The 141372-nt window shown below is 39.6% G+C and overlaps 13 protein-coding genes and 1 long non-coding RNA gene across 16 annotated transcripts; 4 read left to right on the forward strand and 10 right to left on the reverse strand.

Moving 5' to 3' along the window:
* Positions 1-16103: 16103 nt before the first annotated feature.
* Positions 16104-17763, forward strand: LOC122025115 (transcription factor MYB30-like). The gene is made up of 3 exons (XM_042583876.1): positions 16104-16262; positions 16578-16707; positions 17213-17763. The coding sequence occupies exons 1-3, from the start codon at positions 16130-16132 to the stop codon at positions 17691-17693; spliced, it is 744 nt and encodes a 247-aa protein (XP_042439810.1). The 5' UTR covers positions 16104-16129; the 3' UTR covers positions 17694-17763.
* A 2321-nt stretch (positions 17764-20084) lies between these two features.
* On the reverse strand, positions 20085-22012 carry LOC122025116 (chaperonin-like RbcX protein 2, chloroplastic). The gene is made up of 5 exons (XM_042583877.1): positions 21675-22012; positions 20815-20906; positions 20678-20735; positions 20515-20580; positions 20085-20356 (listed from the first exon to the last, which is right to left on the reverse strand). The coding sequence occupies exons 1-5, from the start codon at positions 21924-21926 to the stop codon at positions 20228-20230; spliced, it is 597 nt and encodes a 198-aa protein (XP_042439811.1). The 5' UTR covers positions 21927-22012; the 3' UTR covers positions 20085-20227.
* Positions 22013-22292: 280 nt separating this feature from the next.
* Positions 22293-23740, forward strand: LOC122025114. Its single transcript, XM_042583875.1, has one exon. The coding sequence runs from the start codon at positions 22785-22787 to the stop codon at positions 23670-23672; it is 888 nt and encodes a 295-aa protein (XP_042439809.1). The 5' UTR covers positions 22293-22784; the 3' UTR covers positions 23673-23740.
* Positions 23741-23871: 131 nt separating this feature from the next.
* Positions 23872-30643, reverse strand: LOC122025113 (glutamate dehydrogenase 1, mitochondrial-like). Its single transcript, XM_042583874.1, has 12 exons — positions 30356-30643; positions 30204-30258; positions 29194-29268; positions 28961-29090; positions 28260-28373; positions 26854-27075; positions 26678-26752; positions 25418-25534; positions 24778-25028; positions 24534-24609; positions 24346-24432; positions 23872-24169 (listed from the first exon to the last, which is right to left on the reverse strand). The coding sequence occupies exons 4-12, from the start codon at positions 29066-29068 to the stop codon at positions 23984-23986; spliced, it is 1236 nt and encodes a 411-aa protein (XP_042439808.1). The 5' UTR covers positions 29069-29090; positions 29194-29268; positions 30204-30258; positions 30356-30643; the 3' UTR covers positions 23872-23983.
* A 3661-nt stretch (positions 30644-34304) lies between these two features.
* Positions 34305-40402, reverse strand: LOC122022851. The gene is made up of 8 exons (XM_042580965.1): positions 38487-40402; positions 38249-38381; positions 38060-38148; positions 36931-37169; positions 35944-36030; positions 35123-35222; positions 34430-34643; positions 34305-34336 (listed from the first exon to the last, which is right to left on the reverse strand). Exons 1-8 carry the CDS (start codon positions 40272-40274, stop codon positions 34305-34307), a joined length of 2682 nt encoding a protein of 893 aa, XP_042436899.1. The 5' UTR covers positions 40275-40402.
* Positions 40403-41480: 1078 nt separating this feature from the next.
* LOC122023867 (FRIGIDA-like protein 4a) lies at positions 41481-44060 on the forward strand. Its single transcript, XM_042582269.1, has 3 exons — positions 41481-42443; positions 42941-43113; positions 43214-44060. The coding sequence occupies exons 1-3, from the start codon at positions 41576-41578 to the stop codon at positions 43775-43777; spliced, it is 1605 nt and encodes a 534-aa protein (XP_042438203.1). The 5' UTR covers positions 41481-41575; the 3' UTR covers positions 43778-44060.
* Positions 44061-44685: 625 nt separating this feature from the next.
* Positions 44686-47433, reverse strand: LOC122022852 (non-specific lipid transfer protein GPI-anchored 19-like). The gene is made up of 3 exons (XM_042580966.1): positions 47019-47433; positions 44847-44927; positions 44686-44783 (listed from the first exon to the last, which is right to left on the reverse strand). The coding sequence occupies exons 1-3, from the start codon at positions 47431-47433 to the stop codon at positions 44686-44688; spliced, it is 594 nt and encodes a 197-aa protein (XP_042436900.1).
* A 4174-nt stretch (positions 47434-51607) lies between these two features.
* Positions 51608-52814, reverse strand: LOC122024775. The gene is made up of 4 exons (XR_006123507.1): positions 52300-52814; positions 52094-52154; positions 51942-52014; positions 51608-51664 (listed from the first exon to the last, which is right to left on the reverse strand). It is a non-coding gene; the product is annotated as an uncharacterized LOC122024775 (long non-coding RNA).
* Positions 52815-54422: 1608 nt separating this feature from the next.
* On the reverse strand, positions 54423-60007 carry LOC122023886 (leucine-rich repeat receptor-like serine/threonine-protein kinase At1g17230). Its single transcript, XM_042582303.1, has 4 exons — positions 56116-60007; positions 55102-55485; positions 54872-54937; positions 54423-54790 (listed from the first exon to the last, which is right to left on the reverse strand). Exons 1-3 carry the CDS (start codon positions 59030-59032, stop codon positions 54924-54926), a joined length of 3315 nt encoding a protein of 1104 aa, XP_042438237.1. The 5' UTR covers positions 59033-60007; the 3' UTR covers positions 54423-54790; positions 54872-54923.
* A 1330-nt stretch (positions 60008-61337) lies between these two features.
* On the forward strand, positions 61338-63801 carry LOC122023887 (pentatricopeptide repeat-containing protein At5g27110-like). Its single transcript, XM_042582304.1, has one exon. The coding sequence runs from the start codon at positions 61467-61469 to the stop codon at positions 63606-63608; it is 2142 nt and encodes a 713-aa protein (XP_042438238.1). The 5' UTR covers positions 61338-61466; the 3' UTR covers positions 63609-63801.
* On the reverse strand, positions 63451-70968 carry LOC122023888 (translation initiation factor eIF-2B subunit delta-like). 3 transcript variants are annotated; one of them, XR_006123248.1, is made up of 9 exons: positions 70336-70968; positions 69636-69773; positions 68572-68903; positions 66896-67640; positions 66703-66796; positions 66557-66611; positions 64205-64269; positions 63661-63764; positions 63451-63593 (listed from the first exon to the last, which is right to left on the reverse strand). XR_006123248.1 is itself a non-coding variant. In XM_042582306.1 (8 exons), the coding sequence occupies exons 1-7, from the start codon at positions 70889-70891 to the stop codon at positions 64207-64209; spliced, it is 1983 nt and encodes a 660-aa protein (XP_042438240.1). In that variant the 5' UTR covers positions 70892-70968; the 3' UTR covers positions 63633-63764; positions 64205-64206. The 3 variants fall into 3 exon arrangements, 2 of the variants coding, with proteins under 2 accessions (XP_042438240.1, XP_042438239.1); XM_042582306.1 differs by lacking the exon at positions 63451-63593 and having other exon boundaries at positions 63633-63764; XM_042582305.1 differs by lacking the exons at positions 63451-63593; positions 63661-63764 and having other exon boundaries at positions 64057-64269.
* A 39633-nt stretch (positions 70969-110601) lies between these two features.
* On the reverse strand, positions 110602-124884 carry LOC122022612 (serine/threonine-protein phosphatase BSL3-like). Its single transcript, XM_042580644.1, has 21 exons — positions 124184-124884; positions 123872-123932; positions 123604-123682; positions 123388-123467; positions 123221-123315; positions 123018-123117; positions 121000-121069; positions 120690-120791; positions 120508-120589; positions 116527-116706; positions 114808-115075; positions 114390-114630; positions 114068-114238; positions 113034-113272; positions 112489-112573; positions 112209-112307; positions 111922-112121; positions 111758-111833; positions 111541-111676; positions 111319-111458; positions 110602-111194 (listed from the first exon to the last, which is right to left on the reverse strand). Exons 1-21 carry the CDS (start codon positions 124539-124541, stop codon positions 111111-111113), a joined length of 2946 nt encoding a protein of 981 aa, XP_042436578.1. The 5' UTR covers positions 124542-124884; the 3' UTR covers positions 110602-111110.
* Positions 124885-125292: 408 nt separating this feature from the next.
* Positions 125293-129512, reverse strand: LOC122022591 (nuclear transcription factor Y subunit A-10-like). The gene is made up of 6 exons (XM_042580628.1): positions 129399-129512; positions 128482-128875; positions 127961-128076; positions 127766-127834; positions 126953-127093; positions 125293-126004 (listed from the first exon to the last, which is right to left on the reverse strand). Exons 2-6 carry the CDS (start codon positions 128735-128737, stop codon positions 125591-125593), a joined length of 996 nt encoding a protein of 331 aa, XP_042436562.1. The 5' UTR covers positions 128738-128875; positions 129399-129512; the 3' UTR covers positions 125293-125590.
* A 4038-nt stretch (positions 129513-133550) lies between these two features.
* LOC122025215 lies at positions 133551-134233 on the reverse strand. Its single transcript, XM_042583986.1, has 2 exons — positions 133947-134233; positions 133551-133826 (listed from the first exon to the last, which is right to left on the reverse strand). The coding sequence occupies exons 1-2, from the start codon at positions 134071-134073 to the stop codon at positions 133699-133701; spliced, it is 255 nt and encodes an 84-aa protein (XP_042439920.1). The 5' UTR covers positions 134074-134233; the 3' UTR covers positions 133551-133698.
* Between the last annotated feature and the right edge of the window lie 7139 nt (positions 134234-141372).

Genomic DNA, 141372 nt, shown 5'->3' on the forward strand with positions numbered 1-141372 from the left:
ATTGGAGGCGTTTCCCCTATGTTACTGAGTTTATTTCGACACCCTTTCACCCATTATCAAATTCCCCCTTGGAGTAGAAATTCAGATCAGCAGATTCCAGTCTTGTGCTTTCAAATTTGATTCAATTCTTGCATCCATTATTGGAGAGGTATTTGTGGTGAAGATTGCAAGCTTCGTGTTGATTCCAGAGTTCATGAGTTACTTGTGCATCTTCTCCGATGACTGGAGTTGGGAGATTTCATCTCCGGCCTCTTGTGTGACGATAAGAGTGTGATGTTTGTGTAGTTGGTTGCGAATTTGGATCGGTTTCATTTCATTCCTTAGTTTAGTTCTTGCTTTAGATTAAAATTCATTTATGCCTTTCTATTTCATACCTTAGTTTAATTGTGTTGATGGTTAAACTCATAGCGTAGATTGACAATGCATTGTAGATTAATTGTTAGCACTTAGTTAGCTTTCATTCATGCATTAGATTAGTTTCTTACTGTTTTGTTTTTTCATTTGTTAGATTTAGAATTAAAATCAACAACCTCCATTTTAATGATGAAAACGTCAAAAATAGTTCTAAGTCTAAGACAAATATCCGATTGTTAGTTCCTCTAGAGATTCGACCTTGGGCTCTTTATTACGATATCATTGTATAGTTATGGGGTTCATTGAATATAAATTGCTAATTTGATATGCAGGTGCGACAGGCTCGATATTAGTATCCTTTAAGTATGGTGAACTGATAACCATGATTTTTCTATATTTTCTTGATTCATAATGCATGTTTTTAATGATCTTTTCATAGCTTAAACTCATATTTACTTTACATTTCACAAATTACATTTGATCTTGGACTTAATTACAAATTAGTTTATTATCATGGTATTTGATGCTAATATTTGATTATTATTTTGTAGTCATCAAAAGGGTCATGGACCCGATCAGATCAGACCACATTTGGGCTCAAATCTAAGGCTAATCAAGTCGATCAAGCCTTGGAGCGATTTGAATTGTCCATTGAAGATCAGAGAGATCTGAGTCATCCGTCAAGAATCTGGTCCATTCAAGCCAAAAGGAAGTACATCTTAGCCGTCAATCAAGATCTAGAGGATTTGAGACAAATCTGAGATGTTTCCACCGCTGATCAAGATCTAAATTATTCTGGGCCATTGGATCAGATTGGGAGAGGTTTAAATAGCGAGAAGCTACAGTGCATCTTTGGAGCTCGACATTCCTCGCGATTTTGCGCCACTGTTCATCATCTTCTCCAACGCTCCCGTCCACAACCCAGATCCGTGAGCAAGCTTTCTTCATCGCCGGTGATCTCTGAGCTTCCGGCGACCGGCGTCCGAGGGTATTCAATTGCGATAGAGGGTGTTCCCCATTCGCGATTTTGGATTCTGCAGTTTCATCCATGCATGGAGTTGAGGGTGTTCCCCGATCCGTGAATTCCATCAGCCAACGGTGCTCGAAGGGCGTTCCCAGAAGCTACTAAATACATTTCGACCACCACTTCATCGCGACACTCGAATCGATTGTTCAATTGGTTGAGTTAAGCGCTTACCAGGTTTGAATCCTCTGTTCCTCGTGCCTTATGTTGCCAGGCGAATGCGAGCTTTAAGGGGCGTTCTCCAGAGGCTATGAGCATCGTTTGTGCTAGCTGTGAGCTTGGCTGATTTCCGGTGATTTCCCGAAGGGCGTTCCCAGAGGAGGCATTGTGTCACGGCAGTGGGAAGAAACAAGCAGCTTGGATCTGTGGTTGTTGAATGTTTACCTTTTCCTGCAATTTATATTTGAATCTTCCATTACCTTGCTCAGATCATCAAATCTGATTCCTTTCCTTACCATTTCGTTCTTGTTTGAATTTCTTCTGCAATTCCGTTTCTAATTTCTTACTTGCAACTCTGATTTCTTTGAATTTCTTCAATTCCAACCATGTTCAGCTACTAACTTAGTTTTGCAATTTATTTCCTATTTTGAATTCCTTATTTCAGTTTATACCAGCTAGTGTTTAGTTTAGATTCTTGAATGTGTGATGAAACTCTTGCTTTAGATATCAGATCTTAATGACTGTGAACTAGTTTGAATGTCGAATGAATCACTAACCTTCTCATTGTTTACCTCTATTAATAATCTTGATTGAGGTTTTGAATTGAAGTTTTGTTAGTTAATGAACTAGCTTCAATGGAGCCTTTAAAACTGAATTAGTTGTTGTAAGCTTGATGAGGTAGAGTTGAATCATGTTTAGATGAGAATGAACCTTCTTTGATCTTATTTGTGATTGTAGAAGAATTCATTTGAAGTGTGAATCAAATGGAAAAGCTTAATTGATCTTGTTGATGTAGTAATTCGATTTAAATCAATTCTAGAATTCATATACATTCACTAGTTATCCTTGAAAAAAATACGACTTGGGACTCCTTGCTACAACTTTATTTTTTAGTTCAATTGAGTTCCTTATTTTATTAATTTGAAGCGCCTAGTGACATGCAAAAAGGCGACTGCCATGAATCAAAGCTCGATGTCGGACTTGGGATAATATTCCATTTTATTTTTCCAGTAACTGAAAATTTTTCCTTTGAACAGTGGGGGACACATAGTGTTGTAGCCCTCTTGGTAGGAGTTCGACATTCTTGTAATCACAAAATTAATAAAAGAAATTTCCAAGACTCTCGTCTTGAGATTAACAATGCAGAATAAAAAGGAATAAGCATATAGTAAAAAGAAAAAAAACTTTTAAAAGAATAAAAAAGTTTTAAAAGTGTTCGAAAAACTATTAAGTAAATTCAAAGCAACCTCGCTCTGATACCAATTGAAGGATCGAAATGAAACGATAAAGGGGGGTGAATATCCTCGTTAAAACTTTTTCTTTTTGTATTGACTTGTAAAACAAATGTAAAAGCAACAGCGGAAAATAAAATTAAAAGCAATACAAATGACTCAGGTGGTTACTTGGTTCGGAGTCTATGTCGACTCCTACTCCAAAACTCACGATCCTTGATTACACCGATGGGTAATTCACTATAATTCTTCTTTTTTAAATATTTGGAAAGAAGTGTTAGGGTCCATTTTAGCTAGGGGGGTGAATAGCTCGTCGTGCTTCGGTTGCTTGCTTTGTGATAATAATGTGCAGCGGAAAGAACACGAAACAACAATACAACGCTAACAAGTAGATTTACTTGGTATTCACCTCAAAATGAGATGACTAATCCAAGGATCCACACACACGACACTTTCCACTAAGAAAAATACTTCTTCTTGGTAACTACCGGAGGTGGAGAAATATCGTACAAGATCACACAACAAGGTACAACACACGCAAAAAGAAAATACAAGAATGGAAATGAAAAACCTTCTTCTTGCTTGACCTTGTTGATGAAGATGCCTCTGAACTAGCTGGAAAGTGCAACAACACTTGTCTTCCACACTCGAAGTCCGGTGAACAATAGTAGTGAAGGATCATGTGAGTTGGAGAAGAAAGGGTTGCAGCATCTGAACTCTTCGTCGCCTTTATATCTGCGCTTCTAGGACTTCTAATTGATTGGGGCTCCTTCCAATCGATTGCCATATCATATTCCAGTTATCTCGATTGTCCAAAACCTGCATCCTACGCAACAGTCGTATCCCAATCAATTAATCAATCGATTAGGGAGACGTGAATCGATCGGTCGATCGATTCAGAACGCTTCTGTGTTCTGCTGGAGAAACCTGAATCGATCGACCGATTCAGCGTTTATCACTACTCGCGCGATTTCTAGCCCCCTAATTGATTGGCCGTTCGACTGGCGATGCCCAATCGATCGGCTGATCGCGATTGGGAAAGCTTTTGTGGTCGCGATTTAGGCTCTCAATCGATCGGTTGATCGATTGGACCAGCCTTCACTCGTAGCCACCTATAATCGATCAACTAATTGATTGGAATGGGGTTGAATCGATCGGTTGATCGATTGACCTCCCTTTGACTTGCTTAACTCAAGTCAAGGATCCGTAAATCCAACATCCGGTCAACCGTGACCTGCTAGATCTCCTCATGTCTAGTATCCGGTCAACCATAACCCGCTGGGACTTTTTCACCAAGTGTCCGGTCAATCCTTTGACCTACTTGGACTTTTCTCCTCCATGTCAAGTGTCCGGTCAACCTTGACCCACTTAGGCTTACCGTCTCGTGCCAAGTGTCCGGTCCTCCATAACACACTTGGACTTCCACCAGATGTCCGGTCAACCTTGACCCATCTAGATTTCCGTGTACCAAGTATCCGATCAATTCTTTGATCTACTTGGACTTCCCAATACCAAGTGTCTGGTCAATCTTGACCCACCTAGATTTTCACGTGTCTAGCTTCACTCACCAGGTCTTTCCATCTGTCTAGCTTCACTCACTAAGACTTTTCATCTGCCTGGCTTCACTCACTAGGGCTTTCCATTTGCCTGACTTCACTCACTAGGACTTTCCATTTGCCTGACTTCACTCACCAAGGTTTTCATCTAGCTTCACTCACTAGGATTTTCTCATTGTCCGCTTACCGGGACTTTCACCTGCCTAGCTTCACTTTCTAGGTCTTTCACCTGGCTTCACTCACCAGGATTTTCCAACTGCCTAGCTTCACTCATTCGGTCTTTCACCTGGTTTCACTAACCAGGATTTTCCAACTGCCTAGCTTCACTCATTAGGTCTTTCACCTGGCTTCACTAACCAGAATTTCCAACTGTCCGACTTCACTCACTAGGGCTTCCCCTTGTCTAACCTCCAATTAGGACTTTTCCAGTCAAGTATCCAGTCAACCCTTTGACCTACTTGATTTTTCTTCACGTATAACTGGTCAGTCCTTGACCAGAGGAAAATTGTATCAACAATCTCCCCAATCGGATGATTGCAACTGTAATCTTCATGTATTGTCAAACATTGAAACCAAAACATCAAGACTCAAGCTTAGTCAACTAGGTCAACCTTGACCTAGGGATATTGCAGCAATAATCTCTCCCTTTTTGATGTTTGACAATACTTTTAAGTTAGGTTAATCCCATAGCCTCAACTTTCCTTCATGCAATGCATGAATGAGGGTTTCCTTCATTCTCTCTCTTTCCTAGAGAGCATTCTCCCCAAACTTTCCTAGAGGGGCAATGAAGACCTAACTTAAACCTTACATTCTTCCTCTATTGGCATACATCAAAAACTCTCCCCTTGAAGAGTTACCTAACGTTGCTCACAACCTCACATGTTGTTCACAACACCACAAAGAATGTCTCATACCCTTCATTGTATCCAATGCTCCTCCTAGAGCATTCTTCTTTCCAACAATAAAGATATCCGATCTTCCATTGTTTCCCCATGCTCAACCTTGAGTATTTTTCCAAACGAAGGATTTACCACCTTCAATGGTTTCGGAAAAATATTTTCATATTTTTAAAGAGTAGCTTCCCCTAAAAACATACTTCAAACTTCTGTCATTACACCAGCAATGACTTGAAATCCCTAAACCTTTAGAAAACCTAAAATTAGAAGTTTTGAGGTTCAAAAATCTAATATTGAAACAAAACCTCAACATAAACTTCAACTTAGGCTTTCTTAACCAATCCATCCTTATTTTCATCATGAAAACTACCCTTAAATATATATAAATATATTCTAAGGTTTTAGGAGTGGTTAACAAGGCTAAAAATGGCTTAAAGTGCTGAAATCAGACTTTCCTAGCCAGAATCAGCCTTTTCAATCTATTGGGTTGGGACTCAATCGATTGAACTTGTTTTAATCGACCGCCCGATTGATTCCGCAAGCTTCTATTGGCAGAAAAACTGCATGAATTGATCCATTGATCGATCCAGGCTGGAGTGAATCAATCGATTGATCGATCCAGCGAGCTTCTGCTCGCGAGAATACTCTTCTCAATCGATCAATTGGTCGATTGAGCCTGACCAATCGATCGCCTGATCGATTGAGTTTCTGAATTTTTGAAATCAAATTCAGCCAAAATTCAGAAATATCCAAAAAATTCTATAAAATTCTAAAAATCATGAAAATTCTATAAAATTCTAAAAGTATTTAGGGTATATACTATCAAGGAAAAATAGTTTTCTAAGAAAATATTTCCTATTTTCAAAGATTGACACAAATTTGAAAACTTGTAAAAGCTTCAATGTTTCTTCTAAGTTTGTGTCTAACTTTTCAATGATGATTACTATCCAAAGATAGCCTTCACCAATGTTTTCCAAAATACATTTAAAATGATTTTTAAAATCAATTTTCAACCATATTTTTTGGGCTCAATACACATGACTTGTACATTAGCTTTTCCAATGATTAGAGTACACATTAACTATGTGTTTTGATGAAGTCAAAACTTAACTAGATGCACTAAATCAATATCTTGAGTCTTGTTCATCATCCTAACATCTCACTTATATTTAATGTATACTAAAACACATACAAGTCACCTTATAGTTTTTGTGAGATGTAATTTTTTGTTTTACCCTAAACTAGGGATCATGCATATCTATCTAGGTATTTTGAATTATGAACATCCACCTAGGATATTACTTGTTAGTAAATGTCATTATTTTTAATTACAAGGAAATTAAAATGATGCATGATGAGTTATGACATACATAAAAAAGAAATAATTTTCAAAAGAAAACATATTGGTCCCCCTTGACTTGAGATTTCTCCCTTGACTTTAACTGGTTTCTTCCTCTTTGGATATTGGCTCCAATAATGCCCATTTTACTTGTACAAGAAACACATAATGTGTTTCTTGCTCTTTCTTATCATGGGGCCAACCTTCTTAGGCTTCTTCTTAGCCTTGAGTGTCAAAGGGAGAGCGTCGGCGGTGGCAAATCGCCGTCACCGAAGCACAGGTCTCGGACAGCACTAGCAAAGATCGCCGCAAGGTGCTCACCGACATCGGCAAGGTAGGCTAGGGCACGAGCACAGAGTAGGGAACCGGCGATGGAGTGAGCGTCGCCGGAGCTTGGGGAAAAGGAGGAGCGGCACTCGGCTGGAGGCTTGGGCAGAGGATCGGGAGAAAAGAGGAATAAAAGGAGAAGAGGAAGAGAACCGCTCGTGCGGTTTTGGGGAGGAGACGACGTCGGGGATAAAGAGAACGATCGGTAAAATAAAAAAAAATGAAGAAAAAGGGAAAATAAATAAAGAAAAGGAATTAAGAAATTCAGCTTTTCCTCATTTAAATGGGGTGGCCCAAACAGGCTTTTCCGAGCCCCATTTTTTGTCCCCGTTAACTCGTCTGTACGAGCTCCAAAAAATTCTCAAAAAATTTCCAAAAATTCTGGAAAATTTCCTTATTAATATTCGCCTATTTTCGGTATTTTACAACCAATCACCCCGTCGATCGATTGGGAGGCTGAAAATCGCGCGAGTCATGATAAACACTGAATCAATTGGTCAATCAATTCAGGTTTCTCCAGTAGAGCACAGAGGCACTCTGCGATCGATTCAAGCCTCCCCAATCGATTGGGATACAACCGTTGGGCATGATGTAGGTTTTGGACGGTCGAGATCGCTGGGATCTGACGTGGCAATCGATTAGGAGGAGCCCCAATTGATTGGAAGCCCTAGAAGCGCAGATATAAAGGCGACGAAGAGTTCAAACGCTGCAACCCTTTCTGCTCCAGCTCACATGATCCTTCACTGCTACTATTCGCCGGACTTCGAGTGTGGAAGACAAGTGATGTTGTACTTTCCAGCTAGTCCAGAGGCGTCTTCATCAACAAAGTCAAGCAAGAAGAAGGTTTTTCATTTCCATTCTTATATTTTCTTCTTGCGTGTGTTGTACCTTGTTGTGTGAGTCTTGTACGAGGTTTCTCCACCTCCGGTAGCTACCGAGAAGGAGTATTTTTCTTAGTGGAGAGTGTCGTGTGTATGGATCATTGGATTAGTCACCTCATCTTGAGGTGGATACCAAGTAAATCTACTTGTTAGTGTTGTATTGTTGTTTCATGTTCTTTTCGCTGCACATCATCATCATGAAGCAAGAAACTGAAGCACGATGAGCTATTCAACCCCTTATAGCTACAAATCGATCCTAACAAGTAGTATCAGAGCGAGGTTGCTCTTTACCAGAATCATTGTCGGAAAGGGCAACAAGCTAGAGGGAGAAGAAGTTGAAGCAAGTTCACAATTCAAAGACTTCATCAAAGGCTCAACTTCAAGATGGAATTCCGAGATGAGTTCGGTTTTGATACAAGGGTGCCTCCACCATTCATATCAATGAGCTTCAATTCTTAGAAATCAAGAATCAAAAATTTTCTTATGATGGACATAGAGTAATGGTTTACTCTAGTGGAAGGTTTCCAAGCTCCAACAAATAACAAAGGTAAAATTCTCAAGAAGAGTAAGTGGAGCCAAGAGCAAACCCAAAGATGTGAGGCCAACGATAAAGTGACCAAGCTATTGATCAATCTATTGCCAAGCAACATCTTGGAGCAAGTTGGAGAATTTGAAGACGCCAAAGAGCTATGGAGAAAATTGGTTAAAATTCATGAAGAACCCTCCACTGCACCAAACCAAGAGAAATCCAAAGAGGGTGGCTCGTTGGAGTAAAACCAAGAGGAAGAGGACTCCGAAGTTGAGAGATGCTCAACTTCTGAAGAAGAAGTCCAAGAAGCTTCATCCTCAAAGAAGTGCAACCAAAAGGGCAAAGAGGGAACATATTCTTTATTCCATGTACAAGATGAAGATGAAGAAATCTCCACCTCTAGGATTGAGGAGGAGCGACATTTAGTGACTTCAGATCAAGAAGAAGGAGAAGCTTCTACTTTCGGGTCAAATGAAGAAGAAGAAGATGGGCTATCCTTCAAAAATCAAGAGATATCAAACGGAGGATCAAGTGTCATCCCTACACGTGAAGGTATAAATAGTTCAATTAATAATAAAAATCATATTATTTGCTTTGAATGTAGAGAACATAGGTACTACAAGAATAAGTGCCCCAAATTGACCAAGAAGATCTGTGCTGCTAGAGTCGACCATCACCGAAGGACCTCACTGTGCCCGTTGTCCCTTTGCCGTGGAGATTCCCACGCCGCCGCCGGCCACAGGAAGCCCTAATCGAGGTGTGGTGTGGAATTAGGGTTGTAGTATGATTTCGGTTATTGATTTCCAGTTCATGTTCTTCCTTGCTTCGAATCTAGTCAAGGTATAAGAATTTGTCCGGGTTGCTTCATAGGTGAACGACAGCAGGTGTCCCCGGCAGCCGCTGTGATTTCCGGCCACAATTTCCAGCAGTATCCCTAGCTGTGATTTGAGGTAAGGTGTAGAGGAAGTCATTTCTTTTGTTACAGCGTACACAAAATTGGAGCTAGGAAAGGATGAGAAATGAAGAGTATAAAAATTTATTTAAATCTAAGTTGTTATGAGTAAATGGAATTGGGATATGTTATGGGTTTATTTGGGTTTGTCCTATTTTGTGTTAGGGATTTTTATTTAGCTATTTCATTGGGTATATGCTAAATAAAAAAAATGTATATATTAGGTGAGATTTGGTTGATTTAAAATCTAATGGTGTAATTAGGGTTTAAGAAGCTAACCCTAGATGGTCGGTGGATTAGGAATTTGTTTAGCTATTTGTTTATAATTAAATTAGCTAAACTGTACGATTTACCACAGGACTTTGACGCGAGACGAGTATCTCGATATCGGATTTGGACATTCCTATTGGAGACGGGTACTTTTGACTTTATGTCTTTGATATGCATAGTAGTGAATTTAACAAGTAGCAATAATTATGTTCTCTTATTTGTTCGGTTAATCACTACCCGATACCTGTTACATGATTGGTTGATTGCTTGTTTTGCATCTCATGTATTCCTTACCTGTTGATACATGCTTATAGGGGTAGTGATACATCATGCTTCACCATGTTCAGGACCTAGGTTTTATACCTTCTGTGTACCTTTGATTTGATTCGTTGACCTATGGTGCACTTTTATATATATATGGATTAGTTCAGGATATTTTGTGGTTAGTGTCATGCACCATTTGCATGATTGCATGCTGTACGATAGTCCGCTCCATTATTGTTGAGCACATCGCCAGTTACATGGATCTGCACACACCACCACTCATGGGTTAGTGGTCGATTCAGGCAGAGTGTGTTGCAGCAGGGACTTTGTTTGGCTCCGTTGGTCCGCTCATGGGTAGTGTGACACAACGTGGTAGCCGGCAGGGATTCCTCTCCGTCATCGTGTACCGGGAGTTGAGAGCATTGCGCTCCCCCATTTATGATTTGGGGTAGGAGGATAGGTGTACTCCGACAGCATCCTGTCCACTCGGTCACTCATCAGGAGTAGTGACGACAGAGTGCACGATTGTCACAACCCTACCCACTCAGCCTCACTATTGTGTGTGAGATGATCGACTGGCATCAGGGGTGACCAGGACGCATCATTGGCATCATATGCATGATGCATTTATTGCTTGTGTTTGTGCTTACTGTATTTATATTCTGTATATTGTTTGGACGCCTATGTTTGACATGCATACAAGATTTCTATGTCACTCGGACTGTTTGTCCTTATACCCAGGTCCTGGTTAGTACAGTTTTTCTCCTGTTTACTTCAGTTGTATTTCATCCTTTTATATCAGGAGACTGTACGCATGATTAGTGCTAGATGTTATTTCCCTACTTTGCATATCAGTTGTACCTGCTGAGTGTTGGACTCACCCCGCCTCCATTGTTGTTATTTTTCAGGTTGATGCTGTCAGGAGAGAGTTCCAGTTGCTGGTCCCCTGCAGACCACGAGGATTTATTGACCTTTTAATTTTTCTTCTTATTTGACTATGTTTAGAATTGGTTTATTTTGATACTTGAATAATGTATGGATTGTATTTGTCGATGGATTTTTATTCGATATGTTTTACTACATACCTGCCTGGACGGCAGAAGAGGTGAGTTTGTCGGATTTGTATTTTATGAGTGTAGTGGAGTAGGAAAAATCGGATTTGAGCTTTATGGGTGTAGTGGAGTAGGGTTGTTTTCGAGTCATCTTATTACTGCTCTGTTTGTCTACTATTAAACTACGTGGGTGATTGTTTATTTACTGTTATTATTTCAGCCGCATGTGGCTGAGGTATGTGGATATGTAGAAAGTTTCAGATTGTCCGTCGTACAGGGAAGATGCTGCCGAAATTTCTTCGGACAGGGACTCCTCCGAGGCGTGACATTGGTGGTGCCTAATCGATTGGGGAAGCTTCTGTGGTTGCAATTTAGACTCTCAATCGATCGCCTAATCGATTGGGTCAGCCTTCACTCGCAGCCACCTCCAATCGATCAGCTGATCGATTGGACTATGGCTGAATCAATCGGTTGATCGATTGACTTCCCTTTGACTTGCTTAACTCAAGTCTATGGTCCCCAAATCCAACATCCGGTCAACCGTGACCTACTAGATCTCCTCATGCCTAGCATTCGGTCAATCATAACCTGCTGGGATTTCTTCACCAAGTGTTTGGTCAATCCTTTGACCCACTTGGACTTTTCTCCTCCGTGCCAAGTGTCCGATCAACCTTGACCCACTTGGATTTACCGTCTCGTGTCAAGTGTCCAGTTCTCCATGACCCACTTGGACGTCCACCAGATGTCTGATCAACCTTGACCCATCTGGATTTCCTTGTGCCAAGTATCCAGTCAATCTTTTGACCTACTTGGATTTCCCAACATTAGGTGTCTGGTCAACCTTGACCCACATGAATTTCCACGTGTCTGGTTTCACTCACAGGTCTTTCCATCTACCTAGCTTCACTCACTAGGACTTTTCATATGTCTGGCTTCACTCACCAGGACTTTCCATCTGCCTGACTTCACTCACCAGGGCTTTTACCTAGCTTCACTCACTAGGATTTTCCCACTACCATGCTTCACTCATCGGGACTTTCACCTGCCTAACTTCACTTACTAGGTCTTTCACCTGACTCCACTCACTAGGATTTTTCAACTGGCTAGCTTTACTCATTAGGCCTTTCACCTGACTTCACTCACCAGTATTTTCAACTATCTGACTTCGCTCACCAGGACTTCCGCTTGCCTAATCTTCAGTTAGGACTTTCCCAGTCAAGTATCCAGTCAACCCTTTGACCTACTTTACTCTTCTTCATATATAATTGGTCAGTCCTTGACCAGAGGGGATTTGTATCAATAATCTCCTCAATCAGATGATTGCAACTACAATCTCCATGTATTGTCAAACATCAAAATCAAACATCAAGACTCAAGTTTAGTCAACCAAGTCAACCTTGATCTAGGGATATTGCACCAACAAGAAGCAATGTGTACAAATGCAAAGAACAAGATAGTAACAACCTATTATCTTATTTGAAATTAAGTACAACGCAAGCTAAATGAAAATATACCGAAAAGAATATCTATGAAGGTCGTCAGCACTTTGTCTGAGTAGTAGCTTGCTTGAAGATGAGCTGCAGAGCACAAATGAGAGCTTTAGCACAAAATGAATTAGAATTCAATTGTTTGCCTTGAACCTCGAGCTCCCCTTTTATAAGCATGGTTCGGTTGACTGATTCTTTCGGTCGACTAATCCTCCTATCAGTCGATTGAACCTCTTGTTTTCCTTCTTCGTCGAGATTTGATCTTCGTGCATTTATGAGTATTTATTGTTCAATCGAGTGATAAACTTATTTGGTCGACCGAACAAAGTAGTTTCCCTGTTTGTCAAGATTCGCCATTAATTCACCATTAATGCATTAATCATTCAGTCGACCGATCCTTCGGTTCGGTCGACCGATCCTTCGGTTCGGTCGACCGATCGACCTAGCTTTACTTTGGCTCAATTTGATCTCTATTATGTATCAACCTAGTTCGGTCGATCGATCCATCGGTTCGGTCGACCAATCAGACTGGTTCCTGCAAAATAGAGTTAAACATATATTTTCTGCAAAATAAATGTTAGGATAGTAATATATGATGCATGAGTAGTAATTGATAATAAAATTATCTTGATCTCAACTTAAAAATCTTTTTAATTTTTTCAGTTGGATCAATAACCTAAGATTGTTCCTTTCCATAACACAACCTCACCGTCGCTCCTCTCTAGTTGCTTAACTCAAGCTACATGTCAAACATTGGTCCTCCAGACTTATTTGGACTTTGTCGCTTAGCATCGGATCGGCTCACCAGGGTTTCCTCTCGATACCAGGTCCTCCTAACCTATCGAGCTTCCCTGCCAAGTGTCGGGTCCACTTGGACTTCTTGCCTGGCTTCCACGATCTGCTAAAACTTTCCCGGTTGAGTAAACATCCTACACACTTAGTTAACTTGTTAGATCATAACAAGACTTAACCTGAACCTTTGACACCATCACTAGGTTCGATTCTGGTGCAACCTGCACCACTATGAAACTCCAACTAAACCTCCTATGAATGTCCGAATAAGAACTATGTGTGTTTCCCTAGTGTGACATGAAATGTTTGGGGCGTGTTCTCCCTTAAATGGTTATCTGGATGAATATGGACATGCGTGGTGACAATACAGGATGGATGTCTTGGGATGAACTCCAAGGAAAACCCTTCCAAACTTAAATGAGAAGACAACATAGAATGACTGTGGTTACTTAAATGAGTTAGGTTCTCTCAAGAGATACCTCATGGCGGTTCATGTCTACGGACCTAAAGCATGAGCTCAAACGATGGTTATCACTGGTGCTACATGTTCATTCCAATTAAAGTTATGCTTATGTTTTGTTTTTCTTAAAAGTTAAAGAAAGACTATACCTACCGGATGTCTAAGCCTCATGCTAAATAAGTTAGGCTTATGTATGAATTCTTTAGGGTGGAAGAAAGTCTATACTTGTTGTTGTATAACCTTTATTCTGAATATGTTATGCATATTTCAGGTTTCTTTAAAGTGAAAGGTAGTCTATACTCATCGTAGTCTAACTTTTACTCTCAATAATTATACTTATGTTTATGTTTTACGTTAAATTGAAAGAAAGTCCACACTCATTGTTTAATTCTATCACTGTTAAAGTTGTGCTTATGATGAGACTTATTTTAATGTGTAATTAAGTAAGGTCCACACATAATCGGTTCCTACTAGGTTATGCCTAGATTATGTTTTTTTTTTTTGTTTTTTTTTTTTGTTTCAGTTTTGTGAGGGAAGTTAAAGCTTAGCGATATTTAATTTTGTTATGTGGTCACATATTTACTAGTGGGAGACATTTGTGGAGTCCATGGACTCATAATATAAAATGTTGCAAGTGACATAGATGGTACCAAGGAAAGGGTTAGGAATGTGGAGGTGGAGTAATTGAGATGAGGAAACGATATGCATTTCAGGGGTCCCTAAGCATGCATTATCATTTGTTTTTTTTATATATTTTAATTTTAAAAACTTTATTAGACTGTACGTTTTCACAATATAATAAAGTTTGCTTGGGATGGATTGTGTTTATAGTGTCATTAGTAGGTGTAAGGGTCTTTCCACTTAAATTCGTTGACTCATGTATTAGAAGAGACAATAATTATTTGTTCTTGTCGGTTTCGTTTGGTCACGTCGCAAATTATTTAATTACTTTACTAGGTTAAATTGTACATTCTCCCTATTCATCCCGATTTTGATCTCTCTTTTCAATCCTAACTCATATCTATCCATCCATCTAATTTAGCTTGTAAATTCATCAGTTCGTGAGGCACACTTACTTCACTCGACCCATCCACATGTCATTTAATTTGTTAGTTATACAATTTTTTTTGATATAAAAAATATCAATTTTAAGGGAATTAAATAGTGCAAGCATATTTTTAAAATGGAGCAAAAAAACTCAAGAAATTAATGTACCAAATTCATTATTAAAAAAAACTATCTTTATCCAAACACACAGTAAATGAGTCATTCAACAGAGAAAATAGCAAAAAAAAATCATAAAAAGTATTTTTAGTAATTTTCAAAATAATAAAATGGAGACCTTCACCTGGAAAATTTGCATTTTTAAAATATGACACACGTTTTTAAAAAAAAATTATTTATTCCTGACACAATTCGGACGATATGCTTCAAGATCTAGCAGTTGATTGGGGTGTACAATGCTGCTTGTCTCCACCGTTAGTTTAGGTCCAAAAAGGACAACAGAGACGGTGCCAAGTGACAACGTTGGATTATTACGAAGATAGAAATTAATAAATTAATTACACTAATTTTTTTAAAAAAATAAATATAATTTTTTAAAAAATAAATATCTAAAATTAATACAAGGAAAATATTTTATAATACAAATTGACTTGAAATAAATCATTATTTATTTCACGATAAAAAAGGAATAATCAGAGTTAAAGATGACAAGTAAAATGCTCATATAATTAATTAGCTGCCCAGAGGTATGAATACTGCCGACAAAATTGTAAGAGGACCAATCTGTTATTGCCACGTTGGATGCGGTAGGCATTTCGTACGTACCAATCACTGCGGCTGATATTGTTCTCATGTCTCTTAGTACTGTAGCAATTGATTAATAAAGGGCTAAAGCATTAGTAAATTAATTAATTAATTAAGACTTCTTTCCTCTAAAGTAGTTTTAGCTGACAAAGTTATAATTAAATGCAGGCTTAAGTGATCATTAATCTCTTCTTTACCTAACTAACTAATGCCTTTTGACAAATTAGCAGTCTAAGTGGTTAATTATGCATGTACAGATTAATTATAGGACTACTTGAACCACTTTGGAGAATGAGTAAGATCATTTCCAAACTAAAATGAGATGAATAATAAATCAGTGAATTTGGCAATTAAATAGTTTAGTTGAGCTCTAAGCTTATTAAACAAGTATTATTATCAGTTAATTTAAATGGACTAAATATGTACGAAAATCTAATTAACTCATCCGTGATCGATCATTAATGAATGTCACTCTCATTCAATTCAATTCCGTTCTTTCTTGTCAAACATAGCCTTATGAGTCTACGAGCTAAATGTTTGACTCAATTTGACCAAACAAGCCATGATCAAAGCAACTAGGCTCATACAATCTAGCTATATTTCAGACCTTGTGCCAAGTGGTGCTTTGACAAAGCACTCCACTATGGACTGTTTCATTTCATCACGTTGGGAAATTTGATGGCTATATAAATAACTTAACTGGCCTGGTAAAGAAACCCTCATTCAGTAATAGGAAGTCATCAAGCATGGTGAGGGCTCCTTGCTGTGAGAGGGAGGGCCTCAACAGGGGCCAATGGATGCCTGAGGAAGACAAGATTTTGGTGGATCACATAGAGAAATATGGACATGGCAACTGGAGAGCTCTTCCTAAACAAGCTGGTGAGTTCATGTTCAGTTTCAGAAACACAAAAGTTTTGCTTATTTTTTAGTGCACGAGGGAGGAAAATTATGGACTTTGATTTATTTGGAGAAGGGCTTTTGATCAAGTTCAGTTTCAGGAACACCAAAAACTTTGCGTAGTTTTCATTATGTTTAGTTTCAGTAACACTAAAACTTTGCTCATTTTTCAGTGTAATGAGGAGCAAAAAAGAACTATTTTTCAGTGTGATCATGCTCAGTTTCAGAAAACACAAAAACTTTGTTTAATTTTCAGTGTAATGAGGGGGAAACACTAAAGTTTGATCACTAACTCAGGACTTTTGAGGTGTGGAAAGAGTTGCAGACTCAGGTGGGTGAACTACCTGCGGCCGGATATCAAAAGAGGGAACTTCACCAAGGAGGAAGAAGACACAATCATCCAATTGCACCAGTCGCTTGGAAACAGGTAGATCCTTTAACTTCTCACTTTGTTTGTGGATGAAATCACAACAGAGAAAGTCTGTGTACTGGTAAGTGTTGAGCTAGATATCAATTAGGGAAGTTGAATAGTGTATATTGAAACGGGAAGAGACCGGTCGAAGGTTGAGTAGGTTGGCCAAAGTGGATTGAATTCGACCGGCGTAAATAACTTGGCTAAGCGAGGTTGAGTTACACTAAGGTTTCAAGATCTCTTATCTAGATATAGAACATAAGGTTCAATGAGGGCAGAATTAGGTGTTCAACTATACCAAAATGGAGGCAATGAAGAGGAAAATCAGAGCGATACAAATTGACAATGTGGTGACAAGTTGTCTCTTGGCCTAAGTTGATGAAGCACATGACAATTCCTTACTAATTAAGCATATAGGCGTTGAGATGATATCGAAAATCAACGAATAATTTTACTCACACCAATTCCATTTTGTAACTTTTTGCAATCAAAATCTGACCTTTACCTTGCCAATCCACAGGTGGTCTGTGATTGCTGCCAAGCTACCTGGCCGAACTGATAACGAGATCAAGAATGTGTGGAACACATACTTGAAGAAACAAATCGGCCCCTTCAACACTCCACAGAGAGAATCGAAGAAGAATAAGAAGAACAAATCTGCTGCATCCCACATGGTATCAGACATGCCAGTGCCAACAGCTACAGAGCAGCAGCAGCAATCTCAAACCAGCGACCGTAGCAGTGCTGACATCATAGAAGAAAGCCTAAGTTCAAAGATCGTTGATGAAAACTTTTGGCTGGAAGCTTTCATAGTCGGTAGCTCTGCTTCTTCATTATCATCATCATCCATGGATTTGACAGAAGCAGAAATCATTAATCCTTCAATTGGCCGGCAGTGCTTTGATCTGTTTAGTTCTTATGGCACTGATGATGATGACATGGAGTTTTTGGTGAATTTCTCCACGGGACTCGTGGATTTGGAGGAATTGTCATCACTCTAAATGTCAGGGTTCTTGTAGAGATTGCATAAAGCAGACAAAGACTAATTTATATATTTATTTATATTTTCAATATTCAATATATCCCTTCCAAATGAATGTTTGTAGAAGTGAAACTGCTTGCAAAGAAAATTACTTTTGGTTATATATAATTTATCCAGGACTTGCAACTGAATCTTCTCAAACATCAACTTTGATAGTCGAAGTTCAGACTATGATATGATCGTATAACCCTTTCATTCAATTGGCTCAAGTCTAGATGGCCAAAACACTAATGATGACCTTATTCACCATCACACATTATCTATTTACCCTAGAATCTAACCTTTAAGAGGCGACCATGTTGTCTACGACCAAAGTTGAGAGTAATTATGATTGGAGCTATAGTGAAAGTCATGTATTGAGCAGGATTTCTACAATTTTGAATGAAAGCTTCCTTTCTACTAGTTTTATGCAACTCATCACGTCATATGTTGAACCTATATGCAACACTTGATTCTCCAAGGGACACTATGATAAGAGCCATCTTTGGAGATTGAGAGTAACTATGATAAGAGCCAAGGTGAAAGGAGTGCATATGGTTGATTACAAGCATATAAACAAAATTTCTTTGTTGAATGTCCAAAAGTTTCTATGAAGGGGACACTCGAACTATCAACTATGTGTGTTTGATCCCTTCGAATTAATGTAGCATTTCACGAGTCAAACCGACTATAAATATGTAGATTAGCATGTATCTTAGTTTGTCAATTTGATCTTTCACTCTCTTACTTCACTTTAGAACATCATTGTGACATGTATCTAGGCTTGTCAAAGTCAAATCACTTGGCCATGCTTACTTGGACTTCTATATATAGACACCTTTTCATTCAACATTGTTAGGTATATGATCTTTCCATTTTCCAAATCTCCTTGGAGCATCAAAGTATTGAGTGGTGTGATTTGAAAAAATAAAATAAAACAAATTAATGAGAGCATGTTTGGAAACAAGTTAAAGGGGTGTGTTCATCTAAATATTCCAATAGATGTCCTTTGATTTTAGAGGATCATTGTAACACATACTTAAGCTGGTCAAATCAATTAGGCATACCTACGTGGACTTCTATATATAGACAGCTTCTCATTCAACATGTTAGGTATGTGATTTTTCCATCTTCACTCTCCTATTTCTCTTTAAATGCCTTCTAGTATTAAAATAGTAAGGGGTGTGATTTGACGAAAATAATAATAATAAATCGACTATAAAGATGCATCTTTCCATCTTTCCACGTATCTAGAACTTCATGCACATTTGAACTCTTATGAATATGGTGCTTTCAAAAAAATATAGATCCGCTATATTAACGACCCTCTTAATGTTGGTCCCACAGATATGGAGGGAGGTACATGCAGGTACATAGGTATCAGGCGCATGATAGGATAAACCTCAGGTCGTCAGTTCCTGAGAATCGACCTCTGACCATTACGTTAGAGATATCATGCGTCCACCGTCTGTGCTACGCCCTGGGGGCGAATATGGTGCTTTCAAATTATTATCACGAGTTGCTAATCTTTATAACTTCTTGACAACAATCTATTGCCCTTCCCATGGATGATATGTAAACAAACATTCAGATTCCAGCCAACTATTTGTTGTTTTGGGTCATGATATAAAATGAAAGTTTATTTTTCTTTTACTCAATTGTCTTGAGATCACAACATGAATAGATTTGTTTTCTATTAAACCTTTGTTTTGAGACCTGAGAAGGCAAATGATCAAAAGCCGATGAACATGATCTGTTTTTGTGAGCCATGGGCAGCCACTGCAATGTCCAAGCCAGTGTCGCGAACAGTGCTGCATGGGGGATGGTAGGCCGACTGGGTTAACAACCAGCAAGCGGACAGGTGACCGACTTCGCCCTTGTGGTCAGGCCAGTGGCAGGTAGTTGAACATCGGGGCTCAAGTAAGCGGCTGCCCGGGCACTTCTAACATCCACTCCCAGAGGCATTTTGAGAAAAGGGGAGCACAAATAGAATCTTCAAACCACGATATATCTCATGAGTATTGTTTCTTTTACTTGTTTGACACTTTGTGCATCTTTCATTTGTTATCATGAAATATTAATTGTCATTAGTACACACTTAGGATTAATCATTTTATTTATGTGAATTAGTGAAATTTTTTAACTGTCTATCCACAGTCTCTAGTTAGTCATTAGATTTGGGTTCCTCTATTTCTGAAACCATATCGGTTGTAATCCTATTCATTCATAATCACATTAGGGAGAACAGTTGTTCATTCAAATTGCAAGGGCTTCTTTCCTTACCACTTCTAGTCTAGTTTGATTATATTTCTACTTTGGATGATACAGTTTATTCGTAGCCTGCAAAATAAATCAGTCAGTTGGAAAGGAATTAGAAGCATCAAAGCAACCAGAGACTTGATTTCTGTGATAACTGATGATGAAAGATTAGATACAAAGTCAAAAGTACGGTGGCATATAACTAACATTTACCTAATACATACAAAATCCAGTAAAAATAATATGATCGATACGTCACAAGTTACCCGTTTCTTCCATGTTTGGATCATCTTTCGGCCAAACCACTGTTTCCATCAGTCGTTCGCGCATCAGCTGTAGGTTCTCATCAGAAATCCTCTGATACATTTTCGCATGGTCACATTTCTGAAAATCGAAAGAGTCAATGTCTCAGTTTACTATCAAAGAATCTCCCTGTTGTTGCATCACAATACATCAAAATTTAGCAGTTTTTCAATCGGTTAATGCACGAATTTGGAGCCGACATGAGCAGCCCCTGTCAGTAGTAAAACATTGTAACTTACCTTAATCCATTTGCCATACAGATGAAGGCGTGTTATCATCACTCTTTCTGCTAAATCTTGCTTCTCCTAAAAGAATCCAAGAACAAATCTTAGTTTGCACAGTTCAACTCTAGGAAATAATGAAGATAGAGTTTGTGGTCAAAATTGTTAACAAAGAGGTCACCTTTGCCAAAATACGGAGAAAGCGTTTACCATCAGTCGGATTATTGTTCACGAGAAAACTACAAAGCAATACAGAGTGATATTAGTGCCTAAAAGGATAATTAAAGAAGAAAACCATGGCAATATGATGTAACTCACTTATATAACCACATGTAACTTGGAGGGTTCATTTCATACAGCTGGTGGAGCACAGTCCTTGTTGCTTTGTAAGTGAAGAAATTAATCAATTGCTGGAACAAATACATTAAAGTCCTAGTCAGTATTCACTCGCCAGTATACACAGACGATTTCATATCAAGTTATCAACCATCCAAAGCTATCAATCAGATACCATCTCATTTGCCATGGAAGTTATGTTCAAAAGGGCACATTAAAGCCTATGCCTTTTCAGAGATAATTTATTATCAAAAGCTTGGAATCAGTGCAATAGTTTGTAACACAATCTAGTCTAAAGCCACTTTACCATCCAACTAACAAAAATTACAGCTTCATGATTTTCACTTTACCATCCCTTTTTTTTTTTTTTTCAATTCCACTCTAGTCTAAAATCAGATGGATTCATCTCAATATACACCATGAACAAACACTCTGTAGCCAGCAAAAAAAATTAAATCATGGATTTTCAACCAAGGATCAGCGTCAAAATCACCTTTTTTTCACAAAAGAGAGAGCGAGAGAGAGAAAAACAAATCCCACCAGCAAAATTCTCCAACCAGTTTAAATTTGCAGGCAAACAATCAAAGTTTCTTCATCAAGATTTCGAGTTTCCCCCTTTTGAGTTTGATTAATACAGACGCATTCTAACATAATAGTTTTCTGGAATCCAAGGTGAAGATGAAGTAAGGTGATGAGGAAGATCCTGACATCGACATATGCAACGAATCATAGAAATGCGTTGAATAATTAGGGACGAAGATGAAAAAGAAGGTGATGAGGAAGATTCTAACATCGATGGATGCACCGATTCATACAAATGGACTGAAGAATTAGGGCCTTACCGAGTGAACGTCCTCGAACCCCTCCTCGTACTGCCCCCCGAGCTCATCCACCACCACGAGGAGGTCGCCCTTCCGCCTACTCCCCTTCTGCTGCTGCTGCGACTTCTTCGCCAGCGCCGGCAAGCGGCGGCGGCGCCACGGCCGCCGAGAGTGGAGAAAGGAGCTGCCGAGCTGGATCGGGGGCCTCCGGCAGGGCGGGGCGGGGCGGAGTGCCACCTCCAGGCCGGCGAAGGCCACGGATCCGGCAGCCATCGCTCCTCCGAAATCGGAATCGCAAATCAAAGTCGAATAGGTGGAGAGGAGATTCTTCTCTCTCTGAATCTTTAAAAATCAAAACTTTTTGTATAATTAATTATTCATTCTCATTTTTCTTTATTTGGATTCTAGTAACGAAAAGGAGCACGATAAGAGGCTCCCGCTTCCACCACTGCCAAACAAATTTTTGAGGACCGTATTTTATTTTATATGCTTGATTGAAATATCTATATTTTTTTAATGAAAATAATTTAGTTAAAATTATTGTTTTTAATTTATTTTAATAATATTATTTTGAAAAAAAAAAGAGGATTTATTCGTCACGGGAAGCCGATACTCCACCAAACTGCCAAAAACGAAGAGCGCCAGCCTAAAGAAAGCTTTCGTCGTCTAACCTGCCAAGGCTGCCGCTGCTCCTCCTCCTCGTAATGGTCGCCAGTGGCAGCAGCGCTGATCTCGGGAGTGCGGTTGCCTGTTGTCCTTCTCTCCCACTGCCTGCTTTCTGCAACCTCTGACGCCGCGCGCCGCGCCCCTGCTTTTTGGCTCGTCTTCTTGGCTTCTTGTTCCATTTTTCTCCCGGAGTTTAGGGCTTTGATCGATATTCGAAGGAGAGGGTGGAGTCAATAGGGAAAGGCGCCTGTTTTTTGAGACGGCAACTTTGCGCTTTCTGGTTTTCCAAGCGAAAGACTTAATTTTGCTTTTGTTCTTTCACTCAAAGCGGCAAGTGAATCTCCTCGCCGGCGGTCTCTTTCGTGACGATGACGAGCACAGCGAGTGTTTGTGATAAGTGCTCGCTGTCTCTTAGCTGCTGGATTCGTTGAGCTCCCCCTTCGGTTTTGGTTTCTGGGGGCAGGGATGAGGGACTTCCCTTCTTGTTTCGGCGAGAGCGGAGTTCAGGTGTTCGATTCATCCTCCGGCAGCGGCGCCGCCGCTGCCGCCGCCAAGTCAGCCCAGAATGTGGTGGTTTGCCTGTACCGCGCTCAGCTCCGTGGTCACCGCCCTTGCGTAATCGGCGTCACGTGGAGCAAGTGCCTGATGGGCCAAGGATTAAGCGTCGGCATTGATGATTCTGACGGCCATTGCCTCTGCAAGGTGGACATCAAGCCATGGCTTTTCTCCAAGAGGAGAGGTTCTAAGAGCTCAGCAGCGGAGGGCGTCAAGGTGGACTTTTTCTGGGATTTTTCTTCTGCCAAGTTCGGAACATCGCCGGAGCCACTGGGAAGTTACTATCTCGCAGTCATCTTCGACCACGAGATGGTCCTCCTGCTCGGCGACTCGCCCAAGGAGGTCTTTCGCAAGATTTCCACATGCCCTACGAATTCCAAGGCAATCTTTGTGTCCAAGAAGGAACACGTATGGGGGAAGAAGGTCTACTCTATCAAGGCTCAGTTCTGCGACAACGGGAAGGCTCACGATGTTGTCATCGAGTGTGACACGGTCGGGATTAAGGACCCCTGCCTCGACATCCATGTCGATAAGAAGAGGGTGATGCGGGTCAAGCGACTCGTGTGGAAGTTCCGAGGAAATCAAACAATTCTGGTCGATGGCCTGCCCATCGAGGTGTTCTGGGACGTTCACAATTGGCTTTTTGGTGCTGCTTCAAATGGGAATGCGACCTTCATGTTCGAAACTTGCCTATCGGCCGAGAAGTTGTCGCCGTGGTCTTCGTCGCCGGGCTTCAGGCAGTCTCAACTTCACGGCGTGCGCTTCTCGTTGATAGTATATGCTTGGAAGAATGAGTAGGTCTTCTTGCTTTGCTCTTTCATTGAGCTCTAATACCATTTAGCAACTGCTCTATTTTTCTCCAGTTTAAGTAGATGTCGAGTTTCTGAATACAAAGTAGACATCCACCATAATTTTACAGAATTAGTAGCAGATTCACTGGTTGTTTTGCCTGATACTAATTTCTTCTTCATAAAAAAGAAGCTCTAAAGACAAATCATTAAAGGGAATATCAAATTCAAACTCATATCGCTTCAATTCAAGAAGTTCCCGGTAGGGAGGGGGTTATTGTTTTGCAGCCAAAGGGGAAAAAAAAAAAACAGTTCTCACTATCAAGCTTCCCATCCTCGGAGAATGGTTGCGCGGGCAACTCGGTTGACTCCAAGAGTAAAAGCGCCCATGCGGAGATCACACTCGTGCGTCCGGCACATCTCCTTCATGTCTTTGAAGCTTCTGGTCATGTAGGTTTTCAGCTCGGCATTGACCTTGTCCTCATCCCACATGAATCCTTGGATGTTCTGATATCAAAGGGAAAAAAAGGATTTTTTTAAATTTATTTATTAAGGAAACAAACTGCAAGGTTCATAATTCAGATAGTGCATTGTTGTTAGAATTTGCATTGATCTTTAACCAAATTTGGTACCCAGTTCATGATATATCTAACTCACTCGAGTTGCGAGCATTAAGCACTAACCTGAACCCACTCAAAGTAGCTCACAGTAACACCACCAGAGTTTGCATATATGTCGGGAAGAATGACGACACCTTTCTTAGACAAGATCTGAAAAAAGAGGGAGAAATTATAAGATAAAACGAGCCTTAAGAAGTGATCACATCATACAGTTAAAAATCAATAAGGACTCTATAAGACTTTAGTATCACCTCATCAGCCTCAGGATCAGTTGGATGATTTGCTGCCTCAATGATGAATTTGGCTCTTATGTCATTGGCATTTTCCCTTTCAAATGGCATTGGATCAATTTGTAAGAAAAAAAGAAAAAATTGTGTTTTGTTTCTTCAATTCAGTGATATGTTGTACTTTTTAAAGGGAAAGTAGGAGTGGACCATAAAATTTTGTTAAGACTCATGTTTTGGAAAGAAAACTAAGATTGATGGTTGAGACAACCTGTTTATAACGCCTCCAAGTGCTGCTGGAATAAGAACATCACAGTCTTCTGTTAGCAGGGAAGCTGGATTAATTGATTCTCCACCGTTGAAGCCTCTGATTCCATGATTCTCCACAGAGTGTTTCAGTAGTTTTTCAATGTCAATGCCTTTAGGGTTCTTGATTGCTCCCGACACATCACTGACAGCAACCACTTTACCACCTGCGTCGCTGATGAGTTGTGCAGCCCAAGAACCAACATTGCCGAAACCCTGAATGTTGAAAAGGACATGATACTATGATCTTGATGAAAAAATAACTAGTAAAACAAATAACAATCTCATTGTGTTCCCTGGTTTATGATCATAATGATTTCTGATTTTTCATCTTATCAAACTAGAGGCAATGATTCAATATAACTAGAGGCAATGATTCAATGTAACTAGACGTTGAAAAAAAAAACAATTAAAAGTTCTTGAATGTAGTTGAATACCCTTCCATCTCAACTGATACATTATAATTTTGAGATTCTCATTCGGGACCAAGCTACATTGTTTTATTTTTGCAGAAAAGAATTTTTTCCATCTAGTTGTGGATATATTTTTCTGAACATATGAAATTGGTCAATTGCAATATATAACCAAAAACTAAATGGCTTCACCTGTATCACAAAGCGGTGATCTTTAATGCTCTTTCCATGATCAGCAAGCAGAGCTTCTGTTGCAAACAGGACACCCCTTCCAGTAGCTGCATCTCTACCAAGAGATCCACCAAGATCCTTGAAAAAGAAAAACATTCAGCAGGGAAGGGATTGAACGTGTAGTAGTTAACATAGTTTGCTGCTATCAACAAAGAATAAAATCTAGAAATTGATTTAAGTTTATTTTCTGGTTTAAAATGTAAAATTATATCTATATCTTTCAACAATTTGGAAAACATATGAACATTGAGTAATTGGAAACACAATGGCATGAAAGCATTCTCCTTTATTCCTTTACTAAGGATACCAGTAACCATGCCATCTTAATAGACAAGATTTCACTAAGCGTTCAAGGTAAAAGATGCTCAGAAGTGTGATAAAGATAAACAAAAACGGAAGGGAGTTAAAATATCAAGATTAGTTAGATGTCTTGCATTTAACTACTGTGCTATCGTATGAGTTAAAATATCTAACATGATTAGTTAAAATATCTACATAAGAACACTAAATTTATTAAAGTCACGGGAAAGGTTTTACCTGAAGTCATGGGAAAGGTTTTGCCTGGAAAAAAATGTCCGCAAGTCAGACTAAATCTCAGATTTGTTGTCCCAGAGATACACCCTCATGGCAGATCAATATACAAATTTATCCAGTGAGATAAAAGGCTTAACTACAAACAAATTCCACGACGTTGTATGGTTCATGAATTGGTGTCCATCTATTGTGATCATCACTCTCACTCACAAGTACCACTATGTGCCACATCATTTGGTAGGATTAACCAGCAGTTCTGAAGTTGAAAGTTTTTTTCTAATAAAAATCATATATCCATCCTAATGCAGTACTACACATATTTTTTTGGCAAACTAATCTGTTTATAGCTCAGATCAAAAACCAACCAACCTTAAAATTCTAATGATGTTTTGACTGAGCCTGTATTGCATGACCACAATTGAATCTTAATTGAGTTTCTAGTGAGAATGATGTCACAATATTATTCTCCAAAGAATCAAATTGGATCATTGTTAACCAATATTAATTAAACTGGTTGTCAGATTGGTTTGGTGACAATAAGGCCTACATTAAACAAACTTGAATTCAACAATATAAATCCAAAATATGTCAGATAATGGTAATGCTTGAATTATGAGTTATCTAGATAATAGTGGAAGCATATAAAATTAAGTAATAATGCAGAAGTTCCAATCCTGGTGCACTTACAACAGGTTTGCCAGTCACAACAGCAGGTGAGTAGCCATGAAATTTTGAGTACTCATCTAGAATCCACGCCATTGTCTATGTCATTTGCAGGAAAAGAGTTAGATCCATCAATATGAGAAAAACAAGTTAATACACTCAATAAACATCGGGAAAAAATCAGAGTAAAGATAACAAACCTGTGGGTTGGTCCCCATATCAGGTGCTGGCACATCAGTGTGAATGCCAATTAGATCATGTATCTTCTGTGTGAAAACTCTAGTAAGTCGCTCAAGTTCAGTGATAGTAAGTTCTCCCGGACTACATCCTATTCCACCTTTAGCACCTCCATATGGAATGTTTGCTACGGCTGTTTTCCAGGTCATTAATTGTGCCAAGGCATTCACTTCGTCTGGATCAACCTAAAGTAAATAAAAATTTTGTTTCAAAAGCACTCAACTTTTGTTTCTCTGTAATAGTACAAACTGAAAATAGGAACTGGGATGCCATGGATCATTGTCAGACAAATATGGTATAGAACTAAAACAAAAGAAAAGGTTGAGATGGTATGATCACATCCAAAGGCTTCCAAACAAATTTAATAGAGTGCTGGTGTAAGGATAAGCAGAAAACTTATTTGAATATTATAGTATATAATTTTGCAGCATATAGTTCAGTGAAACATACATTGGTGGGAGCGACCAAACATGGTCCAAAATTGTTTCTCTGCCAACAGAATCTAGTGTGATTTAATATTTAGTGTATGATGGTCGGGTCCAAATAAGATTAAATCAGATGTTTTTTAGACAACTATAGTTGTAATTTCAAGAGCGATACAATTATGCCAAGCATGTATTTCCTTTTCAGCATATGAAGCAAAATACAAAGTTAGCATTTAATTATTTTCCATATAAAAAATACATTTTTCCTTTATTAGGCGGGCCAAAGAGGCAGCAAATTCAGAAATATTTCGTTGTCACTTGCTTGCATACCATAATAATCATAACATGCAACAATGGTCCCTTGAAAACTTATCTCAAGCTGCCAAAATAATGTAACTTCCAAAGCAAAAGGAGAAACTGTGATAAATACCCAACATTATGCAGACCATAAGCGAGAAGAAAACAGGTTTCCCATAATGACAATGCAACAGAGTTTGTTAAAACATGTCTATGAGATTAAAGAGATTTTCTAAGTCTTATAAGAAGATCAATAGATTCAAATAGTAAATGGTTTTTTATAGGAGGTCATAAATAAAAATAAAATAAAAAGTTAAAAAAAAACATTTTCATGCAATTCATTTGATAGAAACACTATTTGACAACCTTCTCTGCTTGCTGCTTTCGAAATAAAAAGGTTCCAAAAGAACTAGATATCTTGAGCTTTTGTTGATTCAAACTAAAGTTGGAGGCTTATATTAACAGGAAGTTCCATATTTAGAACCTTGTTAAGTATACCAGATGTTATGCATAGTAGAAGCATAGTCCCTACACACACTGACACGGTAGCAATCATGCTTCTAAAAGAAGTACCAGATTGCCATACAACTGAGCAAAGCAAACTGTTTTGCAGAGAGAGAGAGAGAGAGAGAGAGATGTGCACCCACCTCGTGATGGAATCTGATTCCTCCCTTCATAGGACCTCTGGCATTATCATGCTGCACCCTAAATCCCACAAAGGATGCTAAGGTGCCATCATCTTTTGGAATTGTACATTCAACCTGCAGAAGAATATGGATGTTGTCAAGAGAGTGATACAAAATTTCAACATAATGACAGTTCACTGTTAATTAAATTGTTGATGATCAACAATAGACCATCCTTATTCACCAAGTTAAAATCCAAAAGTTGTTTGCACGTTACTGAGATGCAAAATTATTTTCAATCAGTGTTTTATAAGATCACATTGAATTAACCATTTTATAAGATCATATTGAATTAACCATTTTGTAAATCCTTTTCACATCAAAAAAGATAAGCATCATGCTGATTTGGCACTTTGACATCACCAAAAAAATTCATCCACCCACAACAATCAAAGTAAACATGGTTTTCACTTTCACCGGTGTCCGAATGATTGCACATGAGAACAGCGTCAAGTATGCCAAAGAAATAGAAAAAACAAAGTCCAAAGATGCCAATCCCAGAACTATTCCAACTCAAAGAAGGAAACGTTGAGGAAGTGCTAATTTAGTACAAAAATCATAAGCAATACCATCTGAGAACAAGAAGAAGTGAGAGTAAAAAGAGAATAAAGAGAATTGTTCGAAGGGGGGAAAGAAATGTTCTAAGATGCTTAGTTGCTTACCTTGATCTCTCTGAATGGAATTAGCAAACTTTTTTCAAGCTTTGGGTCCAGCCCCAGCAGCTTAGCAGCCTGTTTAAAATTTCTGCTAGTTGCAACTAGTGCATTCATTTTTCTTCTCCAAAATCTGCCACTACAAACACAAACACAAAAACACAAATGAATACGTGAAAGAAATAGCGGATGAGCAGGAGATATAACATATCCTTCCTCAGAAGCAATGTCTAGATCCTCACCAGAAGCTCTAGAAGTATAACTGCTGCTGGAAATTCCCACTCACAGAATCTACTTCCCTGGAACCAAACACAGACCTGCAAATAGGTGTTGGGGCCTATCACCAAAGATGCTTATGCACTCAGGCATTTATGAACAGACAAGTAACAGAATAGCCAAAGATTGCACATGCATTGGAGATGTACATCCAACTCTAACAAGTGCAAATGCGGTAGTATAGATCGATAACATACATTTTTTAATAAAATCCAAATTCTCCCAATAAATTAAAAACTAAACAAGACTCCACTTTTACTAAAATATAAAAAATAAATAATTTTAATAAAGTATAAAAACTAATGATTTGGACTTTAAATAATGTTAAATAGAATTAAGATTTTAAATAAGAAAATAAAGAACTTTTCTTTTAAAAAAAATCTAACAAATTATAAAAATTAATAACTTGAAGAACTTTAAATAATTTTAAATAAAAGTAAAAAACTAACGACTTGGTATATACCATATCAAAGCAGTGACAACAATACTACTACGGGAAGAAACCAAAATCCTCAAACGCAATAACAGCAGTTCTTTAATAAAATTCTTGAAACGGGTCCGCTGGCATTTGGTTGTCCAAAACTAGCTAAGATAGAAGTATCCATGTCTACTGTACACTTCTCATAAAACCCAATTCATAATTTTCAGCATTAAACTTTTAACGCAACAAACATGTGATTCACCAGCTAATAAGTTAGTCAATGCAATTTTAATTTATTGAGAGTTTCACAGGACTGTTACGTGAAATGCCAAAAGAAAAAAAAAAAAAAAAAAAAAAAAAAGCTATGGATACGGACAAAAAGCATGAACCCGCGGTCATATCAAGAATTTCCTTTGACCATTTGGGTTGCATAATTACCATTCCTAATCATTCAAAACCACCACTAATCAAACATGCTTAAATCCGAGGCACATCAGCATCTACCTTACCAAATTAATAAAATATAATAAATTAATAAAACCCATCCGCTCATACCTCGACGAGAAATCGATCCCACAAGCTCCGAGTGCGGCGGCAGAACCAGACGCACCTTAAAAATCCACGAAAGGTCAGATTGTTTTTTCCTCTGCGTAAGGTAGAAAACAAAGCAAGAACGAAGGAAATAAGAAGGCGGACAAAGCACCAACCGGAGCTGTGGAGGAGCAGCAAGGTTTGAGCTTCCGGGAAGCAGCAGCAGGGGTATAAAAGGACTCGGACAAAGACGAGACAACGCGTCCGAAAGGGGAAGGGGGGGTTCCCCCGTGGCCACTGGGCCTACTGAGCTTGCGATGGAATCAGCTTCCATTAATGGACCCTTTTTTTTTTATGGAGGAAGAGGAATCCCATTGGGCTGAGCCATCGAGCAGTGAAAGAGGCGTGCGGGTTCGTGGATTCCACCTCCGCTTCCCACCTCCGCTGCTCGCCATGTTTTTAAGGCAACGAAAGTAACGATTAGGGCTTCCCTTTGGAGGAATCGATCAGCAGCGATTGATCGGCAAATATTTACCATAAACATATTTGATATATCAAAATAACGAAGTTATTTTTTTTGCCTTGATTTTTTTCCATAATTTTTTTAACGAATTCTATATTTATCTAAAAGTTATAAGCAAACTCTTTATTAACGTCAACTATGCTTTTATCAATTTAATTGGAAAATTTAAATAATAGTTGAATAACTTTTTAAATTGGCATCCACTATCTTTAGTAAGCAATACTGATAATAATTGATATTTTAAATTATATTATAATTATATTTAATAAGTTTTGATCCATCGTGATTTTTGTTTTATAATCTAGTTATCCAGTTCATTTATCTGATCAATCATAAATCCAAAAAGCATAGCTAGATGTTAATAGAGAATTAAGAAATTAAGGGTCGAACATCATGGACGAGATGTCATGAGTTCTATATTTATCCTTTTAATTGGTACTTTACACTAGTAATTTTAAAAAATGATCAATATGATTTTATTAAAATATTTCATCGCTCATAGTTGAGAAATCCTTGTAAATCAATCTAATATTCTTAAATCAATCGCTAGTTAAGAAAAAATTATCCATTAATTTATTTAAATTGAGACTATATTTGATAAATTAAGAAATACTTTATCACTGTATCATTACCTCGGGTTTAGGGTTTAGGGTTTAGGGAAATGATGGTGGGTCCCACGAATTGATTCCTCTAAACATAGGAATGGCCATTACCCATAGGAATGGGTGGTATGGGAATCATTCCCATTTCATTATTATTGATAATCATTCCTATTCTCATTCCATTTCCCTTACCCAAACCAAGCACCCCCAAGTGTTTAAACCACATGAATATGACTCAATTTAATTGAGTACTAAAATTAATATTCAATTCTTTTAATTATCTGAAATTATAATTTAATTATCATTTAAACTTGAAAGTTTTTTTATTTTAGAAATGGTTTTAATATATATATATATATATTTTTGTTATAATGCGCGATGCCACAGTGCATGACTGTACGCGCCGTGCATGATAACAACTGTTTTTATTTTTTTTTAATTTATGAATTAAAAAATAATTGAAAAAAAATAAAAAATAAAATATTTTTTTAAGAGTTTATTTATAGGGTTCAGGTTTTGGTTATAGTGTTAAAGCTATTTTTCTTTAGATTTTACCTCTAAGGTTTAGGCTTCCCAATTAGGTTATAGTGTTTGGTTTTTTAAAAAAAATTAAAATAAAATTAATTTAAGTATTTATTGAGTATTGTAATATGTTGAGGGGATATATTAAGGTATTAAAAATTTATATAAGGAAATATTAAATTTTTAATTGATTTTTAAAATTTAAAACATTAAAAAAATAAAAAAAAAAACCGAGCGATCTCCTGCGCGCGCGGTAGCGCACTGTGCGAGCGCGCAGGAGATCACTCCTATATATATATATATATATATATATAACTATTCCCAATTAGTTACAATATTCGTACCTACACTAGTAATCGGGTAGGTGAATCATGGAAAATAGTCTACCTCAAGGATTAGTCAGGTTGAAGATTTAGATATCTCAATTAAAAAAAAAAAAGAGTGGGAAATGGAGTCTTGAATCAAATTAGTGAGAGATGAAGATTGTAAACATTTTGTTTGCAAACACAAGTTCTTGGCAGTGGAGAAACAAGGGGAATATGAGGAAGCAGATGAAGCAGGAAGGAAAAATGTGACAGTTCAATGACTCGAATTCAACTTCGAGGCATCTGATGACAACACACTTGTGTTTGGCACTTGCAAGAAGAATCAAGAATGGTTACTGTCTGATGATGAAACAGACAATGACACTCCTCTTCCTAAGAATAATATTTATGATTTTTTACAAAAAAAATTTTGAAAAAAAAAAAGAAAAGGGCAAAGTTAAGATTGTCACAATAAAGTTGATGTGGGGAGCAGAGCATGAATTCTATTCCATCAACATTCTTCTTTATTATTATTATTATTATTATTTTTTCATTAATCATTTTTCTGCAATTCCTACACCAACAAGGGAGAAGAAGAACAAGAGGACAATGAATTCCACCACTCCTCACCTTGCCCAGCTTTATGCTCTGTGCACATGAGCATCATTGAGCACTTGTTGCCTGCAAGCTTCTCATTTCAGCAACCCAATTCATAGTTGCTGATGACTCACCAATCCTAGATTTTATTGGACGTTTTGAGGTCCTGAAAAGAGTGGGAAGGCATAGATCACTGGTCCAAGGATCTCTGCATCTTGTTCTTCTTTGTTGATGCTTCGCGGCGAGAGAACTCAAACCGGAGATTAGAGAAACTTTTACCCATCAGCACCTGTTGAAAAAACTGCAAGAATCCTTATATTCACGATCTACTGTCTTTGATGAATAATCAACTTCCTCTGAGTTAGTATGTATGATAAGTGTTTCTCTTTTCAGTCTCTGCCAAATGTTTAAGGCATGGAGACTGATCAAGTTGAGTCATAAAAGTTGAAATGGCACAAAATCAAGATTGAAACATAAGATTGTGAGCACCTCAACTGATAAACTAGGCGATGATGGATCGCAAGCACGATGCAATGGATCAACGAGCACAATGATGTGGCACAGTGAGTTAGATTGAGTTTGCAACATCAGAGAATGCGGTACAGATTGACAGCAGCAATGTTTAAAAATATATATAGATCTAGAATCCCCAATTAACTCCCTAAAAATGAGGCTATACAAGCTTTAAAAATTGATATATAGCCATACAATCTTCTACACAATGCTGTAAAATCAATTGACACCTATGCAATCTTCTACCCAAGCTAACAAAATTAATTGCCAACCTTCTATACAAGATAAACTTATTGGGCAATCTTTACAAAGTTATTGACTATTCTCAACACTATCTTAAAACTAACAGATTGATAGCAACAAAAAAATGTGGTCAAAGAATGAGTCACATAGCTTCCATATGAACTCTGTTGCTGAATTTGACAACTACGATAGCAGACCATGAAAGTTCCAAATGAGTAAAGATGGAACTTATTTTAAGAAGTCGACATATATTACTGTGCAATTTGAGTTGGATCTCAGCAGCCACATGTACTTCCCACATGTTCATCAGAGCCAAAGATTATGGAAAAGATGAAAAACATTTTGAGGGCTTTCAATAAATATCTTAACCCTGACAAAACTTATATCCTTCCAAAGAAAAGAGAGCTTTAGTATTTATCATAGAGATAGGAACTTGATCCTTTAGAACCTGATTTGCATGAGGAGATTCAGCAGATTTAAAAATGAGCATTGTTCTTTGGCCAAACTTGGTGAAGTGTTTTTTTCGTGCATTGGAGCTTATGCTCAAATGCGGCAATTGCCAATAAACCTTCTTCTCCAGCTTATAATTAACAAAACTCCTGATATACACTATGGCAGGTTATTCGTGGTACCAGAATCACTCTCTTTCCTTTCATGATTAGCAGCCATGGATATCTCAAGAATCAAGCCAGGTTTTTGCTCGGTCAAAGTCTGCTTGAAATGTAAGTTAGGCTTGAGGCACACTTACACGATATACAGCAGTCTGAGAAGAGGCATGGAGGTTGGCTCAGTAGCAGACCCAGGAGTGTGTTATTTTTGCCTATTGCTCGACGTCATTTTCGATTGTTACAACTGTATATATCATCAGAAATGAAATTAATGGAACAAATCAAATAATACTAATAATTAGTTTTGCTATTCAATTTCAACATTCGATCCACCCACCTCCAGGAACCGGTGTAGGTTTTTCAGGAGAAAGCATCTTTGGCAATGTCTTGTCGAATAAATATGTACCAGGAAAAACCAATATATTTGCAGATCTAATTTCCTTTTCTTGAAAACCATTAAGAGGCTTGAAGCCAAATACCTTAGTCCATGCATCCTGTAGCTCGGGAATGCTGGATATAACCAGCTTTTCAACATTGAGCGAACAGAGAAGCTGAGAATGAGATCAAATTCAAATCAAATAAACGAAGAACAGAAGCATAATTGCATAAAGCTGCTGAGAAGAAAGAAACCTAAATAAATATAGAGAGTAACACCATTGGCGGCATTAGGTAGGTCACCAAAGTCCGGAAAGGGAAAAAATTAAACAGGCAAAGTTGGCAGATGTTTAAATTTCTGCAAGCATAATTCAGATTTGCAGAAGCTTGAAACATCTTGACAGCCTAAATCTAGATGCCACTTGGATTATAACTAGAAAACAAGAGTCATCATCTCTACTCTTTCAAACAGATTTTAGGACGAACGATGAAAGATGGGATGAAACTTTGTTGCATCAATGTCAGAAAATTCTAGTTTGAATCTTTCAAGCTTTGTAGTTTTCAGCAAAATACGAACTGTAAGCATAAATTACCAAATACTCTAAATTGGTGAATAAACAAACAGTGAATAGAATAAAAAGGCAAACTAACATACTGATTCAATTCCACCAAGAAGCCGGCGGCACATGCCTTGGCGTCTATACATGTTTCTTGTCCCAATAAAAGGCATTTCTGCCAGCCTGGTTCCATGGATCCTATCAGACAAGACGAAAGCAATAGAAAATCAGAATCAAATGTAATAGGGTAGGTGATTTCTGCCCTCTTTTCACCTAAAAAGAAAAAGGCAAGAAAACACATGGAGATTACATGCTAAAATAGACCTGCATTGAGTGATGGATTAAAGATAGAGATCAATCTTTCAAACAATCCTTCTTATAAATATAGGTTAAGTAGGACTTAGAAACAACATCAAGCATTATCTCAAGCTGTATGGGAGGCATGTTGTAACGATCAGGTACAAAAGAATTATACACTTCAGTGAATATACCATGGATCAATTATGAACCAATATCTAAAGAACCAATCCATTCCGCATCTGTGCTTGCACAAACTGAGGTTCCTAGTTTGAACCCCCAACCCTTTTATCTATGCACATCACCTTGGACCAACATGCACCTCTACCTACATTTCCACAGAGTGCTACACAAAACCTGACTGAAAACCTATTAAGGTTTAGGCGTGTCAGGATGTATACACAACCAGCCTCCTAACTCTCACTAAGAATTACTGTTCATATTTCTCATAAGCAATTCAGAAATGTAACATGATTGACAATAATCAATAATCTACTTATGAAGTACAATCTATCAACCACAGGTACATTTGAGACAATAGCTTCTGCACATAAGATGATCAATCCCCCAGTGAACTAGTCATCAATATAGCTTACAGTTAACAGACAGTCAAGACAAGTACCTGATAGAGGCTGCAGAGATAATTTCATCACCACGCTCCAAAATTATTGTGCAGAAACTCTTATAGTTCAGACGATTAAAATTTGATCTACAAAAGCAACAAAACATAGAAGAAACAAGATTGTTAGTAGATAGCTATTGCAGGATATAAGCATCAACAATATATTTCTTAGTTCTCGAAAGACATGGAAGAGAAATATTAGCAAACAGGTACCCATAGAATTTTAAAAAACAACAAACCTCAGCTATCTACAACTACTAAAAAAGTGGGCACTGAAGAGGCAAGTCCCTTATAGAAGTGAAGGGGCAGCAAAAAGTCAGATCAATGAACAGGAGGCCAGTGTGGCCTTAGGTTTCGAAAGCTAACTTTCCAATTTGCATTAGAGAAATGAAAAACCTATCAGCCAATTAGTAATCATGACAAATACAGAGCAACATCCAGGGGGTATAAATGACACAAATCTTCATGAACAAATACAGTAAAAGTTCATTCATATTCCTCCATCATAAAACGATATTAGAGAAGGTAAAAAAGATGAACATATTTTAAGTTTCAAGAGAAATGAATTTGACTTGTCAATATTCTTGAGCAAAGTTCATGAACAGTTCTTGAACTGATTCAACGATAAGTTAGATTAGTGCTCATTATCATCCTGTATGGAAAAATATATTTTTTTTTAAAAAAGCAATAATCTGAAATATCTACAACACACATATAGATTTATCAAACATGTTAAGGAATGAGATATTACATAACTTTGTACTAAAGTCAGTTAAGGAATGAGATCCATGTTGTCTTTCCTAAATACTTGGGGAAAAAATAAGGTTTGGTGATGAGAATAACAATGATATATATAATCAAACACATTAATTGGTAAGATACAAATATGATCACTCCTCAATAATCTAACTGAAAATCTTAATGAGAATGCCTATTTTCCATTCACAATTTCCACTGAAAGATAGGCGAGATGTGAGAAATGCTTACCCACAATTATAGACAACATTATGAATGACGTTAAAACCACTTCTCTGGTCAACAATCGGCAGAAAGCACTCATCCAAAATGGCTAGAGCAACAGCAATCTTCAAGTTGCATTCTGCCATTTGATGCAACTCCAACTTATACATAGAAGCATCCTCATCAAATCGCCTAATAATGCTCCATGAAAATCCAGCTCCCAAGTCATTCTTGGTCCCAAGAATCTTCTGCAATCCTTCAAAAACCTGCAGTTAGAAAAGGCAGCGCTGGATCATTATTAGAACAGCTAGAGTATAGAACCAAAATCTTGATAGAATAAGACTGGGGGATTAAGTTTTGTAACTTCTCAAAAAATGAATTTTTATAATCTGCTTGGTCATACATTCCGACAAACGTTTATGTGAAATATAATGATTCTGCATTAGGCAGATGCAACTTTGCATAAATCAATCACCACTGCATAAATTTACAGTGTTAGTAAAACATAAAATCTTAGCAAAATCTCATATGCCTTCAGTTCAGCATGCAAAAGCAAGCATGGGAACTAAATCTTTACCCATAACCTGGTTAAATTGTTGAGATAGAAGCTAGTATCAACCCCTTCTTGATTGTCAAGAAATTGTCAAGATTAAATAGGACAAAAGAAGAATGATTTATGCAGACATAAATTTGGACGGTCAAGCCTATTTCCTCTTAGCCCTCCCTCCATATTTTTTTTTTTTGGAAACACTAATACCTATATTGCAACTGAGCAATACTACATTAAGAAATTGCCATATTTTATCCTATATGGTAATGTAATTATATAGTAGGTTGATCTAAAAGATCCTCATATAATAGGTTGATCTAACAGATCCTTCTCTAACACAGCACTGATTTGCTTGAAAAAAGAAAACTAAGTTTGACATCAAATAGAATATCACCCAATGGATGAATAATCAGGTCTATGGAAACAAATATTTGCTAAGATTACATTATTGTTCATAAGCAAACATATATCATTCTGTTGTGACTTTAAATAAAATGCCCTTCTTGAAGATTTGAGCTATTGCAACAATGACCATAAAAAAAATTCAAACAATAAAATTATCAAGGCTCGATATAGAAAAGATGGGCAAAACCCACCACTTTATACCTTTCTGCAACTTTGGGTACAAAAAGCACTACTCAGGTTCAATGAAATGGGAGAAATTGATTCAAATTGAGCAACACAATCCTGATGATCTGCAAAATTCAAGGCGCCTAGCAATAAGTTTCTTCATTCTTTGAACATTACTAAACTTAAAATGTGAAGACCAAAATATAGAGTTTAGTTATTCCATACATTTTGCCTCACACTGGCTGCATGAGAGTAATGAAGAATCAATTCCATTGGTTTTTTTAGTAGAATCCATAGAAATTTCACCACAGTATCTGCAGCAGCACTTTGTACAGTGCCACACTCCATGAGGAAGCATCTACAAAAAAACACATTAAAAAATTGAGCCAAACAGGCATGTCGCACCACCTACATGGCTACTACTACCTGTTCAAATATTGAAAGCTTATTTTATTTAACCCACCTCCAAACCCAAACAACTGACATGGGATGTTGAAGGACAATTATCACAACAGATCAAATCACCGCTGCCACCACACATTGCACAAAAGTCATCATTGGGTTGATCACTACTTACATCAACACTACAAAATCCTTGATGGCCTGACTGTTCATGTTTTTTCCATGCTTCTAATTGACACTGCAAGAGGGAGACACCTCTATCTTCCAAATATATATATAGTGATGGCTGAAGAAGTCTGCTCCCAGCATGAAGCTCAAACTTAGATGCAGTAACAATTTTAGTACAACAGCTGCACCTAATGCCCTCTCTTGTTATCCAGCCTCTCAATTTTGTTTCATTTCTCCTCTTGTTCATGTATTTTATTTTTTCATTTATAGACAGGATTCCAAGATCTATCATCCATGAGAAAACTGTCCTCTTCCATTTATATGGAACAAAACCATCGTCTTCAGTTTCTGCATCCTGATTGCTGCCACGAGCTAATAGAGCACACACTCTATGTTTGCTTTTTCCTATTTGGAAGTGATTATGAGCTATGGAACTAACTATTGTTTTTGTGTCTAAATCTGTAGAGCTGTTTATGTTTATTCTGTCTGTGATTCCGTCAGACATCTCTGTAGTTTCCGTAACACTAGGTTGCCTCCTATTGTCAAACCTTTCCTCTGAATTCTTCTTTTGACCACTTTGGGCTTCTTCTAGCGCTTCCTTCCTTTTTCTCTTGTTAACAATATTCCTCTTCAGTACATTTAGGGAATCTATAGGTATATTATAGTCACTACCAAGAAATGCTTTAGACAGCCTTGCAGGGCCCTCACTCTTCCCATTGTTTTCTCTATTCAGTTCTTCCTGATACACAGCATAAGCCTTTGTGATTGACCAATAACTACCTCGTCCTTTAGGAGGTATGTAAACAGAATCTACATACTTGCTGCCTTTCCTTGGCCTTAGATCTATCCTCCAACCGGCATTTATAAGTATTTCTTTTAACTGATCTTTCAGTTCCCTTTTATGAATTTTTGAATTGGAAAAATCCCTTAATTTAGTGTCAGTCTTATTGTTTTGCATATTTGTTCTCTTTTTCCCTCTTTTTGGCAGTGAAATCTCCAACTCTCTCATTTGTTCACCGGATCTGCTTTCCAAAGTTATATCAGTGTTTGTCTCTCTCAATATAGTTCCTGCGCATGATCTTTCAAGTGATTGTGTGTCTGCAGAAAGGGTTGTTGGATTCAGCATTTCATGAGTAGAAACCACTGGAAACCCCAGAGTCTTTGATCTTTGCTCATAAAAATCTTTGGCACAGAAATTCTCAAGTCCATCAGCTTTCTTATTGAGGAAGACCCTCAAGACACCGCCTTTTCCTTGCACCCTGAGAACATCACTTTCGTGTCGAGTAATGTCAGTATGCAAATTATTATCAACAGCAAAAATGTTGTTAACATCTCCTATCCTCTCCCTTCTCGTTTTCTTTGCAGAAAGTTGAGCAACAGCTGGTTTTCTACTGCTCTTCCCCTCCAAATCCGACTTGATCGTTTCATCAGAATCCAGAACTTCATATGGCTTGGCAACATGAGCCCTCAAAACATTCTTCCTATTTTTCTCTTCCCAAGCAACTCCATAACTGTCACCACAATGCATCCTCTCTCCTTTCTGCGCACCACGAGCCGTTCTCCAATGCTTAGCCAAACAATCATCCGAATTGCAATCACTCACACCCAACCTCCTCTTCTCGTCGACCTCCCTGCTTGCTTTCCTCTTCCTCATGCCTCCGCTCTCCTCCTCAAAAGACATCACAGTAAAACCCTACTCCGCCCACGATCAAACCTACTCCAAATCCAATGCGAACCAATCGCGTTGGCGACGAGAAACCCCGAACAACGGCCAATCACTCCCTCTTCGATCAAAGATAATTTCCGGAACGATTCTGCACGCAAAACATCAACTTTAACACAAGCATAGAAAACACCATATCGATCAAAAGGAGAAAAAACAATAATCAATTACGAACCAATCTGGCGAACCTTAAAAAAGCGTTTGAGGAATCGGGGATGCGATCGGGATTTGGAGACGGTATCCACGATGATGCGGATGAAGAAGCCTTCGGGAAGACGAAGAGTTCGCTAGCGATCGATTAGGGATTTGTGACAAGATCTTAACTTTTCTCTCCGCCCTTCTTTCTTTCTCTCTCTCTCTCTCTCGTTCTGTTTCCTGGTTTCCCTCCAACTCCTCGCTGTGGATTTATTAGATTTTGAAATATTCGTAATTGTAGTTACGAAATACTTGCAGATGATCTTCAAGTACCGGACATCGTATACCCGTCAAGATACCAGGCTGATGATTCACTAAGCTTGTGGGCTCCGGATTTCCCAACCCACTGCTTCAGGCAGATAACTGAAGGTTTCGAAAGCTGGGTTTTCTCAGTCTGACCTACATTTCATACCTGCCACGCTATTGGATTTTACTCTGGGGCCCAGAATACAATAAATGCTCGTTAGAATGATCTCTTGGATCAATCTCGATTCTCGAGTGCCTCCTATTAAAAAGTAATTAGTTTAATTAATTAAGCAACCAACCAACTTATTCTTAATAATCTGGATTTTGTCGATGATTAACATATCTAATCATTATTATTATTATACGAACTATTATGACTTTTTTAAAATAAATAAGGGTTGAAAAGTAAACTGAAGATAATAAAAGGTAATTAAAAATCCACGAATTAAAGGCAAATACAATGGATATAGAAATAAATATATACGGGCAAAATAAAGTTAATGCTTGATCTGCAAATATATATAAAATTATATAAAAAATTTCTTTTTATGTTGCTAAATTAGTATTAATCCGTTTTTTATCTATTAACTTTTTTAAATTAGTAATCTCGTATCATTACGGCTCACCGCCCTAGACTTTACAGTGGGTAGTTGACACCTGTCAATTTCCTACTGGCCTAATTCTGACCGTATTACATTTTTTTTTTTTTTGCCCTCCTCCCCTCTCCTCTCCTTTCCCTTTCTAGGGTTAGGTTTAGGCCGAGGTTGCTCTTCTCGTTTTCGGTTACCGAATGCGAAATTGACGCCTTGCGGTCCGAGATGGCATCGGAGGCGGCTTCCGCCGTCCCTCCTTCCCTCGTGCAGGAGAGCTTTGCGGAGCTGGAGAAGCAGCGGGAGCTCATCACCTGCTGCACTCAGCTATGGAAGGAGCTCTCCGACCACTTCTCCACCCTTGAGCGCGGGCTGGAGATGAAGTCCAAGGTACTCCGGTGCAAGCGCCAGGAGCACGACGCCTCCACCCGCCGGACCCTCGGCGTCCTTCGCCGCCGCGAACTCACCATCGATGCCTCAGTGGAAGTCGCCCTCTCCAAGCTCGACGCTGTGCAGGCGGTCCAGGTCGTCTCTTCTGCAGCAGAGGGCGACGATCTTGATATGACCTCAAAGCTGCGATCTTTCTGCACTAAAGTGGATTTCCTTGGGTTCTTCGATCTTGTAGTTGCGAAAAAGAAGGAGGTGGAGTTGATTCGATCAGAACTCCCAGTGGCCCTCGCGGACTGTATTGATCCGGCCAAATTCGTGATTGACGCGATATCCGGGGTCTTCCCTGTCGACAAAAGGCCAGTGAAGTCGCCTAATGATCTTGGTTGGGCCTGTGTGCTAGTATTGGAGTCGCTGGCGCCGATCCTGGCGGATCCTGAACTAAGGCTGGCGAGGCCACTAGTAACTCGAACCATAAGGGAGCAAGCTCAGAACATGGCAAAGGAGTGGAAACATAGTCTGGAGCTGCGCGGAGGAATTGAGAGCGTGAAGCCATCAGATGCGCACACGTTTCTACAACTTGTGGTGACTTTCGGGATCATAGAGAAGGATGACAAGGAGTTGTATCGGAGGCTTGTTGTAACTTTTGCTTGGCGAAGGCAAATGCCCAAGCTGGCTATTTCATTAGGGCTCGAGGATAAGATCGAAGGTACCTATTTCTCTTTTTCATCCTTATTGGCAAATTAGGTTCTGATCTAACCTATATAGGAAGATCTGGTATTACCAGTGTAAGGCTAAATCTACTGTCCATTTCAATAGTTCAATGCTTTTTACTACAAGTTGGAAAATTTATGATGATAAACGTTTAGGTGGCTGAAATGCCAGCTTTAATTTTCATGCCAAATGAAACTTCTCATTGCCCATCAACTTCTGTGTAGATTGGAATGGTTACAAGTAATTGAGATTTCACATTATTATTTTCTTCTTTGTCTGATAGAAAGACAGGTAGCTTTGTATGTAGAACTGGTATTATTTATGCAGTGAGTATTATTGATGTTCTTTTGCACAATTTTCATTATTTTGAAGTACAAACTATGATCGTTCTGTTAATGCTGGAGTTAGGAAATAATGTGTGAACTTTGTGCATGAGACTAGATGGGAATTGTTAGACATGTGACGTGAGTGTTGTTTTTCTTTTGCATGCAGATATCATTGAGGAATTGATTAGCAATGGACATCAGCTAGATGCAATAAACTTTGCACATGAGGCTGGTTTGCAGGAGAAGTTTCCTCCAGTTCAATTGCTAAAATCCTTCCTTGAAGACTCAAAGATAGCAACTTCAACTGCCCAGGAGAGCAACAACACTGGGCAAATTGCAGTATGTTAGCTCATTGAAAATATTGCTATCAAATAAATAGTTATAGTTCTGTGATACATCGCTATGTGAATGTTGAAATCACACATTCTGTTTGTTGCAGAATGCCACAAGCCGCAAGGAACAATCAGTTATTCGGGCTGCTATCAAGTGCATTCAAGAACATAAACTTGAAACTGAATTCCCCTTGGCAAGCCTTCAGAAGCGATTTGAGCATTTGGAGAAGGCCAAGGTGGAGAAGAAAAAGGCATCATCTAGTGGAGGTCTTGCCAACGATCGGCCCAATAGCCCTGCAAACAAGCGAACACGCGCCAATAGTGGCGGACCAATGCCTCCTGCCAAGGCTGGCCGACTGATGAACAACGCCTATGTGTCCTCCTTCCCTGCTCCTCCTACCTTTGTACGATCACCTCCAGTACACTCAGCATGCCCTGCAACATCTCCTTATCCTTATGACAGCCCTCCAGGACATGCGATCTATGGTAGCAGGAGTCCACCAGCTATCAGAGATGCATATGGATACCCAACTGAAGTCAGCCCTGCACCACATGCAGCATCGTATCTCTCTCCACCAATGAGCTACCCACCATATGGAAATTACAACAGTGGCTTCGGGGGCTACCACAATGTATTGGCACCAGCCTATCAGCCAGCTTACTACAGGTAGGATGCGCATATCTATCTCCATGTGCTAATAATCTACAACCTTTTGCTTCATGGCCTACTTTGCAGTAACTAATTAAAAAGTAAAAACATAGGATGTGTGTACTAGATGGTTTGCTTGTATTTTCTTGTTTAGATCAGCTCTATTATACTTTCTCCTGCTGCAGGGAATATTCAATCAGATGAAATGTTTACCTTTAAGTGATGTATGTGACACTTGTTCAACTTCACTTGCTACCTTGTAATTCAATTTTCACATGCTGTAACTATTTTATGTATTCTTTTCAGTTTATAGGGGAATCTAAAATGCTTTCAGAACTCATTGAAACAGTTCATAGTCCACATGGTTTTATTCTGATCCATCGACATATTGCCATAGTGTAAGTTGTGTAGGTGCAAGTCTTGGTTGATTATTGTGGATACCTACCTTATCACTATAATTGTCTTGCTTTGTCTTAAAGTTGGAGCATAGACAGTGGTTGTGGTAAGCAGACATATAGGTAAGGAAAAAGGTGTTATTTTTTCAGTTTGGCTTCTTTTTAAAGAACTTTATGAGCGACAATTCGGATCATATAAACTTGACTTGAACATGATGCATCAAAATCTTGAGAAGACGATATATAGAAACATTTGTTAGTATATTTGAACACTTTGAGCTAATATGAAGTTGAGTTCACTAGCATCTAATAACTATTTTAGGTTAAAAACTAAAGCAAAAAAAGTTGAAAGTATGGAAAGAGTTTGTACTTTGATATTCATTGAAAATGAATTTAGTTTAGTTCAAATAAAATTTATTTATGTAAAAAAAATACTCCAATTTAAACAAATGAAAGTTTTCATGAATTTCTTCAGCAAAAACAGAAATTGAAGAAGAGATGAACAAATAACACACAACTAATTAAACCCTAACCCCTAAAAGCTGGAGAAGGAGAATATGATGCTTCCACCAGCGGCTAAGTAGAGAAGAGGTAGCTTCGGAGAAGCAGCAACAGCAGCCTTCGATGCATTTCCTGCACAATTATTTCATTTATTTGATGCGTCTTTGTTAATCGACTAATTGATTAGTTAGTTACCTGAGGCCGGAGAAGTTGCACCGCTGCCCGGTGCCGGCGGTGATGGTGGTGCAGTCGCCGGAGAAGCTCCAGGATTGATTGCTGCTCGTGCAAGTTAAGTTAATATGATTGAGTGATTATTAAGTCGATAATGATAATATCTTAATAATGTTAACTCTTTCTTTTGCCTCATTGTCATCTATAAGACATTTGAAGTATAATGTCAGATCCTCTTGTTCAGGATGTTCTGATCAGGGGAGGTCTTGTAAGTTCATTAATGGAGTAAGCTGACCCCTAAATTGGGGTAGATTTTTAGTTCATAAAATAAAATAAGTAGATTAAGGGATGAACCATTTATAATTACGATCGGATTGTGACTGTGATCTGATTACAATTGATTATGATCTTTTTCTTGGTTCATTGTCTCCTAGGTTATAATTTGAGTTAAGGTGGGTGGTCGAAGATCGTCGGTAGTGAATAAGTGGTTAGGCGGTCTAGCGTCGAGGGGGGCGGCCTATGAGTGGCCTCTGGCCATCCTCTTAAAAACCACCCACTCTGACTTAAATTATAATTTAGGGGGGCGGGGAACTCAGGGATGGATCGTAACTAATTACAATCGGATCGTGGTCATGATCTAATCGTAAATGGTCCATTTGCTAATCCACTTTTGTGTGGATCAGGAAATCTGAGCTCCTAAACGGGTTGGGTCAAAGCAAATTTGAGTTTTTTTTCAACTACAAAACTTATTTTGGTGCACTTTCAATACTAATTTGGTGTCATTTGAGCACCAAAAATTTTTCCAATTCAATCAATGTGCATCATTTCCTACACTAAAAAGAATATTCTTTAGAATATTATATTTTTTCCATCTTATAATTTATTATTCAACATACATATTAATTTATTAAATATTTTTATTACAATAATAATTACTATTAAAATTAAAAATTCTATTGTACATGATAACTAATTTTTATGATATTATGTTTTTAGTTACCAGAAAATTAAGATTAGTATTTTGTAATTTTAAATGTTTAATTGTATGATAGATGATATGTTATGCATTTTGAAATTTTAAATGTTTAATTGTGTGTTTGTTATGAAATTATCAATATTATAAATTTTAATATATTTATAATCTTAGTAATATAACAAATATTTTAAATATTAATTATTTAAGTTAATAACTAATATAAATTTATAATATATAAAATTTACATAATAAATTAAATTAAATTAAATAATATTAATTTATAATATTTAAGAATATTTTAAATATAAATTTAATATTATAATATATTATATTAAAAAAAAATCCGTACTTACCATTTTGGTGCAAATTTTGAAGTGTTCATTGGAGGAGATTTGATATCTCTTTTATATTAAAATGGTGTAAAAGAGTGGCAAAAAAGGTGGAACCGTCACCCTAGCGGCCCCTGACCCCGGCCCCACAAGATTTCAGAGGGAGTTAATCATGGTTAATGCTGGGCAGGATAGGTGACTGGGGGTCGAAGGAATTTTTGGCGCAGCAGACCAGGGTTTTATCCCCGAGTGCAACTGACGATCTTTGATCCCACAATTTCAGTGGCAAGTTACAGGTACCTAACCAGCTGATCCAATTCGTGAGGACAAAAATCAACCCTTAAAATGGTGTAAAAGAGCATCGGTGGAAGATGGTCCCTAAATGTTAGTAAATTTGTAATTTACATATGAACTCTAAGACAAAGTCAATGCAAGTTGACTTTAGAATTCAGACGTGGTGATCATGCCCACTTACAATTAATTAGTGGCATGCATAATCGTTGACCTTTTATCAATTAATAAATAAATAATATTTATTTTGCCCCTCCCAGTTCAGCTATTTTTGAACTGCCCTCGGAGTTTTAACTCGTCAAGATACCCTTAAAATATGGAAGATCATGCAGGCAATATGATCTGATCGTTAGCTATCAAACATCATATAAACTTTTGATTATTAACATAATTGAGTAATATGTATTGTTTTTCCTAATTTAAATGAAGCAAAACTTTAATAATTTTGAAACTATGCGTGTCATGTTAAAAACGTTATTAAGATATTGGAGCAAAATGAAAATTTCCCTGGGCTAATTAATTTATGTGTCCACTGTCCACTAATTATTTAATTATGGAATTCATGCGAGGTGCTAAATCATAATTAATTGGCCGATTTACCAGCAATGCAGGCGCTAAGCTCCGGCGAAGTCTTGACTCCGCACACCGCCAGGAGCGTCGAGGCCTGCGTCTCGTTGAATGTGAGCCCCGGCGAAGAGATGCTGCCGTTGGCCGCCGAGCAGAGGCACTCCGGCTGTGACGACGCCACGGCGTCGAGCTGCGTGCAGCAGGCGGTGGAGGGGGCGGAGGAGTTGCCGTCGAGGTAGCTCAGGCACGGCGATAGGGACACGAGAGCCGACGTGCAGCCCGATAATTGGGCCGACGCAAGGCCCAATATGGAAGAGGAGGCGATGAGGAGGCCTAGTACTAGAAACCACGATGCAGACGACTCCGGCGAAGTCTTCATTCTTGCACGTAGTCTCGCCGGTGCCGGAGGCGTGGAAGGATTTGCTGAAGTCCATGTTGCTCTGAGCATGACTATAAATAATAAATTTTATAGTATTTTTTTATCTCTTAAATAATTTTCGACATTTAAGAAATTTGAATTGCATGATTATATTATCTTCAATCATAACATTACAGGTATTTTAAAATTAATTTTTTGTAATGACAACCAACTAAAAGCTATAAATTAAATCAAAAGGCTATAAGTCATAAGTCATGCTTGGCACAACGTATAGACAAATTATTTATGAAACATATAATAATTATTATGCGCAATCACATTGAAGATGTATAAACTAACAACATAATTAAAAAAAAAATACTCATCATTCATTGATGATGATGGCAGTTTTTCATTCTTATTTTCCCAATAGATTTTCTTAATCCAAACATCACCTCTGCTAATAGTCTGTTTGTAATCATAATCTAATATGCTTCATCATCACAATTATATTAAACAGAATGCAACAGCCTTCACCGAGTAATGCTCAAGTTTCTGAAGATGAAATTTTAAGAATTATTCAACAAACTAAATTAAGATTAGGATATACTAATTATTAGAATTAATTAATTAATTAGTTTTTTTTTTATTATTTTATCAATTGATTAAGTATGTAATACCTCTTTATATATATTATATATCCCATAGATAAATCAATAAAAAATTTATTTTATTATCTTTTCTATCATGTCTAATTATTTAACATAATATCAGGACCAGCATTCTGAGCATAGATTTCCTGGATAATTTTTTTATGGTCCAGAGAATATGACACTCGTATTTACGATTGGATCACGATTACAATCCAATCATAAATGTGAGTGACATCAAAAAAAAATGGTCCAGAAGATCCTGACTCCTAGTTTCCCTCCCGTTTCTAAAAATCAAAAAAACAAAACAGAGAACTTTTTCTTTTCTCTGTTTGCTTTTTCCTCTGCTCAAAGTCTTCCGCCGCCCACCGCTGCTTCCCATGTCCTACCGTCGACCACCGCAAGAGGCCGCCGCATCTTGTTTCACCGCTAGCACCGTCGCCCGTCGACGGTCCTACCTAGCATCGGCCAGGTTCACCCGGAACTGAAGAAGGCAAGAGAGGCCAGCGACTTCCTCTCTCTTTCGACACCACCGCCGCCTGCCAAGGGCACACGACGCTGCTGCAGCTCCTTCCGGCCGCCGCACTTCCGCCTCCGGCTAGAACACCACCGGTAGGAGCACTCTCTTCTGCCAACAGCAGCAGCCAAGGGATTTTTTTTCCTCCTTTCTTCCATAAGCCGCCAGTTCCCTATCGGCTCCGCTCACGGTTGGGTCATCACAGACGACACCAGCTCGACCTCCCCTCCGTCATTTCCTTCTGTCCCCTCAACCTCATCCACAGCAACGATGAGCGCTCCAATATCCAAACACGTTGACAATTTCCAGTGAATAAATCGCTGATAGGTACTCCTCCCTTCAAAGCAATCCTATCCGCTGATCCCTCGCTCGGAAACGACTACACCGTCATGCTGTCTCTGTCCCTGCTGCTGGTCTTCTTCTCTGGATCCACAGCCGCCGACCATAAGGTAGAAGCTCCTCCTTGTGACGCCAGTTGCCGCCGGAGGTGTTGCTGCCGCCTGATTTTCTACCACTGCTAGCCAAGGCTTTGTGCAAACAGCTAGCTTTCTATTTTATTTTCTAGTGAGAAGACATAGAACACCATCATTAGAAGCATTTTCTTCACAATATGCAAAAGTCAACATCATTTACCGGATAAGATATTTTACTTTCGATATCAAATACGTCAAAAATAAAGTTTAGAGCGATGTTAAATTTATCACATCATTGATTATATTAGAAATCAATACTCTAGAAAATATGATTGACCAAATACTCGAGGGAAATGTCAAATTTATCTCAGAAATTGAGATTTTAGTGTTCAATGTCCTAGACGATTTAACTCAAATTTCTTTAGTGGTCCTGTAATTTCAAAACAACAAACTATTTCACAAGTCTATCCTCTCGTCCATGCCTACTTATGGTAAAACATCAGAGTTTTCATCTACCGATTAATATATTGACACTAAAGCAATTCATCATGTTACATCAAATTATAATATCTTTATAGACGTAATATCGTATTATGGCTCATATATGGTTCAAGTTGACAATGATTCAGATTTACAAATTGCTAATTTTGGAAACACATTTATTTATCTAATTGTACTTTTCATATGCGCAATGTCTTTCATGTTCCATCTATTATTAAAAATTTATTCTGTACACATCAGTTTTGTCTTGATAACAATGTCATTTTTGAATTTCATCATAATCATTATCTTATAAAAGATAGAGGAACAAATACTATTATGCCTTATGGGAGAATAAAAAAAGACCTCTACTATCTTTAAAGTTTTTTCAATCAAAGTTTTTGTTGGTGAATGGATAAATAAACTAGTGTGATATGCTTGATTTGGTCATCTTTCTCTTCGCATTGTTCAGTCAATCATCAATATGTATGGTTTACCTATTTCATTTATCTCCTCTCCATCTCATTCATGTAGGGCTTGCATGGAATTTAAAAATCATAAGCTACTTTTTTTTCTTCATCCAATCATATTTCTAATTTTTCTGTCACGCCCCGGAGGAGTATCTGTCCAAAGAAATTTCGGCAACATCTCCCCTGTACGGCGGACAATCTGAAACTTTTCTACAGCATCATATACCTCAGCCACATGCGGCTGGAATAATAACAATAATAAAACAATCACCACGCAGTTAATATCAATTTCAGCCTCTGGCTGACACAACCACGCAGTTAAGTAGTAAACAAATAGAACAATAATACGATGACTCGAAAACAACCCTACTCAACTACATTCGTAAAGCTAAAATCCGACAAACTCACCTCTTCTGCCGTCCAGGCAGGCATGGAGTAAAACATATCCAAACCATACCAAAGTCCATCAACGATAAGAATCCATACAAGATCCATAAGTAAAACCAATACAAGACTAAGACATAGTCCGATAGAGAAAACTAAAATAACAACTCGTGGTCTGCAGAGGACTAGGACTACGTGCAGTGGGGACTAGCGACTGGAACTGCCTCCTGACATCATCAACCTGAAAATAACAACAGAGGCGGGGGTGAGTCCAACGCTCAGCGGGTAACAACTGATATGCATAATAAAGAATATAACAACTAGCACTAATCATGCGTACAGTCTCCTGATACAAGAAAGGTAAATGCAACTGAGGAATGCAGGAGAAAAGCTGTACTAACCCGGACCAAGGTATAAGGGTAACAGGGTCGTCAAACCGAGGGTGTCATAATCCTGTATGCATGTCAATCATATGCATCCATATAAATGCAGCAAGTAAATACAGCAAACACAAACAATAAATGTATCATGCATATGATGCCAATGACATGGTCACCCCTAACGCCAGTCAACCATCTCACACACAATGGTGAGTCCGAGTGGGTAGAGCTGTGACAACCGTGCACTCTGACATCACTGCCCCTGATGAGTGACCAAGTTGACGGGATGCTGTATACACATACTCCTACCCGAAATAATAAATGGGGAGCGATGCTCTCATCTCCCAGACACGATGACGGGAGGAATCTCGGCTACTACCGAGTCACACTACCCATGAGCGGACCAACGGAACCAAACAAAGTCCAACTGTCTGCTGCTGCTACACTAAACCAACGGAGCCAAACAGAAGGAACTGCGGCTACCACCGAGTCACCGGCACAATAGAGTCAAACAGAGAATCGCCACACATCGATATACCACTAGCCCACGAGTGGTGGTGTGAGATACGAATGGCGATGCACTCAACAATAATGGAGCAGATAATCGACATGCAATCATGCAAGATGATGCATGACACTAAACATGACAATATCATGAATAGCATAGCAAGATTCATACATAAATAAAAGGTGTACCACAAGTCAATGTATCAGATGGAAGGTACACAAACAGATAGGGTATCAAATAAACCCTAGGTCTTGAACATAATGTATCATATGGTTGTGTCACTACCTATAAAGCAGGTATGATCAAGTAAATAATAACATGCAGTGCATAACGAGTAAACAAGCAAACATGTAATAGATCATGTAGTGACCAACCGAAACAAATGGAAAACACAATCATGCTATATGTTAAACACATTATTATGCATATCAAAAGACATAAGTCAGAGTACCCGCCTCCAATAGGAAAGTTCAATCTGGTCCAAATACGACGTCGAGATACTCGTCTCGCATCAAAGTCCTGTAACACATGGTATCCAAATTTAGCTAATTACATATAAATAAATTAGCTAAATCAAATCCTCAAGAAACTAATATAAATTCAGATCCAATTATAAACCCTAATTGAATCATTTAACTCCTCAATCGTTTCTAATCCATTCGAATTAGGACTTGCAATAAACATGGTTAATCATAGCATCTTACCCGATTTAGTCCTAATTCGACACATATATCAACTAATCAAATAATCCAAATTCATTTTGATCTACATCCAAAACCAATTATCTACTCCTTACCTCAATTCACAACCAAGTGACCGCTGGTGGGATACGACCCGAGGGCTTCACCGCCGAAGCTGGATCATCGGAACTGTGGATCACCCGAAATCAGTGTTGTCCGAAGCTAAAATGATCAAACTAGCATGAAATATGATATGAATCGTACATACCCAAATCTGCCGTACCTACAATGGTGCCAATCGTTTTCCCTCAGCCGCTGATCACTAATCCCTAAATCAAAATACCCAAAAATCAGCACTTGCCATAATCCAAGAGGTTCAAGTGCTACTGATTGAATCTGTAACCCAACATCAACTCAGAAGAGTACTACAACCAGTGATCTAATACATAGAAACAACAAAGATAAGCTACTCACCTCATCGCTGTCTGGTTTGAATCCGGCAGAACAAGAAAATCTAGGGCACGGCTTGGTCCTCTCCGATGATCAACAACTAGCACTGAGGCGTGAGACCAGTGAAGTCTGGAATCGGGAATTAAAGCACAGCGTCACAAGATCGGGAGTAAAGCTTAAGGCCGGCATCGGGAAACTAGGGCTCGGCGTGATAAGCTTCCTGGTAATGCCAGCATCGGCGTCGGCGTCGGGCAGAAGAGAGGAGGAAAAGGAATCAGAATATCGGCGCCGGAAGAGGAAGATCTAGGGCTCGGGTGTCATCGTCGGGCAGAGGAAAGGAATCGGGGCGAGGCTCTAGGGCAGAGATCGGAAGAAGGGAAAAACACAAGGCTTCCCCACGGCCACTGCCTTTGTACCGGAGAGGAGAGGAACAACCGCGAAGGCGGCGTCGACGCAGGCATTGGGGAAGAAGAAACCGTCGGAGTGGAGAGGAACGGCGTCGGGGAAAGGAAATGGGAACGGGAGAGGAAAATAAGAAATAGAAAAAGAAAATAAAAGGAAAATTTCGACTTTTCCTCGTTTAAATGGGTAGCCTAAATAGGATTTCCCGGAATCCCGTTTTTATCCTCGTTAACTCGTCCGTACTAGCTCCGAAAAATTTCCAAAAATTTTTCAAAAATTCCGAAAAATTCCCTTACTAATATTCGCCTATTTTCGGTATTTTACATTTTCACTTGAAATAATTTATTCAGATGTTTGGGGTCCTATACTTATTTTGTCTAACTAAGATTTTCAATATTATGTTACTTTCATTGGTCATTTTTGTAAAGATACTTAGTTTTATCCTATGAGAAGGAAATCTGATTTACTAGATATATTCTATAATTTTTAAAGTCAAATTGAATGATATTTTAATCGTAAAATACTCTTTTTTCATTCTGATTGGGAAGACAAATATCAAGCTCTCTATCATCATCTTGTCTTTTGTGGAATTGCTTATCAAGTCTTTGGCCCCCACACTCCAGAACAAAATGACTATGCTAACAGAAAACATAGACATATAGTTGAAAAGTGTCTTAGCTCTTCTACATCATGTATTAGTTCCGCATAATTTTAGGATGGAGTTGTTAGCACTGTTCTATATCTCATAAATATATTTCCTACTCCATTGCTCAATCATAAGTATCTTTTTGAAAAATTTTATAATCAAACTCCTAATTATACTTTCCTTCGATTTTTTTGTTGCACGTGTTATCCGTGGTTACGACCCTACTCTAAACACAAACTTGACTCTCATTCACTACAATGTGTTTTCCTTGATTATAACAATTTGCATCATGGTTATCGTTACTTATATATACCAACAAAATAAATTTATATTTCATGACATATTATTTTTAATGAGTCTCTATTTCCTTTTTCAGTAGTTTTTTCAATCTCTTCCCCAGATACAAGTGACACCTTCTTGATGCTACCTAATATTATCAGAAGTGATGACATCTTAAGTCCTGCTCCGAAGATCTCTATTAACTCCCATATATCAACAGAATCACTTCAAGTTGCTAATCTAATCTCTAAAGCTTCACCAGTTGAAGATAATACAAATCCATCATCAAAATCACCATGTCAGTCTACTTCTTTGTCACCATCAACAGGTGATTCAGATGATAATCTTCCTCGTCGCATGCTTCCCTTAAGTGACATATATGCACGATGTCTACCGATGACAACTCAACACCTCATTCCACGAGCTCTAGTGGTCTCTTCAAAATCTATTGAACCAACTTATTTTACACTAGGAACAAGGATCCTATATATATATATATATATAAAAGAAATTTGAATTGCATGATTGTATTATCTTGAATCATAACATTACAGATATTTTAAAATTATTTTTTTTTAATGAGAACCAACTAAAAGATATAGATTAAATCAAAAAGCAATAAGTCATAAGTCATGCTTGGCACAACATATAAACAAATTATTTATGAAACATGTAATAATTATGATGTGCAATCACATTGAAGATGTATAAACAACATATAAAAATACTCATCATTCATTGATGATGATGGTAGTTTTCATTCTTATTTTCCCAATAGATTTTCTTAATCCAAACATCACCTCTGCTAATAGTCTGCTTGTAATCATAATCCAATATGCTTCATCATCACAATTATATTAAACAGAATGCAACAGCCTTCACCAAGTAATGCTCAAGTTTCTGAAGATGAAACTTCAAAGGATGTTGAAATTATGAAACAAGACAAACAATTAAGAAACATTAGAGGACTGTCTTCTCTTGGCAGACTGCAGTAAAGTGATCAGTTATCGACCGGCTTCATTGCCACCTCAATCGATTAAAAGCATGAGCCCACCAGTCCACATCTCTGATGATCTTACTCCAGGCAACTTTTCTGCAAACTAGGCTCCAATTTGATGTTATTAGAAGAGAACAGTTTATTCTTCTGTACATGAGCAGGTAGAGACTGCAAAACCATTGGTTATTTCCCTGCAGAGATTTAAACCTCATCTTGTCATGCAATATTGAAAGATACTTTGCGATATGAATCAGGCAAAAGCTTATTTTAACCTCAGAAAGAAAGAAAGCAAAAGCTTTTTTGTTCTCTTTTTGATTGTGCTTATTATTCTCCTTCCCCTACAGCAAAACAAGCATGATAAATTCTTCACTGTCAATCTCAACGATAATGCAGATGAATAACGAATGAATGAAACATTAGTGCCACAATAAGTACATTTGCTGAGAAAACAAACCATTCAAATTTCAAGATATGAATGAGCAACAAGCGGATAAGATCTAACCTCTGGGAGATTCAGTTTGATCGAGAGGTGTTTCTGATGACGGTGAGGATGGGGAAAAGCATATCGATCCCCTCACATCCATCAGCATGGCTATCACATCCCTCATGGTTGGCCTATCAAATGGAGAATCATTAGTGCTGAATAATGCAATCTTTAGAACCAAGGACATCTCTTCCATTGTGCTCTTTGAGGTAAGGTCCAATCGGGAGTCAAAAACATTAGATGTGGCTGTGTTGTTGTGAACCGATCTCCTCACCAAATTGACCAGATCACCTCCTTGTTCTATTGGCTGAATTGGAGATTTTCCAGTAACCAGCTCCAAGAGAACAACTCCGAAACTATAGATGTCACACTTTTCTGTAACTTTCATTGTGAAAGCATACTCTGTATCAAGCATAAAACAAAAGTTCAGGATAATGCTTTAAATCTACATTCTGTGGTCCGAGTAAGTTCATCTTTGCTAAGGAAATCTATTTGCAGTACGATAAAAGACAAAGAACAGGTGAAGAATGAAAGATACAGACAACAATTCATATTTATCTTTACAAAAAATTTCCAAAGTTCAATGATTTCCAGGTGAATTTTGTTTCTATTACTTCGGAATCATGAATGAACAAATGTCAATAACTAATATCCCTATACTTCCAGCAAGGATAATAAAGAAACATTCTGAACTATCGAACTCCATAGTTACATCTGAAACTACAGAAAATATTTGCAAGGATGAGTTGATAGAATGCCCAAAAGCATACTCCAGAAAGGGCATAGGCTAGAACAGACAAAGGTTGAAACTCACGCCTGATAGAGGTAAATTGGCATAAACCAGATTGAGAATTACGAAATAAGGCACGTAAGAGAAGACTGGTGTTTTTGAAGTAATTCCAGTAAAAACAACATTACCTGGATTTTGTGTATGTTCATGAAATAGTATCATCCAACAATAACTTTCATTGAATAAAGAAGACCAAACTTAAAGGAGAGAAGGCAATATCTCTAGTTTGCTAGCAACATTACCTGGAGCAATGTAACCATAAGAACCGGCAACAGCAGACATGGTTTTGGAATGTGAAATGTCTATCAATTTTGCCAAGCCAAAATCCCCAACATGAGCCTCCATTGTTTCATCCAAAAGGATGTTATTAGATTTTATATCCCGGTGGATTATTTGAGGTTTGCAGTCATAGTGAAGGTAACGCAAGCCTTCCGCCGCTCCAAGAGCAATCCTGTAGCGAGTATTCCAATCAAGCAAACATGTATCACCACTACCATGCAGCATCTCACCGAGACTACCATTTGCCATATATTCATAGAGGATCAGATTCGAGTCCTGGTGATAGCAAAACCCATAGAGCTTCACAATGTTACGATGTCTAACATTTCCGAGAGTTGATATCTCAGCTCGAAAGCTACTGTCAATGCTAGAACCCTCAACATGAGATTTCAGCTTCTTTACTGCAATGATTCCTCCATCCAACATTACAGCCTTGTAAACCGTACCACAGGCACCCTTCCCTATAACAGCACTCTCAGAGAAATCATCAGTCGCCTTGAGAATTTCTTGATATGTGACACCCTCACATGGGAGATAATAGAGATCAGAAACTCCCTGCTTATGTTCTTCAAGTTTTGCAAGAACTGGCAATCGGTACTTCATAGACCAGCATAAACCTATTGTCAAAACTAAAGAAATTAACCCTACAACCACAGCAGAGATACTAACAATTTTCTCCTTGGACGTTCTCTTCACCCAACCTGATTCTGCAATATACAATGGGACAGGTGAAGGCTGGCATGCCTTTGTACCACTTCCACATAGACCATAGTTTCCAAGGAAGTTGCTATCATCCATGCTTCTGAACACTGGAGTATTAGGCAAAGAGCCAAAAAGGTAATTGTAAGAAAGATTGCAGACTAGAAGGCTGGAGAGCTTACTAAACGAAGCCGGTAGTTCACCATCTAGTTGGTTGTTGTTCAAGTACAATGTCTCCAGCATCTGCAAGTTCCCAAGACCAGATGGTATCTCCCCAGAGAGGGAATTGTAGCTAACATTCAGAGCAATTTGCAGCGCGGTAAGCTGCCCAAGCTCATCTGGTATGCCACCCGACAAATTGTTGCCACCCAATTGCAGCTCTGTAAGGTGATAAAGGCCCCCCAGACTGTCTGGTATAGTTCCATTCAGATGGTTATCCGAAAGCAGAAGGAGTTCCAAGTTGACTAGATTGCCAATTTCTCGTGGGATAATTCCACTGAAATGATTTCTGCTAAGATCAAGCCTCTGGAGTTTTTTGCAATTTGCCAGCTCCTGAGGTATACCACCCGAAAGATGATTCGAGGAAACATTGAAGCTAACAAGAGCAGTCAGCTCTCCAATCTCAGGAGGAATCTCACCAAAGAAGTAATTGTTAGACAGTAGCAACCTTTCAAGGTTCTTGAGCTTGCCGATTTCCGGAGTTACTGGTCCAGAAAACCGGTTGTGGTTCATCTCTAGAGAAGTTAGATTCAGAAGGCCAGATAACTCCAATGGAAGGCTTCCCGTGAGAAGGTTTCCTCCCAGCCTTAGTACTATCAGTGACATGCATGTTTTGACCCCATGTGGAATGTTACCGAACAACCTATTCGATCCAAGGCTTAAGAGGATCAACTTCTGGTACTTACAAAGTTGAGATGGTATGCTGCCGGTGAGTTTGTTGTCAGACAAATCAAGTACTAAGAGATTACTTTTGGTTCCTAACAGTGGAGGAATGATTCCTTCAAGGTTGTTATTGAAAAGTTGAAGGTTCTCTAGTGAGGTGAAGTTCTGGAATTCTAAAGGAATGATTCCTGTTAGATTATTGATCGACAAATCTATCTTCCTTAAAAGACTCAATTGGCCAAGCTCCCTAGGGATGCTTCCCTGCAGGAGGTTCTCAAACAAGTAAAGCAAGTGAAGTGTCTGAATCAGACCAAGCTCTTTAGGAATAATTCCAGTCAAGTGATTCTCTGAAAGATCAATCTCGACAGCACTCTGGCAATTACCTAGCTCCTTAGGGATGGTTCCATCTAACCTATTGGTGTAAAGATACAATTTTTTCAGCAAGATCAGCTTGCCAAGCTCTTTTGGCACACCTCCAGTAAAAAAATTGTTGTTCAGGGCAATCATCTCTAAGTTACTGCAGTTGCCTAGCTCAGGAGGAATCTCTCCAGACAACTGGTTTTGCCAAAGAACTAGGGTTGTGAGATTCTTCAACCTCTCAAGCTCTTTGGGAAGAACACCTTCCAACCTATTCTGGGCTAACCCTAAAACCTCCAAGTTATCACACTCGCTGATCTCCACTGGCACTGGACCAGACAAATCATTGAGACCCGCACGAATAATCCGAAGATTTTTCAACATTTTGATGGACGGAGGAATCGCTCCGGTGAGGTTGTTACTGTAAATGACAAGCTCCTCAAGCATGGTCAAATTGCCTATGCTCGAAGGGATAACCCCAAATAGGTAGTTCTCACTCAAGAAAAGCTTTGTGAGAGAAGACAATGCACAAAGTTCTTGGGGGATCTCCCCATGAAGCATGTTTGTGCTCAGATCAAGAATCTCTAAGCTCCTACATTGGGCCAAATCTTTCGGAATGGAGCCAGAAATCATATTGGAGGAGACATTGAAGATGGTCAAGTAAGGGAGGCGGCAAATGGTAGCAGTCAAGAAGCCCTGGAGACCAAACTTGTGAAGGTTAATGGAGGTTACCTCGGACTGGAAGCAGGCAATGCCGTCCCAGAGGCAAGGATTGGATTCGGAGGGGCTCCAATTCGAGAGATTGCCGCCGGCATCGACGAGGTTGCTTTTGAACTCCATGAGCAGGCGCAGGTCGTCGTCGCCGCCGCCCTCCACGGCGGCGAAAAGGAAGCAAGAAATGGCCGCAAGCAGATGAAGCATCCGCCGCACCAAGGATGCCATTTCTGTGGGGCTTGGGCCCCGTTGGGCTCGATTGGCGCAACAAAATTCGAGCTTGGGATCCTCGAACTACTTCACGTGGATTGGAAGGGCAGAAAAAACCAGAGGCGCAGCAAACAACAGGAAAAAAGGATGAAGCAATACCAGTAGAGAGAGAGGGAGCGAGGAGGAAGAAGAAGAGCGTTGCATGGAGCTCAAAGAGCACCAAGGCAATGTTATAGTGGGCGTCAGTAGTGAGCAATGGTCAAGTGGCACATGCCACAGTGCAAGGCCACCATTGCTTGCTTCCTCGAGCTCGCAGCAGTCAAGCGTTCTTGTTGATGTGCTCCAGATAAGTCTCCTTCTCCACATGCATCAATGAACACCAACTTTACTTTTCTGCTCTGGTCCTCCTCACATCAATCCTTTGCCCATTGAAATTGAATCCATGGAAGGCCCAATTGCAGAGTGTCGCCCACTGTTCCTTCCCCTTTTCTCCTTCTTCTTCTGTCACATCAGTGCAAGCATATGACTGTGGTTGATGGTGGTGGTGGTGGTGGTAGTCGTGCTGTAGTGGTAATACGACAAAGGTGGATGGAGATGATTCTTCTTCTTCTGTGTCAACCTGCTTAAATTCTAACAGCACAATCCGCTGATCATGCACTGTGCAGACATGCATACTCTTCTGCTTCTTCCTAATCCCTCTCCCCTGTTCATCATTTGATTCAAAAATTGTAGGAAAAAGAGCACCTAACTTGAGGTTAAATATTCCAAAAACGCACCCAACTCGATAGAGATTTCTTCGTGACCATTCACAAATGAACATCTGGATGTGGACTAAAAAGCTTGCCTAACTAATCTATCGGCCTCGGCCTGCTTTTGCTGACTGTTCCAGTCAGTTCAAACAGTTGAATGAGCCCTAAAATTGTTCTCACACAATTCTGATCACCATCTCTCTCTGAAACAGAGGGAAAGGGTAGCTAGAATGCATGTTCCATGCTTAAGTATAAATTATGATAGCAATTAGGAACAACAAAAGACAAAAAGGGATAAAGAACCATTATTATTGTTATGGTGGATGATCATATGATACTCATGGCGAAATTCAGTAGTTTAGGATTTAGGATTTAGTTTGGACTAGAATGACATGGTGAAACTGCTGGTCTCTTCGTTCACCGGCCGCAATTTGAGATGATCTAGAATAGAAAAGTTAAAAAACAAAGAAGATATCTTTAAAAAGTAAAGAAAGGAAGATTGGGGCTATGGCGTGAAGGATGTGGGGGTGCCCCTCCTCTCCACTTTGGGTAGGTCAACTAGAACACTATTACAATGTCAATGCTGTATGACCTTTGCTTTGCCTTCCATCAAGAAATGGATACTTGTGAGACATCCTTTTCTGAAGTCAAATGCAATCTATGAGCAAGGTTGGGTGTTTGCCAACTCTCTTTTATGTAACAGTAGACACAATCCAATAACACGAGATGTTTCGATTCCATCTAGAATGTGATCAATAAAGATCAATGCTAGTGAGCTAGGTAGACGACCACGAGGTGCAAACTATGTGTACTCATCCCTTAACCTCTCTGTTTTTTTTTCCGGTGATTATGCTAGTGAACCCTCCACTGACCTAATGAAGGTGACACCCATGGGGGCAATAACTCAAAGCACAAAAAGTACCCATGCTAGTCGAGCTCATCCCTTAATCTCTCTTCTTTTGCAATCTATTCTCAATCTCTCTTAATGAGGGTATAGTAAAAGATCGAGTTATTAGACTTGAAAGAATGGACATGCCATCACTTTATTTTGGTGGGTGCCTTGATTCTTTGGCTTTGAACTTTGAACCCTATCTTGGTCCACAATTCTTCATTCATTCAAAGCCTTTTATTATGACAAGGAATAGCAATTCAACTTTGTGCCCTATCTTCATTGTACCGTGACATGATGCCACTTTAATCAATGCGATGCATGGACAATGAGAGTCAAGTTGAAATGCATACCTTTCAAATCATAGTCATCACCTTCAACCTCTTATTTCAGATCTTTTCATCAAGAGTTGTATGTGGCTAGCTCTTTCTTTCTTAAATGTAAATTTTACACTAGTTTCTTTCTCCCAAACTAACTATTGTAAGCAAATTAAGATCGTTTCGCCGACTACATGCTTCCCGTGTAAAGAAAGCTCCTTTCCGATGGTTATCACACCAGCCGATCGTAAGTGACTAGGACCATTTACCCGGTCGTGTTCTGGCCGGAGACGAACTTTAGAAGTTACTATTATATGTAAGAAGAAGAGATCAAGAGAAGGTTATTCTTAGTGAGTGAAGCTACTGAGAGGAGTTAGCTTTCGAGCATTATTGGGCCTAAGTAATTAACAATTAGATTGGCCGGCCCATTATAAGCCCATAGTGGAATAATCGAACTAATACGGTCTTAGTAGAAGAGCAAACCCGGATCCGGTCCGATGGTCGTTCGCCGGCTTTCGGATCTCCTGAAATCTCTCAGCAGCACTACCACCGCCTCCGCCTCCGCCGCCGTCGCCGCCGACGCTGGCGATTCATTAGCTTCAGGGAGGATTGTACACGCCAAATCCATCACCCTCGGCCTCCACGCCGACCCAATACTCTGCCGCGCCCTCGTCGGCTTCTACCTCTCCTTCGACCTCGCGCACCTCGCCATCCGGCTTCTCGACTCCGCCCCTTCCGACGACGTCTCCCCTTGGAACGCCTTCCTCTCCGCCTGCTCCAAGCGCCACCTCCACGCACAGGCTCTCCGTCTCCTCCGCAAGCTGCTGCTCCTATCACCCCGTCTCAAGCCCGACGCCTTCACCTACCCTAGCGCACTGAAGGCTTGCGCCGGCCTCGGCGCCGCTCTCGACGGTGAGTTCCTCCACGCCGGGGCTATAAAGCATGGCTTCTCCGCCGACGTCGTGGTGTCCAGCTCTTTGGTCTATATGTATGCGAAATGCCATCGCTTTGCGTCGGCAATCCAGATGTTCGACGAAATGCCACAAAGAGATGCAGCGTGCTGGAACACAATCATGTCCTGCTACTACCAATCCGGGCAACCGTCCAAAGCCCTGGAGGTGTTCGACCAAATGACTCACTGTGGGTTTCAGCCAGACTCGGTCACGTACACCACGGCGTTCTCTGCTTGTGCTCGACTTGCAGATTTGGACAGGGGAAAAAGAGTTTACGAGGTGCTGATCACAAGCGGCTTCGAGTTGGACGATTTCATTAGTTCTTCAATTGTCGACATGTATGCCAAATGTGGGAACTTGGCAACTGCAAGAGAGGTGTTTGAGCAGATTCAGAGCAAGAGCGTGGTCTCCTGGAATTCAATCATCACTGGGTATTCATCGGCTGGTGATAGCTGTAGGGTTTTGGATTTGTTCGCAAGGATGATAGCACAAGGTATTAGGCCTACTTCGAGTACCATAAGTTGCTTGGTAATGGCTTGCTCAAAAAGCTCCAATTTTGGACAAGGAAGGTTCATCCATGGCTACATTGTTCGGAACTGCATCACAGTTGATGTTTATGTTGCCAGTTCACTTGTAGATCTCTATTTCAAATGCGGAATGACTCAGTGTGCAGAATATATCTTTGCCAACATGCCAAAATCAGATGTGGTTTCATGGAATGTGATGCTGTCAGGTTATGTGATGACTGGAAGCTACTTTAAAGCGATCGAGCTCTTCCATGGCATGAGCTTTTTCGAGACTGTACCAGATGCTATAGCCTTTACTAGTGTTCTATCTGCTTGTGCTCAATTAGCAGCTCTTGATCAGGGCAGAGAGATCCATAAGCAAATAAGGGAGAATAGTTTGGAGAGCAATGAGACAGTCATGTGTGCACTTCTCGATATGTATGCAAAATGTGGAGCCATCGGAGAAGCAAGAGCTGTTTTTGACAAGTTAGCTTCGAAGGATGTCTTGTCGTGGACTTCCATGATCATGGCCTATGGCTCCCATGGCCAGGCCACCGAAGCTCTGAAGCTCTTCCATGAAATGCAGAATGTGAAAGTAAAGCCGGACCATGTCACATTCCTTAGCCTACTCTCCGCGTGCAACCATGGAGGACTGGTTATCGAAGGCTGTTACTATTTTAATCAAATGATGAATGAATACGGAATAAAACCCCGCGTAGAGCATTACTCCTGCTTAATTGATCTCCTAGGACGCTCCGGTCAGATAGACGAAGCGCTTAGTATACTGAAGAACACACCTGACATAAGGGCTGATGCAGGCTTATTAGGCTCATTGTTATCTGCTTGCAGTCTACATAAGAACTTGAAAGTAGGAGAGGAAATTGCTAGTCTTCTTGTCAAATTGGATCCGGATGATCACTCTGCCTCGATAACTTTGGCTAACATGTATGCATCAGCTGGAAGGTGGGATGAAATGCGCCAGGTTCGCACAAGGGTGAAAAAGAGAGGGCTAAAGAAGAACCCTGGGTGCAGCTGGATTGAGTCTGAAAATACAATTCACCAGTTCTTTGTGAAAGATGACTTGCATCAACACACTAATCTAATATACGAATGGCTAGGATATCTTTCACTGCACATGGTGGGCAATTCTGAAATGCCAATGGCCCTGCACCGATCTTAAACGTTGGTATTATACTAGTATTTACACGCGAAAAGCAAATTTTTTATTATACCTTGAATTAACTGTAAAGATGATTCTTGGCGAGGATGAACATTCTGCTCTTGACATGATGAGTCATACAGCTTTTGTGGTTATTCACTAGTCTCTTTTCAGATGCTAGCCCATTGAAATTGAAGAGATTAGTTCCAAGGGAGTAGGATTCTGCTACTAACTGAAACTTGTTTTAGATTGTTTAAATTGCATTATTTTGTTTTCACTATATTTTATTTATATCATTTACTTGGACAGGATTGAAGAAAGGGAAATGCTCATTTGTTATTGATTATTGGTGTGTTTACTATCATGGGAATAAATCAGAAAATGAGAAGTAAAAAAAGCGATGAGGGAATATAATTCCATCCATTTTGTATTTCTCCTCTTTTAATTCCGCCTAAGCAAACAAAATAAATAAGATAGAATGAATTTTTTTTTTAAAAAAATACAATTCTCTTATTTTTGTTCTTTCCTTTTCACTTGACCAATTTATTTTGCCTTCTAATTCCTCCCTCCCTTCCATATAAACATAACATAATGAAAGCCTAAACAAAGAAAAATACCTTCAAATCCATAAGTTCTGTGGGTCATATTCTCGCATAATGACTGGCACACTGGTAGGAGGGAGCTGCAGAATAAACAACAATCACAAGGTGATGGAGCTTGTTTTCTTAACATAAAATATATAATAAAAAGAACAAATGTCTATTTAATACTTCATGATAATTTATTTGTGTCCAAGCTCCTATAGGTATTCAGGTGACATGGTTTGAAAGCTTGGAAGTAGTTGTAATGAAGCACAAGTGCGATCAAAATTCGCATAGAGACCTTATGTCACTTGGATTAACATGAAAGAATACCATACAGAGAAAGTGACGATCTCACATTGAGAACAAAAACTCAAAAGGAATAGAATACACCTCTTGTGATAAATCTATAAACTTTTCAAAAATCAAATTGCCAATTTGCATTAAGTTACCAACTTGTCTCCCAAATGATTTGGAAATGGAATAGAATAAACCTCTCAACAAGCAGATGGGATGATGTATACTTTAATGATAACTATCAATTGTCTCTGTATAAATGCAGGTTATAATTCAAAACATGAAATAAACTAGTTACAGGAGTCCACAGCCCACTCGTGGATACCTAACGACCCATTCAGGTGTAAAACATCTATACAACAAATTATTCACGAGGGAAAACTGGATTAGATACTACCAATTACATTTTTAGAATAAAGTTAACCTGATTGTTCAGTTGGTCACGGGAAAGGAGATGAAGAAGGAAGAAAAAGGAAGTTAAATTGTTGAATTGGTGGTGGGAAGGGGAACGAGAATACAACGACAATCAACATCAGTCAAGCCTTATCCCACTAGGTGAGGTCGACTATATGGATCCTTTTATCTTGTGTTATTGTTGTTAACTAAGTCTTGTTTTTTGACTTTATTTTTCACATTTAATGTGCGTGCTTGTTATAGTTTCATATCGCCTAACTGGAGTATTTATTGGTCGTCTAAGTACATGCTCATATCATCTTAAACGTGTCTCTCGAAATTTTCCCTCAATAGATGCAGCTTCGACTTTCTCTCTAATACTCTCATTTCTTATTCTATCTATCCTCATATGTCCACGCATCCACCTTAATATCCTCATCTCTGTAACTCTCATCTTCTTCTCATGTGCTCAAGTCATAGCCCAACATTCAATTAACATAGCAGGTCTAAATTGTGTATTATATGTAAGATATCTCTCTCAATTCCTCTATCGTTTTGCAAAAATGATCCTAAATTTTTAAATCTCTCAGTTTTAGGCAACTTGTCATCTCATATCTTAATATTTGTCTCATTACGTCAAATATTGCTAAACTTAAATTCCATATATTCTATCTTTATTCTACTAAGCCTAAAACTTCTCCCTTCTAGTCTTTCCCAACAAGATTCTAATTTAGTATTTACTCCTTCACGTGTCTTATCTACCAAAGCAACATCATATATAAACAACATACACCACGATACTGTGTCTTGAATATATGCAGTGAGTTCATCCATAATTAGTATAAAAGATAGGGATTTTGAATTGATCCTTGATGTAACCCTATCTTTATTGCAAATGCTTCAATTACTCGGCTTCATTCTAGTCGTTAAATCCTCATACATATCTTGAATTAGTTTAATATGTATTACGCTAACACCTCTTTTTTTTTAAAAAAAATTCTCCATATAATTTCTCTTGGACTCTATCATAAGATTTTTCTAAGTCAATCAATACCATGTGTAGATCTTATTTTTGCTCCCGATATTTTTCAATTAGTTGTCTAAGAAAATGTATAGCTTCTATTGTTGACCTTTCAGATATGAACCCAAATTGATTTTCGATCACCGTGATATCATTCCTTAATCTTTTTTCTATTACTCTTTCCCAAAGTTTCATAGTATGACTCATTAGTTTAATACACCTATAGTTTGCACAATTTTATAAACACTCTTTGATCTCATATGAGCGCTAGCTCCAATTGAATTGCAAACCAATAAATTATTCGATAGAATAAACATGCTCTACTTGGATATAAAAAAAGGACAGAAAACTAAACAAAAAGCGTCTCCATCCAACAAACTTGGACAGAAAAGTGGTTTTTTACGGCAGTGTGGAGGTAGTCAAAGAACATCTTCGAGGTCAGCAGTGCATGTTATGGCCATTAAGCAGGTTGAAGACTAAACCTTGCCTTAGTGTTTAGACTAATGCAGGTAGATAACTTAAAGATTGCAGCTTCTAATAGCATACCACCAAACACCTGTCTCCCTACCTACTTGATGGAATAGACAATGTTGTGGGGAAAAAAACTTATCAATTGTTGCAAGATAAAGTAATTTCTAAAAGACTGAACAATAAATTAGAAGCTGATTGCAACTCACCATTCCATAATCTGTTATAATCATTGAGACATAATCAGAAGGTGTGGCGTCATAACTGTTGATAAAGAAGAATGAGGTTAAAACTCCCTTGCACCTATATGAAACTCCATACGCTAAATTAATCTTTCATAGGGAAATATTCTTACTTAAGATTAAGAAGCTGCAGATTATCATTATCCATGCAGCCATACAGGTATGACTCAACATGCGTGGGAACTTTCAAAATGGCATCTGGATCACCTGAAAAGTTGCAACAAAGAAGTTGTATAGAACAACATTGCAAAATGACCCCGGTAAAAATTAGCAATCCAATTAGTAAGAACACTTGGAAGTATATACCTAGTTCATTGAAACATATAGAATCCAGTTGCACCCTTTCATGAAATTTATAAGCCTCGCAACATATTAGAACAGGAACTCGGTATGCTTTTGCAACCATAGCTACACATGCTGTTCCCACTCTTGAGTAGACAGTTCCATTAGAGAGCACTGAGGCAGCTCCTAGAAAAACCCGAGTCACTTCATGCATGATGTATGATATTGCATTAATATGTGTATACGTGCAGTTAAGTCCCTTGGCCACCAGTCTACGAAGCAATATCTGCCCTTCATGCTTGGGACGGGAATCAACTATCACAATGCGGAACTTCTTCTTGTGCTCATGGGCATACACTAAAATCATTTCAACAACAGATGACAATCCATATGTTAGAAGAACATCCCCATCCCTGATTTTTGCAAAAGCGTGCCTAACTATGACCTTGTCAGCAATTATTATTTTCTGATTTATGAAACGATCAATATCAGATTGAATACTAGCTTTGGCATCCAATTCTGACATAGAAAGTGGTAATTTAGCAATCCTATTCTTCAGAAACTTGATAGCATTTCCCATGCTAATTGAAAGAGGTCTACATTCAATCAGAAATGAGACAAAACCACTAATTTTTGCATTCAGATCTCGGACAAGAGCTTTTTCAGGTGGTGTAGAGTAATCTTTAATTGCCTCTTTAAATGCTAGAAGCATCGCAATACAGCGAGCATTGCCACCAGTAATCTTACCAGACAAATGATGAAGTCCAACCTGAAGACCAGCGAAAGCAGCAGCAACATTAGAAACAAGTTCTTATGACATCTATCCATGGCACGAAAGAAGAATCAGAGTGGGTCAATTTAACATGATACTCGTTCAGAAAGCATTAACATAAACCCCACTTTTTTTGTGTATTGTTTAAAATTGTAGACAATATTAATAAATTATATTGCAAAGAACTTCAGTTTCATCTTCATTTTAAGGATAATGCTTTCTATATGACCAAGGACAAGCAAAATATTATGCTTGTACCAAATTATAAAATTCATTTTAAGGATTTATGATGGAGTTCCAACGTTTAATAGCATTATCCAATTATGTCCAGTTCAACTCAATGGAGACTCCAACAAGGAAAAAAAACGTTTTTTATTGGAACAAATTGTCAAAGATTAGGTTCTTGATACCAGTTTCCAAGACCCGACAAAAGACAAATTTATTCAAATTATATAGTGCCCGGCTCCACTACAACTAGACATGTCACGATTGTCAATGCAAGGATGGAGAGAATTATGCTCTCACACTGTTCAATTTCCATTCTGACCCATTTAATTGATTAGAAAGATGATAAAATTGAACTACCTGTCCCAAACACCCCAAACTAAAGATAGTTCCTCGTCCATGCATTGTCAAGTATAAACCTTTACACATCACTGTGACATCCAGCAGGAGTCTAAATGAGGGTGTTAAAATGAGCTTGCCATCATTCCTCTTTTTAGCATCACATAGGACTCATAATGTAACCAGTTCCAACATTACTAGACTTTGTGATAGAACTCCCGTTACTTCCAACCAAAATGATTATTTTTTACTGGATAACAGCTGAGATGGTCACTGTTAGATATCCAAAGAAGCCTAGAGGAGCACATATCTAATATGTTAACAAAGTTTCTGCATGGTACACAAGTGGTATCATGTATGGTACCTTGTAAACAGAAGGATGAACAGCATCAAGTTGAAAAAACTTTGCTTCAAGTTCTTGAAGCTGAGTCCCATGCACGTACTGAGGTAGACGTTGGAAAAATTCAACTCTACTTTTAGCTTCACGTTGATTAACTATTGCTCGCTGTTTCACTTTTTCAACCTTATGCTTATCATCAAACTGCATACGCAGAGGCAGTACTTCTTTCTTACGCTCCTTTTCAAGGGGGCGATCAACCTTCTTTCCAGATGATGCTGCAACTTCAGGAACATCCTTCTTTTGTGGAGTAGGTTTAACTACTTTATCTTTCTTTGTGTTAGTGGGATCTGCACCTCCTGCAGAAGTTCAGCCATTAGTTTATCAATAACATCAAATACAGAGATGCAAAATCAGACAAAAGAGGTAAAGATAAGTCATGAATGCAATCAGATAACTGAACTATGGTCATTGGATAGAGCAACAAAACAGTGACATATACAATGGAATAAAGGAGAAATACTTGCAGAAAAACTTACGCCATGAAGAATTATTTAGAAAACTGAGTTCCATATTTGATTTCACAAATATGACTATAAAGTTTTGTGGTTGAATAAAGGGAAAAAAACTTTATTCAACAATCCCTAACAAGAGAAGTTACTCAATCGACTTATCTAGGAAAACACACTAGAAGACAAGGGAATAGTGTCTTGAACATACATTATAACTTTACAAGGATAGATTCAGCATGCTTAGAGAAAAAGTGGAAGAAAACATTTTTCATCAATTAAACTGTAACTATTCATGCCTACAGAAATTCCAGATGCACATGTGACAATTTACACTAACTAAAAGTTTTAGAATAAGATATACTGTATGCAAATTAAAGAACGGGAGGATTTCATGTAAGCATAGACTGAAGTGCTAGTCATAATTGAATCATTTTTAACATTTCACATCTAGTTTAACATGATAAGGTAATAAAAACATCAAGAATCCAAAGCAAAGCATCCATCAGATAATAGATTGCTCAATCGCAAAGTCATAATTTCCGAAGTTAACCTAAGCAGCTGATATGAATCAGAGCCTACCACCCTCCTTTGCAGCAGATTTTGCAGCACGTTGGGCTTCCTGGAGAGCACGCCGCTCAGCTTTTGTTGTTTTCTCTTTCAGCGGCTTGGGTGCAGCTGCCTCATCATGCTGCTTTTCCAACATTCCTCTCTTTTTCTCTACAAGATGCCACTTGTTGTAAATGAACTACCAAAAAATTCCAGAGTTGAAGATGCCTCTCATTTCTAATAACTATAGAATTCCAGCATTAGAGATAAACTAGTGAATACTTAATGGGAAAGTGTACAATAAAATAATGTTTTAAGCTATCCAAATTTTTGAGTGTGTTTACTTTGTGTTTCAACCCACCATTTCGGGGATACAAAGGTTAGTGAAGCACAAGTCTTCAAAAGGAAGATTAGCCTTATTTACTATCTACCAAGTTAGTTTGTAGAAAGCTAAAAAATAGTTTGAGTAAGACTAAACTTTTCTACAATTTAGGTAGGTTAGACTATTTAATGACATGAAGTAGCACAAAGTGACATCTTTTAAACGGAGGATCACTTTTTAATGTTTTTGGAAGACAGCTAAATCACAATCTTATCTTCTTAATATCCTATTTATCTAACATAGTTCAGATCAGATTCAGCTACCAGAATAGGGGGCATGTAGGTTGCTGGGTTGATAAAAACGATAGGACGATAACAAGTGATTCGTGTTTTAAAATAAGAAAAATCATACCTGTAATTCCAGGCAGTGCTTTCACCACCAATGAAGCCGTCGGAGGGTTTTCCGGTGTATGGCTGCCGATGCTACCACCAGCAACGACAGACTTCGCCGGCATCAGATCACCGCTACGCCCGGGGAAGGCCGTACCAACCTTATCCGGCTCTGTCCGACCGTACAACGAAGAAGCAGAAACATCGTCGGAGAACTCGGAGACGGCGTCCTCGATCCTGCTGGAAGGCGACGTCATCGGGGGCGTCCCCAGGAGGACTTCCGACTGATTATAACTGCCGACCCGAATCTGAAGGTTATCGAGTCGGAGCGCAGTGGCGGCGATGGGGACGGGGAGAAGGGCGGTGACGCGGGCGGAGAGGCCGTCATGGCGGGGCGGGGGGATCATGACGGGAGAGAGGGAGCTACCTGAAAGGGGGAGTTCCTGGGAGGCGCCGGCGGCCGGCATGGCAGCGGTGTCGGAGACCGTGCGCGCGGGTGGTGCGGCGGCGGGGGTGACAAAACCGACCTGGCGGACCTTGGGATCGCTGACGGTGCGGGGAGGTCGCCGGGGTTCCATAGGATCGCAGCGGAGGGAGACGGGACGAAGGAATCGCTAACGCTCGACTATTTTGACCTGTCCCAGATGATTCTGAATCATTAGCACGAGTATTTTGTCTATGAAATAATCAGCGGAAATTAAAATTTACCTCAAACAATCTTTTTTGTTAACAAATAATTTATTGACAAATACTATCGTACTTTGAATGCTCAAATAATGTTTTTTGTCAACAAATAATTTATTGACAAATACTATCGTACTTTGAATGCTTCAAGTTTTATTTTCTCGATATTATTGCTCAAATTTTAGAATTTTTTTTGTTGAAAATCTGTGGATTGTGTTGGAAGGAAAATCACATTTTAATTTGTGATAAAAAGAATTATTAGAATGCAACTAAATAAATGTGTTAGAATACAAAAAAAATTATTTAATTCAACCAAATAAAAAAAACATAAATAGATAATAGGGATGACAATTTTATCCGATCTGATGAAAGATATCCGAATATTCGATTAAATAATATATATATATATATATATTAAAAAAAAATTCAAAATCAACTTACTATTTTTGTTGATATTAAGAGAAGACTATATAAATGTTTAATCTATTTTTTTAATTAGATATATATAAAGAGGTGGTTAATTTTAATATATTTTTATCGAATGATAATAATTGGATAGAAAGAGAAAAAAAATTATAACTGTAGAAGATATCTGATCATTTAATGGTATCAGTATACCCATTAGAAAAAGGTAGATCCGCTACCTTAGTGGCCCCCCTATGCCGGCCCCACGGATATGGAAGGAGGTTCATGCAGGTACACAGGTTATAGGCGCATGGCGGGGTAACCCCCAGGTCGTCAGTTCCTGAGAATCGACTCCTGGCCATTACGCTAGAGATAACATGCGCCCACCGTCTGCGCTACGCCCTGGGGGCATCAGTATACCCATTAGAGATCCTATATTCGATGGATATGAATACGAAGGATATAAAATCCGATCCGAACTCGATCCATTGTCATCCTTAATAGAGAAGTGAGATGTTAGCTGGGCCATGAAGATAAGAGCCCAAGAAAGATGTTTCTGTCTTATGCAGTTGAGCCCATCACGAAGTTCAGACCAACAAAGCGGCCCCATCCTTATGCGGTTAAGGAAATATATTATATAATCTGAAATCAATAATCAAGTTGAAATTTTTTATCAATTTATTTCGAATTATAGGGTCGGTAAGGCTGTCAGTTTTATTTTAGTTTTGGTTTGATACACTTACACAAACTGTTTAAATTAATTTGTTAGTTTATTAAATAGGAGATAAATTAATATGTTAATTAATATCATTTTGGAATGTTATTAATTTGTCAGGTCTACAAATCAAGAAAAATATTAAGTTGCACCTTAAAAAAAATTAGTTTTATTTATTTATTTCACTTAATACTATACTCGGTCCCTAAATCTTAAAGATAAAATCACTTGACATATAAATAAATATAGAAATGATATAATGCTCGACTCATTTCTATGTCTCATTTCCAGGACTGAAATGAATCAAAATATCCGGAAAAAATATTAGATCACTCCGGAGCTAGAGGGGGGTAAATAGCTTACTCGGAAAACACTTTAAGCAAACCTTTCAATACTAATACAAATGATTTACTTGGTATTCATCTCAAATAAGTTGACTAATCTAAAAATTCAATCCTCTCTCACACATCCACTATGAAGGAACTCCTTTTTGGAAATACTTTAGAGGTGGAAAAACCTCATACAACACTCTCAACAAGAATACAATACAATGTAAGAAGTAAATATAAGGTTACAAGTGAAAAACTTCGTCTTACTTAGTCTCTTGTTGATGTAGAAGCCTCTTATAACTTTGAAAATGCAGTAACACTTCAACCCTAAGCTCCCAAGAACTAGCGATGAGTATCGGAGAAGAATGTGGAGAGTTCAACATCTACAAATCTCGGCAAAATCCCTTTTCTAGGGTTCTTCGACGCCTCCCAATCGATTCAGCTTTTCCCTAATTGATCGCCACGTGATCCGACCGTTTGTGCACCTGTAGAATGACTCTGTTTGAACCATAATCGATTGATGAGTCATCCCAATCGATTCAGAAAACCTTAATCGATTACCCAATCGATTCCTTAACTCTATGTTCACTCACGAAAAAGTCTTAATCGATTATCCCAATCGATTAAGCCTTCTTAATTGATTGTCTCAATCGATTCACTTTACATGCTTAATCTATTGACCCTATCAATTGGCATGGCTGTAATCTATTGGCCAATCGATTTCTCCACCAATTGTTCTCCCGACAACCTTGTTGGAGCAATCTTGCTCAAGACATTACTCATTGTTGATGTTTGATTAAATTAGTTTAAGTTGGGCATTAATTGTGACCTAACATAAGTATTGAGTGAGCAGGTATGAAGAGAAGACCAAGTATGAAGACTTGGCAAGGAAAGTTCCGGAGGCACGATCTATTGGCATAATAGATACTTAGCATGACAAAGCCAAAGGTAGCCCTTGAAGGCAAGCGCAAGGATGAGGAGTCATGGAGACGGAAGCATTCTAAGGGCGCAAGGCTGAGGGAAGGTGCTTGGAGGCATGAAGTTTAAGCTAAGGAAGTAATTCAAGTGTATAAAATAATATATATCTGAAGCTATACGTTTGCTGTAAATTTCAAAGATATAAGGCACCAGTCGACTGGCACCCACACCAGTCGACTGATACCAAGACACAGAATGAACAGAAGGTCGGCAGACAGATTGGAGTCAAGCACCAGTCGATTGGTACTAGTACCAGTCGACTGGTAGATGACCATTATGAAGTGGCGGCTCAAAATCTCATCAAATCTTTAGTGTCGTTGAAGCCCATCAGTCGACTGATATGTATAATAGTCGACTGGTGTCGGGAAAACTATAAAAGCTACTATTAGAGCTTGAAGAAAAAACTACTATTCAAAAACTGATAAAGTGCTTATCAAGTGATCTTCAAGTCTACAGATATTCACTCTCTTCCTTCTGATCCTAATCTTCAGTTTGTAAAGAGGAAGAGGAAATTGTGCAAGGGTTTCTCCACCTTCGATTGTGATTCGAGAATGAGAAGTTTATAGTGGAGCTTGATTGTGTGGGTGTGTACCTTGGATTAGTCACCTCAAGGAGGTGGAGACCAAGTAAACCAAGGAGTTAGTATTGTTCTCTTGTTTTCTTGTATTTTCTTTATCTCTATTTGCTTCCGCTAACAAGATTGTATGAAAAATCGAAGAAAGACTATTCACCCCCCCTCTAGCCAATTGCAAAGGTCCTATCAATTGGTATTAGAGCCAAGTTCGCATCGGAAGACCACACCGTTAACCGAAGCATCAAAATGGCATTTCAAGAGGGATATAGCACCGCAAGGTCACCCTTCTTTGATGGCAACGACTTTGCATATTGGAAAGGTAGGATGGAGTATTATTTAATGAATGACATTGAAAATTGGTTTAGTGTTGTAGATGGATTCGAGATGCCAAAGGATGGGTCGGGAGCTCCTCTTTCAACCAAGGATTGGACAAAAGAGATGGAAAAGAAGGCTCAAGCAAATGCAAAGGCCACAACAACCCTGGAGGTCTACCAGGATTGCCGCTCACTTGGCTACCAGGATTCATAAACTCTAGTACTTAAGCCTAGAGGTCTAGAGTTCGAATCCTGGGGAAGGCAAAAATCCACTGGCCAGGGGTGGAAAGACCTAGTGAGTAACGACACGGCCAAAGAGTCGTCGGTCGACGACATAAGAGGTCGCAAAATGGGTCGACGACATAAGGGCCGCCAGTTGGGCCGCTACAAGGGCCGCCTAAGAGGCCAAAGGGTCGGGTCGTTATAGCTTCGTCGGAGACTGACTTGAGCGTCGGAGGGTCATCGCCGAGGACCCCTTCCCTGGCTCGGTACTGACGCTACTTGTGTTGCAAGCGGGAGCGAAGTCCACCGGAGGTCAGCAGGAGCGCCACGTCCCCAGCATCCATCTGTTCGACTCTCGGACAGGATCATATTTGGCGCTGTCTATGAGAACATCACCTGAATCTGATCCGAGAAGATGGAAGACGCTGGACGACTAACCACTGTGACGCTCACTCAAGAGGAGCTGGAGATACTTGTGCAAGTACGAGCAGAAAAAATAATAGAGCAACAACAACGGGCGCTAGCCAATCGGCTAGCATCGCAGCCTACAACATCGACTGTGTTAGGATGTATACTAAAAGCCTACATTTTTGTATGAATATTTATTGAATGACCATTTATTTTGCAATAAGAATCACATTGGTCGAATGTCAACATTTAGTCAAATGCAGTTGTTCATTTAATTTATATTGTAGATAAAATGGTGTGTGGTGTCACACAAAAGATCATGTTATCAATTACTTATAAATTATAAATAGTAGCTCACAACCAAGATGGATTGGGACAAACCATTGGAATGGTTGTAGTGTAATTTGGTACTAGTTTATCTTGACTATAAAATTACACTAATACATTATGTGTGTATTGAGCAGGATCATTTGAGGTTGTTTATTTTATATTGATTGCATAAAAGTGTTAGAGTGTATACTAAAAGCCTAGATTTTGTAAACATTTATTTGTTGAAATAAAATAATCACATTGGTCAATATCTACATTTATTTATTAAATGTAATTGTTCAATTAATTTATATAGTAGACAACATGGAGTGTGGTGTCACACTCAGAAGATCATGTTGTCGGTTCTCTATAAATTATAAACAGTTGCTCACGACTAAGATAGAAAGGAACAAACCTTCAGAATAGTCGTAGTGTAATTAAGTATTAGTTTATCTTGACTAATAAATTACACTGATACACTTTAAGTGTATTGAGTAGGATCATTTAGGTAAGTTCTTTTTGTACCGACTTAGTAAAAGAACTAAACCTTAGTTATTATGGAAGTGTGTGCTCTTAATCCTAATATAATAACAAGCACATATATTTAATATTTATTTCTTTGATTTATCAAAGAGTGAGGTTTAGCTCGATAAATCAATATGCTCGATAAGTTGGGAAATGATATTACCTATAGTGTGTGTTGTTGATTATAGAAGGAATCTGTGTCCTAGTTATCTAGGTTGAGAATGTCCCTAAGAGGAGCTCATAAGGATTGTCATGTTAAACCCTGCAAGTGGACCTAGTCTGACATGACAATAAAGTTGAGTGGTACTACTCTTGGAGATAGATATTAATTAAGTGAGTTGGCAGTAACTTACTTAATTAATGGGCATTCGTAATCTTAAACACAAGGAGATTAACACACTCATGATAAAAAGGAGCTCATAATGTAATTTGGGATTGGTGTGGTAGTGCGGTAATAACTCTCTAGTGGAATGAGTTATTATTGATGAACTTGAGTTGTGTGTTCGGGGCGAACACGGGATACTCAAGCTCATCGGAAGGCCCAAACTAATTTCTCCTCTCTAGGTCCCTGTCGTAGCCTCATTATAGCCTCAAGTCCATCCAAATGTAAGGCTCTTCTTGGTGTCCAAGAAGGGGGCCGGACCATTGCTTGGTGACCAAGCAATGGCCGGCCACATCCTCTTATAGGGGCCGACCCTATTGCTTGGTGACCAAACTTGTAAGGGCCGACCAAGATTAATTCAAATAGGAGGGGTATTTTGAATTTTTAAAATCTTTTCTTTGTAGAAAACTATAAGTTTTAAAAGAGAGATTTTAATTTTTAAAACTTTCCTATTTTGAATTAGGCCACATGTTTTAATAGAGAGTTTTAAAAGTTTTAAAACTTTCCTTTTTTTACCATCCTCATGGTTTAAGAAAAAAAGGAGATAAGTTTTAAAATTAAAATTTTCAATCATCATGTTAAAAAAAGGAAATTTTATAAGAGAGTTTTTAAATTTAAAACATGGTTTTAATTTTTAGAAACTTTCCTTTTTTAACTCCTACTTTAGGAAAGAGAGCTTGTAAAATTTTATAAGAGTTTTTTCTCTTGTAAAATTTTATAAAAAAAATTATTATTCCTTTCCTAAATATGGTGGTCGGCCACCTTGCTTGGTGCCCAAGCAAGGGGCCAGCCAAACTTAATCCTAAACCATATAGGATTGATTACAACCATTGATTGGTGATTGATTCAATCAAGAGAAAGAAAAAAAAATAAAAAGGAAAAAGGAAAAACTCTTGGATGATTTTATTTTTTGTAAAAGGTTTTTCCTTATTTGCCCTAGGCAAGTAATATAAAAGAAGGGGTGAGGGGGCTTCATGAGATACAACTCTTATTCTCTTGCTTGGAGACCTCTTGGTGGTCGGCACTCTCCCTTTTCCCTTTCCCTTTGCTCTCTTCTCCTTGGTGGTGGTGGTGGTCGAATTCTAGAAGAAGAGGAAGGACTCTTTTGGGTGGTGTTCATCTTGGAGGATCGTCGCCCACACGACGTCCAAGGCGAGGCGAGGAATACGGCAGAAGATCTGGAGGTCATTAACTTACAAAGAGAAGGTATAACTAGTAGTTTTCTTCCGCATCATACTAGTTATTTTCTTTGTAAAAATTCTAAATACAAGAGGCAATTAGATCTAGTTTTTCGAAATAATTTTTCGAGTTTGTGTTTTCTTCTTTTTCGAATTTGTGATTCGATTGTTCTTTTTCGTCAACCTAGAGTTATTTAAGGAAATAAATATTAGCTTTCCTTAAAAGGCTTTACCTAGGCGGTGGTGGTTGCTCCCATATCCAAGAAGGCCATGTGCCTCGCCATGCAGTCCTGGAAACCAATTTTGGAAATTAATATTTATGGAATTAACAACTTAGGTAGATTTGAATCAATAGTGTTAAGTTTCGCTTGCGATTCAAATCTAAACCATTAAGAACAGATAAGTTAAATTTGGAATCAATGATGTTAAGTTTCGTCTGCGATTCCTAATTTAACTTCTAAAGAACACAATAGGTTATTTAAGGAAAGGTTTGACACTTGTACAAAAAATTTTGTACAGTGGAACCGGTACGTTTTCCTAGGACTAACCAACAATTGGTATCAGAGCTAGGGTTTGCCTCTGTGTATTTTTAGAATTCAAAATAGGTTATGCACATGTCATACATAATTTAGGCAGGAAAATAGTAGGATGTGCTAACTCTTTGGTTGCAGGCTCCAACTATTATGGCTTATTGATATTGCGTGTGATTGGACCCTTGGACATACCAAGGGCATTATTTGTGTGCATGATTGTATGTATAAAATACAGCAGGAGCTGTATTATTTTTAGAATTTTATTTTTGTTCGATCTAAAATACATGTACATTCCCTCGTGGAATATAGGATCGATATATGTAAAATTCTATTTTTGTTGCGGATCGGATTCTTGCGAGGCGTGGTACTTTTGGAGCACCAGAGGCGCAGCAGAATAAGAAGCAAGATGGATGCGACAACTCGACCTGATGGCGGTGGCTAAAGAAGGCAGCAGCTAGGGTTGAAGCATACTGAAGATAGTGATGGAAAAGGCCATAAAAGTTGGAAAATTAATTTCCAAATTTATTGCTTTTATTTACTGTGATGTTTATATGCATGTGATGTATGTTAGGATAGTTTAAAATTTCTCATTTTAAATAACTAAGTGGGAGAGGGATTTATTTTAATAAATTCCACGATCTCCATGACTGATTTGTAAGTGATGCAAGCAAACTTGCGCGTTGGCTCTGAGTGCCTTCCTCCATATCGGATGAGTTTGTTTGCGGATCACTAGATCAAACTTCCATTTAGGATGACTATAGAAAATTAATTAAGAGCGTGTGATCTTCCCCATCGGAAGGGGCACAATCTTATTAATGGACTTAGTGTCAAATAATGGTATACACTTAGACACGTCTAATTGTATCCTCCCCATCGGAGTCACTGCTATTATTTGTGTGACTGAAGGAAACCAACTATTAATTTTATTTATCAAAAAGTTAGGTTGACAAGATAATAAAATTAATGGGTTACACCCTCTTTTTACAAATGATGAATTTGTATGTGTCCACACTATCGTGACATATAAAATTCACGGTGTTTTGAGGTGTTGGTTAATTTAAAATAGTATTGTTTGAGGAATCAATATTATTCTAAATTTAGAGTTCTGACCAAAGTTAATTTTGTGATTCTTAGGATGACTTTCAACCCACTGACCATTATACTGAAAGAGAACAAACTTACTGGACCCAACTATATTGATTGGAAAAGAAACCTGGACATTGTCCTTACTGCAGAAAACTATAAGTTTGTACTGACTGAGGCTTGCCCTGATGCACCTGACGGTGACTCTACCCCAGAGGAGATTGAGTATCATAAGAAATGGGTAAAAGCTGATGAGATGGCGCGGTGTTACATTTTGACATCTATGTCAAATGTATTGCAACATCAGCATCAAGATTTACCAACAGCTTATGATATAATGAACAATCTCAAAGAACTCTTTGAGCACCAGAGTCGGACTGCTAGGCAAGAGGCAATGAGAAAGCTAATAACAACCACCATGTCTGAGGGGACACCCGTAAGGGATCATATCCTCAAAATGATGGCTTATCTGAATGAAATATAAGTCCTTGGAGGAGAAATCGATGGGGAAACTCAGGTCGATATAATTCTCCAGACGCTACCTAGAAGTTTTGAGCAGTTCCGCCTGAACTATAACATGAACAAAAGAGAGTATAGGTTGGCAGAACTTCTGACAGAACTACAGGCAGCAGAAGGTATATTTCGTCAAAGTTCTCAGATTCACTATGCTGAAAATGATTCTACTTCTAAGCCGAAAGGCAAGAAGAAAAAGAAACAGGTCTTTTCAGCGAAGAGAGTGAATAAATCTCAGGGACAAAAAGATGGAATGAAGAAGCCGAAAGGCAAGTGCTTCATTTGCAAGCAGACAGGGCATTGGAAGGCAGACTGTCCTCGTAGGAATCAGAGCAATAAAGGTATATCTCATACTCTAGTAGTTGAAACATGTTTAGCGGTGTTATCTACCAGCACCTGGTGTGTAGATACAGGAGCCACTGATCATGTCTGCAATTCCTTGCAGGGGTTCCAGGAAATCCAACGACTAACTGAAGGAGAGATTACCATCTACATGGGCAATGCTACTAAGGTGGCGGTTATTGCAGTGGGAGACGTCTACTTATCTTTTAATAGGAATAGAAGTTTAGTTTTAAGAAATTATCTTTATGTACCCAGTTTTAGAAAGAATTTAATTTTAGTTTCTAAACTGTATTTGGATGGATATTCAGTTTCTTTTAGTAACAATGTGGTTATAAAGAGAAATAAGGTGTCTGTTCTGGTGCATTGGTTGGAAATTTATATACTTTAAATCCAATTTCTCCCACAAAGTAAAATATGGAAATTAATAACACATCTTCTAACTCTAATAAGAGAAAAGAACCTTCGGAAATGAACCAAACGCATCTTTGGCATCTAAAGCTTGGTCATATTAACTTAAGTAGGATTCAAAGGCTTGTAGCCGATGGACTCTTAGGTCCATTAGAGTTGGAAAACTTTTCAACATGTGAATCCTGCTTGGAAGGTAAAATGACCAAGAGACCTTTTAAGGCCGAGGGGTATAGAGCCAAAGAAGCGTTAGAATAGGTTCATTCTGATTTGTGTGGTCCTATGTCTATCCAGGCTAGAGGTGGTTTTGAATATTTTGTCTCTTTTATAGACGATTATTCAAGATATGGATACATTTACCTAATGCGCCGCAAGTCTGAGTGCTTTGATAAGTTCAAAGAGTACAAGGTTGATGTGGAGAAACATTTAGGTAAAAGTATCAAGACACTACGGTCTGATCGTGGTGGCGAATACCTCTTAGGAGAGTTTAGAAATTACTTATCAGAGGCCGGGATTCAATCCCAATTGTCCGCACCTGTTACACCCCAACAGAATGGTGTGGCAGAACGAAAGAATATGACTCTTATGGAGATGGTTAGATCGATGATGAGTTATTCAGAATTGTCAAATTCGTTTTGGGGATACGCTCTTGAATCAGCAAAACACATTCTGAACTTAGTACCTTCTAAATTAGTATCTTCTACTCCCACAGAAATGTGGAATGAGCGGAAACCCAGTCTAAGACATATTCGGATTTGGGGTAGTCCAGCACATGTGCTGAAACCAGATGCTGATAAGTTAGAATCTCGTACAGAAGTTCATGTGTTTGTGGGTTATCCCAAAGGAACGAAAGGTGATTTATTTTATAGTCCTAAAGACAAGAAGGTCATTGTTAGCACCAATGCCCAGATTTTAGAAGAAGACTATATAATGGATCACAAACCCAGTAACAAAATTATTCTAGAAGAACTTAGAGAGGACACGTCTACTTCTGTACCAACAGTACAAGATGAAGTACCACAAGAGACTGCAACACGTGTCACACATGATACACAACCACAGACGGTGCCTCGTCGTAGTGGGAGGGTTGTGAGGCAACCTGAGAGATTCATATTTTTGGGAGAGTCCTCGGACTTGATCCCAGGTAAACATGAATCTGATCCCCGAACATATGACGAAGCACTCCAAGATATAGATGCAGTATCTTGACAAAAGGCAATGAATTCTGAAATAGAATCTATGTATTCTAATAAGGCCTGGGAGCTTGTAGAATCACCTGATGGTGTAAAAGTCATTGGATGCAAGTGGATCTACAAAAAGAAAAGAGGGATAGATGGGAAGGTAGAAACCTTCAAAGCAAGGCTTGTTGCGAAAGGGTATACTCAGAAAGAGGGAATCGATTATGAGGAGACTTTTTCACCAGTAGCTATGCTTAAGTCTATCCGGATACTCTTATCCATTGCCGCTCATATGGATTATGATATTTGGCAAATGGATGTCAAGACAGCTTTCCTTAACGGAAGTCTTGAAGAAAACATCCATATGAAGCAACCAGAAGAGTTTATTGAAAAGGGCAAAGAGCATCTAGTGTGTAAGCTCAATCAGTCCATTTATGGACTGAAGCAAGCTTTAAGATCTTGGAACATCCGATTTAATGAAGCAATCCAGTTATATGGATTTATTCAGTGTCTGGATGAGTCTTGTGTATACAAGAAGTGTAATAGAAATGTGGTGGTATTTCTTGTACTATACGTAGATGATATTTTGTTAATTGACAACAATGTCAAGGTATTATCAGACGTAAGGGTATGGTTGTCCAAACAATTTGATATGAATGACTTAGAAGAATGTGTACACATTCTTAGGATCAAAGTTATAAGGGATCGCAAGAAAAGAATGTTGTGTCTATCTCAAGCTTTATATATAGATACAATTCTTGCTCGTTTTAGCATGCAAAACTCCAAGAAATGTTTCTTACCTTTTAGGCATGGAGTAGCCTTATCTAAAGAGATGTCCCCGAAGACATCAAAGGAGATTGAGGACATGAAGGCAGTTCCTTATGCTTCGGCTGTAGGAAGCCTTATGTATGCAATGCTGTGTATGAGACCTGATATCTGTTTTGTCGTGGGCATGGTTAGCAGATATTAGAGTAACCCTGGACAAGGACATTGGATTGCGGTAAAGCATATATTAAAGTACCTGAGAAGGACTAGAGATTATATGCTAGTCTACCAAGCAAACGATTTGCTCCCTGTGGGTTACACGGATTCGGATTTCCAATCAGACAGGGACAATAGTAAGTCTACGTCAGGCTATGTGTTTACTCTAGGAGGTGGAGTCATTACATGGAGGAGTGTTAAGCAGAAATACGTCTCAGATTCAATCATGGAAGCAGAGAATGTGGCAGCCTCTGAGGCAGCCAAAGAAGCTGTATGGCTCAGGAACTTTCTAATAGATTTAAATGTGATTCCTGGTTTGCCCAAGATCATCACAATTTATTGTGATAATAGCGGTGCAGTTGCAAACTCTAAGGAACCACGAGCCCATAAAGCAAGTAAACATATAGAACGCAAGTACCACCTGATACGAGACATTGTCAAGTGAGGAGAAGTTGTCGTCGCCAAGATTGCATCAGAAGATAACCAGGCAGATCCTTTCACAAAGGCCCTTCCGGCGAAAGCTTTTGATCGGCATGTGAAGGGGATGGGAATCAGATGTAAGGCAACAGATATGACAGCTTAGTCTTTTAGTATAAGTGGGAGATTGTTAGAGTGTATACTAAAAGCCTAGCTTTTGTAAACATTTATTTGTTGAAATAAAAAATCGCATTGGTCAATATCTACATTTATTTATTAAATGTAATTGTTCAATTGATTTATATAGTAGACAACATGGAGTGTGGTGTCACACTCAGAAGATCATGTTGTCGGTTCTCTATAAATTATAAATAGTTGCTCGCGACTAAGATGGAAAGGAACAAACCATCAGAATAGTCGTAGTGTAATTAAGTATTAGTTTATCTTGACTAATAAATTACATTGATACACTTTAAGTGTATTGAGTAGGATCATTTAGGTAAGTTCTTTTTGTACTGACTTAGTAAAAGAACTAAACCTTAGTTATTATGGAAGTGTGTGCTCTTAATCCTAATATAATAACAAGCACATATATTTAATATTTATTTCTTTGATTTATCAAAGGGTGAGGTTTAGCTCGATAAATCAATATGTCTGATAAGTTGGGAAATGATATTACCTATAGTGTGTGTTGTTGATTGTAGAAGGAATCTGTGTCCTAGTTATCTAGGTTGAGAATGTCCCCAAGAGGAGCTCATATGGATTGCCATGTTAAACCCTGCAGGTGGACCTAGTCCGACATGACAATAAAGTTGAGTGGTACTACTCTTGGAGATATATATTAATTAAGTGAGTCGTCAGTAACTTACTTAATTAGTGGACATTCGTAATCTTAAACACAGGGAGATTAACCCACTCATGATAAGAAGGAGCCCATAATGTAATTTGGGATTGGTGCGGTAGTGCGGTAATAACTCTCTAGTGGAATGAGTTATTATCGATGAACTTGAGTTGTGTGTTCGGGGCGAGCACGGGATACTCAAGCTCATCGGAAGGCCAAAACCAATTTCTCCTCTAGATCTCTGTCGTAGCCTCATTATAGCCTCAAGTCCATCCAAATGTAAGGCTCTTCTTGGTGTCCAAGAAGGGGGCCGAACCATTGCTTGGTGACCAAGCAATGGCCGGCAACATCCTCTTATAGGGGCCGGCCCTATTGCTTGTTGACCAAGCTTGTAGGGGCCGACCAAGATTAATTCAAATAGGAGGGGTGTTTTGAATTTTTAAAATCTTCACTTTGTAGAAAACTATAAGTTTTAAAAGAGAGATTTTAATTTTTAAAACTTTCCTAATTTGAATTAGGTCACATGTTTTAATAGAGAGTTTTAAAAGTTTTAAAACTTTCCTTTTTTTACCATCCTCATGGTTTAAGAAAAAAAGGAGATAAGTTTTAAAATTAAAATTTTCTATCATCATGTTAAAAAAAGAAAATTTTATAAGAGAGTTTTTAAATTTAAAACATGGTTTTAATTTTTAGAAACTCTCCTTTTTTAACTCCTACTTTAGGAAAGAGAGCTTGTAAAATTTTATAAGAGTTTTTTCTCTTGTAAAATATTATAAAAAAAAAATTATTATTCCTTTCCTAAATATGGTGGCTGGCAACCTTGCTTGGTGCCCAAGCAAGGGGCCAGCCAAACTTAATCCTAAACCATATAGGATTGATCACAACCATTGATTGGTGATTGATTCAATCAAGAGAAAGAAAAGGAAAAATAAAAAGGGAAAAGGAAAACCTCTTGGATGATTTTATTTTTTGTAAAAGGTTTTTCCTTATTTGCCTTGGGCAAGTAATATAAAAGAAGGGGTGAGGGGGCTTCATGAGATACAACTCTTATTCTCTTGCTTGGAGACCTCTTGGTGGTCGGCACTGTCCCTTTTCCCTTTCCCTTTGCTCTCTTCTCCTTGGTGGTGGTGGTGGCCGAATTCTAGAAGAAGAGGAAGGACTCTTTTGGGTGGTGTTCATCTTGGAGGATCGTCGCCCACACGACGTCCAAGGCGAGGCGAGGAATACGGCAGAAGATCTCGAGGTCATTAGCTTACAAAGAGAAGGTATAACTAGTAGTTTTCTTCCGCATCATACTAGTTATTTTCTTTGTAAGAATTCTAAATACAAGAGGCAATTAGATCTAGTTTTTCGAAATAATTTTTCGAGTTTGTGTTTTCTTCTTTTTCGAATTTGTGATTCGATTGTTCTTTTTGGTCAACCTAGAGTTATTTAAAGAAATAAATATTAGCTTTCCTTAAAAGGCTTTACCTAGGCGGTGGTGGTTGCTCTCATATCCAAGAAGGCCATGTGCCTCGCCATGCAGTCCTGGAAGCCAATTTTGGAAATTAATATTTATGGAATTAACAACTTAGGTAGATTTGAATCAATAGTGTTAAGTTCCGCTTGCGATTCAAATCTAAACCATTAAGAACATATAAGTTAAATTTGGAATCAGTGATGTTAAGTTCCGTCTGCGATTCTTAATTTAACTTCTAAAGAACACAATAGGTTATTTAAGGAAAGGTTCGACACTTGTACAAAAGCTTTTGTACAGTGGAACCGGTACGTTTTCCTAGGACTAACCAACAAAAAGAGCATAACCTCCGTTATTATGGATATACGTACTCTTCGTTCCGATATAATAACAAGCACATATACTTAGTATTTATTTCTTTAATTTATCAATGGGTGAGATTTATTCGTTAAATCAAGGTCCGATAAGTTGGAAATAATATTATTTATATGGTGTGTTGTTGATTATAGAAGAAAACTATGTCCTAGTAATCTAGGTTGATGGTGTCCCCTTTAGGAGCTCATAAGGATTGTCATGTAAACCCTGTAGTTGAACTTAGTTCCGACATGATAATGAAGTTGAGTGGTACTACTCTTGGAGCTAGATATTAATTAAGTGAGTTATCAGTAACTCATTTAATTAATGGGCATTCGATATTTTAAACACAGGGAGACTAATGCACTCATGATAAGAAGGAGCCCATAATGCAATATGGGATTGGTGCGGTAGTTTAATAATAATTCTTTAGTAGTATGAGTTATTATTGATGAACTTGAGTTGGGTGTTCGGGGCGAACACAAGAAGCTCAAGCTCATCGGGAGACCAAAACCAATTCCTCCTCTCGATCCCTGTTGTAGCCTTTATAAAACCTTATATCCACCAAGTCTAATTCTTACCCAAGTAATGGGACGAACACATCCTTGCTTGGTGCAAGGGGGTCGGCCAAGCATTAGCTTGGAGCACAAGTAGTGGTCGGTCAAGCCTTGCTTAGTGCCCAAGCAAGGGGCCGGTCATAGCATGATAGAAAGGAGATTTTATTTAAAATTAAATTTTAGTAAAATCTTTCCTTTTTTGAAGCCATCCACATGGTTTTAAAAGGGAGTTTTAAATTTTAAAATATTTCCTTTTATAGCTATCTACAAAGGATTAAAAAGAGATATTTTAATTTTGTTAAAATCTTTCCTTATTTGTAGTGTTTAAAAGAGAGATTTTAATTTTGATAAAACTTTCCTTTTTGTAACCATGATTTAAAAGAAAAGTTTTAATTTTAATCTTTCCTTTTTTGTAGTCATCTACAATGTTTAAAAGAGAGAGATTAATTTTAAAACTTTTCTTTTGTAACCATCACAATAAGAAATTTAAAAGAGAAAGATTTTAATTGTTATTAAAATTTCCTTTTTTGTCATGCCCAAGAATTATAAAAGAGAGGTAGATGGTGCCTTATGGGGAACACACAACCTAAGTCTCCTTTTCTATTCCTTGGTGGTCGGTCCTTCTTCTCCCTTTCTCCCTTGAGACTGGCGGCACCTCTCTTATGTTAGGATCTTAGATGGCTAGAGGGGGGGGGGGGGGGGAATAGCCTCTTAAAAACTTAAACAAAGATTTCTACAGAGAAGCTTGTTAGCACAGCGGAATTAGGAAACTAAAGCAAAAGAAACAAGCACACTAACACACGGATTTACGAGGTTCGGGGATAACTTGCCCCTACTCCTCGGCGTGTCCGTAAGGTGGACGACTCCTTGATCTTCGGTAGATCGCACCCCGGATAAATTCCGGCTAAAGATCCTCCTTCTCGGTGGAGTAACCTCTCCACAAAGTCTCAAGAAATATATATGTTAAAGCACAAGACTTACAGAGCTCGGTGGCAAAGAAGAATGAACTAATGCTTACAACCACGCGAGGATCAGTGGAAACAGGAACTCACAGATCGCAGTTTTTCACACGAGAGCTCAAGAACGATCAACAGAACTTTTTCACTTTCTTGCTTTCTCTACTTCTTTACTCTCGCTGTTTTCTGCTTCTTAAGCCCCTGTTCTCTGCTGTCACGGATCGTGGTAAATCTGCATAAAATCATCGCTGCAGCCAATCCCTCTTCCTCCTTACCTGATCCTCTGAACTCACACCAATGAAATCACAGTCTTCACTGGTGTCTTCTGAGCTCGAACCAATCACCAGGAGTCGAGCGGATCGCGGCCAGATCTCACCAGTAGCCGTTGATGCTTCAAATGCACCATGCGCCGTGAATCACAGCAGAAAGTCCATTTGTCGTATTCCTCTTATGGACTTAATTTGAAATTATGCTTGGAATGGTGCCTGTAATCCTGCAAACTCAAAAGCTAACAGCACAGAGGGTTATATCACATGAATCAGGCAAATCAGTTGCAGTGGAGGAATCGCAGAAACATCGAACAAACTGATTGTGTGTGGATCGGTCACCAGACCGATCCACGGACCGATCAGGACATATCCTGATCGGTCCACAACTTACCTGATCGATCGTGGAGACCGATCAGGCCGCAGCTGGATCGGTCTCCATGACCGATCCTTCCTTCTTCTCTTCGCAATCGCATCTCCTGATCGGTCTACAGACCGATCAGATTACACTCAGTGTGCTACTGAGTGTTTCCTGATCGGTCCGCAGACATAATTTTAGGTCAGTAATGTTCTTATTTTCATAATTTTAGGGGAATCAAGATCCTCCCCCTAAGATGGATACACCACTAAGTCAATAACGGGAATCAAGATCCTTCCCGTTATCTTCTCCCCTAAAATCAAGATCCTCCATACATCTCTAAACTTAGGTATCCTCTCCCCCTTTGTCAAACACCGAAAAGGTGCAAATGAGGTTACAAAACTCAAAAGGCTCCCCCTTAACCCATACTGTCTTGCACCTAGAGTTCCCTCTAAGTGTATAATATGACAGTAAGAAAGAGATAAGATACAATCAAGTCATGGCATAGGAACAGTATATTAATAGCCAATAGGAAATGACACATAAAGAAAAACAGGAAAATGAGCAGCATAAATAGATGAAATAAGCAAATATCCAGGTCATACAAAAATATCCAACAGAATAGTATCCAAAACACAGACAGTCAAACAGAATGTATCAATCAATGTCCTCAACATGAGGAGCATCATCATCGTCTGCGGGAGGCACGTAATCCTGAGGTGGCATGCTGGAGCTCGAAGGTGGATGGCCCGAGAAACGCTGCGGAGGTGGGTAGTTGGCCATCCAGCCCAGAAGTAGCTGCTGCGTCACCAGCTGCTGACTGCGTCACCAGCTGCTGACTGCGTAAGTCATCGTAGCGCTGGTCGATCAAAGCGACTCTCCAGCTCGGCGATCTGCCAGCGCAGATCAGAATCGGCCTCTCCATCGTCAGCAGCAGGAGGAGCAGCAACAGGAGCAACCTGTTGTGGAGGTCCCCGTGGTAACTCACCTAGTGCTCTCCCATCCTTCCACCGAACATCCCCATTTTGTCCTATGATTCCAGACTTAGAAAATGCCCGCTTCCCAAGTCTGCAATCCTGTCTGACCATCTTGACTATTCTACCCTTAGAGACATCAATCTGAAGGGTCTCAAGCCAATCTATAATTATATGCCCATAAGGCATATAAACAGTGGAGCTGCTAGGCTGAGAATAAGAGATGATCGAAGAGTAGATACTCGACATGATATCAAAATCGAGACGCCGACGTAAACCATAAAGCATAAGACAATGATATGATCGGATCTCAGATAATGGTTTAGATGTGATAGGTAGAAGGCAGTTCGTGACAATCTTAAAAAGAATGTAGTCTTGAGGAGATAATCTCAAGGCTGCAAAAGTAGGGAAGTCAACATCTAGCTCATCTAGTCCATCAGGTCTAGGGTGTCCAAAGAAATACTCATAGATAGAGTCAGGTGATACATCAAGTAGAGGAGGTAATGACTCTGGTAAATCAGGATAAATAGGAAAAGGATCGCCTGAACACATACGGCTGTTGGTGCAACATCCCTCAGGTCAAGGTTCACCTGGTTGACCAAGCTGAGTCTTGGTTTGAGTTTAGATGTTTGACAATAAGAAATTGATTGAAGAAGAAGTCAAGTAGGTCAAGGTTGACCGGATACTTGACTGGGAAGTCCTAACTGGGATGTTAGGTAGAATGGAAGTCCTAGTGAGTGAAGCCAGGCAGAGGGAAAGTCCTAGTGAGTGAAGCTAGGCAGATTGAAAACCCTAGTGAGTGAAGCTAGGTGAAAGTCCTGGTGAGTGAAGCCAGGTGAAAGCCCTAGTGAGTGAAGCTAGGCAGATGGAAAACCCTAGTGAGTGAAGCTAGGTGAAAGTCCTGGTGAGTGAAGCCAGGCAAGGGAAAATCCAGATGGATCAAGGATGATCGGACATCTGGTGTTGGGAAGTCCAAGTAGGTCAAAGGATTGACTGGATACTTGGCACGAGGAAATATAGAAAAGTCCAAGTAGGTCAAGGGAGTGACCAGATACTTGGCATGATGAGAAAAGTTCAAGTGGGTCAAAGAATTGACCAGACACTTGGTGGGAAGTCCTGGCAGGTCAAGGGAGTGACCGATGCTAGGCATGATGTACCAACAGGTCAAGGATGACCGGATGTTGGTTTGGGAGTCTTGGAACTTGGTTTTGGGGCAAAACCAAGTTGGATCGAGATCGATCAGGATCAGATCGATCGGTGGATCGATCCGAGCTTTTCCAATCAGAAGCTCGGATCGATCCGTGGATCGATCAGATGTCCCAATCGATCGATGGATCGATTGGGAGCGGCTATGGCCGGATCAATCCGTGGATCGATCCGTGGATCGATCAGCGCGATAGGCGCTGGATCGATCCGTGGATCAATCCAAAGCCTCCCGATCGATTGGGAACATTTGAATCGATCGGGTTCCGACCGTTAGCGTCGATTTAAGCCGCCGCTGCAGCATCACTTTACCGATTCACTCCGGATCTCTCACTCCTCCACAGTCAAAGATCGATCGCCAGTTCTTGAAGGATCTTGGAAGCTTTCCAAGTCAAGAGGCGGATCAAAGGCAAGAAGAGAAGCTAGGGTTAGGGTTTCTGTACTCATTGTAAGCTTTGCGCTTGTATTTTGTTTCCCTTTCCTTTCTTCTTGTACTGAGAGTCTTGTAGGATTTCTCCGCCCTCGGTAGTTACCGAAAAGGAGTGTTTTCATAGTGGAGGGTGCGTGCGTGGTGTGGATCCTTGGACTAGTCACCTCTTGTGAGGTGGATACCAAGTAAACCAACCGTGTTAGCGTTGTGTGAGTTGTTTCTGTATTTTCCGCTGCACATCTTAGAAGAAACAAGCAACGCCGAGCAACGAGCGAGCGACGAGCTATTCACCCCCCCTCTAGCTACTTTTGGTCCTAACAAGTGGTATCAGAGCGAGGCCGCTCTTCACCGGAATCATCGCCGGAAGGGTCAAGCATATCAAGAAAAGCTAGAGGGTGAAGAAGTTGGAGCAAATTCTTCAAGTTCAAGACTTTATCAAGCTCAACTTCAAGATGTAATTCCAAGATGGGCTTGGATTTGACACAAGGGTGGCTCCACCATACACTTCTACGAGTTTCGATTCTTGAAAATCAAGAATCGAAAATTTTCTTATGATGGAGATAGAGCAATGGTTTGCTCTAATGGAAGGCTTCAAGGCTCCAAGAAATTCAAAGGGCAAAGTTCTAAAGAAAAGCAAATGGAGCCCGGAGCAAGTCCAAAGGTGCGAGGCAAATGACAAAGTGACCAAGCTTTTGGTCAATTTATTGCCAAGCACCATCCTTTGCAAAATTGGAGAGTTTGAAGATGCAAAGGAGCTATGGAGCAAATTGGCCAAGCTTCATGAAGAGATCCCCTCCACTGTACAAGATCATGAAGAATCCAGAGAGGGTGACTCTTTGGAGCAAGACCAAGAGGAGGACTCCGAGGTTGAGAGATGCTCAACCTCCGAAGAAGAGGAAATCCAAGAAGCTTCATCCTCAAGGGAATGCAACGAAGGGAACAAGGAGGGAGCATACTCCTTGTTTCATGTTCAAGATGATGAAGCCTCCACCTCTAGGATTGAGGGGGAGCAATCCTTGGTGACGCCGGATCAAGAAGAAGGAGAAGCTTCTACATCCGGGTCAAGTGAAGAAGAAGAAGATGGTGCCACCTCCGAAATTCAAGAAATAGCAAATGGAGGAGCAAGTGCCATCCCTATACAAGAAGGTATAAATGTTTCAATTAAAAATAAAAATCATATAATATGTTTTGAGTGTAGGGAAAGTGGGCACTACAAGAGCAAGTGTCCCAACTTGGCCAAGAAGAAGGGTCAAGTGACGCAAAAGGGCAAGGAGAAGCCCGAGGAGACCATTCCCGGAACAAAGAAGAGCAAGGAGCATATCATATGCTTCTCTTGCAATCAAAAGGGGCATTACCGGAGTCAATGCCTCAAGGGGAAGAAGATGGTCAAGGCTCAAGGAGGAATTAGTCAAGGGGGAGCCTCCAAGGTAAAGAAGAAGGTAATATTTATTGAGCCTACTCCTTTACATTATGGTAAAAAGCATGATAGTTCTAATTTTTATCATTTTAATGCTATTTACCATAAGAATAGGAAGCATGAGGGCTTTAAGGAAAAGCATGTGGCCCTACATGCCAAAACTACCCAACCTAAGGTTAGGAAGGTAGATGGACACTTGGGCAAGAACACTAAAGATAATAGATACAAGCCCAAAAAACAAAAATGCTCATGGGTGTAATGAAAAATCAAAATCTAAGGATTTAATGATAGAAAATCAAGTCTTGAGATCAAGACTTGATAAAATGGAAAAGACCCTAAAAAGGATGGAAAATATCCTAAAAGGGCAAAATGAGCATAACAGAGGTTTAGGGGTACAAAAGCCATCCAATGGCCATAGAGGTTTGGGATACAAACCCAAAGCTAAAAAGGATGCTCCCTCTTACCATAGAGTTCCATACAGTTATGGAACAAACCCTAGGTCTAGTGGTCAAGTCAAAAATACTAGGGAAGTCATCCCTAAGAGTATTTTTGCAACAAATGTGACTAAGACCTCTAAGAAGTCAAAGAAGGTCACAAAGAAGGTCACAAGGGAAGAAATCCCTAAGGTTGACCTAGAAAATGTGACCAAGGCTTCTAAGAAGCTCAACAAGGTCACTAGGAAGGTATCTAGGGAAGTTATTCCTAGTGAGTACCTAGAGCATCCAAGGAGCACCAATAGGTTTTGGGTTCCTAGGAGCATCTTCTCTACCCCATAGATGGGTTAGAGAGTGTCAACTCCGATTAGAAGGGTAGTTAACCCAACTTTGAGGAAATTGACACTCAAGAAGCATTTTCAAGGTTTTTGTTAACCTTTGAAAATGAAATGGAATTATTGTTTATTCTTTGAAAGAGTAAAAATGTGCCAAAATTTGAGAAAAATTGATTTTATTGTAATTGGCACAAATTGGAAAAATATAAGAAATACCAAGTTGAGATTTTGGTATTTTCTTAGGATTACTCTTGAAGAAAAATGGAATATGCCAATATTTGAGGATATGCTTAATTTTAATTGGCAAAATAAATTCAAGAGATTAAAGAAATGTCAAGTTGGGTTTTGACATTTTTTTAAGGAAATTGGGCAATCTAGGGTTTATGTGTTAGGATTAACTAAGGTTTTAAGGATACTTAGATAGTTAATCTAGGTATAGTTTATTTATGCTAAATCTTGCCATGATTGTTTGCCCATCATATGCCATGACATCATGTTTATTTTTTCATTCGTGTTTTATTATGAAAAATCCAAAAATACCATGTCATGACATTCATACATCATATAGTTATAGAATATTTTCTTTTGAAAATTATTTCCTTTTGATGTATGCCATAACCTTATCATGCATTAAGTTTAATTCCTTGTAATTAAGGACAAAAGGCATTTAACAACACTTATTAACAAGTGACATCCTAGGTGGATGTCTAATATCTTTAAAATGCCTAGATAGATATGCATGATCCCTAGATAAGGGCAAAACCAAAATCTACATCTCACAAAAACTATAAGGTGACTTGTATGTGTTTTAGTGCACATTAGATACAAGTGAGATGTTAGGATGATGAACAAAGCTCAAGATGTTGATTTAATGCATTCTTTTGAATTTTAAGTTCATCAAAACACATAGTTATGTGTTTTCCCATCATTGGGAAAGCTAATGTACAAGTCATGTGCATTAAGCCCAAGGAACATGGTGGGATATTGGTTTTGAAAGTGTTTTCAAAAAGATTTTGGAAAACCTTGGTGAAGGCTATCTTTTGATAGTTATCACCATTGAATAGTTAGACACAAACTTGAAGAAAACACTAAAGTTTTTGCAAGTTTTCAAGTTTGTGTCAATCTTTGAAAATATGAAGTATTTTCATAGAAAACTATTTTTCCTTGATAGTATATACCCTAAATAATGTCTACACAAATTTTCACGATTTTTGGATTTTTGTAGAATTTTCTAGGGGTTTCTGAAGTTGACTGAAATGGAATTTCAGCAACTATTAGAACTCCGATCGATCCATGGATCGATTGGAGTGCCTGAATCAATCCAGGGATCGATTCAAAAGGCAAGTCACCCGCGAGCAGAAGCTCGCTGGATCGATCAGCCAATCGATCCAGGTAGTCTGAATCGATCAGTGGATCGATTCAGAAAGGTTCAATCGATTGGAACCCAACTCCAATCGATCCAAGTTGCTGATTTTGGCTCAGAAGGCCTGATTTCAGCACCTTTGAATCTCTTTGAGTCTAGGTAACCATTCCAAACCCCCCTCAAAATACATTTGTATACATACAAAGGGTGTTTTCATGTGAAAACAAGGATGGATTGGTTAAGGAAGACTTCATTGAAGTTTTGGTTTGAGGTTTGTTTAAAATTTTGAGTATTTGAACCTCAAAACTTCTAAATTTGGGTTTCCTAAAGGTTTAGGGATTCCAAGTCATTGTTGGTGCAATGACAGAAGTTACCACCATGTCTTTAGGGGGAGGGACTCTTTAAAGACATGAAAAATTATTTTTCATGAACCTTGGAAGGTGGTTAACCTTCTTTAAAGAAAGTGCTCATGTATGAGCTTTTGAACTTGAAATGGGGAGTGAATATCCTCATTATTTCAAGTGGGAACTCAAGTGGTTAGAAAATGCTCAAGGTTGGGTATTTGTCTACATTGAGGGAGAAGTTAAGGATAAATGAAGGGTATGAGATCTTCATTATCGTGTTGATCACGACGAGTGATGTTGTGAACAACGATGAGCAACTCTTCAGGGGGAGAGTCGTCAACAAATGGATTTGTTGATGTGTACCCAAAATTGGGGCATGGGTTGATGTGTGCCCAAAGATGGGTTGATGTGTGCCAATAGGGGGAGAATGAAAGGACCTGTGCATGGGTGTAAGTTAGGCTTTCATTATCTAGAGGGAGTGTGCCCTCTTAGGGGGAGAATGAAGAGCTTAATTTATGTGTTCATTATCTATTGGCATGAAGATTAAGGCTATAGGATTAGCCTAACTTACATGTGGTATTGTAAGTGTTATTGTGGTATTGTCAAACATCAAAAAGGGGGAGATTGTTGGTGCAACATCCCTCAGGTCAAGGTTGACCTGGTTGACCAAGCTGAGTCTTGGTTTGAGTTTAGATGTTTGACAATAAGAAATTGATTGAAGAAGAAGTCAAGTAGGTCAAGGTTGACCGGATACTTGACTGGGAAGTCCTAACTGGGATGTTAGGTAGAATGGAAGTCCTAGTGAGTGAAGCCAGGCAGAGGGAAAGTCCTAGTGAGTGAAGCTAGGCAGATTGAAAACCCTAGTGAGTGAAGCTAGGTGAAAGTCCTGGTGAGTGAAGCCAGGTGAAAGCCCTAGTGAGTGAAGCTAGGCAGATGGAAAACCCTAGTGAGTGAAGCTAGGTGAAAGTCCTGGTGAGTGAAGCCAGGCAAGGGAAAATCCAGATGGATCAAGGATGATCGGACATCTGGTGTTGGGAAGTCCAAGTAGGTCAAAGGATTGACTGGATACTTGGCACGAGGAAATATAGAAAAGTCCAAGTAGGTCAAGGGAGTGACCAGATACTTGGCATGACGAGAAAAGTTCAAGTGGGTCAAAGAATTGACCAGACACTTGGTGGGAAGTCCTGGCAGGTCAAGGGAGTGACCAGATGCTAGGCATGATGTACCAACAGGTCAAGGATGACCGGATGTTGGTTTGGGAGTCTTGGAACTTGGTTTTGGGGCAAAAACCAAGTTCTGGATCGATCAGGGGATCGATCCAGGATCTGGATCGATCAGTGGATCGATCCAGGCTTTTCCCAGCGAACAGAAAGCCTCTGGATCGATCCGTGGATCGATCCAGATGTCCCAATCGATCAGTGGATCGATTGGGACGCGGCTGCTTCGCGCGATAAGCGCTGGATCAATCCGTGGATCGATCCAGGCGTTTTTCCTAGAGCACAGAGGCGCTCTGGATCGATCCGTGGATCAATCCAAAGCCTCCCCGATCGATTGGGAACATTTGAATCGATCGGGTTCCGACCGTTGGCGTCGATTTAAGCTGCAGGCGTGCGATGGCTGCAGCATCACTTTTACCGATTCACTCCAGATCTCTCGCCAACTCCTCCACAGCGCTCTCAAAGATCAGATCGCCAGTTCTTGAAGGATCTTGGAAGCTTTCCAAGTCAAGAGGCGGATCAAAGGCAAGAAGAGAAGCTAGGGTTAGGGTTTCTGTACTCATTGTAAGCTTTGCGCTTGTATTTTGTTTCCCTTTCCTTTCTTCTTGTACTGAGAGTCTTGTAGGGCTTCTCCGCCCTCGGTAGTTACCGAAAAGGAGTGTTTTCATAGTGGAGGGTGCGTGCGTGGTGTGGATCCTTGGACTAGTCACCTCTTGTGAGGTGGATACCAAGTAAACCAACCGTGTTAGCGTTGTGTGAGTTGTTTCTGTATTTTCCGCTGCACATCTTAGAAGAAACAAGCAATGCCGAGCAACGAGCGAGCGACGAGCTATTCACCCCCCCCCCCCATCTAGCTACTTTTGGTCCTAACAACGGCAACCTAGATACCCAAAGAATTCTCTGATGGAGAAATCGATAGTTCTTTTAGCGACTCGGGTTTTATAAACACCATCACTGTTCTGATGAAGATTGTTATAGAACTCAGAAACTAGGTCAAGGTTGATGTCCCTTTCTAAGTAGACTACCGAGTCAAGTTTATAATAGGCTAGGGTTTCCGATACAGAGGGACAAAATTCATCCATGTACTTTCGATCCAAAGATCGACATAGAAGTAGCTTGAATGTCCTCTGTAGAAATGCTTGCTCAAACTGGCGGTTCGGGAATCTTGAAGAAGAGGAAGGTTGAGGTTGGGAGGGTGCCTGGGACTTGGATTTCTCAGGTGACTTAGATTTAGAGGTCCCTTCACCCACTACTTTCTTTCTAAGGGTTAACAAAGTGGTAAAATGGGGCAATGAGTGAGCACCGGAGCCACCAGCACCAAAAAAAAACATATATGGTGAGAAATGAAACCAAACTGCCAAAGTTCTAGAGAGGTAGAGAGTTACCTTGGTGCCATTGAACTTTTGGCTAGAGTTTCGGAGGGCTAGAGCTTCAGCTAGGGTTCGGCTAGAGGTCCGCGTGCAACGAGAAGAGAAGGAGTGAGGTGAGGGAAGGAGTCGGCTAGGGTTCCGCGTGAAAGAGGAAAAGAAGAGATCGGGAAGTTTTAATGGTTTACTGATGGGTATACAGTTGATGAAATGATCGGACGGCTGTCCGATCAGGAGATATCAGGAACGCCCTGATCGGTCAGGGAGAGTCCCGATCGGTCGTGGAGACCGATCGGGCCGCCCCGATCGGTCGTGGAGACCGATCGGGATCGGTCCCGACCGATCGAGGTGGATCGATGTGCCAAGCCTCCCGATCCGTGGAGACCGACAGAAGTTCTCGATCGGTCCCGGACCGATCAAGTCGATCGAAACCGATACGTCGTGCGAACCACCGATCGGTCGCGGGCCGATCGATATCGAAACTCTCCCGATCGGTCGTGAGACCGATCGATATCATCTGATCGGTCCTGGACCGATCGGTCTCGATAATCGATGACTTCAGTTTCAAATTGATCGACGACTCCAAACTTGGTTCAACAACTTCCAAGTTCAGAACCTAGGATCTGAAGAGCCCACAGATTATATTCAGTGATACCAATGAATATTTCCTAATGATGAGCTCTAATGATTTGGAATTATCAAGGGCTCGAAAGTTTCAGACACTTCATAACAAATGTGTTGAATCTCAAAGTTTCAAAACCAGAGAAGTTTGTTTTGTTTGTTTGCTGAAACTATGATTTATAGTGAACCAAGGTAATAAATCTGACTCAGGCTATCGGTTCAAAATATATCCTTCCTATGAGTAGTTATAAGTTTGTCAAAATATGTCAAATTTCTTCACCAACTTGTCCTATTTTCAATCAAAATCAGGAAGGTATCAATCAAGGGTGTCAATCAACACATCAACCAGGTTAGATGATTTCTAGACACAGATCCAACCAAGATTCCTTGGTTGGAATATATGAGTAAGATCTAGGAGCCAAATACACATGAATTATGTAATGGCCTTCCCCATACTCAATTTATGTCTCTTCAACCTAATTATTCAAGAGATGCATGATACATTTTGAATAATTTGGTTGATCCTAGCATCTCACCCCATTTCTAGCAAACAAAAATATTTTGTTAAACCTTATAGTTTGTGTGAGATGTCCCCAAGTTGCCCAAATTAATTTTCCAATTTCTCTTGTCATTTTAATGGTCCTTATTGATCATGATGTGGTCAAAATGACTTATTGAGCCAAACACATTCCCAATTCCCTCCTTAAATGACTAAATTCATTTTCCGGAAGGGGTTTGGTGAAAATATCGGCTAGGTTTGACTTTGACTCAATATATGTGAGTGCAATGTCTCCCCTAGCTACGTGATCTCTAATGAAGTGATGACGCACTTCAATGTGTTTGGTACTAGAATGATGGACTGGATTTTTCGTTAGGTTTATTGTGCTAATGTTGTCACACAACACTTGCACTCCCTTATATGAAAGTCCATAATCTTCTAGAGTGTGAATCATCCACAACAATTGTGATACACTCTCTCCCATGGCAATGTATTCAGCCTTGGTCGTGGAGAGAGCAACACAATGTTGCTTCCGACTTGACCAACTAACCAATGATGATCCTAAAAATTGGCAACCCCCACTAGTGCTTTTCCGATCCAATTTGCATCCAGCATAATCGGAATCGGTATAGCCTATCAAATCAAAAGACTCCGTACGAGGGTACCACAGTCCTACTCTAATTGTGCCTTTAAGGTATCTCAGAATTCTCTTAACTGCAATTAAATGAGATTCCTTGGCACAGACTTGATATCTAGCGCACATGCCCACAGCAAAGAGTATGTCCGGTCGACTAGCTGTGAGATATAGAAGACTACCGATCATGCTTCTATATTGCGTTAGATCAACTGATTTTCCACTCTCATCATTGTCCAGACGAGTGTTTGTTGCCATTGGTGTGGACACTTCCTTAGAGTCACTCATGTTGAATTTCTTGAGCATCTCTTGAGTGTATTTCGTCTGATGGACATAAATTCCATCTCGAGTTTGTTTGATTTCAAGTCCAAGGAAGAATGTCAATTCTCCTACTAGATGTTGGTGCAACCTTAGGTCAAGGTTGACCTGGTTGACCCGACTCGAGTTGACTTGACTCGAGTTGTATTTTGATGTTTGACTTGGGAAGATTGTTGATGCAACTTTAGGTCAAGATTGACCTAGTTGAGTTGCATGTTGATGTTTGACACTCGTGAGAGAGTTCTATTCTTGATATGGGACAAGAATAGATGTTTGGGAGATTATTGGTGCAACCGTAGGTCAAGGTTGACCTGGTTGACCTGATTCGGGAAAAAGTCCAAGTATGGAGACTTGGCAACGGAAAAGTCCAAGCAGGGAGCTTGGCACTAAAAAAAAGTCCAAGTATGGAGACTTGGAACTGGAAAAGTCCAAGCAGGGAGCTTGGCACGCGAAAAGTCCAAGTATGGAGACTTGGCACGGGAAAAGTCCAAGTATGGAGACTTGGCACTGGAAAAGTCCAAGTATGGAGACTTGGCACGGAGAAGTCCAAGCAGGGAGCTTGGCACGAGGAAAAGTCCTAACTGGGATGTTAGGCAGTGTGGAAAGTCCTGGTGAGTAAAGCCAGGCAATGAGAAAGTCCTAACTGGGATGTTAGGCAATGAGAAAGTCCTAACTGGGATGTTAGGCAGTGTGGAAAGTCCTGGTGAGTGAAGCCAGGCAGTGGGAAAGTCCTAACTGGGATGTTAGGCAGTTGGAAAGTCCTGGTGAGTGAAACCAGGCAAGGGAAAATCCAGATGGATCAGGGATGATCGGACTTCTGGTGTTGGAAAATCCGGATGGATCAGGGATGATCGGACTTCTGGTGTTGAAAAGTCCAAGTAGGTCAAAGGGATTGACCGGACACTTGGTGGGGAGTCTTAGCAGGTCAAGGGAGTGACCAGATGCTAAGCATGATGAACCAATAGGTCAAGGTTGACCGGATATTGGTTTGGAAGTCTTGGGACTTGGTTTGGGCAAAAACCAAGCTCTGGATCGGTCACCAGACCGATCCAGTGATACCTTGTTTTCTCTGATCGGTCTGGTGACCGATCAGATACCGAACAGAAGCTCTCTGTTCGGTTACTGATCGATCTGGTGACCGATCAGCAAGCGAACAGAGGCGAAAAGAAAGGCAGGCTGATCGGTCCACAGACCGATCAGGCCATGTCCTGATCGGTCTGGGGACCGATCAGGAGACGATGTCGCGGAAGCACAGCCAGAGTTGGGATCGGTCTGTGGACCGATCCAGCTGTGTCCTGATCGGTCCACGCATCGATCGTAGTACGCATGAGGTTTTAGATCGATCGATCGGTCCGGGACCGATCGACAGTCCTGATCGGTCCGTAGACCGATCGGGTTCTCTTCTCGGCTAGTTTCTCTTGCTCCTTCGCAGGTTATAAAGGGCTGAGGGCTTCTACAGGGCGACTTCTTCTTTTCTTCTTGAGCTTCGCTCTTCCATCGAGCTCTTGGTGTGCTCTTGAGCTTTCTTGAGCTCTCATCGCCAAGCTCTGCGTGAGTTTTCCGGTGTTCTAGCCGGATCCGAAGCCGCTTCATCAAGGTTCGATCGACAACAAGAGGCAAGCAAGTGTTTTACAATTTCTATTGTTCTTGTTTGTTGTCTCTATTGTTGTACTCCTTTGTTTGCTGTTGCAAAAGATTGTGGTGAGGTTTCTCCACCCACAAGGAGTATATTATTAGCCGGTTCTCCGGGGACTCATCCACCGACGGATTGAGAGGCTTCGTCCACCTTACGGACACGCCGAGGAGTAGGAGTATCATCTCCGAACCTCGTTACATCGACGCGTTGAGGTTTGATCTTCTTGTTTTCGTCTTCTTGTTTGTTTTTCCGCTGCGCTAACGAATTGTAGGAAGAAACGCGATCGATTTGGGGTCGGCTATTCACACCCCCCTCTCTAGCCGAGTACGAAGGATCCCAACACTAGACTCATCTCAAACTCACTCTCCATGTGGGTGATAAATTCATTCAAATAGTCCTTGTTATTTGAGCCACAAATTATGTCATCGACATACACTTGGGCTACAAAAATATTTTCACCATCTCTATGCAGAAATAGTGTTGGATCTATTTGGCCTCTCACAAAACCCTTTACTAGTAGGTAAGTTAACAACCTTTCGTACCAAGCTCTAGGTGCTTGTTTAAGCCCATAAAGTACTTTCTTGAGCTTGTACACGTGGTTTGGAGCTTCGGTATTCACAAACCCCGGTGGTTGTTCAACATAGACTTCTTCTTTAATAAAGCCATTTAAGAAGGCAGATTTAACGTCCATTTGATAGAGCTTGAAACCTCTATGTGCAGCAAAAGCTAGCATTAAACGAATGGACTCTAATCGTGCCACGGGAGCATAAGTCTCATCATAATCGAGACCTTCGACTTGACTATAGCCCTTGGCTATAAGTCTTGCCTTGTTTCTTACAACTTCTCCCTTTTGATTTAACTTATTTTTGAAGACCCATTTAGTTCCAATAATGGTGGCATCTTAGGTCTAGGAACTAAGTCCCACACTTGGCTCCTTTCAAATTGACCTAACTCATCTTGCATAGCTATGATCCAATCAGGATCGCGCAATGCCTCATCAACTAATTTTGGTTCAGTCTCTGAAATCAATGCGACTTCATTAGACTCATTTCTAAAGAATGACCTAGTCCTAACCCCTTGTTGGATGTCTCCCACAATTTGGTCTTGGGGATGACTAGTGGCTATCCTAAATTGTCTTGGTGTTGGTGGTGCCTCATGAATGGTCTCACTAGGCACAGGCAAGGACTCAATATCAGGCAAAGGATCAGATTGAGTTCTTTGTTGCCTTTGCTCATCATCATCAGAGTCAACCTCGACTCTTTCTTCATTTTGATCATTCAAACTTAGATTTCTAAGTTCGAGTTGAATTTCTCCTACATCCCTTGATTGATCAGTTAAATTAGGGATTTTTTCAAAATCTACATCAGAGGACTCTTCAATCAATTTAGTCCTATTGTTGTAGACTCGATAGGCTTTGCTGGTGAACGAATACCCAACCAGTATCCCTTCATCAGCCTTGGCCGAAAATTTTCCAAGATGGTCCTTGGTGTTCAAAATAAACACCTTACAACCAAACACCCTAAGATGTTTAATTGTAGGGGGTTTTCCAAACCAAAGTTCATGGGGAGTCTTTCCTAAAAACCTATGTATCAGGATTCGGTTTTGCACATAGCAAGCTGTATTTACAGTTTCAGCCCATAAGTAACTCGGTAGTGAGTACTCATTGAGCATACTTCGTGCAGCCTCTTGTAAGACTCGGTTCTTTCTCTCCACAACCCCATTTTGTTGTGGGGTCCTTGGAGTAGAGAACTCATGCCTATATCCCTTTTCTTGACAGAATTCTAAAAACCTATGATTTTGAAATTCCCCACCATGATCACTTCTAATGGTTTTAATTGTTGTTGATTTTTCATTTTCAGTTCTTCTACAAAAGGAAATAAAAATATCTATGGTTTGATCCTTAGTTTTCAAAAAGAAGGTCCATGTATACCTAGTAAAGTCATCAATAATCACTAAACAGTATCTACTTCCATTTAATGAAATAACACTACTGCAATCAAACAAATCCATATGTAATAAGTCTAAGACAGTAGTTGTACTTACAGCGCTTTTACCTTTATGAGGCGCTTTAGTTTGCTTACCCTTCTGACATGCATCACACAATTTGATCTTTTGGTACTTGATGCTTAGTAAGCCTCGCACTAATCCTTTGTTGACCAGCTTCCGGATATTCTTCATGTTCACATGAGCCAACCTCCTATGTCAAAGCCACGATTCTTCTTCTTTTGACATGAAACACTTAGCAAGAGCATTAGTAGCACTTTTAAAAGAAACTTGATAAATGTTATCTACCCTTGTGCCTACTAGTACCGTGTCAAGTATGTCAATGTTCTTGACTAGACATTGACTCGAATGAAATTCAATTGTGTAACCCGTATCACACAATTGACTGACACTTAGGAGATTAAAAGTCATCCCCTTGACTAGAAGGACATTCTTGATTTGGAGGCATTCGGATATATGAATGTCTCCAACTCCTATAACCTTAAGACTACCATTGTTACCAAATGACACATTACCTCTATTTTTGTTTTGAATGGTAGAAAATAGTGACTTGTCCCCGGTCATGTGCTTGGAGCATCCACTATCAACAAACCAAGTTGATAGACGCTCCCCCTTTACCAATGCCTACAAGACACGAAAGATAGATGTTTTAGGTACCCAAATCTTGGGACCTAATGCATCTACAATGAAAGACTTAGGCACCCATGCCTTTGTTACCTTCTTCCTAGTCTCATGAACCCTAGAAACATACGATATATGAAATTGGGTTCTTGACACTAAAGAAATAAAGCTAGACTCCTTAGGTTGGTATCCTAATCCAGCCTTGTTGTAGACCGCCCTTTGGACATTTAGAATCATGTCTAGGGTCTTAGAGGCCTTGTTCTCATCCTCAAGGAGCTCTAGATGTAGGTCATCAACCTCATCTTCCCTAAGAGCTCTCAAGTTTTCTACTTCTTCTTTTAATGATTTATTTTCTGTTTTTGATTTTTTAAGCAAGGTAGACAAATGTGTAATAGTCTTATAACACTTTTCTAAGTGAGAAGAGGATACCTCTTCATCATCCGAAGATGATGAAGCCGCGGCTGAAGTGCTTGAGTCATCACTCTCGGACTCGGACTCCTCCCTTGCCATGAGTGCCAATTGCCGAGTACTCTTCTCCTTCTTCTCTTCCTCCTCCGATGAGCTTGAGGAAGATTCATCCCAAGTGGCCTTGAGAGCTTTCTTCTTCTTGGCTCTTTCCTCCTTCTTTTTGGCCCGTTCCTCCTTCTTGAGTTTTGGACACTCACTCCGGTAGTGGCCTTTCTTGCTACACTCATAGCAAGTAATGTTAGACTTATCAATATTTTGATCTGCAGTTTTACCTTTGTATCTCCTGCTTCTTCTCATGATCCTCCTCATAAAATTTGCCATCTCGCTTGATGATGATCCACCTTCATCATCGGACTCGGAGGAGGATGAAGATAAAGGAATCTCTTTCTCCTTCTTCTTTTCTTTCTTTCTTCTCCCATCCTTGCTCTTTTCTCCTGCAACCAAAGCTATACCTTTCTCCTTTTGACCTTTGTTAGCAAGTTCATGAAGTTCCATTTCACAAAAGAATTCGTCTAATTTAACAATGGAAAGATCCTTGGAAACCTTATAGGCATCTACCATAGATGACCACAAGGCATTCCTTGGAAAGGATTTAAGAGCGTACCTTACTAGATCACGATTCTCCACGCGTTCATCCACGGAATGGAGACCATTGATGATCTCTTTGAACCTCCCATGTAGTTCACTTACCGTTTCGTTCTCCTTCATGGTTAGATTTTGTAGTTGATTCAAGAATAGGTCCCTCTTGGCTATCCGAGAATCTCGAGTTCCTTCTTGGATCTCGATAAGCTTGTTCCATAAATCTTTTGCACTCGAGAATGGACCTACCTTAACGAGTTGGTCCTTGGCAATCCCACATTGTAAGGTGACTACTGCCTTGGCATCGGCTTGCCCTTTACGAATTTGTTCAGTAGACCACCTTGATGAATCGAGTTCCTTACCTTCTTCGTCCTTCGGTGGTGTGAAGCCTTCCTTGACCGAGAACCACATGGAGATATCAGTCTTGAGGTAATACTCCATGCGGCTCTTCCAATACTGGAAATCTGCTCCATCGAAGAAGGGTGGTCTGTTGGTGCTGAATCCTTCCTTCATGGCCATCTTGTTGCTCCTTGAAATGTTAGTCCAGATGAAGAGCACCAGGCTCTGATACCACTTGTTAGGATCTTAGATGGCTAGAGGGGGGGTGAATAGCCTCTTAAAAACTTAAACAAAGATTTCTACAGAGAAGCTTGTTAGCACAGCGGAATTAGGAAACTAAAGCAAAAGAAACAAGCACACTAACACACGGATTTACGAGGTTCGGGGATAACTTGCCCCTACTCCTCGGCGTGTCCGTAAGGTGGACGACTCCTTGATCTTCGGTAGATCGCACCCCGGATAAATTCCGGCTAAAGATCCTCCTTCTCGGTGGAGTAACCTCTCCACAAAGTCTCAAGAAATATATATGTTAAAGCACAAGACTTACAGAGCTCGGTGGCAAAGAAGAATGAACTAATGCTTACAACCACGCGAGGATCAGTGGAAACAGGAACTCACAGATCGCAGTTTTTCACACGAGAGCTCAAGAACGATCAACAGAACTTTTTCACTTTCTTGCTTTCTCTACTTCTTTACTCTAGCTGTTTTCTGCTTCTTAAGCCCCTGTTCTCTGCTGTCACGGATCGTGGTAAATCTGCATAAAATCATCGCTGCAGCCAATCCCTCTTCCTCCTTACCTGATCCTCTGAACTCACACCAATGAAATCACAGTCTTCACTGGTGTCTTCTGAGCTCGAACCAATCACCAGGAGTCGAGCGGATCGCAGCCAGATCTCACCAGTAGCCGTTGATGCTTCAAATGCACCATGCGCTGCGAATCACAGCAGAAAGTCCATTTGTCGTATTCCTCTTATGGACTTAATTTGAAATTATGCTTGGAATGGTGCCTGTAATCCTGCAAACTCAAAAGCTAACAGCACAGAGGGTTATATCACATGAATCAGGCAAATCAGTTGCAGTGGAGGAATCGCAGAAACATCGAACAAACTGATTGTGTGTGGATCGGTCACCAGACCAATCCACGGACCGATCAGGACATATCCTGATCGGTCCACAACTTACCTGATCGGTCGTGGAGACCGATCAGGCCGCAGCTGGATCGGTCTCCATGACCGATCCTTCCTTCTTCTCTTCGCAATCGCATCTCGATCGACCGATCAGACACTCGATGTGCTCGAGTGTTTCGATTGGTCCGCACCGATCAGATTACACTTCTTGAGTGTTTCCTGATCGGTCAGCAGACCGATCCATGGAACCTCAGTTTCACAGTTTCACTAGATCGGTCTGCCGACCGATCCACTGTCTTATGTATCACTGGATCGGTCTGCTGACCGATCCAATGTACCATGGAATGTCCACTTAGGTCCCTCTCTGACCTAATTCGGTCCAGAGAACGAGCTCCCGAGCCCTCTCTGACCTAGTCCGGAGAACGAGCTGCCGAGCCCTCTCCGACTTCGTCCAGAAGCTACCGAGCCCTCTCTGACCTAGTCCGGAGAACGAGCTACCGAGCCCTCTCCGACTTCGTCAGGTCCAGAGAACGAGCTACCGAGCCCTCTCTGACCTAGTCCGGAGAACGAGCTATCGAGCCCTCTCCGACTTCGTCCGGTCCAGAGAATGAGCTACCGAGCCCTCTCTGACCTAGTCCGGAGAACGAGCTACCGAGCCCTCTCCGACTTGGTCCGGTCCAGAGAACGAGCTACCGAGCCCTCTCTGACCTAGTCCGGAGAACGAGCTACCGAGCCCTCTCTGACCTAGTCCGGAGAACGAGCTACCAAGCCCTCTCCGACTTCGCGTGCCAAGTTTCCAACTTGGAATTTTCCCTTCCACTTGATCAACCTTGATCATAAATCAAACCGAGTCTAATTAACATCTGATACAAACTTAAATCCGTGTCAACATCAAAACAACAGCCAGGTCAGACTGTATCAACATCTTCATCCTTGGTGGTCGGTTGTTTGGTGGAGAAGAAGAAGAAGGAGGAGGACTCTTCACCTTGTCTTCTTCCTTAGGGCCGGCGGCACATCAAGTGACATCTTCTTGTGGTCGGTTGCTTGGAGAGGAAGAAGAAGAGTAGGAAGTTTCCTATTTTGGTTTCCCTTGGTGACCGAATTTCTTGGAGGGGAAGTTGTTTGGGTGGATTTCATCTTGGTAGATCGTCGCCCACACGACGTCCAAGAGAAGGAGAGGAATACAACAGAAGATCAAGAGGTCTTTAGCTACAAAGAAAGGTATAACTAATTAATTATTTTCGCTTCGAATTAATTAGTTTATGTTTTTTGTATGGATTCTGAAATATCAACACAAGAGACTAGCGATTTCGTTTTTGTGTTTCGGTTTAGTGTTTTGATCTTGTGCTTCTATTGAGCTCTGTGTAGTTAAACCTAGGGTTACTGTAAGTAGTTTAAATATCCAATTTCTTTGAAAGACTTTATATAAGAAATGGTGGACGATCCCATACCCAAGAAGGCTAAGTGTCTCGCCATGTTTAACCTGGAAGCCAATCCTTGAAATAAATGTTTAATCAACTTCTGTAACATGGGATGAACTTGGATTAATAATGTTAAGTATCGTTTGCAATCCATGTTTTAACTACTGAAGAATACATGAGTTGAACTTGAAGTAAAAATGTTAAGTTCCATTTTCAATTCAAGTTTAACTTATGAGGAACACATAGGTTGTTAGGAAAGTTCTGTGCTTGTACAAATTTTTATACAGGGGAAGCAGAACGAAATTCCGAATAACGACCAACAGGCTGCCGATAGGAGAGCGAGGCAAGAAGACCGAGCATAGCAACTCTCCTTATGGGGGTGGAATCGAAGGCCGATTGGCACCCAAGGGGAAGCGTCGCCCACGCCGATCCCATTCCATCGAGCTCTGTTCAAACCCCCTCGGAGATAGCCCAAGCACACTAGGAGCGGGGTTCATCTTCAGACGATACGCCCATTCGGGATGCGCAGAAAGGTAAAGCGCCCTGAAACGTCGCGTCTACCGAATGGATCAACAGGCAGTTCTCAGAGAAAATCCTACAAGATCCTCTACCCCGACACTACATCTCATTGGAAATTGGGACGTACAAAGGGTCGATCGACCCAGATGATCATTTGGATCAATTTGATAATAAAGCTACGCTGCATCAGTACACGGACGAAATGAAGTGCAGAGTCTTTCTCACGACTCTCTCCAGATCAGCGCAGCGCTGGTTTAGAAGACTGTCGGATAGCATAATACGAAGTTTCAAGGATTTTTGAGCCTCGTTTCAGCATCACTTCGGCAGCAACCGGTGCTACCAGAAGACAAGCGTCAGCCTCTTCGCCTTGAAGCAAGGGCCCAAGGAAGCGCTCCGAGCATACATTCAATGTTTCAATCAAGTGGTCATGGACATCCCCTCGGTCTCGTCCAAGATCATGATGAACGCCTTCACCCAGCGGCTCGCCGAAGGAGATTTCTTCCGGTCACTCATCCGGAAGTCACCCAGGGACTTTGACCACATGCTCAAGAAGGCCAACGAATACATCAATGTGCAAGAAGCACAAGCGACCAGAAGAAAGGACGCGCCTACCGAGAGTACAGCACCGACCAAGCGCCGACCGTCAAGCAGCCATCAACCACCCAAGGAGCCAAGGGCTGAAGGAGCACAGTCACACCAAGAGACCAAGGCGCACGTCATACAGCATGTGGCGTCTGATTGGCCTAAGGTGTCAAAGGGCAAGGTATGGACGCCTATGTTTTTCTCATTCCACCAGTCGGTGACACACAACACGTAGAGTTGCCGAGAACTGACACCGATCGTCAGCCGATTGTCCTCCAGAGGATATCGGCGTCGCTCCCCCTCTCCTGATCGACGAGATCGTCATCGCTCGATCGGACGACGAGAGGAAGAAAGAAGGGAGTCCGAGCGCCATCACCATCAGTGAAGGGAGGAAATCGATCCCTCCAGGATCTCGACCGAGCGAAATAGGTCATCCATCCGGGAAGATGAAAACAGGAGCAACGCTTTCTGGGAAGAGATAGACATGATCGCCGGAGGGCTAACCGACGGGACTCTAACCAAGCTCGGAAGTCATACGCTCGACGGCTGGAGATTCACGCCGTTGGATGCAGCAAAGAGAAGGCTGAAAGCCCCCAGATCAACTTCGGCCCGAAAGACTTAGAGGGAGTAGAGATCCCTCATAATGATGCTCTGATCATCCAAGCGGTGATCGCCAACTGCACCATTCACCGGACCTTCGTCGACACGGGGAGTTCGATGAACATCATTTTCAAGAAGACATTCGATCAGCTACAGATCGATCGAAGGAGCTGCTGCCCATGGCGACCCTGCTTTACGGATTCACAGGCAACGAAGTTTTGCCGATCGACCAAGCAAGGTTGGTCATCTCATTGGGGGAAGAGCCGCTGAGGACGACCCGGACTACTAACTTCATAGTAGTGGACGCACCATCGGCTTACAACGTCATCTTGGGCCGACCGGCCCTCAACGAGTTCCGGGCAGTAGTGTCGACCTACTGTCAGAAGATGAAGTTCTCAGTGGACGATCAGGTGGGCGAGGTTAAAGGCGACCAACTGGCTACTGGCATACCTATGTGGAGATGATCAAGACCAAGGCCAAGGCCGCTCGGAAGAATCCACGACTAGAGATAAATGCTATCACCAAAAAATCGCCACATTAGTATATGAAGAAAAAAAGGAGATCTAGATCCACCCAAGTCGGTCGGGAGCCACGACCTTCATCGCCGCCGACTTGGAGGAGAGGAGGAAGGCAGAGTTGATCACCTGCCTCAAACAAAATCACGATGTGTTCTCCTAGTCGACACATGAGCTGCCTGGCATATCCCCGAGGGTGGCTTAGCACAAGCTTCACGTCCGACTGGACGCTCGGCTGGTCAAACAAAGAAAAAGAGATTTCATTACGGAGCAGAACGTGATCATCCGAGCAGAAATAAAGAAACTACTAGAGGTCGTCCATATCAGGGAAGTACAATTCCCGAGCTGGCTAGCTAATGTTGTTCTAATCTCCAAGACGGACAACAAATGGCGGGTCTGCATATTGACTTCCATGACCTAAACAAGGCGTGCCCGAAGGACTTCTATCAGCTGCCCAAAATAGATCAGATGGTGAACTTCTCTCGTGCCGTCCTTCTCATTAGTCGTATCTTCCGCTCGACTTCCTATGCTCCTAAGCTCCTGCACACTTAGACACAGAGATCAAAATATAACAAGACCTAACCTAACTTGGTTGATCATACCAAAATCACCTTGGGGTTCCAACACCTGCGACATTAGGTGGAGACCCCCTTATATAGTATTATTTCTTCTCTCTATCCGAATCTCGATGCATTCTAAAATAGGGTCGATTATTATGACACTCTAACACCTTTCCCGGAATAGTCCTGCAATTCCCGTGCTTTGAAGGGTAGAAACTTCTAATGTATTCTCTGACAACGGTTATACAAAAAACACCCAAAAGGAATGTTGAGCTAATGATTCATTAATGCATTATGATGATTTGTCGACTGAGTCCCCTCCAACGTCCTATGGGACCTTGCTCTCGGAGGAGATCAACTCAGCTAGGGGATGTAGACCACCTTGAGGATCCGATCTCTTTGAGAACTCAGCTCGACCTCTTTGAAGACTCTGTTCGACCTCTTTGAGGACTCAAAATCCGATCAAGCTGAGGGAACTCAAGCTCCGATCAACCAAAAGGTCCAATAGACCTAGACGACTTGATTGAGCAATATGACCATATATTTCCAAATTGAATTAAACCAACTCGACTCGAGATTTCCTCGAGCCAAGGGAACTCGGACTTCGATCGAATAACAAGTCTGATCGACTAGACTACTTGATCAAGTCATGAGACCCTATTAGCCCTGAACGTTGACCCTTCCTTAACTGTCACACCCGCTAACTTTCTTAACCTTGACCACAACTTTGAAAGCTCTACCTTATTCATCATATCAAAAAATAATAATAATAATAATAATAATAAACTTACATTAAGAACTAACTGTTAATTGACTATTGCATACTAAGCAACCAAAAGAATGATAGGCAGAATAACTCTATTGAATTCATATTCTCACAAACCAACACACCTTATCGATTGCAACACACTCAAAACTTGTATTGTACACGGCATCACCAGAGAAATTACAGTGACAGAAGCGCTGTATGGGGAAAGACTATTATTATACATGGCTCATAGTGATTGTTAACCTCAGTTCCAAAAAAAAAAATATAACTTCTTGAGTTACAAAGAATTACTACAAAAATACCAGCAATGATTTAAAACCAGCGACAAATACATGAAGTCGCCTATCCTGCAGCAGAATATACAGTTGTGAAGCTTGTGTCAACGGGGGCAGCCTCCGAGCACTTCCTAGTGCAGTAAACCAACCAGTTCACATGTTAAAGTTACATGATAATGACTCCAAACACCTCTGTAAGCAACTATCAATTTACTTTACATGTTGAAACATCTAAGAGCTTTACAAATTTTTTTGGTCAGTTAATAAAACCAGCTTTCTTGTCTAAAAGAGTTCTGACACATGAACCACTGGGGACCTCAGTTCATGGAACGGGCATTAGTATATATGTATTTTGGGTGATTACTATATCCAGGCTAGAGAACCTCGATCATTTGCCACTTGGGGTCGGCCTCGGGTCGGCGTGGCCGGTCTGTTGGCATTAATTTCCTGATCAAATTTTTTTAAAAAAAAAATCAGAAACTAAAGCATGCAGATTAGATAAAATATTTTTGGCGATAGATGCAACAATAGAGTGCAAACATTAAGAGAGTTACATCATAGCAATATTTACCTGCATCCATGTATCCTCAATATGACGCTCCGGTGATGTTTCGGACAAATTGATGGCAGGAGGTAAAGGATGAATTAGCTTTGGGACGACCACGAGATCTCGTCCCAAAACCAAAATTGCCCCGGCATTATTTGCTGTTCCTGGATGTATGGATTGAACGAAAATCAGGGGAAAGAACAAATAAGCAATAGACTGTCTTGTTTCAAAACCATGGATCCTCACCACAATAGTTAGTTGCAGAGAAAAGAGTGATTAAATGACCCTGAGCAAACCGTTCAAAACCATCCATGACACACTCATGTGCCCGTACTATCAATTGGAGGTCATTATTATTGCAGAACTCAATGACTCGGTCAGGCTGTTACATAGAAGATCAAAAAATTAAAACAATTGTATAGGAATCGAGTGAAATAATGCAAGCCAAATATAAATCACTAACCCCAAAAGTAACCAAGCCAGGACCCCTGGCATTTGGTCTTAAACCTTCAACACTATCATTCTCTGTTGGATCAGACCTGCATGAAAAAGAAAGTGGGGGATAATTATTAACTGACAAAAAACTATCAAGAGAGGACATTTCTTTTCAGTTATGTATGTATCAACCATAGCAGATCCATAAGAACGATTGCACCAGTTTCCATTGTGATAGGTCGCTGAAGGTTTTCAATCTGCTCTACATGATTTATCGAACGGCCAATGCCACCATGCATGCAGATAATCTTCTTCTCAATTGTAGCAGCTAAAGGCAACCAATTAAACAATCGGTTAAAACGGTGCCATGCCCAAATTCCGTCTCGTTCTCCCTGTTTCCAAATAGCATAAACAATGATATGGAACACAAATTTTTCTTGATAAACTAACTAATGACAGAAAATCAAATTTAATGGTACCATTCGCTCAATGCACTCAGTACGAAACCCAAATAAAGCATTAATATCTGCTGCTTCATGGTTTCCACGAATTAAATGAACACTGTGTGGATACTCGATCTGCAATATCAATTCAGAAAGCTTTCTCATAGCTTAATGATGCAATAAATTTACAAACATAGACACGTACAAGTGAATGCAAAGTAATACCTTCAAGGATTCTTTGATACTAAACATTTTCAAAATGATATTTGCTTGCATAAGACTAATAACATGTACAAGCTTGAGTGGAAAGTAATACCTTCAATGCAAGGAGAAGAGTAATAGTTTCCAGGCTATGTTGGCCACGGTCAACATAGTCACCCAAAAAGAGATAATCAATATAACTGAAAGTGATGAAAGTTAAGACAGTGTTACAAGCCGAAATAGAAAAATATTAACAAATAAAAATATTACAGGTTCAAAAAAGATGCACACAAGCACGTAGCCAAAACTGTGTAGTCAGCATCTATTTTCACACTGCAACATGCAAGGCCAAAGCAAACTTAATCCTAGAATCTGAATATCTGAAGTTATACAGTGCAAAGGCAAACCATAAAAAAATTGTACAGATCACAGAAAAAAAACTGCACCTATCATCTTGCTAAAACTTGGTCTGGTCAGTAGCTATTTTCACACTGCAATATAAGCAAGCTTGAAGCAAATGTAAGCCTAGGGTTTTAATATCTGAAGCTGAACATTAAGGACAGGATATAGAAGGGCATTCTGTACTAATTGAATCATGAAGAAAGCATAGTGGAAATTTAGTCATGCTTGATAGAATTAATGAAAGTCAAAAATGCTTACGAAATGTCCCCTGCTGTTGAAGGAGCACCATACTCATCAAACAACCGCATAAGATCCCCAAATTGACCATGTAAATCACCAAAGATTTTGACAGGAGCTTTAATTTGTAGAACAGTTGGCTCACTAGTGAATATTCTTTCAGCACTATCACAGAGCTCAGCAATCTCATTACAATCTAAGAAGAACTGACGGCGTACAGGGGGTTTCCAACCACGTGGTTTCAGGAGATGAGCAACAACCTGTAAATTGAATGTATGAAACTATCATCACTAGAAGATATTGTTTAAAAATGAAAATTATATTAAGTGAAAAATTGTCAAGTACAAGGAATCCTAACCCCTTTTTATAGACTAATAACATGAGTTATTCTTTTAGACTTCTAATGAACTTTTTCTAAACAAATTTATCTAAAAGTTACACTATCATATCCCATAATTTATGAAATATTTTCAGCCTATATATGATTACAAACTCATGTTTTCCTACAGATATACTTTACACACATAATCAACAAGACATTATAGATCTCAGAACATTGTTCTTGATCTGTGTATGAAGTATTTATGGTTAGCAGGATGTGCCAGACGTATTTATGGTTAGCGGGATGTGCCAGACTCTAAAGTAGTGATTAAGTGCTGGTATTGGAAAATGTTGCTCAGTACTGCTCACACTTAAAGTATTCACATCTAATATAGCTTTGCGTTTATTAAACTGTGACATCAGCGTACAAAATATGGTCTGCTACTTCCTTTCCTTATAAGTAGTGGCCCAAAAGTTCACAGAAACCAGAATCAATACATTATTTAGTTATTTTATATCATGAACCAAAAATGAAAGACTAAAAATTGAAAACAAATATTTTGAATTTTTTGCCAAGTTAACTAGATATGCTTTTAAGGGATCAAGTTTGAATTACCATATGAAACTAGTTGGTCGTTAGATATCTAAGCAAAAACAACAGTCGTGCCCTTGTGAACACTGCAAGAGTAGGATAGTAATATCCCTCTTCCTGGATGTTGTAATTTTGTAGTTACCTTTTTGGGTATACTATTAATAGACATTTGACGGTCTAATAGTTTCCTAGCAGCAGTAGCATTCTCTGGTGTGCCATAGCTGACCCTTCTACCTTCATTTTCAAATTGATCGATTGAGAGCTGCCTGACCATACCACCCAAAGCACCTCCTGTCTCGGCTGCTACAACCACCTGCCAAAAGGACATTGTAGGTAAGATCCCAGAAACGGCCACTGTTTTCTCCCCTCTAATAATTATCTTCCAGCCATATGATATACTTCAATATCTGTGCAGTCAGTTAAAATTCAGAGAAGCGTAAAACTTGGTGTCATAGCATACTGACCGCTCTATGATGCAATCGGACCCCAATTCGAGATGCACCATTTGAAAGTGAAGTGTCTGATGTTTTACTGAGATTTGAGAGTTGTTTTTCACCTGGAGTATCCTCTGAATCATAGGATTGATCAGGTAACTGTTCGACCTCACCATTGATCCGTCGTGCCTTGGCAGCAGCTAAAGCAGCACTAATTGCCTCAGCTTCTGCTGCTGACGCTTCTACTAAATACTGAACACCTTTGTTCAATCTACAAAACCCAAATATTTCACATGTTTCAAAATGAATCCCAGGAAATCCATCAAAATATCATGAGCCATTGACTCAGCTAAAGCAGCACGTCTGCAATTTGCAGTTTGCATATGCAAATCTAGAAATATCACCAATAAAGTACAGAAAATGCTAGTCCTGTCAACTGATATACCACCTCGGTCCTTGAAGCATGGAATCATCAGTGTTCATGTTGGTGTACATATCGCCATTGACAGTAGCCACTGAAGGTTCCATCACTGCTGCACCATCAAGAACTGTTTCAGTAGAAGTTTGCCTTGATCTTTCATCAAAGAACATGTATCTTTCTGGCGTTCCACCTATTTGTGCATTTGCATTAGCAGCTGAAGCAGTAACGTGGGAAGCTGCACTTGTTTCAGTAGCAGCTGGATCTTCCGCAACAAGTAGGTCATCAAGAAGCATACCTACATAAATAATATATATGCAGCTAAAATAAAAGTGAAAAAGATGTGTACAAATTAACAGCATAAAAAGCAAAGTGACACATCTAAATATGCATGATAAAGGAGTAGCTTTCAAACACCAGAAGCAGTGTACACATGCATGAACAAATCACAAGAGTTATGGAGCTTTCACTTCTGACCAACAGTTATAAAAAAAAATGTATCTCAAGGAGAAAAGTAAAGGATAGCTGTCTCCTATGTGCCCAGCTTCCTCCATAACTTCTGTAGAAGAATTATTCAGATCAATTTTTTTCTCCGCACTCTGTGTCTCTCTCAGAGTTATGGTTGGTAAAAGAAGTATGCACAATTAGAGGCAGTTGACACTTAAAAGCTTAGAGGCTAAATGGGAGTAGTGTATTCTTTTTCTCTCTCCAAACTCACTCAAAAATACTACACTTCTGCAGCAGCGTGACTATTGAAAGTTAGTGTACTAAAATTAAAATTTCAATTTTGGTTTTCAAGATGTATAAAGAGATTATTTTCAATACTACAGATCTTACGTAAAGTTGCTAAATTAGCATGTAATACATTCTCCTTTCTTGGGCCTTCCTATTGGAGCATTTCTTTCCTTGGAAAACTAAGCCAATAGATGATTTCAGTTGATAACAGTGTAATGTGTAGCCAGAGCCTCATAACTGGTGTCGCCAACATTCTTAAATATGAAATTTTAATCAACTTCAGAAATTCAATGGTAATTTGAGACACATCAGTTGTATCTACCTTTTTACCAAGAAATTCCTAATTTAGGTAATGGCAACCCAACACATTCTACTAGCATTGAATTTCAAACAGAGAACAATTATACAGTTATGCTATTGCAATACCAAGAGTGGATAGCGTCAATAAAATGGACAGCTTTCAAGAAGTCTTAAAAGGTGTAATAACAAATGTGAGAAAGAACCAACATGTTGGGGCATGATACTGGATAGAAGGATGTGAACAACTGGCGTTGGACTCATACAAACTATTGCTCGAATGACATCTGATATGCAACAGGGAACAAAACAATGACACATCACCAATTATGATTTGTAAAGCAATAATAAGTATGACATTTTGTTGGTGTAAAATTGCTGGTATGCAGCACAATATGGTCTTTGAAAACCATGAGTAGAATATTTCTGAAAGCATGAGTTAAACCATTCTCATCTGAATTAATGTGACCCATAAAAACCTTGGCACACTGTGAGACTATGCAATCAAATGATTGAAGATCAAAGCATTTACGTGTAAGAAATTCATCAGATCACTGACAAAGGCAACAGAGTAGCCAAAGATATTCACATAATATTATAAACAAGAAGATAGCAAGCAGAAAAATCAAAAAGTGAAGAGAGATTGTAATTTTTTCAGTGTGATACAAGCCAAATGCAGTAAAAGTTGCAAAACAAAAACAATGTTCCAATTCTTACCGCCTCGTAATCCTCCATAAATGAAGATTTTGTCACCAACAGCAGCGGACGCATGCCTACAACGCCTTGTTATCTCAACAGATGCTTCTCCGCCAGCTGCATCAGCACTATATCTCCCTTTCCTGGGACTTGTAACAACAGACTTGGTATCACACCAAACTCCAGCAGCAGTGTCTAGCACTAAAGAACAAAAATACATGCTGTAAATGAATCTGTATTACTAGGAAAATTATATAAAAGGACATGTGTTTTAGGCTTTAAAAGAAAAAGGGAAAAAAATGGTCAAACTGTAATCTTTTCCAGAAAACATCAACTTGTATGGTATGGTTTATTTCTTTTCGCCGTTTTCATTATGAGTTGTAATATCAAACTGTAAAAGAAAAGTAGTTGACACACTTCGGCATTTATTGTGATGCAAACAGGGAGATTGTAAAGAGATCAAACGAGATAGGAGATAATGCAACATTCAAGTTCAGCTAATAAATATAATTTTGGGACTGAACCAAATCTGGACATCCCACCTCCATGGCTACCTTTAGGGCTATGCAGATTAGACAAGGATGAAGGATCCTTGTCTGCTTTACAAAACCCAACTAGTTTCAGGTACAGTTTGAATTTGACCGGTGTTGCATATCCAATCTGAGCCACCTTGAAATTATAGTCAGAGATATCACAGCTTCATAGTCCACTTCTCCATCATGGGAACACTACTATTAATAGGAAGCAAGGTTATCTGTCCCACGGCAGTTCTGCATGTCATGTCGCAAGGCAAAGTTGTTTTTCTCATCCCTTGCCCCACAATCATGATGGTGATGGCATTACAAGATAGGAATGTAAAACCATCAAAATATTGCTAAAAGTCATTACTCATTACATTAGTTATATTTTATAAATTTATGTGAGGCAAATGAGATTAGGCAGAGATAAAAATATTTGTCCATCCCCCTTCTTGCTCTGCTTACAAGGAATTTTTCGCTTCATCCCTGTACCAGAACATAGAAGGGATAATGCAACCCAATCTGTCAGTTATTGTGGATTGCCAATGTGGGACCATGTATGGCACTAAACCCTCAACAAGAGGTTGTCAGGAGAGACGAGGGTTATTTCCCAGTCAAGCCTTGCATTGTATCGTCGTTTCAAAACAAACTGTATAGCAACAATGTACAGTAGATTGGGCATTTAATAAGCCATCCAGGTGATCCTATTGCACAAATAAATTAAGATGGTTTCAATTGCAAATGTCAACTTTGGTCTTGACAATTCTTAACACAAATGTATGCAATTTGTAAGTCATACACTTGGTAAACTAGGACATACATAATGTTGGAGTGTATACTAAAAGCCTAGCTTTTGTAAATATTTATTTTTGAAATAAAAGAATCACATTGGTCAATATCTACATTTATTTGTTAAATGTAATTGTTCAATTAATTTATATAGTAGACAACATGGTGTGTAGTGTCACACACAGAAGATCATGTTGACGGTTCTTTATAAATTATAAACAGTTGCTCACGACTAAGATGGAAAGGAACAAACCATCGGAATAGTCGCAGTGTAATTAAGTATTAGTTTATCTTGATTAATAAATTACACTGGTACACTCTAAGTGTATTGAGTAGGACCATTTAGGTAAGTTCTTTTTATACTGACTTAGTAAAAGAACTAGACCTTAGTTATTATGGAAGTGTGTGCTCTCAATCCTAATATAATAACAAGCACATATATTTAATATTTATTTCTTTGATTTATCAAAGGGTGAGGTTTAGCTCGATAAATCAATATGCCCGATAAGTTGGGAAATGATATTACTTATAGTGTGTGTTGTTGATTATAGAAGGAATTTGTGTCCTAGTTATCTAGGTTGAGAATGTCCCCAAGAGGAGTTCATAAGGATCGTCATGGTAAACCCTGCAGGTGGACTTAGTCCGACATGACAATGAAGTTGAGTGGTACTACTCTTGATAAGAAGGAGCTAGATATTAATTAAGTAAGTTGTTAACTTACTTAATTAGTGGGCATTCGTTATCTTAAACACAGGGAGACTAACACACTCATGATAAGAAGGAGCCCATAATGTAATTTGGGATTGGTGCGGTAGTGCGATAATAACTCTCTAATGGAATGAGTTATTATCGATGAACTTGAGTTGTGTGTTCGGGGCGAACACGGGATACTCAAGCTCATCGGAAGGCCAAAAACAATTTCTCCTCTAGGTCCCTGTCGTAGCCTCATTATAGCCTCAAGTCCATCCAAATATAAGTACATCTTGGTGTCCAAGAAGGGGGCCGGTCCAATGCTTGGTGACCAAGCAAGGGTCGGCCACATCCTCTTCTATAGGGGCCGACCTTATTGCTTGGTGATCAAGCTAGTAGGGGCCGACCATAATAATTCAAACAAGGAGGGTTGTTTTGAATTTTTAAAATCTTCTCTTTATAGAAAACTATAAGTTTTAAAAGAGAGATTTTAATTTTTAAAATTTTCCTTATTTGAATTAGCGCACATGTTTTAATAGAGAGTTTTAAAAGTTTTAAAACTTTCCTTTTTAACCATCCTCATGATTAAGAAAAAAAAGGAAGATAAGTTTTAAAATTTAAATTTTCTATCATCATGTTAAAAAAGGAAATTTTATAAGAGAAGTTTTAAATTTTAAAATATGGTTTTAATTTTTAGAACTTTCCTTTTTTAACTCCTACTTTAGGAAAGAGAGCTTGTAAAATTTTATAAGAGTTTTTCTTCTTATAAAATTTTATAAAAAAAAAATAATATTTCTTTCCTCTTATGGGGGTCGGCCACCCTTGCTTGGTGCCCAAGCAAGGTGGCCGGCCATATTAAAAAATAAAATCATCAAATTAATTTTTGGTGATTGATTCAATCAAGAGGAAAGAAAAGGAAAAATTAAAAGGGAAAAGGAAAATTAGAGGAAGATTTTAATTTTTGTAAAAATTCTTCCCTTATTTGCCTTGGACAACTAATATAAAAGAAGGGGTGAGGAGGCTTCATGAGACACAACTCTTATTCTCTTACTTGGAGGATCTCTTGGTGGCTGGCCCTCTCTCTTCTCCCTTTCCCTTTGCTCTCTTCTCCTTGGTGGTGGTGGTGGCCGGATTTTAGAGGAAGAGGAAGAAAGCTTTTGAGTGGTGTTCATCTTGGAAGATCGTCGCCCACACGACGTCCAAGGCGAGGCGAGGAATATGGCAGAAGATCTCGAGGTCATTAGTTTACAAAAAAAAAATGTATAATTAGCAATAGTTTTCCGCATCATGCTAGTTATTTCTTTTCGTAAGAATTCCAAACACAAGAGGCATTAGATCTAGTATTTCGAATTAGTTTTTCGAATTTGTGTTTTCTTTCTTTTTCAAATTTGTGATTCGATTGTTCCTTTTGGTTAACCTAGAGTTATTTAAGGAAATTAAATATTAGTTTTCCTTAAAAGGTTTTGTCTAGGCGGTGGTGGTTGCTCCCATATCCAAGAAGATCATGTGCCTCGCCATGCAGTCCTGGAAGTCAATTTTGAAAATTAATATTTAATGGAATTAATAACATAGGTGGATTTAAATCAATAGTGTTAAGTTCCGCTTGCGATTCAAATCTAAACCATTAAGAACAAATAAGTTAAATTTAGAATCAATGATGTTAAGTTCCGTCTGCGATTCCTAATTTAACTTCTAAAGAACGCAATAGGTTATTTAAGGAAAGGTTTGACACTTATACAAAAAAAATTTGTACAGTGTAACCGGTACGTTTTCCTAGGACTAACCAACACATAAATCAGTATTTTCTTAATTATCTTCAGAGACTGAAAAGCGCATTGCCTTAGTACAAACCGAAGTTCACAACTTTTAAATGCTAAATAGCCACCAACCAATATTTTATTTGGCTACATCATGAAGGGATTATGCCTGTCCAAGTAGTAACTGAGGCAAATATAAGCCTACCCTGAAAATAACAATCTTTTGTGGCTGTCAAGTATAAGCATACCAGCAATGCTTGAAGAGTCTTCTACAATTCGTCCACCACCAAGAGCCCCTCCAGAGACATGAAGCCGAGCATTGACAAAAACCTGCAAAATTTTATTGATAATTTAAATCAACATAGTGTACAGATATAAACAGACACAAAAAGAGAAGATAAGGGTGGGAGGGAGTTAGTGGAAGACCCACAGCGGCATGCTGGTATCTTGGAGAAGGAGAAACGCCAGGAGCAATAGCCCATTCCCAACGACCATCCCTATGTTTTGCAAGACCATATGCACTTGACAGAGGCTAAAGGGATAACATGTTACATTTAAAAAAGAAATCCAAATAACTCTTCAGAAACAAATAAGAACAAAGAAATTTTTTATTCCTGTTCAGATAAACAAGCTTGAAAAAATAGTTTACAAAGATTGGACTGCAAACTGCTCCACAGTTTGCAAAATGAGACAAAACTGTATATAAGGTATTTGATTTAAGAGAAACATCATCAACTCACCACCCCATTTGCATCTCTCCCACCACAAAGCAATAGAAGACCATCTGAGCGTGCACTTGCAGTTGCATACCTAAGACACAAACAAAATGGTTATCAACTTCAAACAATTTGTCAACAATTGGCCACAGTTGTACCTGACAAATAAAGTTTAAAAAACACTATTCATACATGTGCACATTTGTGCCAAAACTTGTGCAGTTAGGTCTAAACTACAGTAGTGCTACTTGTGTGATTTTAATTTTAGTTATAACTGGTACCATGGCATCATTAGTCATCACGAGTTGTTGCCCAGAAAAAAACCAAAAACTGGAACCAGACTAACTAATGTTAACAGGAGTGTAACTAAATCAGTTCGTAATTTGTGATATAGTGTCACAGCAAACATATGTACAATTGAAGAAATATCGCATGATAAACAGAAGTTCTGTGAAAGAATACATTAGCCATTTGAGTCCTGCAATAAGCAAATAGGAAGATTGAGACATTAATGGTTGGCAGAGTTCAATTAACTTAGATATGCTACAAAGCATGCTGCCACTGGAATAAGAGAAAATACAGAATAAAAAGCCAACAGCTAAGAACGTAAAATAAGGAAAAGTACAACATGATAAAGAAAATATTATTTTTTTTCGATATAAACCACTTTACTAGTTGATATACAATCTAGATAAATCAAGACTCAAGAGTCAGTAGATCTTAAGCAAGTAATTCATAGCTTCAAAGACATCCAGGAACCTACAGTGGTAGTCAATGAAGTATTACAGATTAGAAAGATTTCGGTAGGAAGTGCTAGGGAGTAGCTCATTCTTGTCATGTATATTATAATAATAGCATGGGGTTATAATTATATGATCCATGTTGTAATTCAGTAAGAAATCAATTTATAACATTCTCCATCCAACATAAAAGAGTGATAAATATGTTCCAAAAAGGATCTTTTTCAGATCTGCCAATAAAAAAATATGTACTAAAACCACTAGCATGAATATACTCTTCAGGCACACATATGAGAAACCATAGTTCCACTTCTTCTGTGTACCTGCTGTAGGATATTCAGCTACTTGAAGTTGTAACAACTAAGAATTTCAAAGGAATATGGAGATTATGTGATGGGTCACTCTTATTTCTTAATTCGATTTTGCAAGAAAATTTTTTCGAGACCCTACAATTACAAAATAGAAAGAAAAAGGGCAATCCGGTGCACAAAGCTCCCGCTATGCGGGGTTGCGGGGAAAGATCAATTGTACGCAGCCTTACCTTGCTTTTTGCAAGAGGCTGTTTCCAGGATTTGAACCCATGACCCTTAGGTCACAAAGTAACAATTTTACCATTGCACCAAGGCTCCCCTTCCTACAATTACAAAATAGAATGGAGGGAAATAGACTATGAATCAAAAACTAATTATACTGAACATTGTGAGTTATATATCAATGCCTTTTATGTTACTCATCCCTAAAAATAGGGCTCATTACAAGTTAATTATAGAGGATGTGTTTGGATAGCATATCAAATAGATATGTTCATTGGCCTTATAAAATATTTATAAAGGACTATGCTGCATTAATCTCTGAACAACATAAAAGTTTAGCATGAGAATTCCCTTGAACCACCAAATATTGGGCAAAAAAAAAAGTCCATAGTAATAATGAACCAAAAGCCAGCAAAACGATCCAGCTAATTGCCGAACTGCTAGGAATCAAACAAATCTACACAGACAACTCAATAGCTACTACTAAGGAGATATAACATATATAATAATTCACTTTCAGTAGCCTTATTGACTTTGAATCACAAATGCATATATCTGTAGCATTTATCATTCAGAACAAATAGCAAAAATAGATGAAAGAGAATGCAAGAAAAGAACACCATCAACTTTGAGCTGTGTTTTGTCCAACCGTTTGGGGTTGGCTACAAAAAAAAAAGTACCATTAACGAAGCAATCTCCTATACAAATCTATGATGTAACTACAACATGTTACTCGGGATAAGTTAAAAATCTCAATTAGTTTACTCACATGCATGGAGGTGGACCATCACCTTCGGGTTCCAACTTCCTCCATTCATAGGGTTTAGCAGCAGTATCAAGGGCCCAAACATCAGCTAAAGGGCGTTTCCCTGACAATAGTATATTGTTTTTCATACATTGAGCCATGAATGAATGTGTATAGAAAATTTTGATAAAAACATGTTTCTATATGCACAAGTAAAATGCTCCTACCATCATTTCCACCAATTGTCAATAGAAATCTCTGCCCAACTAGAGCCATCACATGACCATAGCGTGGTCCTGGACCAGGTCCTTGGACAACAACCCTATATTCAAGAATCTCACTCAATCAAAAGATGACAAGATAAATGAGTGAGCCAACTGAATTAGATAATAACCTATGCCACCGTGGCCGCTGCTGAGTCAAGTCCAAAACATGAAGATCCTCCGCTGACAAACCATTAGGGCCAATTCCACCCTAAGAGATAAAAAAAGACAATATCTACTTTAAAAACTAATTTATTTTCTATCGACAGATTCAATGCTGTCAAACAGTAAGAGGGTATCATATTTATAGAACCACAATGCACTAGAAATTGCATATACATGATTACCTGGATTACTACCATAGTTCCCACAGCAGCTGCAACATGTGCAGCCCTGGGTGATGGGGGCTCTCCAAGAGGTGTCAGCCTGAGAAATACAATCACATTATGCTCTTAAGCTAAACAATATCAAATAATTGCTTAAATTTGATTGGAAGGCTCCGCCTCATAGCTGGTCTCATAGATATTGCTGTTAGTGTTATATAAATGAATTCAACTAAAAGATTATGTCATATCATATAGACAATATATTGATTATCACTCTGTTGAAGAATACCTTGTCCATTTGTTAGTCAACACATCATAACAATGAACATCAGCCGTTGCACCTGCCAAGCCTGCAATGGAGAAGGAAAAAAACAACATTTTAAACAATTCAATATTTCATCCATCTCAAAGTAGCATAATTTCTTCATTGTGGTACCTCCCCCACCTTCCCAAATTTTCTAAGAGAACAATGAATTTCGAGACCTAACCTACATAATTGTTTCTAACACCAGCCTAGACATTCCAATATCAAGAACATCGTAGCGATACGTGATACGCACAACGAGAATTAGAGCTTAAGACAATGAGGGTTATCACGTACGAATGCCAGCACTTGCTGCCGGCGATGGTGGGGCCGCTGAATTGCCTTCGAGCGCCGTCGCACCTCCGAACAGAATAAGTCGCGGCCCTATGTGCCCAGGCGTTCCCTCCTCCCCGACAGCCGCTATAGCCGTGAACGTGTGGCCGCACCTAGACGTCGGCCCGTCATCCTTCCCCTCTATGACCGCATCCACCGCCGAGTACGTCGGCGCGGGTTTCGGCCCCACCACGACCGGCCGCTGCTGCCCCGCCTCCTCCGCCGGAAAGGGAGGCAAGGCGGTCCCATTTGCTTGGTCGTGGCGGGTCCCTGTCGCTGGATCGTGGTCCGTGTCCGTCGCCATCGAGGAATCGATCTCCATACCGGTGGAGACACGGCAGCGGGAAGGAACCGCGGCGACCTACGACTCAGTCCAACCGCCAGGTCTCGTCTCCGGCGCTATAGGCATCACTGCCCCACCTCGACCCGGGTGTCGAAATTCAACCTGACCACCGTCGCCGGAGATCCCTAATCGCTCGGAGAAGTTCGCCTTGGAAGGCACGTAGATCACCTCTTCTCTTCTCTTCTGCTTCGATTTCCACCACCGATCGCTCTCTCCCTCTCGCTCTCGAATCCGAATCGGAAGAAGTGGAATTATTATTAGGGAAATTAAAGCGGCGAACATAAATGCGAGCGAACAGAGAGAGAACCCTTCTCCCGTGTTAGTCTTTCTAGTTCTCTCTAAAAAAATTAAAAAAAAAAAACTAATATCTCCACAGTAAATTACTTTTATCACTTTCGAAAAAATTCATCCCTCTCAATCATCGCACCAAATACCTTTTTTGCCATCGATCTATTTCATAAATAGATCGATTATTTTGTATCAAAAATTCACCTTGATTATTTTGTATCAATCTATTTCCTTACTATTATTCTTTGAGACGGATCAAAATAGCAAACGGACAGGATTCCAAGAACAAATATCGAAATGAAAAACATCGTCAAAGATTGAAACACTCCAGCAGTTCCAAAAGAATACTAATCAGATCAAGAAGAAGACACGTAAAGCAAAAGAAGAAAAGACAAAAATTCAAATACAGAAAGTTTAAACCAACTTTCTTTGCAACCTTAAATACAGAAAGTTTGTACACACCAGTAGAACAACAAACAGATTCACAGATTCACAGCTGAAGCAAGTAAACAAACTGCAAAAGCACACACCACGAAGTACAATTAAACTACTTCAGACTTCTGGTTCAGTTGCAATAGTATATTATTATCAGTTTCTACAAATTTAAAGGAGCAAAGAGGACTTGTTAAATGGTTTCTCGGAAGTCCTAATGGAGAATCATAAGCCAAGAATGAATTGCCTTCAGAAAGCAACCTCCGCATGATCTGGTTGCATGAACCACGGGTATCATTTCAATTCCGTCAGACCTTGAGGAGGCCACAGCAGGCATCTGCTGGTGTGCCGCCCCACTTGCCATGGATGGCATTGCCTCCCTCATGCACCCCGTCTATCATGTCTGAGAGAGAATGGAAGATGGCTGGGCGCAGGTGCCTGAGGATGTGATACCGGTCGACGTCTTCCTGAGCGTACACGCTGCTCACCTCTGATCCCGTGGCATTGGAACCGCCGCTTACTGAGTTGAGGTTTAAGCTGTCGGACGGAAGGATTTCTGAACTTGGAGATGCAGCAGTTGCAGGAGGTGGAGGAGCCTTCACTTTGAGGTTGGGATTGTTGTTACCCTGAAGATTGCCTTCTTTTTTCTTGTTCAAAAACCGACCACCGCAGCCTCTTGCTCGGCGCATGGCATGAAGGTGACGCGATTCATGCAGATATGGCTGGATGGAACTAAACTGAATTAACAAAACCAATTTTTGCCCATATGAACTAATCATTTCAAAGTTTTAAACAAGCATATTTACCACTATCGAAGAAACCACTAGTTAAAGATAGCATAATACTATTGAATGCCTGAAGTACTCATAGGTTTTTTTCATAATGGCAAGGCTCATTTTAACTTTCAACTAACATAGATTAAGCTTAACTGAAAATTCATATGTTCCCAAGGTAAATTTTCTTTCCTAGTATCTTTTGGAATCAGTCAAGATCTGACAATTCGCCCTTCAATTTTATTTGTTGATCAAGGGAAAGAAATGAAATGGTAACAAAAGGGAGGCAAGGAAAAGAAAAGAAATACCAATTAGAGCACTAACAATAACAAAAAGGAGTTACGCAAATCCAACAGAGAGGAGGCAAGTGGCTAACCACGCGTGCTCCGACCAAAAATATGAAGGGGGAGATCAATGGCAAGCTGTAACTTGGGGCACTCTTTTCATTTTTGACTGACAACTAATATTATAAAATTTTAATTGAATTGACATTCAAATTGTTTAAAACATATTTTTAGAGGCAAAGAAGCTTAGTAGAAGACAAGTATATGATTAAAATCTCATTTGAGTTGATCCCAATACACCTTTGAGTGTCGGCGAGGAATGGTACCAAAATCATACAATGATACTTTAAGCGTTGCTTTAAATAATGCACATAAGTTCTTTAACAACTATGATATAGTTTGTTAAATTTAGCTTAGATAAGGTTCACTTCTTCGACAGTTATAATCAATATCTAAAAATGACTATATCATAACAATTCTTTGAAATGCTTTAACAAGATTGATAAGTTCCGTCAAAATTTGTTTAGATAAGGACCAACTGTTCCCATGGTCACATACTAAAGAATGGCATTCTTCTACATTAGTTCTTATAGCATTGATGATAAAGGCATACCTTTCGAACTCTCTTTAATTTGTTCTCTTTCTCTGCCTTAGCACGAGCTCTGCGACGACGAAGAATTGCATTGAATTGCTTTGCATTTACGAAAACTGGTCCTTCAGAAGTCATATCGATAGGCAAAAGCATACGACCATGCTGTAAAACAAAAACAAAAAAACTTATGATGCCAAACTTGAAATACATGAACTACAATGATTTTGAGAATTTCAACCTAAAGATCCTGGCCAACTGAACTGTGAAGTGTAGCCTACATAAACTCGGGATGAAGTCAAAAGGACCCAGACAATTACTATGTTTAAATGCATGGATTATGCAGTTTGATAAATGTATTGATCGTCACTGTCTTCTACAACAGGCATTAATGCACCAAAACCTTCTTGGGTTGCTTATGGTGTCACTAGTCTTTTAAATGTACTCATACCACCTACCATTCTAATTCACTAGAACACAAATAGATCCTTAAAATGGACAAAATCCTGCAGAAAAGTGACTAAACATAACTTTTATTTCCGTAATAGAATCATAACAGACTAATATAAAAACAATGAGTTAGCTATAGTTTCTAAGTGTGCTCTCCTACATAAGAGATCCAACTATAGGATTGCCGCGAGACCTATTTGGCAACCAATTGACAAGTTATTACCTTTTTTAGGTAACCAATCTTCTAGCTGAGTCATTGTAAAAATACCAAATAAGAACCTACTAAGACAATATGCATTCTTTCTTTCTTTTGTTATTTTTCACGGGAAATAAATAGAATAAAAGACCTTATTATCAAAAGAAGAAGAAATGAAATGGGAAACGAACCGTCATTTGAGCACCATATGTTGGATATAGGCCATAAAACTGATCAGCACCAGGGTAACTAGGACAAACCTACACAAAGATCAGAAAATTTGACAATGAGCAAAACTAATACTAGTATGATTGTGATTAAACAAATTCAAAACAACTACTTAATTACAAGGAACTATAGCATGAAGGAAAAAACTATTTAGCTACCATAGACAGACCAAGCCCCTCTTTGAAATGACCTGGATTTTCTGGTAATGATGGCGGCAGAGAGAAGGGAACAAAATATTGCTGAGTCTTCTGCTCTCTTCCTGAGACCTTGGCAGCTAAAGGAGAAAAATACAGTAAAGGTCATATTACTCTGCGATCCGTAAGCAAATAGCGAGAAGGTTATACAAGGAATTGTCCAACAGCCTTACCACTTGATATAACATTATGCACAGATATAAACATGGAAATTTATTACACATCAGTAGGAACCAACGTAAAATTAATTACAAAGCAGGTAGTTCCCTTTCCTGTTTACAAATGAATCACTATGCATAATAGAGAAATCTGTTACTACACTCCTGCCCCCATTTGAGCAGGTTTAGGAAGAGAAGAAGTCAAAATACAAGAGAAGTGAGATCTAACTCATGAACTGATTCATTCCAGGACCACACACATAAAGCAACATCAAGCATGATTATACCGGCAGGCCCGTGAATGGTATGTAGCAGCGAAAGCATTACCTGGGAATAGTGAGGACCGACTCTGGTCACGTTTCTGGGGGATTTCAAGTCCCTGCCTTGTATCTACCAAGTGATTCATCTGTCCGGGGATGGCCGGAATCTGGTCCTCTCCATTGATATGGTCCACACCTACAGGCTTCAGGCAAAAAGGTTCTCCACAGGGAGGTTGAGATCTTACCATCCAAGGTACTAGAGTAGCATGGAATGTCTGTTGCTGACCAGTTCCATAATTCTTGAAGAAAGGTGATGTTTGCATCTCGTTAACTCCAAGCCCCAAATAAACATAAATCTGAACGGCCAAACCTATGTGTTCTACGAACGTCGAGTCCAATTCCAACTATGCTAGAAATTTGAGTTGCTCCAAACAGTGTTTGTCATGCTTTCCATCCACCACCTGCAGTTCGAAGATCAAAGTCTTGAACTAAAACAGTAAATGGATTGAAACCCTGAGAGTAAGATTCAGTCACTAAACAAACAACAACATCCCGCTAATACCAAGAAGGAAACGTGGTCCGAAAGGAACAACACCAAGTAGGTAAGCAAGTAGCCAGAACCCAACGATAGATAAGCATAAAAAACCCTTATTTACATAGTAAAGTAGAAGCTTTCCTCAAATGGTGGTTTCAGGCTTTCAAGCTGTCATCGATAGATACAAACACCCAAAAAAAGCTTTCAAATTTCCCACTTTACGATGAAAACTCACACGAAAGCGAGACGAGAAAAGGTGAAACAGCCCAAGGAGGAATTTTTCCCGCTAAACAGGCGAAAAAAAAAACACCCCCAATCTTCAATTATCAACACGGCACAAAGGAATCGAGGCAGCACCGAGAGCGAATCACAGGAATCCACAACAGGTACAGAAGGCGCAATCTTTAAAACCTAGCGCAAAGATTGGAGAGCAACCAGTAATCACTCACATTCCATCCAGATTAGCTGTCGTCGGGATCCCTCCAGCCATGCGGAAAAGTGAGGAGGAGGAGGAGGAGGCCAATAGGCGAAGGAGAAGACTGAGAGAGGTGTCAAAGTGAAGCTTGTTACGAGAACATATAGATCTCCAATGCTCCATGTCCTAATAACTAACAAGAAGCATTAGGGGATTAATTAATACTTAATGGTGGATTATAGCATGGATTATGCACCACTAACTGGCTTTTTTCTAATCCTTTTACAGAACCTTTTTTTCCTTCTACCTTTAGTAGTGTTTTGCTTTGTTAAAAGCAAACTTGGATTAGGCTAATGCATTATAATTTGTTTATTGTTAATTTATTAGTTAACTAAGCAAATGGCAAGGAAAGCAAATGCCATCTCCCTCCCCTCACCAAATTTTTTGAATTTTTTTTTGTTAAATTAATAATATCAAAGTTATCAATCATATGACCCTTGATTACTTGTGAGGGTGTCCCTCGATGGATCTAATGGCTAACACATGAGGTGTTGTCATAATGAGATCTAGGGTTCGAATCTCGATAAAATCTAGGTAAATATCTCCATTATGTGCTAGTCACTTTTTCAAAGGTTAATAGTCGTCCGTAATTTTCCTCCTCCGTATTAACCCTAGGACAGATTGACGGGGGGCGCTAGGGATGAGCGTATTCGTCTTTTTGCCATAGTTAATTACTTGTGAGGGCATGGTTGCCATGGTGATCCATTTGCACTTTGATTGTCACTATTTTTCCACTTATAATTTTCTTTTTGAGAAATAAAAAGATTTCTTTGTCATTAAATAATAAAAAGTTCATTAGTCATGCATTCTCTCTTTTTTGAATTATAGGAGAAAAATATTAGATTGAGTATGATTTGATGATTAAATTTTAATTTAGTGACAATAATTTATTTTCATTCATTAATTTTGTTTTATCGATAATGATAGAGGGCAAAAAAACACCTCTTAATTATCTCACACTACATGTAATTAAATATGACCATCAATATTCCTAATCACGATTCACTTCCTAAGTAGAGCAGCATTATTAATTAAAGGAAACAAATGCACTTCCTAAGTAATTATTAAATTATAAATGATGAAGAAATTAAGAGATATTAAGGATGATGTATGAAAATTAATTCCAATGAGACATCTGGGGAGAGGTCATTAATGGCTTTATGATATATTTCTTATGAGGCAACTACGAAAGGCAACCTAGAGCTTATCTCCTCTCTTTTATGTAAATATTTAAAACAAAAGCGTATAAATTTTATAAAAATTGACATGGATTCATTGTTGGAATGAACTAAGTTTGTGTTTAGTGAAGGGTAATCAAGATTTACTTTTGTTTGGTAAAGTTTCAAACTTATAATACAATCTAATCTGTATAACCTAGAAATTTTTTTTATAATTTGAATTACAAGGTTAATATCATGTAATCTGATTACATTATACTCCTAAGATTTAATATATCAAATATATCTCTAGTTCTTGTACCAACCGGTCATTGCCATCGTCGCTCCACCACCATCATCATCTGTCACGGTTAAGGATGTTGTCACTGTAGTCGACCATGCCCGCCAACCATCATCGGTAAAAGTCATGAGATGTTTTTATTATTTTATAATAATATAAATTATATTACTTATAAAAAATAGAAATAATATAATTAAAGATTATATACATAGGATATAATTCTTTCACCAAGCATAAGGGCATTCCATATCAATTTTATAAATGCTAATTGTAATAAATATTTGCATAATTCATTAAACAATTTTATTTGAGATATTTTTTTATTAAAAAAGACTTAAATACCAAGGAATATAAGTCAACTTAACATTTGTTTACAAATTGTATGAATGATGTGATGTTCGAAGTGGATAAGTTGTTTAATTAATGAAAGTGTCCGGCGGACCAAAGTGAAATAAAGGATTTAAGTGGGAGGAGTTTTATTCATAAAAACTTGTTTCCAAAAATTTAATCTTTACTCTTATATAATAATCTATCATTTCAGTATCGACTATGTAACGCAACTGGTATATTTTGTAAGATGTTTCTGATGACCTACATAATAATACGAAAAATTCAAAAATTAAGTCCATACTTAATTTGGTTCAACTATATATCTAATTAAATTAAAATTAAACAATTCAGGTTGCCTTGTTAGTCTCATTAAAAAAATAGCAATAAATTTTTATAACAGTTTTTGTAATTTGAAATTATTAAAAGTTGCTTCGATAATTAATTTTTATGAAAATGCCTTCTCACTCTTCAGTCTTCCGGTGTTTTCCTCCACTCAACTGATTTCAACGCAGGATTAATCAAAACAAAAGATAACGATTTTTTTAACAGACTAAGTATATTAAAATTTAATATTCAAATCGACCAGAGCCAATTGAATTAATCAAACTTTTTGTATTTTTCTAATTTACCATAAGTTGTAGACCAATTGATTGTCAGTCAATTGTTGACACGATCAATTTAATTAAAAATTTTCAATAAATCAATTTATCAAATATTTCGATCTATTTAACATTTTACCGAATGATTTCTGCTCTGGCATCTTCTACCCCTGCCCCCTTCCAGTTTGATTTTCTTTCTCGTTTCTTAGAATTTCTTCTCTTTTTTAATTCCGATATCCAATTTTTTATATCAATTAATTTTGAAGGTAATAGATTGTATGATCGGTCATCAGAGTAATATAGAAAGCACAAATGAATTTTAACATATGAATCCTGATGATCTAATATTATGAGTGATTCAAACATCGCAAGGAGCTTTGTATAAGTTTTGAATCCTCATTATAATCTCAAGCTCAGATCTCTTGTTCCATAAAAAAATAGACAAGGGGATAATCACTTGTAATTATGATCAGATCGTGATCGTGATCTTATTGTAATTAGTTGTGATCCCTCCTTGAGTTCATCATCCCCAGTTATAGTTTGGATCAGGGTGAATACCCCCCCCTCGCGTCGTCGTTGCTCAATGTCAGGCTACCTGGCCACTTGTCTACTGTCGGCGGTCTCCGGGCAGCCTCTGCCCACTCGTCCTGATCTAAATTATAACCTAGAGGGACGGTGAACCGAGAAAGATCGCAATCACGATTCGGCCACAATTGTAAATGGTTCATCTTCTGATCCACTTTTTTGTAGACTAAAAAAAATGAACCAAAGGATCTGTCCTCTACAACAATCTCATTCCCTCTAGGCTTTCCTATCCAATTTTCTCTTCTTTTTTTTTAATTCAGGTATTCAATTTTTCATACCGATTAATTTTGAAAGTAATCGACTTTATGAAAAATTTTCATCAGCCATTAGAATAATGTGAAAAGCGTAAATGAATCCTAACGGATGACCCAACATCACGAGTGGTTCGAACACCACAAGATGCTTTATGTAAATTTTGAATTTACGATCTCATTCCCTCTTAGCTTCCCCTATCTAATTTTCTCTCTTTTTTTAATTCAAATATCTAATTTTTGATACTGATTAATTTTAAAAGTAATCGACTTTATAAAATTTTTCATCCACCATCGTGATAATGTGAAAAGTGCAAATGAATCATGAGAGTCAACATTACAAGTAATTCAAACATTGCATGATGATTTGTATAAGTTTTGAATTTTCATTATAATCTCATTCCCTTTTCTCCCTATTCAATTTTCTTTCTTTCTTTTTTTAATTCAGATATTTAATTTTCCATATTGACTTTATAAAAAAAAATTATTAGTCATCAGAATAATATGAAAAATATAAATAAATCCTGACAAATGATCTAACATTACAAGTGATTCGAATACCACGAACCACTTTGCGTACTCGTTACAATCTCATCCTCACTTGCGGTCCCTATCTTTGTATACCTCACCGTAAACAAACAAACTAGGTCAATTAAAGGAAGAAAAAATAAAGGCACTGGAGAATCAAATGATTATATTATATTACCATACTTGATAAAGCAAACTCAAAACTGATTTTTTTTTTAATTTTTTTTTGACACATTCTTGATCTGATTGGTCACAGCCGTAATCTTTGATAACTTGATCCGCAGAAACCATGTCAGAACTGCACCATGTTTTATTTCACAATAAAATCAAAAGAAAAAAAAACCACTTTTTCAAACTACCAACTTGAAGTCGTCGTCATCGCAAAGATTTTGCTATCAACCCTTTTGATTCCAAGAACAATTACATTGTATTTACATAAACCGAGATTAGGAGAACAGAGAAAAAGAAAAGGAAATGAAAGAGTAGAGTAGAGTAGCAAAAGAGCAAGGCGATCCCTGGAACTCTACCGGAATCCGGCCGCCTGCCGCTGAGCCACCGTCCACCGCCTCCGGTACTCCTCGTTGTTGGCCGACGGCTCCAGCACGTCAGGTGCGAACGTCACCTTCTTCTTCGCCCGCTTCCGCTCTCGTCCTGACCAAAGATGGGATTTTTATCAAGAAGGGGCGGCGGGAATGGATACAGGTTTCCGCGGGCAGAAAAGCGATCAAAGTTTGAATTTTGAAATGCGCATGAGAGGGCGCCCGCGCTTACCGATCTCGGATTCGAACTTCTTGATGAAATCGGAGGCGAGGCGCTTGTGGACTTGCACGGCGAAGAGCGCGACGCCGCCGCAGACAGCGACGACCGCCATGAATCCCACGCAACCGGAGCTTTCCATGCGCGATCCTTTGATGCTTTCTACCGCGATGACAGTCAAAAAGCCGAAGCCGGAGATGGGATCGAGAATTCGACGTGGATTGGGAGAAGGGGGAAGGATTTGGATTGGGAACTCGGACGGCGAAGACTTCAAGGCTGCGTTTGGAAGAAGGACAGGGGAGGGAATTTAATGATTCGCCGTTGACTAAATTCCTAGTATTCACACCCACTATACGCTTACTCGCACGCGTACCTTAATTTTTACTAAAAAAAAATTTGGATTTCCCAGTGGGCCCCGTGATACTGACACCAGGGTTTCGCCGTACATTTAGTCTTATCTTAAATTCCGAAAACAGGTAAGTAGTTAATCAGATGGACCCAACTGATTTTTTTTGTCAAAATAAAATAAAATAAATCTAAATCATATTGATTTGTATTTGATCACGACCAATCAAAATTATTAATCTGGATCGGTTTGAAGTTAAATAACTTCGAAAATTTGAAAATTACTCTTAGGAATGAATATAATAAGCTAACAATTATAAAAAAAAAAGATAATGTTAAGGTTTATATTTAAGAATTAGCATAATAAACTAACAATTATAAAAGAAGATAATAACTCCATTTGCAAGACTTCCATTTTGGTTAGATTTGTTTACTCTGGAGGGATCCTCATCTAACTCATGCCTCAAATCCATATCTATAGATGTCGGCTAACTCAACACATTATCCAACCGCATTAGCTTTCAAGCACTCAGCCTTAAGCCCTTAAGCACCCGATTCATCATTGCGAGTTAACACAATTATAGCAACTTAGATCCTCTAGTCCGTAAAATACGGATTAGAGGATGCGCCACTCTCCACCATTGATGGAGAGTGATGGCCCCACGTGTAAAATAAGTGGAGGTCATCACTCTCCACCAATAATAAAGAGTGACTTATCCTCTAGTCCACGTTTTACATACCAGAGGATATGTGCTTCAATTATAGACATAACATTGACAATGCTTGATAGGAACAAGCCATGACTTTATATGGCCCTTTCAGGACATAACTCTCACATGTACAAAATATAGTAAGGGGCATGATCTATCGTCACATATTGCAAGGAGCTAATATCAATCGGTCTTAATCAAAAGCTCTCATTGACGACCAATGATGTAACCAGGATTTTAAACGAGAAGAGATGATTTTTAGAAATTTCAAATATTCGTATATATCAATTTTCCCAATCTAAAATCTAAATTTTGAATTTTAAGTGCAAACAAAAAAACATGAACTTAAATTTAAAAATTTTGATCTTAGTCATAAACACTAATTGAAACAACGATCCGTCGATTATCAAGGCTTATCTTTAACTCAAACTTAAAAAATTATTTGTAATATCACATTCTCATGGCGTATGACACGGCAGAGGCTACAACAGAATTTTTTTTTAAAAAAAATATCATAATTTATTTTAAACCTATTGAACTCGTTTAAATCTTAAATTTAGTTCGATTGTAGCTGAACCAAATTAATTCTAAATCAATCCCAGTTTAAATCAACATAATTATCATATCTGCATCTATCCATTAAATTTAGTTCAAACAAGATCCAATTTTAATTTAGCACTCTCACTTCGTGTTCTATATTTAATTTATCTATTTATTATTATATATTATTTAAAATTTTAATATTTAACATTCCAAGAAGTGTATTTTTTTTTCTTCAAAAAAAGTGGGACCAATGGATAAATTTACATCAAGGGCTTTTCAAATATGTAATTAATTGTAATTTTCCAACCACGAAGATGATGAATTGATATACTATTAATTTTTTTAAAATTGGAGAGGGGGGCGGTCACCCCCCTCCTCGTAATGTGGCTACAGCACTCACCGGCACAGGGCCTGAATTGACGGAGCCCAAGTCATAGCATCACCGGAACGCCAAGCAATGGATAACTAAAATATCAAAGCAGGAAAAATCAATTGCCAAAGGGTCTCATCCCGTTAAGCACATATAATTTTAAGGATAGCTTCTAAAAGATCGATAGTTTGAGTTCCTAGATCAAACAACTGCGTGATTACTAGATTCAATTATCAAGCCTGCCATAAGGCAAAAATTTCAGTGTCTCTTCACCCAAAATAGCTGCTACTTCAAAAGACTTGCCACAAGTAGGTTGGGGATTTAGGCACTAGCCACCATGATCACTACCACTGTTCTTATTAGGAATCTGAGTCTCATGAAAGTCGGATAAGCTGTTGCTGGCGTTGACGGAGGGGCGATTAAGACACCTTTCTCGTATGCACTTCCTAAAAAGGGACTCCCACATGGTGCTGACGGACGATAATGATTGAGTCGGCGGTATCTGAGCACTGCGCACACTCAGATAAGCACACGGGCGTTAGAAGCCAGAAACTAGGGAAAAAGTCCCTGGAGCAAACCCCTCCGACGCTCAAGTCAGGTACTTTTTTCCCAGAAGAACAGTGTACGAAGGAAAAAGAAAGTAGAAGATAAGTGTGAATGTGCGAGAGAGCGTACCCGCGTGAGGGAGAGGACCTCCCTTTTTATATGACAGTACATACCTTCTGGAGCATGACTGATGTCGGAGAATGTCGGGTGTCAGAACTTGTCGGGTTATGGAGGATACGTGGCCCCCTCTTGTAGGCTAAAGGAAGGTTCCATTCACAGATGATCGTAGACCGCTGGAATATTCCCTGACATGTAGCAGTTATTCTCTGACAGACGGTTACGATTTCCTGACCTTATTGTCATGTAGTGCCTTCTGTCCCGACCGGATATGAATAGGGCAGCTTGGGATACTCAGCCGAAGGTACTACCTGGTCTAAAACGTGGGGGGCTGGGAGCTATGGAGAGATCGTCCAAGACCTGACCGAGAGTTGGCTGACCGAGCTTTTAGCTTACTGAGAATACTAGGACTAGATATAACCAGGCCGTGAGGGTTCGACCAGTCAGATCTAGGTCAAATATTCCCCCGACTGCCTACCAGGTCTTAGACCAAGGTGTTTCAGATCTGGATTTCCGGCCTGTGAGAACTCGACTAGGAATCATGTCGCTGATGTCATCGCACGATCCTGCCTCCTTCTTTCATACCTGTTGACTGTCACACGCTCTTGACTTCTGATTGTCACGTTTCCTAGACTCTTGATTGTCACGTTCTCTTAACTTTTGACTGTCATACCACCTTGACTTATGGCTGTCCAGCTTTATCGTATCCCACCATCATGCACCGTATCAATGACCATTCGCATAACCCCTCTAGTCTCTGTTACCTCTGCCGCTGTGAGCTCTGCCTCCTCTCTGGTTGTGGTAAAATCTCCTGGATACAAACTCTTGTTCCATCAGCTCTGTATCCTTCTGGTCGGAGGCAATATCTGCAACAGAACTGATTGTATCCGGTTCATCCTGCAAGGGGCGGAGAAGGAAAGATCGCAAATGAGTAAAATGAAAAGTTATTTACTGAATGGAATGCAGTGGTTACCGTCTCCAATGGCACATCAACAAGACTGACTTGATGCTCTGCCTCCACTTGAACTTCTTTTTTGCTCATCATCCTGCAAATAGAGGGAGCCTTGGATTTGTTTCTTGATGCAGGTTTAACAAAACAAAACAAGCTTCCTCTTGTAAAAAATGCAACAAAAAAACATGACTGCAATCCAAGAAAAATCACAAGAACCTTTTGTGAACCTAATCCCTCAACTTAGCCAACAACTTTACTCCATTTTACATACCTTGTTTCCAAGGAATTGCGAACCTAATCCCTCTTCTGAATTAGGTCATTAAAAGTGAGACTTAGTCATTTAGCTTACTTAGACATTTATCTCAGCTAGACTATCCTCAAACAATTTGCTCGTGTCATTTCTATAGGCTAGTGTAACCCTAACTAAAGAATGTTTTTTTAACTTGCTTAGAGACAGCTTAACTATACCAGGCTTCTTAATTCGGCTGAGTGGTATAAAGAATAGCGGTGGGGCTGATTGCAGCTTGTAATATTGATTTTTGTGTGCCTTGAAACATGGTAAGCTATAAGCCTTCCAATCTCTAACTAAGCTTAATTAGATAGCTAAAGAAAACACAACCTCCTATTCGACCAAACCCCTTCCTTCCTGTATATATCTTGCATGCAATAGAATTTATAGTGGAATAACACAATGTTTGAGATATTGACGATGACAATGCAAAAAGTAGAAGGAACATAACAAATGGGTATGATCTCGTCCGAAATCTGTGAGTCAGATGGAGATCGGGTGAGTGATCGGTGATGTTAATAGAGGGTGACTGAGCTCCATGGAAGTATTATTGAGGACTGCTGACGAGAGGCGGTGACGAAGAGGGTGGTACACGAGTTCTACGCACATTAGACAAGCACCCTGCACGTTTGGGACTAAGAACCAGAAAAAAAAGTCATGATTGACTCTCGTGGCCTCCCACATCACATGTCGTATCAAGGTAGGACGCTAAGTATGATCTAGTTCGTTAACAGGCAAATTAATAATAAAGCTTGACAAGGAATGTTGGATGCATATTGATCCGGTGGTAAGGACGGGGGACCCTCATTGGCGGGAGGTCAACGACACGTGGAGGTCAATAATCAAGGTCAACCCCAAGGTCGTGCCGAGTGGAGTAGCAGGCCGACCGAGCATCCAGCCGACCGGTCATCCGGCCAAGGGTCTCTCGGACCGGACAAAAGACAGCCCGACCAGGGGTCGGATTTCCGATGCTCAAGTAGAGTCTATGGGCCGAGTGGAACGCTCGGCCGAGCCGCATGACAATAAGGCGCAGTTCCATCCGAGCACATGAGTAAGGCTTCACCGCCCTGGCCAAGGTAGGCGTATTCCCGGAGGCCATGAGCGCCGAGCGGCTAGTCCGCTCGGCCCAGGAACAGGGGAAAGGGCTAGGAGACAAAAAGGACAGCTGGTAACTTCATCCTCGAGACACCTACCGCCGACAAACAGTACGGTCGGTGGCCGGAGCGGACAGAATATCGTACGGTGGAAGTTTCCACCGTCACATCCGGGATATATGCTCGGACGATTGCGGAATGACGTCAGGCATGCTTTTCTGACACAACCCTACTGAGGTATGTTTGGGGAAGCGTGCACGCATCGACAAGCGTGCTCGCGCCTCCCTGGGGTCTTATATAAGGACTCCCAGACTTCGACGGAGGTATGCGATTTCTCATCACTGTAGCCACAGTAACGTTGCCTTGTTCTTCTTCTTCTTCGCTGCCTGACTTGAGCGTCGGAGGGTCGTCGCGGGGAAACTCCTCCTGGCTCGACTTCTTTGCAGGTTCGCCGGAGATCCACACCACCGGTCAAAGATAGCGGAGAGTGTCACGTCCCCAACGTCCTTTGACTCAGCGCTCGGACAGGATCAAATTGGCGCCGTCTGTGGAAACACACCTGAATCCGAGTAAAGACGATGGAAGAAGTTGGACGCCAACTCACGGTGACACTCTCTCCCGAAGAACTAGACGCGCTCATCCAAGCAAGGGCGGCCAAGATAGTCGAGCAACAACAAAAGGTTCAAGCCGAGCGGGTAGCGCAACAGGCAACGTTGGCATCAGGCGGTCGGGCGGCACCAAACGACCGGCCGGAGCAGCTCTCAATATGGGGCCAGAACAAAGGTCCGACCGGCACTCAGGTGGAAGCTCCGCCCGCCTCGATACCGTTCCACCGGGCTTTATTCCAAACGCCGTCAGAAGTCGCGCAAGCCAACCTTGACCGAGGCTCTTCGTCTGACGAGGCGCCCATCCGTGACGCAAGGAAGGGTAAAGCGCCCCGGACGGATTCGTCTCCCGAGCGAATGAACCGGCAATTATCCGAGGCCATCCTACGCGACCCACTACCAATGCATTACACGCCCCCGGCGATCGAGGAATACAACGGGACCACTGACCTGGACGACCATCTGAGTAAGTTCGACAACACCGCTACTTTACATCAATATACAGATGGGGTGAAGTACCGAGTGTTCCTCACCACCCTTTCTGGGTAGGCGCAACGGTGGTTCCGGAGGCTGCCGGACGGATCGATAACAAGCTTCAAAGAGTTCCGCACGACCTTTCTCCACCACTTCGCGAGCAGCAGACGCTATCAGAAAACCAGCGTCAGTCTATTCGCCATCAAGCAAGGCGCGAAGGAGTCGCTCCGAGCTTACATCCAACACTTCAACCAGGTGCCCATGGACATCCCAACGGTCACCTCGGAAACTATGATGAACGCGTTCACACAGGGGCTTGTGGACGGTGAATTCTTCCGATCGCTTATCCGAAAGCTGCCTTGCAGCTACGACCACATGCTGAACAAAGCCAACGAGTACATCAACGTGGAGGAAGCTCAGATGTCGAGGAAAAATGAAGCACCAGCCGAGCCACCAGCCCACGTCGAGCGGAAGCCGCCTTCCAATTATCAACCACCGAGGGGACCCCGCGGAGAGATAGCTCGTCCTCATCAGCAAGCAAGGCCACACGTCGTTCAATAAGTAGCGGTCGATCGGCCTAAGCCCAGGGGGAAGGTATGGACTCTCATGTTTCGTTCACTCCATCAGTCAGCAACTCACAACACCCGCGACTGTCGGAGCCTCCCCCCAATCACTCATCCCACACTAAGGAGCTATCGCCGTCAGTCACCTTCGCCAAATCAAAGGCGTCAACACCCCAGTCCTGCTCGGCGTACAGAAAGGAGATCTCCCGAGCTGCAACATAACCAGCATCACAAGGTCATTCCTCGGGCATCACATGAACGACCCCGACCATCCGCTCGGGAGGAGGAGAATAGGGGCAATGTGTCGAGGGGTGAAATAAACATCATCGCCGGAGGGCCGACCGGAGGCGACTCCAACAGGGCAAGGAAGGCGCACGCCAGACAGCTGACGATCCATGCGGTTGGCTGTAGTCAGGAGCAGGCGAACGTGCACGAGATAAGCTTTGGGCCTAGGGACCTCGAAGGAGTTGAAGTCCCGCATGATGACGCCCTCATCATCCGAGCAGTAATAGCTAACTACACTATTCACCGTAACTTTATTGATACAGGCAGCTCGGTCAACATAATCTTCCGGAAGACCTTCGATCAATTGTAAATCGATCGAGCCGAGTTGCTGCCGATGACAACCCCCCTATACGGGTTCACCGGTAATGAAGTTTTGCCGGTCGGTCAGGTCCGGCTGGCTATCTCGCTGGGGGAGGAGCCACTCAGAAGAACGCGGACCGCCAACTTCATCGTGATCGACGCTCCCTCCGCATACAATGTTATCCTAGGGCGACCGACTCTCAACGAGTTCCGAGCGGTCGTCTCCACCTTCTGCCAGAAGATCAAGT

Source organism: Zingiber officinale, chromosome 9B, assembly GCF_018446385.1.
Source record: "Zingiber officinale cultivar Zhangliang chromosome 9B, Zo_v1.1, whole genome shotgun sequence".
NCBI classification, from domain to species: Eukaryota; Viridiplantae; Streptophyta; class Magnoliopsida; order Zingiberales; family Zingiberaceae; genus Zingiber; species Zingiber officinale.

Excerpts from the sequence above, each read along its gene's own strand:
- LOC122022852 (XM_042580966.1), bottom strand. The coding sequence starts at position 47,433 with ATGCTCAGAGCAACATGGACTTCAGCAAATCCTTCCACGCCTCCGGCA. Across the intron at positions 44,928-47,018 it reads GCTTAGCGCCTGCATTGCTG|CAATCAATCCTGGAGCTTCT; the intron begins GTAAATCGGCCA and ends TTGCACGAGCAG. Across the intron at positions 44,784-44,846 it reads TGCAACTTCTCCGGCCTCAG|GAAATGCATCGAAGGCTGCT; the intron begins GTAACTAACTAA and ends ATAATTGTGCAG.
- LOC122023886 (XM_042582303.1), bottom strand. The coding sequence starts at position 59,032 with ATGGCATCCTTGGTGCGGCGGATGCTTCATCTGCTTGCGGCCATTTCT. Across the intron at positions 55,486-56,115 it reads TTATGGTTACATTGCTCCAG|AGTATGCTTTCACAATGAAA; the intron begins GTAATGTTGCTA and ends TGCTTGATACAG.
- LOC122022591 (XM_042580628.1), bottom strand. The coding sequence starts at position 128,737 with ATGCAAACATCACCTTTCTTCAAGAATTATGGAACTGGTCAGCAACAG. Across the intron at positions 128,077-128,481 it reads TCGGTCCTCACTATTCCCAG|CTGCCAAGGTCTCAGGAAGA; the intron begins GTAATGCTTTCG and ends TTTCTCCTTTAG. Across the intron at positions 126,005-126,952 it reads AATTAAAGAGAGTTCGAAAG|CCATATCTGCATGAATCGCG; the intron begins GTATGCCTTTAT and ends AGTTCCATCCAG.
- LOC122022612 (XM_042580644.1), bottom strand. The coding sequence starts at position 124,541 with ATGGAGATCGATTCCTCGATGGCGACGGACACGGACCACGATCCAGCG. Across the intron at positions 123,316-123,387 it reads CAGCGGCCACGGTGGCATAG|GGTTGTTGTCCAAGGACCTG; the intron begins GTTATTATCTAA and ends TCTTGAATATAG. Across the intron at positions 111,195-111,318 it reads TTGAGGATACATGGATGCAG|GAAATTAATGCCAACAGACC; the intron begins GTAAATATTGCT and ends AAATTTGATCAG.
- LOC122023867 (XM_042582269.1), top strand. The coding sequence starts at position 41,576 with ATGGCATCGGAGGCGGCTTCCGCCGTCCCTCCTTCCCTCGTGCAGGAG. Across the intron at positions 42,444-42,940 it reads GCTCGAGGATAAGATCGAAG|ATATCATTGAGGAATTGATT; the intron begins GTACCTATTTCT and ends TTTTGCATGCAG. Across the intron at positions 43,114-43,213 it reads ACAACACTGGGCAAATTGCA|AATGCCACAAGCCGCAAGGA; the intron begins GTATGTTAGCTC and ends TGTTTGTTGCAG.
- LOC122025113 (XM_042583874.1), bottom strand. The coding sequence starts at position 29,068 with ATGAATGCACTAGTTGCAACTAGCAGAAATTTTAAACAGGCTGCTAAG. Across the intron at positions 27,076-28,259 it reads GAATCAGATTCCATCACGAG|GTTGATCCAGACGAAGTGAA; the intron begins GTGGGTGCACAT and ends TATTTACTTTAG. Across the intron at positions 26,753-26,853 it reads ATATGGGGACCAACCCACAG|ACAATGGCGTGGATTCTAGA; the intron begins GTTTGTTATCTT and ends CAAATGACATAG.
- LOC122023887 (XM_042582304.1), top strand. The coding sequence starts at position 61,467 with ATGGTCGTTCGCCGGCTTTCGGATCTCCTGAAATCTCTCAGCAGCACT.
- LOC122025215 (XM_042583986.1), bottom strand. The coding sequence starts at position 134,073 with ATGGAAAGCTCCGGTTGCGTGGGATTCATGGCGGTCGTCGCTGTCTGC. Across the intron at positions 133,827-133,946 it reads GAAGTTCGAATCCGAGATCG|GACGAGAGCGGAAGCGGGCG; the intron begins GTAAGCGCGGGC and ends ATCTTTGGTCAG.
- LOC122023888 (XM_042582306.1), bottom strand. The coding sequence starts at position 70,891 with ATGGAACCCCGGCGACCTCCCCGCACCGTCAGCGATCCCAAGGTCCGC. Across the intron at positions 66,612-66,702 it reads CTGCAGCTTCTTAATCTTAA|TTATGACGCCACACCTTCTG; the intron begins GTAAGAATATTT and ends CTTTATCAACAG. Across the intron at positions 64,270-66,556 it reads TTATAACAGATTATGGAATG|CTCCCTCCTACCAGTGTGCC; the intron begins GTGAGTTGCAAT and ends TTTATTCTGCAG.
- LOC122025116 (XM_042583877.1), bottom strand. The coding sequence starts at position 21,926 with ATGGCTGCCGGATCCGTGGCCTTCGCCGGCCTGGAGGTGGCACTCCGC. Across the intron at positions 20,736-20,814 it reads AGTTACATGTGGTTATATAA|TTTTCTCGTGAACAATAATC; the intron begins GTGAGTTACATC and ends ATTGCTTTGTAG. Across the intron at positions 20,357-20,514 it reads TGTATGGCAAATGGATTAAG|AAATGTGACCATGCGAAAAT; the intron begins GTAAGTTACAAT and ends TTCGATTTTCAG.
- LOC122025115 (XM_042583876.1), top strand. The coding sequence starts at position 16,130 with ATGGTGAGGGCTCCTTGCTGTGAGAGGGAGGGCCTCAACAGGGGCCAA. Across the intron at positions 16,263-16,577 it reads AGCTCTTCCTAAACAAGCTG|GACTTTTGAGGTGTGGAAAG; the intron begins GTGAGTTCATGT and ends TCACTAACTCAG. Across the intron at positions 16,708-17,212 it reads CACCAGTCGCTTGGAAACAG|GTGGTCTGTGATTGCTGCCA; the intron begins GTAGATCCTTTA and ends GCCAATCCACAG.
- LOC122025114 (XM_042583875.1), top strand. The coding sequence starts at position 22,785 with ATGAGGGACTTCCCTTCTTGTTTCGGCGAGAGCGGAGTTCAGGTGTTC.
- LOC122022851 (XM_042580965.1), bottom strand. The coding sequence starts at position 40,274 with ATGTCTTTTGAGGAGGAGAGCGGAGGCATGAGGAAGAGGAAAGCAAGC. Across the intron at positions 37,170-38,059 it reads GTACCCAAAGTTGCAGAAAG|GTTTTTGAAGGATTGCAGAA; the intron begins GTATAAAGTGGT and ends TTCTAACTGCAG. Across the intron at positions 34,337-34,429 it reads ACCTACACCGGTTCCTGGAG|TTGTAACAATCGAAAATGAC; the intron begins GTGGGTGGATCG and ends TGATATATACAG.